At 49.3% G+C, this 121896-nt stretch overlaps 4 protein-coding genes across 8 annotated transcripts; 2 read left to right on the forward strand and 2 right to left on the reverse strand.

Moving 5' to 3' along the window:
• Window positions 1–11948: 11948 nt before the first annotated feature.
• Window positions 11949–12969, forward strand: GJB3 (gap junction protein beta 3). Its single transcript, XM_037499378.1, has one exon. The coding sequence runs from the start codon at window positions 11958–11960 to the stop codon at window positions 12753–12755; it is 798 nt and encodes a 265-aa protein (XP_037355275.1). The 5' UTR covers window positions 11949–11957; the 3' UTR covers window positions 12756–12969.
• A 6181-nt stretch (window positions 12970–19150) lies between these two features.
• GJA4 (gap junction protein alpha 4) lies at window positions 19151–24006 on the forward strand. Its single transcript, XM_037499373.2, has 2 exons — window positions 19151–19217; window positions 20302–24006. Exon 2 carries the CDS (start codon window positions 20319–20321, stop codon window positions 21318–21320), a length of 1002 nt encoding a protein of 333 aa, XP_037355270.1. The 5' UTR covers window positions 19151–19217; window positions 20302–20318; the 3' UTR covers window positions 21321–24006.
• Window positions 24007–54866: 30860 nt separating this feature from the next.
• Window positions 54867–63013, reverse strand: SMIM12 (small integral membrane protein 12). 5 transcript variants are annotated; one of them, XM_054690980.1, is made up of 2 exons: window positions 59781–60179; window positions 54867–59697 (listed from the first exon to the last, which is right to left on the reverse strand). In XM_054690980.1, exons 1-2 carry the CDS (start codon window positions 60094–60096, stop codon window positions 59414–59416), a joined length of 600 nt encoding a protein of 199 aa, XP_054546955.1. In that variant the 5' UTR covers window positions 60097–60179; the 3' UTR covers window positions 54867–59413. The 5 variants fall into 5 exon arrangements, with proteins under 5 accessions (XP_054546955.1, XP_037355719.1, XP_037355720.1 ...); XM_037499822.2 differs by lacking the exon at window positions 59781–60179 and adding an exon at window positions 62962–63013 and having other exon boundaries at window positions 55459–59697; XM_037499823.2 differs by lacking the exon at window positions 59781–60179 and adding an exon at window positions 62737–62794 and having other exon boundaries at window positions 55459–59697.
• Window positions 63014–67178: 4165 nt separating this feature from the next.
• On the reverse strand, window positions 67179–114882 carry DLGAP3 (DLG associated protein 3). The gene is made up of 12 exons (XM_054691493.1): window positions 114848–114882; window positions 104072–104154; window positions 101459–102616; window positions 97158–97363; window positions 96738–96810; window positions 86284–86497; window positions 85708–86021; window positions 85246–85331; window positions 70066–70550; window positions 69056–69147; window positions 68677–68820; window positions 67179–68032 (listed from the first exon to the last, which is right to left on the reverse strand). Exons 3-12 carry the CDS (start codon window positions 102563–102565, stop codon window positions 67814–67816), a joined length of 2940 nt encoding a protein of 979 aa, XP_054547468.1. The 5' UTR covers window positions 102566–102616; window positions 104072–104154; window positions 114848–114882; the 3' UTR covers window positions 67179–67813.
• Between the last annotated feature and the right edge of the window lie 7014 nt (window positions 114883–121896).

Raw genomic sequence — 121896 nt, forward strand, 5'->3', positions numbered from 1 at the left:
TAGCAGCACAGCTCGGAGAGATGTAAGCCCAGGGCTGCTGTGATCAGAGTTTTTTTCTGCAAAGACCCCTCAGTACTTGGAAAGAAGGGACCCAACAGTCAGGGAAGAACAGAGGTCAGGCAAGCAGGACAGAGGTCTAGATGCATCCAGAGTTATCTGTAGCCAGGGCTTCCTGGCCCGAGGGGCCCCTGCCTTTCCCCTGTTTGAGCCCAAACTAATTCCAGTCAGATTTCTGTCGCTTGCAATCAAAGGCACCAACTAATACCCTGGGCTTCTTGGACACCACTCCTCCAGTTTTCCCACCTCCCCATCCTGTCTCCTGCAGGTCTGCTTCCTCCCTTCACTGGGGAGGTTTATTTTTTCAGTTTCCACCATTGTGAGTTCAGTGATATGAATTCAATGGTGTAAATCCTTGAGCTGCAGCTCTGTGACATTTGGAAACCTCTTTGATGTACAGAGTAGGGGGAGGATGGATAGAGTGATCACTTTGTTCTATGACTGTTTGCTAAAATTAACTTATAATGCCATTTGGGGTCCTGACCCTGCTGTCCCTCTGCTCTCCTCAGCCTCTGCACCTTCATCCATCACCACCTGGACACTGTTGACGCCCAGATCCTTGTTTCCTCTCCTCCTCTCTCTTTTCAAATTTTTTTTATGTGGATAAAAATGTTCACAACATGAAATTATTATTCTATTCATTTTGAGTGTATAATTCAATAGCATTCATTATATTCTCCATGTTGTACAACCATCCCCAGTATTTCTAGAACTTTCTCATCATCTTTAATAAAAACTGTTCCATTAAACAAGAACTTCCACACCCCTCGACCCAGTCCCTAGTGACCTCAACTTCCTGTGCTTTATGAATTTGCCTATTCTAAGTACTTTACTTTATGTAAGTGAAATCATACAGTATTTGTCCTTTTTGTATCTGGCTTATTTCTTAGCATGTTTTTAAGAGTCACCCATATTATAGCAAGTACCAGAACTTGCTTGCTTTTTTTTTATGGCTAAATAATATGTTATTATATGGATAAGCCACATCTTGTTCATCCATTCTTCCTTTCATGGACATTTTGGGTTGTCTTGGTTATTGTGAATAGTGCTGCTATGAATATTCATGTACAAATATTTGTTTGAGTCCTGTTTTCAGTTCTTTCAGGTCTACACCTAGGAGTGGCATTACTGGGTCATAAGGTGACTCTATGTTTCATTTTTGGGGAAGTCACCAAACTTTCCCACGGCAGCTGCACCATTCTGCATTTGTACCAGCAACACACCAGCTCCCAATCCCTCCCTCTTTCCTGAGGCCCAGTCCCAGGCACATGCCAGCCTTGGGACCCTCAGACACAGGGGGCCCACATGTAGCTCAGACCACCCCAGGAGGGCATTTGGATGCAGAGGACAAGCTGGCTATACGGAAACAATCCATCCTGGGTGACAACCCAGCCCCCTCAGGTTTCAGGCTGGACTAAGAAATAGGCATTAGATGAGACACTGAGATGGAGTGTGGTAGGGTGAAACTGTCATGACTTGCATCATAATTAGAAAGGATTTTACAAGTCTTGTGGGTATGTCCCTATGGCCTTGTCAAAATGGCTGCATTGGAATATCATCACAGACACATATGTCATTTAGCAAACTCTAAACACAGTGACCCCATCATTTTCTTCTACCTCTCCCAACCTGTCCTGCTCCTTTTCTGTACCTCCCACCTCAGCCAATGGTATACCATCTACCTGGTATCAATGTGATGACCTCTGCAATTTGCAGAAGGAGAAAATTCAGGAATTGCTGTCCTGCAGCCCAGGCCCACTCTAGGCTTTACCGTGTAATGCCCAATACCCATCTCCTCCACCCAAAATCAAGGCTCTGGAAGCTTCCTCACTGCAGATAACAGACTAATTTCAAAAACAGTGCACATACCTCCTCTGGGCTACCTTCCCAGCAGCATGGTGCCTCACATGATTACAGTTCGAAGCAGGGACCCTAAACTGGGAGACTTCCTCCCTTGCGAAAGTGTGCAGAGGAAGGATGAGGACAGGGATTCAGCCAGACCATCCACCTTACCTTTGAGCTGGGGGCTGGGGCCTAATGGCAGGCAGGAGGGAAGACAGGCAAGGCAGGGTCAGCAAAGGAGACTGAGAAAGAACAGCCAGAAAGAAAGGGGAAAAGCAGGAGAGGGTGATGTGCTGGAAGCCAAATGAACAAAGTGTTTCAAGAACAGAAGGATCTTCCTTCAACAAGGAAAGAAGAGGGTGCATTTATGGGATTTGGTTGTGGGAACCTTGGCAAGAATTGTGTGGGTGAAATATGGGGAGCAAACTCCTGATTGATGAGTTCAAGGAAGGATAGAGTGGGGAAAAAATGGATACAATAATCAAGACAGCTCCTTTGAGGAATTTTGCTTTAAAGGAATGGGAGAAAATAAGGCAGATGACATTTATCATATACTAAATTTTTTCATTGATTTTTCTAACTTTTCACAGGTCAGTTCCACACTATTTTAATAATTATAGCCTTATAATCATGTCTTAACATCTGTTAGACAAATGTCTCTTATTACTCTTCTTTTCTAGGATTCGTCTAGCTATAGCTGTTTCTTTTTTTTTTTTTAAGATGTATTTATTTATACAAGAACTAGGGTATAGTCAGAGGCGCAGGAGGGTGAGAGAATTCACCAGAGACAGAGCGGGGAGCAGAACAGGCAGACAGACTGAAGACACTGCTGAGGGGAGCAGCGGGCGAGGCAGGAGAGGTCTGCCGCACCATGTGGGTCTCTCCCTGGCCAGCCAGGAATCGAACCCACACTGCAGAGGCTGCGGACAGCTTCACAGCGCTGTGCTCAACCTGCTGCACCACTGGGCAGGACCTATAGCTGTTTCTTTTTATGCATTAATTTTAGAATCATCTTGCCTAGTTTACAGATATCTTATTGGTTAACAACACTGTACTGTGTATTTGAAAGCTGCTGAGAATAATTCCTTAATGTTCCCACCATACACACAAAAAAGTAACTGTGTAAGGTAAAGGATATCTTAACTTTATTGTGGTAATCATTTCTCCAAACCTACATATACCAAATCATCACATTGTACACCTTAAACTTATACACTATTGTATGTCAATTACATCTCAATAAAGCTGGGGGGAAAAAGAAATAAGAAGCTGAAAGAAGTGGGGTCAGATGAGGTTTGCTTGCTTATCTTTTAAGATGAGAAACACCAGCTTGTTTATTGCAATAGGAAAGATCCAGTAAAGAGCAAAGGCTGATGACAGAGGCAGAGTGTGGTCAGAGTGATGAGAAGGGGTGGGGTCCAGTACACACATATAATGGTTAATAGCAACTCACGAAAGTCATGTATGACCTCCACTGGAGGATAAAGTTGTGTGGGCAGAAGTTCTGAGGAGCTCTCAGTGTCTTGGAAGGAAAGCAATGTTCTACCCTGGGCCCTAGGATGCCTCATCCTCCCTACCAACAGCCCCAGACAAACTGGAGTCAGACTGGAAAGCCCCCATCCTTCTGCCTGACTTGCTCTCCAGAACTTTCTGCCTGCCCCACCTCTCTGCTCAAGAGAGAAGAGGAACTTTGGGCCCAGGAGAGGGTCCAGCTGTGTCCCTCACACACACGATCACAAGGGAAATCCCAACTGAGAGGGAAGATCCTGCCCCTTCCCAAGAATCCCCTGCCTGAGGCCTGGGCAGAGTTCCAGACACAGGTGGTGGCCTGGGAGCAAAACCAGCCTGGGCCAAGGCCTGAGCTGGAAGGGGTACAGGCAAGTTTAGGGCCTGCCACCCCCAGGGAGCAGGTGCAGGCCCTGCAGGAAGTGGGGGAGGCCTGGGCAGCTGCCAAGCCATGGTGCAACACAGCCTTGCCCCGAGGGGTGGATGGCCTACATGGCCTCCCACACATTCCCCTGCTCGGGAAGCAGAAGTTTAGAGTGGGGCCACCAGACCTTAAGTTTCTCACAGCCTCTTTCTGGCATGGGGGTTCTTCCAGCTCACTCTAGAAAAATCAAAGGCCAGCTGTTGGAAACACTATCTGATGTCAAAAGTGAGGGGGTGGTATCAAGAAGGGTCAAAATGAGAGGACTATGAGCACCTGGTCAGCAGAGCAGATAGCGCCACACACACAGATACCACTACCTGCCACCACCTCCAAGCAGCCACACAACCTCACAAAATGCAGCCAGCTCCCAATCACCCACATTCACAACCACACACACCAAGACACATTCAAACCCTCCCCACAGCTCACAACTACCTAATCTCACAACAAATAGACAGTTCTCACGCCTAACCTCAGGTGCACCCAGCATTGACTTTACGAATAGTAACTGGGTTCTGCCCCCTTCCAGGCCCTGGAGATATAGTCAGGGTGCAATTGGCAAGCTCCCTGCTCTCCTGGAAATAACTTCAGAAAATATGCTAAGGAGTGACTGCTGAGGACATGAGGGGAGGAGACTTCAGGTGTGGTGACAGGGAATACCTCTGAGCCCTGAATCAGGAGGAGGAGTCACCAGGTGAAGAGCAGCCCGGGCAGAGGAACCAGCAGATGCAAAGGCGAGAAGCTTGGGCTGAATGTGGTTTTTTCGTAGAACAGAAAATTGACTGGGGTGGCGGACTAGGGGTGATTTGGGGGTGTTTGCTCAATTAAAAATTAATTAATTAATTAAAGAAAGGAAACTACAGAAAGGCTAGTGCAACTGGAGAGTAGAGATCGAGGGGGTGTATGAGAGGAGTTGAGGCAGGACTAGGTCATTTGTGGCTTTATAGGCCAATGACAAGAGTGTGGGTGTTAGTATAAAGGTGACGGTAAGTCGCTGCAAGGTTTTAATGAGTGAGTGACAAGATCTGATTTATATCATTAAAGCACACTAGCTAGAAGAAACCATGGGAGAAAAACTTTTTTCAATTCTCAGACTGGAAGGCATTTCTAATTATGACCAAGCCCAATGGCTATAAATGATAAGATTGGTACTTTTGATGTTTAATGTATGCTTAATTTTGCATGGCAAAAGCTCCATATACAACATCAAAAAGCAATTGTCAAACTGGGGCAAGAGGAATCTTATCTATTTGTATCAGAGATAAAGGGTTTATTTCTTTAATATGTAAAGATTGCCTAAGAAATCAAGAAAAAAGGGCGCCATCTAAAAGAAAAACTGAAAAAGCAAAGAACAGTCCACAGCAAAAGAAACACAAGTCACTCTTAAGTATAGGAAAAGATGCTCAATCTCACCCATAACAAGAGAAATGCAAAATAAAAGCATAATGCGGTACCACTGGCACTGATCATAAAATTTAATAACACTCTCTATTAGCAAAGATACAACGAAACAAACACTCTCATGTCCTATTCATAAACTGATACACTTATGGAGAGGAGTTGACAATATCCATTGAAATTTTAAATGATCCTTTGACCCAAAAATTCCTGTAGCAATATCTGCTACAGATATTTTAAAAAATGTGTTAAATGATGCTTGTCCAAGGATATTTACTACAATGGTGTTTATAATAAATAGAAAGAAATACAAGATTGGAAACAGTCTCGTTTTTCATCAACATGGGACTGATTATAATACATATACTACTCAGCTTTTGGTGTGGTGGCTTTCTTAAGACACAGCTCTGTGTTTACTGATTGTGGGGATGAAATACTATTCAGCTGGTTTTTTTTTAAGTGAGATAGCTCTATTTCTTCTACTGATAGAGGTAAATGTCCTATATTTTGCTTCATGAAAAGAGCAAAGTGTCGAAATGTGTACATCGCATACCTCCATGGGGTAGACGTAACCGGAATGCCTATACCATCTAATAGGCACAGTTGATGTCAGGAAAGAATAACAAGTAACAGGGATGTGGTAGGCTGGTGGGCAGCCCAGTCACATCGCCTGGGGTTCAGGAGAAGTAGGTGCTCAAAATGCGGGATTCAGCAGCAAGTGGATGAGAGTGAAAGCCCCTGGACAAAAGAGGAGCAGAGGCTGCGCCCTGGGACATGCCCACATTGGGCAGCGGATTCAGAACTTCCTGGGTACTAGGAGACTAGGAGTATGGTGTCAAGGAAGCCAAAGGAAGGAAGAGTTTTGAGGAAGGAGATGCTTCTGAAGGTGCAGGACAGAGGTGTGACAATCGGACATAACATCATGGTGACCTTGACAGGGCTGTCTTCAGTGGCTCCAGAGGGGTGGAGACATTGCTCAAATGGGTGGAAGACTGCCCAAGAGGTAAGGAAGGGGTGTGTGGGTTTTGCTCAGAAATGCAGCAGGGCAACAGGTGGTCAGGAGCAGGTGGCAAAGTCATGGACTGCACACACACACACACACACACACACGACATCATGATGCAATTCCCTACAGATACGTGTCCACATCTGGCCCCCTCCAAACACCCCAACACTGTTCAGTCTCAACAACGGCCAAGGTAATAGAAGAAGACATCCACCCTGTGGCTTTGTGCCATCCAGAAACTCAATACAGCTGGAGCTGCCAGAGCTGGCTCTGCTACTTATTATCTGTGTGACCCTGGGCAAGTCACCAAACCTCTCTGTGCCTCAGTTGTCTCATTTATAAAGGTGAGCCCAAGACTTACCTTCCTCACCTGACCTGTGAGGATGAAATAAAACCAGGAGAACAGCAATTGGCACAAAAATGCCTCTGTGCCCCCAAACCTGGAGTGTAAGTGGGGTGATGGTATAATTGCTATCCCCAAATCTGGCACACTTCTGAGAGAAAAGGGGGTGCTGTTCAGTACACCTGGACCACAGAGTAAATAAATTAGCACAGTCCTGGGAAAACTCATGTGCAGTCACTTCCAGCAGCAGCACCTCTGTGGAGACAGGGAGGCTCAGGCCCTTGGGTGACTCAGATCCCAGAACTCTGAGGGAGGCTGGAAACTCTGGCACTTGTCCCACAAGGCGGGGGTGTAAATGGCTCTCATTAGGTTCCCCGTAATAAGAAAAAGCGTCTTTGTCCCCAGAACCTAGCCCAGCCACAAGTGGCTTCCCACCTGAGGCACACACACACACACACACACACTCATTCACTCACTCACAGCCTTGCCGCTCCCCATCCACCCTCACCCCTGGAATCCCCCTTCTCTGCAGGCACAGGATCTGCTAGTGTACCCCCAAGCCCGGTTCCTCGGCCTCATTAGAGGGGGTAAAGCCCGAGCAGGCACTGCCACTGAAGACCTTGGTGTGCGTGCAGAGGGATGGGGGTGGGGTGGGGTGGGGTGGGGTGGGGGACGGCCCCTAGGAGCGCCCCACACGGGGTCGAGGCCGGGCCCAGGGCCGGGCGGGGCGCGGGCACGGTATGCGTGGCAAAGAGCGTGGGCGAGTCATGACTGCATCCATCCCCGGGCACGGCACTTAACAGTTCAGAGCGCCTCACGCCCCTAATCTTATTGGAGTCTGCAGCAGCCCCGCCCAGGCAGCTGCCCCCATTCACACAAGAAGAAACCGGGGCGCTGGGAAGGGTGCCCCGGGAACGCGCGGCCGCGTCGGGTCTCGAACCCGACCCTCCGCGCCGTCGGGCGGGCTCCGGAGCTCCTCCCCCGACCCTCCCTCCTCCACGCCGTCCCGGGGTGTGCCCGCGCCCTGCGCCTCGCCCCGATGCGGAGCCGGGGCTCCGGCCACTCGCGCCTGAGCCGCTGACCCGGAGGACGCAGGGCCCGGGCCCCGCGCTGGGCGCGCCGCTGCGGGTAAGTGCGGCCCCCGGGGGCGCCGAGGCCAGACGGGGCTGGGTCCAGCCCGCCCCACCCAGCCGGACCGCCGGGGAGAGGGGAAGGGAGGGGGGCAGCTACCCCTCGGCTTCCCACGCCTCAGTCCCGCGCGGAATGCGGGGCTTCTGCTGCGGAATCTTCCCGACACCCCGCCCCGCAGCCCCCACCCATCCCGCGGCTGAAGCCCCGGAGCTGCCGGAATGAGAGGACGTGAGGAAGCCGGGGGTGCAGGAAGGGCAGTTCTGTCCCGGGGGCAGGGGGATGGGGGATTGCGTCGTTGGGTGAGGCCAGTCCGGGTCCCCAGGCTGGGAAAAAGCGGATGACCGGGGGCTGGTGTTGGGGGACTGCCTAGGGACCAGACCGGCTCCACCAGCCCGGGCCTGCGCCCTGCGCGCTGCTGCGCTAGGAGGGAAATTCTTTCCCTGTGAGTCGCTTCTCTGGGGTGTGTCGGGTGGACTGGGCGGACAGGACTGGTAGACGTGGTAGAAGAGGTGACCCAGAAGGAGGCTGCACCCCAGTGGGTGCATGCTTGCCATGGCCAGGCATCAGGTGGAGGCACAGGGCAGGGTTCCGCTCCTCCAGGGCTTGCAGACAACCTCACTTCCATTTTCTTGAACCTTCACCAGGTGAGTGGGTGGGCTGCGGAGGGAATATGTTACTTCCCTTTCACATAAAGGCAAGAAATCAAGATCAGGGAATTCTTGGAAGCCAAAGAGCTAGTAAGAGACTTGAATCCCCGCGTGGTTCCTTGCTCATCTCCAAAGGCCAAGTCTTGGAATGGCATGGGGAAGACGAGGAGGTTCTTCGAGATTCTTCCCCAGTCACCCCATTCTGTCTGAGATTTCCAGAGAAGAAGCATCCAGGAGGCATGAGGTGCCGAGAAGGAGCTGCACTTTCTCTCCATCCAGAGCAGGGAAGCCTTTCCACAAGAGGCCCTGTCCACCCTGCTCCTTGGGGCTCCAGCCACTCCTTGCAGCCCCTCCTGCAGCCTGCATCTCTGAGAATTCAGCGTTCACTTACTTATTCATTCAGCACTAATTGAGTACCTAGTGTGTGTCTTGCCCTGAGTGCTAATATAAAACAGCAAGCAAGACAGAGTTGTTCTAGTTGAGGAGTCAGAAGATAAACAAAAAATTAACAAATACTTTAATTTCAAAGAGTGATTAAATGTGAGGATGAAAATAAAAAGACAGGAGCAAAGTGGCTGGGAGCGCAGGGACTCCCAGGTTCAAGGTTATCTGGGGAGGCCTCTAAGGAGAAGTTTGAGCAGAGGCCTCAGTGATGAGAAGGATCTAGTCATGCAAGTTTCTGGAGGAAGAGCATCCCAAGTAGCAGGAAAATTTACAAAGCCCTGAGGAGGCTTGGTGGCGCAAGGGGTTACGTTGCAGTACTGTGAAGCTCTCTGCAGCAGGAATTTGATCCCAAGCAGGGAGCTACCCACATGGCGCAGCAGACCTCTACTGACTCGCCCGCTGCTCCCCTCAGCAGTGTATTTCAGTCAGTCTGCCTGTTCTGTGCCCCACTCTGTCTCTGGTGAATCCTCTCACCCCCCGCACTTCTGGCCTGTACCCCAGTTCTTGTATGCATAAATAAATAAATCTTTTAAAAAAAAATAAAAGTCCCTGAGGCCCCTCAGAGTGGCAGAGCAGAGAAAGGGGGGTGAGAATATAGGAGAGAAGGGTGAGACTGTAGTGGCTGGGATTTAATTGTAAGCATAATGACAAACCAGGAGAGAGTTTTAAAAAGGGGGGGTTACATTCATAACTTAATAAACTCTAGGGGTGCCGGATCGGACGCTGAAAGGCCACTGAGGGCAGGAGTGATGGTGGCTTGGCCAGGAGGTAGTAGTGGAGAGCTAAGAAGTGGTTGTGCAGGGGGGCTTGCAGGCACAGTGCACTTTCAGAGTCACAACCCCAGCCCCAGGGCACTCACACGGCCGCGCAGGCCCACACACCCACGTGGAGAGACTCATGCTCTCACACCCACAGCAGCTGCAGACACTAGGCGTACTCAGGCAGAACCACCCTCCACACCCTCTGAGTCACCCAGGACAGAGAGGAAGATGTGGGATTTGGGGGGCCTAAACAAAGCATGTCTTACACCACCGAGCCCTGATATCCATGGGTGGCTGGCCGCCCCCAGACTTGGCATGGGAGCAGGAGGGTATTATCTAGATTTTCCCTATGTCTGGTGTCCTCCCAAGTGCCAAATCATTACCCATCCCCTCCACCCCAAACTGAATGGGTGCCCCAGCTTTGCCATCCACTGGCTGTGAAATCTTGGGGAGGTCATTTCTCTCTGAGCCCCAATTTCTCCTCTGTAGGATGGGTTCACCTCATTGAGGGAAGCTGTAAGAACCTGGTCTGGGTAGTCATCTGCCAGAGAAGGGGAGAGAAGGTGGTAAAGTACACAGCCCTGGCACCAACAGCCTGGCCTTGAATTCAGCTCATCATTTGTTCAATCAGATTTTATTGAGTTACCTTTTTTTTCCTAAAACTATATCATTTTGGGAGTACAGCTTCACACCTGTGTGTGTGCTTCACTTGCTCAACAGTTCTCATGCTGTTGCACTATCAAATTGACCCCTCTGGCCTTTCCCCCCACCTGCCTTCCCCTCCCACTCTGGTAACCACCATATTTTTCAGAATCCAAGAGTTATTTTTGTTGTTTTTACCAGTTTGTTTTCTTTGGTTATTTATATTCCACAAAAGTGAAATCACCCGGTAATTATCTTTCACTTTCTGACTTATTTCACTTAGCATAATCACCTCAAGTCCCATCCGTGTTGTTACAAATGCAAGAGTTCATCTTTTTTCATCGCTGAGTGGTATTCCATTGAGTGTGTATACCACAATTTCTTTATCCAGCCTTCTGATGGGCCTTTAGATTGATTCCATGTCTAGGCCATGGTGAAGTGCTGCTGTGAACATTAGGGTACATAAATCTTTTCAAATTAATGCTTTCCTGCTCTTCTGATAAATTCCTTGCATATTGCTGTGTTCGATGGTATTTCTATTTTTAGTTTTTCAAGGACTCTCCATACCATTTTCTGTAGAGGCTTTTTGAGATAGATTTTTTTTTAAAGATTTATTTATTTACACTTACAAGAACTGGGGTACCAGCCAGAGGTGCGGGGGGGTGAGAGGCGTCACCAGAGACAGACTGGGGAACAGAACAGATGGATTGATTGAAATACACTGCTGCAGGCGAGTCAGGAGAGGTCTGCCACGCCATGTGGGTAGCTCCCTGGCCAGGGATCGAACTGGTGCTGCTGCAGAGGCTGCGGATAGCTTCATAGGTTGCGTCTTAACCCCTTGTGCCACCAGGGAGGCCCTTGATATAGATGTTCTTAAGGGGGCAAAGTGAGATCCCATTGTGGATTTGATCTGCATTTCTCTTATAATACATAAGTGATGCTGAGTATTTGTCATGTGCCCGTGGGCCATCTGTATATCTTCTTCGGAGAAGTGTCTTTTGCCCATTTTTCTTGGGTTATTTTTTGTTATTGAGTCTTATGAGTTCTTGACATATTTTGGCAATTCACCTCTTGTCACACATTTGATGTGCAAGTATCTTCTCCCAGACAATAGATTCCCTTTTTGTTGTGGTGGTAGTTTCACCTGATGTACAAGACCTTTAGTTTGATGTAGTCCAATTTGTTTATTTTTGCTTTTTTTTCCTTTGCCCTTGTTGTTGAGTCCCCAAATATCTCTCTAAGGCTGATGTCCTGGGCCAACTCCAGTTTTACATGAGTAACTTAACCTCTCTAGATTTCATGTCTTGCATACCAAGTATTTCGCAGCCACTGTCTCACTTGATTATCAATTCCTTCATCTGCAAACGGACATAATAGTTTCTCCCTCACAGGGTCACATAAGGGTTAGATGAGCTCCTGCACACAGAATGTTCAGCTCTGTGCCTGACTCATCATGAACACTCAGTAGATAGTCACTTCTCATCAGCAAATGCCCCTTCCCTTCCTGCCGCCACTGATTTACTTTGCCCTGGTTATTTAACAGCTCTGTGCTCATTTCCTACCGTAGCTTGGGGAAAATAACCAGTCTGACCTCATAGGACCATCACCATGGTCTCTCAAACAAGTCCATCTACAAAAGAGCTCAGAGCAGAGCCTGGTACCTCGTACAAATGCTCAATCAAGTCCCCTTTAATTGATGTGATTTTTCCTATTATTTCACAGGTGGGCACGGCCCCCGGAACCCCCGCCAGGCACCATGGACTGGAAGACGCTGCAGGCCCTGCTGAGCGGCGTCAACAAGTACTCCACGGCCTTCGGGCGCATCTGGCTGTCGGTGGTGTTTGTCTTCCGTGTGCTGGTGTACGTGGTGGCTGCAGAGCGCGTGTGGGGGGACGAGCAGAAGGACTTTGACTGCAACACCAGGCAGCCCGGCTGCGAAAACGTCTGCTATGACAACTTCTTCCCCATCTCCAACATCCGCCTCTGGGCGCTGCAGCTCATCTTTGTCACGTGCCCGTCGCTGCTGGTCATCCTGCATGTGGCCTACCGCGAGGAACGTGAGCGAAGGCACCGCGAGAAGCATGGAGACCAGTGTGCCAAGCTGTACAGCAACGCGGGCAAGAAGCACGGCGGCCTGTGGTGGACCTACCTGCTCAGCCTTGTCTTCAAGCTCATCATTGAATTTCTCTTCCTCTACCTGCTGCACACGCTCTGGCACGGCTTTGACATACCCCGCCTGGTGCAGTGCGCCAGCGTGGCACCCTGCCCCAACACCGTGGACTGCTACATCGCGCGGCCCACCGAGAAGAAGGTCTTCACCTACTTCATGGTGGGTGCCTCGGCTGTCTGCATCGTGCTCACCATCTGCGAGATCTGCTACCTCATCTTACACCGGGTCCTGCGGGGCCTGCACAAGAACAAGCCCCCGGGGCACCGTGGCGCACATTCCTCCACCTGCCGCTGCCACCACAAGCTCTTAGAGGCTGCAGAGGTGGGCCCAGGCCCCACTGAGGGCAAGCTGAATGCCTCAGCACCCACTCTGACCCCCATCTGACCACAGGCTAGGGAGAGACATCAGAGCTGCCAGTGGGGACAGGCAGGGAGGTTTGGTGCTGGTGGAGGGGTCCTCCTGGTGCTGGGTGCCCCCACCTTGAGTGTACTAAGATATTCCATTCTGCTTGGGCAGGTGATTTCTGGGCACTTTGCATGGTGCTGTCTAGCTCAGTATAGTTGCACCACAAGCCCTCTGCCAGCCCCCCCCCCCCAGCCCCCAGGACGCAGACACTGAAACCAGCAAATTAACTACTGCATCCACTGAGGCTTCAGGAGCTGATAGAGGGCCACTACCTAACCCAGGAGGCAGTGATCAGGGGCGGCTTCTCACAGAAATAATGTTAAGATTGATGAGAAGTGCTTCCAAGCAGAAAGAACAGCAGGCACTGAGGCCTGGAAGCTACGGGAAGAGATACTTGGCCTGGGTTGGATGCAGCTGACCAAATGGAATCTTCATTCCCTTGAGAGAAGCACCCAGATTCCTGCGTGGAGAGGAAGTACTTTCCCAGCAGTGGGAGGTCTGGAGGGCTGTGTGTGTTTATGAAGAGAATGAGATGACTCTGGTGTCACCAAACCCTGCTCATGACACCCGGGGGTCCTCTGGGTCCTCCAGGGGAGCTCCCCTCCCTCACACCTCGCCACCCCGCCCCCACCCCCACCCTAACCTCAGGCAGCTTTGCTCCCATCTTCCTCCCTGCTGATGTGTGTGGTGGGTCTGGTGCCAGCCTTCCAGACCCAGGGTCCAGGGACTCCAGTGGATGTGCTGATAGGAACATTCCCAAGGCAGTTTCCTTCAAATCAATAAAGGCTGTGTTTTATACAGGTTGGCTCTATCATCTCTTCTCCCACACTCCCACTCACAAGGCCAGAGGGCAGCGAAGGCAGCCCTCAGATGGGGAGAGAGCTTCAGGGCTAGAGTGGGGCTCTGGCTAAGGCTGGAGCTGAAGTTACACTGGAGCTGGCAGGAGCTGGGAGGCAGAGGCAGGGGTGGATCCTACATGTTGGTTGTAGATGAGGTCACAAGAGGGCGCTGTGCTCCCTCTGCAGCAGGGATCCCAGCCAGACCGTGCCCTTTGCAAGCATGCACACGCACAATCACTGCGTTTTCATCAAAGACAAACCGCCCCACCTCCGCCTTTGGAATTCAATCACTGCCATCCACAACGGACATCCACGCCCTGTGTACACAAAACTAATTGTTCACACTCTTGCTATGTCTGTATACTTGTCACCTCTTGCCTCGCCCAAGCATTATCCAGTCCCTGGCACTTTCCCTGAGCATTTTCTCTGCACCGGGTCCCCAGTGGGATGCTAGGACTGTATTGAGAACAGGACCTGAGCCACCCAGCTCAGACTCTGGGGGAGACAGAAACATACTCATCTACACTAAATAATGCCCCGCGAGTGACTCACCACCTCACCCCCATCACTGTGTGGTGACCTGAAATCTAAGCCAGGCTGGAATGGAAAGCAAAGGGGGTGAGCGGGTGGCAGGGCAAGGCTATACTAACCCAGGGGAACATTTATGATTATCAAAGCCAAAGCCAGGAGCCAGGAATCCAGGAGGCCGTGAGCCAAGAGCCAATACAGGCAGGGAGAGGTGGGTTCATCATGACTCACCTTTGCCCTCCTGCATGCCCCCATGGAGAGGCCACAGATAACCAGCCAAGTTTAAAGGGCTGGGGTTGGACCAACACCCACCACCCAGGTATGAGTCATAGTTTAACCACTTCATAACCACATCTTCACCACCCTGCCTCTTGGGCAGGCTTCAGAACCACAGCCTTGGTCTTCCATCAATACAATGGGAATTGTAGAAATGGGGTTTCCGGCAGGAAACAGATGGCACATTCAAACTGAGTAACTTTAGAGTTTCCTAGAGGGTCTGCTTTAAAAAGGCTTGGATGTGATTAAGGAAACCCACAACCCACACTACCCTGGGGCTTATACTAAGAGCAGCGAACTGGCCTGTTACTCGGGACCTGCAAGGATGCATCCAACCACAGCCATCAAGTCAATTCCTCTACTTCACTCTCCTGTCTTGCTGCTCACCTGCCAGATTCTCCCACTGACCCAACCCAAAGCCAGAGGGCAGAGAACTTGTTAAGAGACTCAGGTCTGGACAGCTTCTCAGGACACTGAGCCAGGCGGAGAGTGGATGTGAGGGGCAAAGGACACTTATTCAGCCCAGCACCCTGGACAATGCTACTCCCAGGAGCGCTGTGTGGAGAAAGGAGCCACCAGAGGAGACATGCTAGTCCAGTGTCCATACTAATCTAGTATATTCAGCACATCCGCAGGCACCATGCTTAGGGAAGTCTGCCTGCTGCCCGGGCCACATTGCACATCTACCCCAGCCCTCAGGGAGGGCAGAGCCCTCAGGGAGGGGTCATCTCCACCTGCTTGAAGTCATGCATTCCAGTCTCTTCTGGGGTGGGTCCCACTGCCTGGAGAGTTGCTGGGAGGTCAGAGCAACCAGAGAACGTCACCGACTCTAGACTCTTGTAGCATGGACTGTGCTTCCAGTCCCAGCCCTGCTTCTCCAGGCTGGGATGAGGGGACACTGTAGCCCTCCCCACCTTTGGTGTGAGAGTTATTCCCAGAGGTGTAGTGCACTCTTCCCATTGGGTCTGTGTTGAGCTGGCTGCTGTTCACCACCCAGAGTCCCCAGAGCACAACGCTGCGACCATGAGGTGACTCTCAAGTCCCGTTGGCCTGCTCTTCTCAGGACACATGCCTCTCCCTCCTCCTTCCTCATTGTGTGAGCACTCACTGCAAGCTTCCTTCAATCCTGAATATGACAGTTCCGTTTCATATGAACAGCCTTCAAGTTCATTCACTTCTGTGTGGTATGCCAGCCAGCTGGCAACACAGGGTAACAGGAGACTTTGTAGACACCATGCTGGTCCAAGTTTGTCACATGGATTGAATGAGTCTCCCCAGCTAAATTCACAGTTTGCAATCCCAGCCTCCAATGTGATGCTAATAGGAGGTGGAGATTTTGGAGGTGGTTAGGATGTGAGGGTACAGCCCTTATGAGTGGGATTAGTGGCCTTAAAAGAAGACCTGTTGCAGGGAGCTCTGTGCCTGTTAGATGGCTCTGTCACTGCCCAGGGCCACCCCACGCAGAGTGACCATCTGGACAGCTGAAGCAGACCTGCAAGAGTTAGGAGCAGGAAGCCACCAACCAGCAGACTCTGCAGAGCTGGGCATTGAGTCCCCGATTGAGGGGGTGTAGGGGTGATATCTGTTTCCACCACCCACCCCCATGGTCTACTCTCAGCACAGCAGCCAAGGCAATCCTGTCCAAACCTAAGTCAAATCATGCCACTCCTCTGCCCTGAACACCAAAGGCAACTTACACAGACTTCAGGAGCCATGAGATCAGCCCCCAGCCACACCTCATGTGTTCCCTTCTCCTTGCTCCAAACAGGAAGCAGCAGGCATGCTCCTGCCTCGGGGCCTTTGTATCTGGTTCCCTCAGCCTGCAACGCTCTTTGCCCTAGAGAGCCACCAGGCTCTCCCCCCTCCTTGGGGCTTGCATCCAACATCAGCTGTTTACTGAGAATTTCCCTCCTCTTCAAAACAGACTTGCCACCCTTGCACCCTCAGCCCTCCCTTCCTACTTTGCTTTCCACATGGCAATTATCATCATCCGACAGATCCTAGGTGTCACTGTCTGTTATCCCCCAGGTAGAATGTACAACCTACGAGGACAGGTGTTTTTGTTTTTCCCTAGGGGGCGAGTTCCAGTGTCCAGGGCAGCAGCATAACACCGAGGGGTACTCGGTAATTATATGCTGAATTAATGAATTTCCCATCTACCTGGGTCCTGCTAGGTGCTGGGGATGTCAACCAGCCCCAGTTTAAATGGTGCACCAAAGAAAGCAGAGGAGAAATGGGAAACTGTTTAATCAGTCCAGCGTTTCCCTTTTGCAAAATGATAAAGTTCTAGAGGACCGTGATACAATAGTGTAAATGTACTTAACACTCTGAACTGTATGCTTAAAAACGAATGACGGTAACTTGACATTGCATGATTTTTACCATTAATAAAAATGAAATTTAAAACAAGAAACAATGCAGCCAGGGATGGCACATTGTGAGAACACAACCAGCACAACCTCTCACCAGCAGAGGCCAGCAAGGGAACTTCCAAAGGGAGATGTGGAGTAAGGGCCTGAAAGACTTGTGGGGTTCAGCATGGGAGGATGCCGCAGGCAGAGGGAACGGCATGGACAAAGGCAACAGAACACAGAGAGCTGCAGTGGTACTTCTGGCTGGACACCTGAGTGAAAGGGGAAGGGGATGAGGCCAAGGAAGTGGAAGGGTCTTAAGCAGGGCACAGCTGTGGTCAGATTTCTGGGAAAGGTGGGAGGTTGGACTCCAGGAGACTCCTTAGGAGGCCACTGAGGAGGTCAGGGGAGTGAGGAGGAAGGGAACAGCCGGGTTCTAGGTGTGTTTTCCCTGTGGCATGGCCAGGTGGTAGGGAATATTGTCTTGGCTGATTCCAGAGCCTCCTATCCCCGGGGGAGGTGCCTCCAGAGCCACGAGGAAGGGGTCAGAGGAGGGTGAGGGTAGCCCTGACACGTCCACCCCTTCTCCCTCCTTCCTTCCTCTCCTTCTCATCTTGTCTTGGGATCAGAAAGGCTTTAGGAGAGACTGGCCCAGCCTCAGCAGAGGAACTCTGGGAGTAAAGGCTGCAGTGGGGGTGTGGTGAGCACCGGTCCCCAGGGACCTCCGTTCTCATGCCCTCAAGGGTCAGAACTAAAGTGGGCGCAGTTGTCAGCTTTGGAAATCCAGGAGGCCCAGCTCAGCCTGGCCCTCAGGGACAGGCCTGGAAGGGGAAGCCAGCTCTGCCTAATCCTCACACTCTGAGGTCCCAGCCGAACGCACCCACACTTGCTGCCCAGAAATCTCCAGCCAGGAAGGTAGGACCGTGGGGGACCCTGCAAGTCAAAGGATTGAACCCTGTGGTGGACAAACAGGGAGCTTTCTGCCAACAGCCCCTGACTTTGACCCCACCTTCTACATCCCCTTCCTCAGCTGCCTACCCCCCACCACCAGTCTGCCGAGCCTCCTACCCTCAGTCCTTTCTGCTACCAAAGCCAACCCATACACCTTTGTTGCCATATCTTTAGCCAGCCTGAAAACTTTCTGGGCTTTGATTGCATCTCCCAACAACCCTACACAGTAGAAACTACCACTATTCCCACTGTACACAGAGGAAGAAACCAAGGCACAGGGCTTAAGCTACTTAAGGGCTCAGCAGTCTCAGCTTCAGTTCTGCTGCTTCTGCCCGCCGGCCTGGGGCTTTCAGCATTCTGAGGCAACGGGTCAGAGTCCCCAGGCCTCCCCACCCTTGGTCCTCGGGCCTTGTCTGTGCTGTTCCTACTCTCTAGAATGTTCTTCCCCCTCCACCTGGCTCATGAGTCTCCTCCAGGATACATTGCTAACCAAGTCCCCTATAAATCTCCCTGGACTTCTCTAGGGAACTACCACATTTATAATTTTGCTATAACCCAAGGGTCAATATGTTCGATTCCTGCTTCCTGCACCAGCCAGTGAGAGGCAGAGACATGCAGGCCCTCACACACACAAGGTCTGCAGCACAGGGACCCTCATTAATGTCGCCCACCCGGTGATGTCTGAATGAACGGCGTGGAGCTCTGACCACCTCTTTCATTTCTTTCAATGTCCCCCCACCACCACCAGTTAGTGACATGAGGAGAGTCCCCTCTCCGCCAGTCTCAAGTGGCCCACAGGAGTTGCTTAGTGACTTCTGGTTGTAAAGCCTGTCTGGGAAGCGGGTTTGGGGGCTGAGGATTCTGCAAGAATAGGAGCTGGGTTGAGACCCCAGCTCCTCACAGACTCTGGGGACAGCAGACTCCAAGCCCTCTCTCCCTGTCAGGTTCCCATGGCTAGCCAGCTGTGATTGCCAAGTCCTGCACAGGGGCACTGGGCGGGCACTCCGAGGTCACTAAACAGCAGCTAGCTTCTCTCCCCCGGGGCCATAGGCTTCTACCCTGGAGGCCTCCACACCCTAATCCCCCTCTGCCTGTCTCTCCCAGCCTCTCAGGCCAGTTTCTGGTTTGTAATCCTTTCAAAGCCAGCCACCCCTGAAAACTTTGTCTTCGGAGAACTCCTTTTACCGCCAAAGTCACGGAGACTCGGAGAGTGGGTCAGCTGCACTCCCGGAGAGCAGAGGGGAAGGTAGGGGGTCCTCAGTCTCCCTCCATCCCCGACTCCCAGTGCCACCTCCTGCACCCCGCATCCCCGCCCACTCTCTGGAAAGCTCTTGGCTGCCCTCCCTCCTGTAGCGTTTCCTGCCCCCACCCCGCCCCTCCGCTATTTAAGGCGCCCCTGCAGCCGGGCCGCAGACCAGCCGCGCTCCCGCGGGCGCAGCTTTGCCGCCGTGGGGTCGTGCTCCACACCGCCACCTGGACCGGCCCGCAGGGAAGAGGTGAGCCGGGCTTGGGGAGCCGCGGGGCGCCCTCGGCCCACAGACTAGATGGAGAACACGGGCTGCCACCTGCCGCCAGGGGTGAAGGGTAGCTGGGGGGGACCCACAGGCACGGCTCCCAGCTGCCTCTGGCCAGGCTCTGCTGAGGATGGCTGCTACCTCTCCTTGACTCCTTGTAGCGCTAGGAGTAGGAATATTATTTCTTCTATTTCACGGCAGAGGAGACTAAGGCACTAAGAAGTCATCACCCAGCCAAGGTACCAGTTAGTAAGAGAGGGACAGGATTTGAACCCAGGTCCGGTTCCAGACCCTGGCTCGAAGTAGCTTTGCTTGGCCTCCCCCTTCATCCTCCAGCCTTAGTTTCCCCCACCCCTAGATGTTCTGGGAGCTTAGTGGTCTGTGCCTTCAGCCAGCTTAGGAGTCTAGAATTTGGGAGCAACAGCTTGGGCAGAGGGGAGTGGGGAGGGTGGCGAAAGGGAGCTGGATCCCAGCTACACTGAAGTTGTAAGTGGTCCTTAATGCTGACAGGTGGAGCTAATGCAGGAAGCTGCCTGCTCTCAGCTTCTAACACCTTCCCACCCACCTTCCACCGCATGGGACCTGCTGTGTGAGATATGATACGGAGGGAGCAGGGACCCGAGCCTTGAACCCCTGAACAGCTCAGAATAGGATCACCTCCAGCCCAAGGTCTGGGCACAGCCCATCACGGGCAAAAGGGAGGAGGGAGGGCCTGGCACAGCTGTGTGACCTGGGATAGGTTCCTAAAGTTCTCTGTTCCCACAGGCTCAGGAGCCTCAACTTGCTGCAGAGCTCCTTGGCTGCGGTCATCTGAGGCTCCAGATGGGAATCGAAAGGACACACATGTGACATACAGGGAGTCTAGTTGTGCCCCTGTCACAGCTTAGGAGCTGACACCCAGCTTCTAGTCCTGACCACCCACTGGGTGTGAGCCCTGAGGCCAGTCCCTTCCCCTCCTGGAGCCTCAGTTTCCTGATAGGTAAAATGGGTACAGCCAGCCTCCTGCAGGTTGTTGCTAGAATATACTGTGAAATACCCAGCTGACAATGCCTCTGTCTCCCTGCAGGCGGAGGCCCGGGAGTCATGGGTGACTGGGGCTTCCTTGAGAAGCTTCTGGACCAGGTCCAAGAGCACTCAACTGTGGTGGGCAAGATCTGGCTGACAGTGCTCTTCGTCTTCCGCATCCTCATCCTGGGCCTGGCAGGCGAGTCCGTGTGGGGCGACGAGCAGTCCGATTTCGAGTGTAACACAGCCCAGCCAGGCTGCACCAACGTCTGCTATGACCTGGCCTTCCCCATCTCCCACATCCGCTACTGGGTGCTGCAGTTCCTCTTTGTCAGCACGCCCACCCTGGTCTACCTGGGCCACGTCATTTACCTGTCTCGGCGGGAGGAGCGGCTGCGGCAGAAGGAGAGGGAACTCCGGGCACTGCCAGCCAAGGACCCCCATATGGAGCGTGCCCTGGCCTCCATAGAGCGGCAGATGGCCAAGATCTCGGTGACAGAGGATGGTCGCCTGCGGATTCGAGGGGCGCTTATGGGCACCTATGTGACCAGCGTGCTCTGCAAGAGTGTGCTAGAGGCGGGCTTCCTATATGGCCAGTGGCATCTCTATGGCTGGAACATGGAGCCCCTGTTTGTATGCCAGCGCCCGCCCTGCCCCAACCTCGTGGACTGCTATGTCTCACGCCCCACAGAGAAGACCATCTTCATCATCTTCATGCTGGTGGTCGGACTCATCTCCCTGGTGCTTAACCTGCTGGAGCTGGCGCACCTGCTGTGTCGCTGCCTGAGCCGGGGGATCAGGGAGCGGCAGAGCCAGGAGCACCCCCCAGCCCAGGGCGCCTCCTCAGAGCCTTACACTGACCAGGTCTTCTTCTACCTCCCCATGGGCGAAGGGCCCTCATCCCCACCATGCCCCACCTACAATGGGCTTTCGTCCAGTGAGCAGAACTGGGCCAATCTGACTACAGAGGAAAGGCTGGCTTCTTCCAGGCCCCCTCTCTTCCCAGACTCACGCCCTCATGGTGACCAGAAATCCCCCAGTCGCCCCAGCAGCTCTGCTTCCAAGAAGCAGTATGTGTAGGGGTCCTGGAAGTCTAGCTGCCTGAGATGCCCCTTCCAAAAGTCTCTGCAGGGATGACTAGGGCTGATGGAAGCAGGTGCTTGCTGGCCAGTGGGCCAGGTGGTTCTTGAATACCTTGTACCTTTCTGGTGGCCAGAGGGCACCGTAGTTCCCCTTCAGTGTGTGGCTTTGCCCCAGGCACAAAGCCAGCTTGAGGTATTCCTGACCAAGGGTGTTATGGGCCCTCTTGCCTTTTTCACCTGGTTCAGAGGGACCTGGAGCCAATTCACCCCACCTCACTTCATGGTCAACCCTCCTCTGCCTAGATTGCCCTCACAACTTGTCCTCACAGGGAAAGGCTGGTGGAGGCTGCAGGGCCAGCCTTGAGGGCAGACAGAGCCTGCGCTGGACCTGGCCTGTCAGGGGGTTGGTGTCTTGATCTCCTCACTCCTTCCTAGTTGTGCTGTTTATGCTTCTAAAATAAACAGGAACTTAATCACCAGTTAGGTGCGTAATGATGCTGTCTCAGATGGGCCTGGGGAGGGATACTTGCTGGTTCTGCTGGGGCTTCCCTTTTGCTCCCGCATAACCTGTCTTTGGTCTCAGCAACCCAACTGCTGCCAGCACCTGAAACCCACAGATTCCTCCATGCTGCCGCTCAGCTGCAAGTGCTAAACACCCCCTGCCTTAGGAGATGTCTCAGGCACCACCCTCTCTCCGGCCCCCCAGCCCTTGCAACGTGGCTGTCCCCATCCTGGGGCTGGGGCCAGGGACTAGACCTCTGGCGAGACTGAGGCAAAACACCAGGGCAAAAGGGCTGGAGTGAGGACGGTGTGGGGGGGATGGGAAAACCCAGATTGGGGCAGCAGCCAATGAAGTGTGACTGTAAGCTCATTCCCTAGGGGGTCGAAACAAAGTACGACAGCCTGGGTGGCTTCCAGGCCAGAAATCTGTTCTCTCACCGCTCTGCAGGCTTGAAGTGCACAGTGTTGGGGGGGCTGGTTCCTTCTAAGGGTTGGGATGGAGATTCTGCTCCCGCCTCTCCTCACTTCTGGCAGGTGGCTAACAATCTAGTGTTCCTTAATGGACGTATCACCTCCACCTCTGCCTGCACCTTCTCATAGCTTTCACCTGTGCATGTGGATGGCTCTGTCCTCATTTCTTTTTATGAGGACACCAGCTGTATTGGATTAGGCCTACCCTAACAACTTCAACCTGATTACCTCTTTGAAGTCTCTATTTCCAAATTAGGTCACATTTGGAGGCACTAAGGGTTAGGACTTCAGCATTCCTTTGGGGTATGTCAGCCCCATTGGCCCTACTGACCCCACCTCGCCTCCAGGCCCTGGTGGGAGAGGCCAAGCAGAGTGTTAAGTATACATTGCACTCAGGGGTCTCCTTGGTGATGCAGCCTGATTAGAAGACAACAAATTCACCTCGCACTTCTTCCTCCACCTCCTTCTTCCTTCCTCCAGCCTATCCCCTCAACTCCACCAAAATCTAAGTTGATAACAGGCAACTCTCAGTCACAGAAAGAGCCAAGAGATTTGATCTGTCTCCCACGCATCACATTCCCTTGACTATATTCCTCCCCACTGTCTGGGCCTCATTTTCCCCACTGTGAAATGAAAGGGTTGGATGAGAACAGGTATATGGTGATTGGGTGTGAGGAATCATTGGTCTGAAGTTCATGCTCATGTACTATTTTCCATGAATCAAAACATTCAAAGTTATTACTGTAAGATCAAATCCAGTCACTTGAATTCACATTGCCTTCCTGAGTAGGAAAGAAAAGGATGAGGTTATGTGGAGTACACTGGAAATTTTGCATAACCCAAGGTCATCTTATCTGTGATTTATGGGAGTATGTGAACGTCACAGACTGTACAAAAACAGAGTTGTTGGGTGGATGATATCAAAACTTCTTCCCAGTCTAACGTGCTGGCTCACTGACCATCAGGCTGCTGACCCCATTCTACCACTGACCTCCATTGCCTTGTCTAGAGAGCCTGCACTTCCTTTCCACACCAGCTTCAGCACCACCACCAACATTTACAGAAAGAGCTATCCATCACAGGATTGTTGGAACTCCTTTCTCCATCTTACAGCTGTTCTTCTACCAGCCCTGATGCTGACCCCAAAGACCACACAAGGTTCAACAACTCTGTCCTTCCCAGACAAGCAGCACAGTCCCAAGCAAATAGCCACCAGGTCAGCCCTTAGCCTGCTCTTCTATTCCTCCTGTTCACTCTGATTTCCAGAAGGCACTGGCCAACCTGCAGTTCATCTATTTTCCTCTCAGCATATGCCATCTTCCCCCAGATATCATAGATATCCTAGATACCATACTCCATGAGATTATCACCTCTCTTGTCTCAAACTTCTACCTCTATTAATGTAAGCAAAGATTACGTTAACTTTTCTACTTTCTTCTTTTCATATGTAGAATTTATTTTCAAATTATGGTGGTAATGAATCATTATTGTAGACAATGAGACACTACCATTCAGGGGTAACAACTGTTAATATTCAGAAGACATCCCTTCCAGTTTCTTCCATGCATTTTATAAATAAAATCTGAGTAAAGGCATACCTACAATTTTGTCTTCTGCTTTATTCATTTTATATTAAGTCATAACGCTTTTCCCTATGTCAAGTATTTTTGGAAACATCACTTGGTGACTTTATTGTCATCAACATGAGACTAATATTAGATTCTAGATTGTTTGCAGCTAATTATCTTCTGTTATAGATTGTACTGTGATGTAGATAGCTGTACATAAATGTTTTCCAAATTGCCTATTTCCTTGATTTTCCAAGAAATAAAATTACTGGGTCAAGAGGTATGAAACTTTAAAAAGTTAGGGACTTTCTTCTGATTGTGAAAGTAACTCATTGTGGATGATTCAGAAATGCATAAAAGCAAAAGCAAATGACAAGAAGTGGAGATACCAACTGCCTCTGAGGGTGGGATAGATGGTGGAGCTAAAACCGAGAGAGCTGACCAAGAGCCAGGCAACCCTCCCCCATTCTGAGCATGGAGGTGACCACCTCCCCACCTTGGGGTGGAATGGAAACTTATTCTCTGCATAGGATAAAACAGGCGGATGGGAAACACCGTGCAGAGTAAGGGTGGGAGAGCCACAAAGAACACAGAGGAAACAAATAAAAGTTTACATACTGAGTGCCAAGGCCCTCAGCCTTCCACCCCCAACTGGCTGCTATAATGCCCCTTGATAGGAGAGGCCCAAAGAGAGGACCTGATATAGATTGTAGTCTGTGAGACCTGCCTGGAGGAGGTACACTTCAGCACCTGAACAGTGAGGAAAAATTTTCCAGGGAAGAGATGGTAAAGAGTATCCCAGAGAGAGGAAGCAGCATTGCCCCCCAAGAAGAATAAAGGGGCTCAATATATTCACTGGTGGTCAGTGTGGTTCTCATATGAACTCTAAGCTTCTTTCCAGAAAAAAAAAATTACTTCTGTGCTTAATAGCATTGTCTGAAATGAATGCACATTCAAGGCACCCACACCAGCATTGTTTAAACACTTTGTTTAGGGCCTCCCTGGTGGCACAAAAGGTTAAGACGCAGCACCATGAAGCTATCCGCAGCCACTGCAGCACAGTCAATCCCCAGCCAGGGAGCTACCCACATGGCACAGCAGACCTCTCCTGTCTCACCCGATGCTCCCCTCAGCAGTGTATTTCAGTGGATCTGCCTGTTCTGCTCCCCATTTTGTCTCTGGTGAATCCTCTCCCACAGACACACCTGGCCTGTGACCCAGATCTTGTATGCATAAATAAATAAATCATCCAGGAGGTCCAACAAACAGGAGTTCTAGAAAAGGAGGCCAGAAAAAAACAGAGTTGAAGGTAATTGAGGAAGCTTCTATAATTTCAAGACTGAGGGGGCCATGGAGTGCCCAGCCCAATACGCCACTGAACATTTTTCAGAACATTGGAGAAAATGAGATGAGCCTGCAAGTTTCCAGACAGAGAACACAGTTCCATAAACAGTCCCAAGAGTCAGGAATGCACTGCATTTGACAACAACTTCAAGACGATGGACCCACACAATTCCAAGGAAAGTGATTTTCAACCTGGAATTCTATTCCCAGGCCAACGACTGATGAAAGTGGACTGTGTGTCCTGCAGTGAAGGACACCTGAAAGGTGAGGGAAATACCAAGCAGAGATAGGGTGGGAGAGCCACAAAGAACACAGAGGAAGCAAATAAAAGTTTACATACCGAGTGCCAAGGCCCTCAGCCTTGGCACCCACACCAGCGTTGTTTAAACAGTTTGTTTAAACAATGTTAAACAACTCTTCAAAGGTCTGAACAAACTTACCTGTAAAGCCAGCTACAGGCTTTACAGTGCCATTTTGTGTGTCATTATTTAAAACTCTCTTCAAGGGCCTCCCCGGTGGCGCAGCGGTTGAGCGCTGGGTTGTGAAGCTACCCGCGGCCTCTGCAGTGCGGGTTCGATCCCCGGCTGCTCCCCGGCCACCAGAGGAGGGTCCCACATGGCGCGCGGACCTCTCCTGCCGCCCACTGCTCCCCTCAGCGGTGTGCTTCGGTCCTTCTGCCTGCTCTGCTCCCCGCTCTGGCTCTGGTGAATTCTCTCATCCTCCCGTGCTTCTGACTGTACCCAGTGCATGTATAAACAAAACAAACAAACAAACAAATAAATAAATAAATAAAACATGCCTCTATAAAAAAAATAAATAAATAAATAAATATAACTCTCTTCAAGATCTCCAGCAACTATTTGTCTTTTCTATTTTGTTCTCATAAATCTACCTTAGCAATTTATGTGTCACACACACCCAGATCACCTATTTGAATTAAGTGTTCAGCCACCTGTGTCAGCCATGTCATGTATTCGTCTGTTGCATACACTTCAAATAAAAGCCCCAAATCAAATTGTCTCCCAGCTATTTTATGGGCTACACAGAGATGTTTTGTGTACAGGGTTATGCTGGTTTGGTAAAAATAATGTGAAAGCTTTCCAGTGAAATGCCCCCAACCTTTTACATGAGGCTGCCACTAAGCATGCATTTATGTCATTGGGAGCTTGAGCAATAAAAATGACAAATCTGACTTCTGCACCAACAAAAATGTCATCGTGTCCACCTCAGCCCATTGCTCCCACTGACAAGAATCATCCTCTTATATCTGAATTCTCTCCCCCAGAGAATTAGTCCCTCCTAGCTTCTATTAATAGGATTTATTCTTCATCTAATAAATCTGAGCTTGATGCAATTAAATGGTCTTCCCTGGAGATCATGTTTATTCCTGGGTCTGTCTCTTTGGGGGCTCAGTTAAGTACAGAATAGTGTTTCTAAAAGGCCAAATCCCTCGATGCATCCTGTTCCATAGGAGGAGAGGAAGCTAAGCAGAGTGTCACAGAGAAACTGAGGGGGTGTGGGGACCCGATTGCCTGGGCCTTCCCCTGAGCCAGGGAACTCATCCATCTAATTCATCTGTAACCCACAGTAATCTCTACAATCAGAAACAGAAACTCCAGGATGGAGGTAGGGTAGATTCCTATGAGGAGTACTAAGGGGCAGACACAGGAAACCAGTGCAGGACCCATAAAGGTTCCAAGATGAAACGTCCAGGCATTGGTTCGGACCATGATACAAGAGCCCAGCTTCAGCCATGGGAGAACCATTCTCGGCCTCATGGTAGTCCATTCCTGCCAAAAACAGGATGCAGCAAGCCAGGGAACCAGGACAGCATCCCAGGACTGGCTCAAGAAAGGCCTCCAGAAGGACTGACTTGACAGTAAGAGGTATGTCAGAATCAGACTCACCTGCAGTACAGGTAAGGAGGGCGCATACAAGACCAAGGATGCTATAAGCCAGATGCAACATCAGTGGGAGTTTTTAAATTATTTCCAAATGAGATTATACCAACAACTGCATTTTAGAATGTGTGTGAAAATGCATCATATTCACATCAAATTCACATATTTGAAATAAAACACGATTTTTGTAATTCTATCTAGTCAATTCTTTACTATTGAATATAGCTAGAAGCTCAAAAAATCAAAGTGGCCCAAGCTTTCAACATCTGAAAGACTTTGAAAAGTTGGAAACCTGAACCAAGGAGGGTGATAGTCTGGGTTTCGAGATCTTTCCCAGTAGACGATGATAGAGCAGATCCCTGAGGGCCCAGACTATACATCCCCAACCCTGAGAGTCAGGAAACTCCTGGAGTCTCCACTTTTGAAGCAGAAAAATTGGTTCATTAAAGTTTATAGAATTTAACTGAACTGAATGCAGAGATTCTGACAGGCCTCAGCAGGGAACCCTTTCAAAAGAGTAAAATCCATGAGCTCATTTGCAGAATATGAAGAAGTAGAGAGCAGGGAGATTTATCTGATCCACAGCCAATTTAGGCGAACTCCAAAATATTGCATGGAAGGCAGTTAAGTGTTCTAAAAGGAAGGAAAATAATCTATACCCTTGGGACCTCTAGGAGAGAAGTAGGAGAAATAGAGACCCAGACCAGAAAAGAGGAAGTCCTTTCTCAAGGATTAGCAGCTCTCTCTGTGTAGACAAAGGTGAGATAAATTGGAGGCAGGCTCATTCTCCTGTTAACGGAAGCTGAAGTAAGGAGACATTACCTTTCCCTGGCCCCTGACACACCACCGTAGGCCCATGGGCTTGGGCCCATGACTTCACTTTAGCCAATCATATGTTTCCACACAGAACTCTGCAAAAAGTGCTGCAAGGCACAGGGAGGTTAGCGATGAGCCCTGTGCCTCTGTCAGTATGAGGGGACATGACAAAAGTACCATAAACTAGGTGGCTTCAAGAACAAATGCTTAATTTTTGCCTCTGAGTAGAGGTCAGAATGCCAGTCTGACTGGGTTCTGGTGAAGACTGTCTGTCTGGTCCTTTACATGGTGGAGGGAGTGGAGAGGGGAAGGGCATGGAAGCAAATCTCTCCAGTCTCTTCTATTACAGCATCAATGCCATCGTGAGGGCTCTGTTCTCAGATCCTGGTCACCCTCCAAAAGACCAATCTTCAAGTAGCACCATCTTAAAGACTAGGTCTTCAATATATGAATTCTTTGGAGCCACAAACATTGACTCCAGAGCAGATGGTGAGAGCCCAAGAACTATAGGTTGCAAGAACGAGCAGAATTGCTTGGTAGCAACATGCCCAGCTGAGAGTCCCAAGCAAATCACTTCCATGCTAGGATCTTGGCGAGGCTTTGTCTTCCTTCAATCCTGTTCAAGTCCAGTCCTTAGCTTAGTTAATTCTCTTAATCAGAGTCTTGGGCCACCCTGATGACTCAGGGGTTAAAGACAGCACTATCAAGCTATTGCCAACCATTGCAGCTCGAGTTTGATCCCCTGGCAGCCAGGGAGGTGACCCATATGGTGCAACACCTGCCTCACCCGCTGCTCCCCTCAGCACTGTATTTCAGTAGATCTACCTGTTCTGCTCCCCACTGTCTCCAGTGAATCTTCTCACCCCCCCCCAACACACACACACACACACTGCTGGCCTATACCCCAGTTCTTGTATGCATAAATAAATCAATTTTTTAAATTAATTAATTAATTAGAGTCTGTTTCTTTTGCTTTCAACCAAGAATTAGACAAAGTCTGCATAATTCTTTGACACAGTCCACGGATGTCATCATCCCATCAATGGTGAAAAGGTTGACCAGAACAGAGTCCACGGCAGAGTCTTAAAGCAGGCTTCCAGACCCCTTCCTTCATCCTTATTTCTCAAGATTTTAGAAACTATAGTCGATGAAAACTTTGGAAATTACATTGACTAACATCACATGGCATACACAACTTTAAGACAGACAGTATCAGGCCTCCCTAGTGGCACAAGGGGTTAAGCACAGCACTATGAAGGTGTCCACAGCCTCTGCAGCGCAAGGTCGATCCCCAGCAGGCCAGGGAGCTATCCACATGACACGGCAGACCTCTCCTGACTCGCCCGCCCACTGCTCCCCTCAGCAGTGTATTTCAGTCTGCCTGTTCTGCTCCACACTCTGTCTCTGGTGAATCCTCTTACCCCCTACACCTCTGGCCTGTACCCCCAGTTCTTGTGTGCATAAATAAATAAATCTTTAAATAAATAAATAAATAAATAAATCTTTAAAAAAAAGAAAGACAGTATCACAAAACTCATAACCATTTTTCAACAAGCAAACTTTATGACATGGTATTCTAGATAAGATGACTCTCCATCCAACAGATATTTACTGAGGGTTTGTCCAATTCTAAATATGGTACAAGTTCTGGGGATCAGTAGAAGATAAACTAGATCTAGTCTCTGTCCATAAGGAACTTATAGTCTAATAGGGGAAAGACGTTTAGGAAATCATACAAACAGTGATAAATGCTATAGGGAAATAATTAATAAAGAAATAAAGAACAATGAGGATACATTATTTACTGTAGGCCTCAGAAGAAATGAATCCTAAAAGATAAGAGGACTGGGGAGAAGGGGAAAGAGGAATGAGGTAAAGAGAAATGCATAATGACAATAGAGCTGATATGAGAACCTGAAAAATTCCCCTTTACAAAATTGAAGTGCTCAATAAATTTTTACAAGTAACTTTTCGAGTGCATAGTTGAGTTGAAAAGAGACACCAAAACCAAAGAGGAAGCTGAAAACCAATGTGAATATAGATGCTTTTGGTTGTTCTGCTTTTGGGGATAGGCGACAGACTTTATGGTGCCATGGGAATAAGAGACCAGGCTTTGGGTCCACTTGTGGCAGAGAGTTGGAACTGAGGCCCCTGCGTATTGCCAGCAGCATATTTCTCTCAGCCCTGGTTCTGGGCGGGGGAGGGGGCGGGGGAGGAAGGAATCCCTTTAGATTTGGTAACCACAACCTGTTCTCAAATGTGGTTCAAATTTCTGATCCTTACAATGGCAATGTACCCCATACCCCCACGCTTAAAAAATTAACATAGGGCCTCCCCGGTGGCGCAGCAGGTTGAGCACAGCGCTGTGAAGCTGTCCACAGCCTCTGCAGCGCGGGTTCGATCCCAGCTGGCCAGCGAGGGTCCCACATGGCGCAGCCGACCACTCCTGTCGCGCCCGCTGCTCCCCTCAGCAGGGTATTTCAGTAGATCTGCCTGTTCTGCTCCCCACTCTGCCTCTGGTGAATCCTCTCACCCCCTGCACCTCTGGCCTATATCCCAGTTCTTGTATAAAAATAAATAATTTTTTTTAAAAATTAACATAATAAGTAGTCATGAACCTTAAGATACCTAGAAGAAACTGCAAAGTCACTCTTGAGGTATGTTACTTCAAGCAAAGCCACATGGGAGTCTCACAGAAAAATTTCCACCATATATGAATATGGAATCCAAAATTACAAAACACAAAATAAAGCATTGGATCATGAATGAGGGTAAACAAAAAACATACAGAAGAATTTGACCTCTGAAATAGGTATCAAATGTCAATACTGGGAGAGGCCCTGGATTATGGGGAGGAAGCGAGGCAGTGTAAATAGAAACTCGCTGTACTTTCCATTCAATTTGCTGTGAACTAAAACTCCTATTTAAAAAAAAGTCTATTTTTAAGTAAAATGAATTTTATTATATATGTGTGTGTGTATATATACATACATACATATATATATGTGTATATATATATATATATATATCAAGCCAACACTAATATAAAAGTCTTAGGGCCTCCCCGGTGACGCAACGGGTTGAGTGCCACGCTCTGAAGTTGTCCGCGGCCTCTGCAGTGTGGGTTTGATCCCCGCCGGCTGGCGAGAATCCCACATGGTGCCACAGACCTCTCCTGTCGTGCCTGCTGTCGTGCCCTCAGCAACGTATTTCGTCAGCCTGCCTGTTCTGTTCCCCGCTCTGTCTCTGGTGAATCCTCTCACCCACCCTCTCACCATACCCCAGCTCTTGTATAAAAATAAATAAATCTTTTAAAAAATAAAATAAAATAAAAGTCTTGAATAACACTATCAACCAATTTGACCCAATTGGCATGTATGCCATCCTCCATCTAACCAGAGCAGAGAACACTGCCTTTCAACTGTACATGGAACATCAAGCTAGATCATATGTTGGGTCATAAAACCAGTCTTGATAAATTTTAAAGGATTTAAATTATATAAAGTATGTTCTTTGACTGCAATGAAACCAAACAATAAATCAACAGTAAAAAGAAAACTGAAAAAAAAACCCAACTAATTATTTAGAAATTAACTTATAAGTAAGCCAAAGGTCAAAGAGTCACAGGAAATTGGAAATATTTCAAACTGAATAAAAATGAAAGCATAACGTAATAAAGTCTGTGTGATGTAGTTAAACAATGTGTATATGGAAATGTATAGTTTTAAGTGCCTATATGAGAAAAAATAATTTCCAAAATCAATAATCTACACTGCTAAATAAGGAAGATCAAAGTGAAACCCATTTAAAGAAAAGGAATAATAAGATCAGAAATCCATGAAATAGAAAATAGATGAATCAATAATACCTAGATGGTTCTTTAAAAAGATATATGAAATTGATAAATCATCAACCAGATTGATCAAATTACCATATCAAGTATGACAGAGAGGCAACGACTAGAGAGCTTAGGTCTATTATAAGACTTGTAAGTAAATATTATGAACAACTTCATGCCAAAAAATCCAAAAATTTAGATAAAAAAGGCAAGTTCCTTAAAAGACACAAGCAACTGAAGCATACTAAAAAAAGAAACAGATAACATGAACATCCCTATAGCTATTTAAAAAACAGAATTTGTTATTTAAAACTTCCCTCAAAGAACCCCAGATGACATCACTGGTGAATTCTACCAAAAATGTAAGGAAATAATGTTTGCAATTCTATATAAACTCTTCCAAAAAATAGAAAGGGAGAGACTATATCCCAACTCATGAAGCAAGAATTATCCTGATAAAGATAACAAATAAAGACATCCAAAGGAAGGGAGGGAGAGAGGGAGGAAGGAGGGAAATTATAAACCTACACCCCTCATGAATATAGGTACCAAAGTCCCTAACTGTTGCATCGGGCAACACCACACTGACAAAGATACGGGGGTCATGGAGCAGTCTACATGATGCAGGATGGTGCTGGAGAGCAAGATCCTGGCTGTTTTTATTGATAGAATAAACATACAGCATCCGCTATGTGCGTTAGGAGGACAAGGAGAAAAGGATGGGTGAAATTCGGGAATGTCATCTAGGACTTGGGGAACACGAGTCTGCTGACCATGTTATCAGCTTGATGACCAAGTGTTGTAATCAAAACTTGACCCCAGACCCCCGGCCATGGTCCTAATCTTATCAACAGAGGAATTCCATTAGTCAACTTGTGGGGTCCCTTGTCTTACATTGGTCCTCGGCCCCCAGGGCATTCCTGGTCATACCTCATGATACATGAGTCGGGAGTAAGTTTATGCATCCGTCCTCAGCCCCCCGGGCATTCCCGGTCATACCTCTTGATGCATACTCTCCCCAGAGTGATGAAGCTTTCTGCTCTTGAGTGATATGAAAGGTACCTTGTAGGGGTTGGCTCATATGGCTGTGACTGGACAGTTCTGACCTTTGTACAGGAATGCAGAACTGCAGGTAACCATAATGGTGGCTGAACAGGCCACTTAAGTTTAGCAGACCCATATCTAACAAAGTTTAGGGAAATATAGAAAGGATAATAATTATGAATAGGGCCTCCCTGGTGGCAAAAAGGTGTGGCTTGATGGAAGGCTAGACATATAGATCAACAGCACAAAAAATAAACTCCAGAAATAGGCCCATAAATATGTGCTCAGATTCCATGTATATCAATGAAAAAAAAAAGGGATAGCTTTTTTCCTTCAAAAGTGATGAAACAATTGGATGTGGAAGAAAAAAATAAACCTGAACCCTTACCTTATACCATACACAAAATTAACCCAAAATAGGTCAAAAAACCTAAACATGAGAGCTAATAGTAAAAAGCTTCTAGAAGTAAAAAGAAGAGAAAGACTTGGCTCAGGTAAAGATCTATGAACATGGGGTAAGTAAAGATGGAACACAAAAACTTTGACCCAAAAAAGAAAAAATTGATAAACGAGACTTCATCAAAAGTAATAACTGAAATATATGAAAAGATGCTCAATAATGTCAGTAATTAAAGAACTTCAAGTTAAAACCATAATGAAATACAAAACCCAATAGAATGGTTAAAATGAAAAAGACTGATCATACCAACAACAGGGATGACTCTCAAAAGCAGACTTAGTGAAAAGACTAAACACAAAAGACAATATACTGTATGTTTCTGTTTATATGATATTCTAGAAAAGACAAAATTTCAGTGAGAGAAAGCCGATGAATGGCCACCAGTCTCCTGAGCTGTAAAATAGGAAGTCGTCTCCCTCGAGACCTACCTGACAGGATCGTTATAAAAATTAAATGAGAATTAAATGAAATAACCTCTACAGGGAACTGAGCACACTACCTTCCACAAAGGAAGATTTCATTCCATAATTACCAGCTATATATTTTAAATCATTCATAATTTTTGTACAGAGCTTACAAGGGCTCGTTCAGATCATGCTGTCTCCCTGCCTCTGGACACATTGCTAGACCCACTGGGCAGGACCATGCAATTAGATTTGACCAATAGAATATGGATGAAGGTAATATGGCTTACCTCTGGGCAACAAAATTAAGAGAAGTTTGCCTTGTTCATGCGCTCTCTGCTAGACGATAGAGAGGATCCCTGGGAAGATTCTGAGACACGGGAATATAATGGAGCCACAACATGGGCGGAGCCAGGGTCCCTGAATAGGCAAAAAATAAACTTTATTATATTAAGCCAGAGAGCCTTTATTATATTAAGCCAGAGAGATGGCTTTGGTTTTTATCATTACAGCTTATCTTACCTGACTAATCCAGCATGCCCCTATATATCTGTAGTCATACCCAACACTGTTCTACTCTTATTCTTCTATTTTAACATACTCCCCCAAAAGCCCTAGTTCATGCTGGACTCAGCTCCCCACACTTCAGTTTTCATCCCTGGCTCTGTACTCAAACCTCCAACTTCACTTTGTTATAATCCTGAGTGCAAAGTTACTGGTAGACCAAATTCTACCAACAATTCAAGGTTCTAAGTAGTACATCTTTAGGTAGTGAGGCACAATTGAATAAACATAAGTGGGTACTCTAAGACCAAGGTTCAAATCTCTCTAAAAATGACTGGCCACATGACCTTGTCCATGTGACTCTCTCTCTGAGTCTCAGTGTCCTCATCTAGAAGATGTCTTCTTCACTGGATGGTTTATGGAAACTAAATCAGTAATGGAGGCTGAGGACCCACACAGCCTCTGATACACATGAGACCAACAGCAGACTCAGAACTACTGGCCTCATCCCCCAGGGCCATGAAGGTTGACCAGGACCCCGGGAGGCCTCCTAAAATGCATGTGGCTGTGAAGGGGTGGGGAGAGGCACTCCTGGCCCCAGGAGGGATAGCATCTTCTCAGTCGCCCATCCTATACCCACAGAGACAAAATTATAGACCTCTAACTGCACATATTATGACACCAAATACACCCTGGCCCTAACACCGAGGGCAACAGTCACATATTGACGCCAGCTTCAGTCTTTGGGGCTTCTTGTGTTGCCCACTCCCCAGGAGAAAATCAAGGTGTGAGAATCACATTTAATTTTCACGACAATTCTATGCCACTGATTATCGACTCTGGGAAAGTAAGGTTCCCAGAGGTCAAGTAACCTGCCAAGGCCACGCAGTCACAGATAGCAGAGCTAGAAATTATTCATCTGTTCAATCTTCCGTTGATTTGGTCTACAAGTCATTCCCACCCCGTTGTGCTGGACCTGAAATCACAAAGCTGCAGGAGACAGCGTCCTCAAGGTGCTGGGGAAACGTGACTCATTCACCACCATCCCAGAATAGAGCCCGTGCGGAGTCGGGCCTTCTCGTCTCCTCCCAGCTCTGCTACCTCCCAGCCCTGCGAACCCCAGCAACAGCCCAGAGACATTTCCTGAGGCCACTGTTTGCCTTGGCCCCTCAGTGGGAGCCAACATGCCCAACAAGGTGGAAAACAAGACAGGGGACGGGGGAACTGGGGAGGGGGGCCTCCCCACCACCTGCCCCTGTCACTGAGGGAGCAGGGAACGGAGGGGCCTGCCCTCTACCCAGCCACCAGCCCCCCCAGGCCATTGTTCCCTTGTTGTGACAGGGGGTTCGACTGCGGCCCGCAGACCGGGGCTTCCTCCCCAGCCTGCCGTGCTTGGACAGCTGGAGGAAACAGGCGGCTGGTGAGCCAGCTCTCCACTCCAACAACAACAGGCTACCCGCCCGCTGGCGGCCTCGCTGGGGGGCCTGCCTGGAGCCAGAGAGGCCACCCCACTCCACCCCGCCACTGGCAAAACATGTTTTCTTGTTTTCCGAGGGGAAGGAGGAGACCAGTACCCATCCTGAGCAAACATGGGAGTCGATAAGCACAGACAGGCCTGGCTGCCAAGCTGTGGAGACAGGCCAGCCCACCCTGGAGGTCACTCGGGCCAGGATGCCAGGCTCAGTCAGAGAAAGCACAGCCGCTGCCACTCCAGGAATAAGGCACCCATCCCCACATCAACCTTCCCTGAAAGAGAAGGCCCCACAGATGGTCAGGCCCTAAGGACCATTGCAAGCTGTACTGTGAGAGCAGGAGAGCACCTACCCCTGAGTGCCTGCTGCCTGGCCAGCCTCCAACAGCATCTCCATCTTCAGTGCCCACTGAGAATATGAGAAATAAGGATTGCTGCCTATGTCCTTTTCCAGAGGCCCCGGAGGGGGCCATCTTCTATAGAGGCCTAGTGACTTGCCCGAGGCCACACACCAAGGGGGGCACAGCTGTGAGATGATTCCATGTCTGCCAGACCACAATGCCATGTTCTCTTCATCAGACCCTCGGCAGCCCCAGAGTTCTTGGCATTGGTAGGGCCCTTCATTTACAAAGCACTGCATTACTGTGGCGCCATGGGACCCCCTACAAGCCTGCCACCACAGCCCCTCATGTTTTATCAGGAAGCTCACAACAGGCAGGCCAGGTTAATGTCTTCATTTGAGTGCCCCCAAAGGAGAATCTGAGGCAAGGGTTTGAGCGCAGAGTAGTTTGTTTGGGAATGATCCCAGGACATTCTACGCAAGAGGGGTAGGGAAGGAAGGATAAGAAGGTGCATGGGTGGACGAGTCGCTGGGGGCCCCTGGACCTAGTCCTCTGGAGACCTCCAAGATGCAGCATAGAACAGAACTGTCCCACAGAGATGCAAGGAAGCTGAAATGTTTACCCACCACCACTGCCACCTTGGGTGCAGGGTCCTCCTGGCGCCTGAACAACCTGGGCTTCCAGACAACCCTGGAAGGAGGCTGAGCATGCTCCTGCAGCCAGAGAAAGTCCACCTGACAGCAGGTGTGGGAGGAGTCAGTGCCACAGGATGTTGGTGGGGCACCAGCATGCATGCTACAGGCCTGAAGATATGGAGCATCACCTCCACTTTACAGCTGTAACCTTTGTCCCCACAGGTCTCACCATCCCCATACCCTGTGCACACCGCCCCTCTGGTCCACAGGCCCCTCTTCAGCTAGAAGTAGGAGGATGACCTCTGACCTCTTGCCAAAAGCCACAGCCCCTTCAGTCAAGGCCACACAGACAGAATCCAGCAAGAAGGCAAGTCCCACCATCCTCGCCAGCTCTGACCTGTCCAGACAAAGTTCATGTTCTTTGATTCCTCCCACTTCCACCTCTGCCTTCCATCCCCATCCACAACCTCCTCCTTCAGGGAGAAGGTCAGTATATGACAGCCCAGGAGCCACACAGTCAAACCCCAAATTTTTCCCACTGTGCCCAGGGGCTGTCATGCAAACAAGCCCTACCGCCTGGTGACTTACTCCCAATGTCAGATGCCCTATGCAGGTGTAAAAATGAGGCCAAGAAGGGGCTCCCCTGTGCAGATGAGAAGTTCTAAAATTTAGATGCTTTGTCCAACTTAAATGAAACACACTATCTTCTGAGCCCAAGTCTTGGGAAAAGAGGGCATATATGTCCTGTCACTGGAGGTTATACAGATTCTAGAACAAGTGCTCTGACCTGCTTTTGTCCCACGGTTTGCTTGTGTGCAGGAGGATACCAAGGTAGGGGTGGCAGCAGTCTGTCCCAGGGCAAGGAAGGGGCGCATTATCTGTAGCAAATTTGAAAAGAATAATAAAACTAACCAAAACTCAGCCAGCTCTTCGCTATCACCAGACACTGGCAATTATAGAGAATATTAGTGATGAACTAGCCTCCCCACCACTTCAGTGGACAGCATCCATCATCTCCTCCCTAGTCCACACTGTATTGCTCTGCCCCCTCCACTCCTACCTGTGGCTACTGCAGCTCTAAAGAATCAATCAGGACTCTCTTTTGCACCAAAGTGGGATGCTGCCTTGAAATCCATCCTCTTTACAGTACTATAAGCAGCCACATTCCAAGTCATCATCAGATCTGATCCCCACACCATAAGATCCATGAGACCACAAGGGTCCGAGCCAGACCTTGTTCAGAAAGTGTTCCACAGGTTGTTTCAGTTCAGGGTCTAGCCTGAACCCCATCTTTTCAAATTTAATCCAACTGCCCACCCCCACCTCTCTGATTTCACAATCCTCACTCAATTTCCCTTACTGTCACTAGCTCTATTTTGCTCTGCCCTTGTTCAGCTACGCACCTGCTTCCTGCCCCCAAGGCACCCAGGTCCAGGCCTGAGAATCCCATCCAAAAAGCTGGTGTGCAACTACCTCCGGACTCTGTTTTCTGATGGCCACATAGCACAGACCCACGGGAACAATGGAAGGTGACTTTTCAACTTTACATTGGGTCATCAGCCCAACCTTGAACCCTCTGGGAATTCCCCTTATGGGAGACCATTAGTTCTTTTCACTATATGAAGTTATAGTATAGCTTTGCATAGAGGTTTAATGTCCATCTCCCTCTATAGGAAAACAATCTTCAAATTATATCTTATTCCCCAGTTCCTAGAGCAGCGTCTAGAGCTCAGCAGACACTCCAGAGCTAGCAGCTGCAAGGAGAAGTAAGCCAGTTTTCCTCCATCTATACTTTGGCCCCACCGTTCCAGACACAGCTGGAGCAGCCTGAAGACTCAGGATGCCTCTGTCTCCAAGATCTCAAGCACTGAGCATCCTTAGGAACATGTGTCTGCCCTTCACCCTGCAGAGGACATCAAGCTCTTCTTCCCAATAGCCCCCCAGACACTCTTAGTCCTGACATCTGTCTTTCCCCAGTATCTATTCAACCACTCAGTAGCCCCAGGTATGGAAACACAGAAGGTAGGGTATTTGGGAGCTGGGACCCTGACCCAGACAGGCTGGTTACTCTAAGGTTCACTGGGTTTCCACCACCAAACTGACAAAAGTAACAATATCCATCTCCAAGGTTCTTATAGGAATTAAATAGGAGCTACTCTACCAGACTGTGGTGAGAGCTCAATAGTGTTGACCATTACTGATACAAGTTAAGAGGATTTTACTCTAGCCCAGGGGAGAAATTCCAACCCATTCAGCCTCCTCCAAGCCTGACGGAGATCCCTGAGGAAGATGTTTCACACTTAGATAAACGGAGTTTGGGTTGGAAAGCACTGGTCTAACCATCCCCCATTTTGCACTGAATGTTCGAGTGACTTGCCCAAGCAGGTGAGCATAAATGGTAATATCTGGGTGTTGAGCCCCAAACCCAGGCTCTTCCTAGGGTGCCCCACACACTTTCACATGGTTATCAACATCCCTCCTTTCTCAAAACATCAGCCACTCCCACAGCTCACAGAATAAAGCCAGTCCCTTTAGCATGGCGTTTGGGCCTCGTCCACTGCACATTCAGACCAGGTCTACATGCTCCAGGCTTGCCCACCTCTCTGGCTATCTCCGATTCCTTAGTCAGGGTTGTTCTCCCTGACCTCATGACCTGCACGTTCCTCAAGCCCAGCTCAGGCAACTGTCCTGGAAATCTACTCCTCTGCTAGCAGGACTCCCATGTTCCCACAACACTGTGTCGGGCCAGCCTCCTGCAGCAGACTCAGGGGTTCCTGGTGACAAAGAATGAGTCTGACCCATCTCCTGATTCCCAGGCTGCATCCCACAGACAGGCCGCACTCAGCAACCAGGGACCCACACTGATGAATTGGACTGGATTCCTGGCAAAATGGGAAAGTGGGTTCCATCATGAGACAAATATTGGTAGTGTAGAGTCACTCAACAAATACTTATTGAGCACCCACTATGTAGTCAGTCAGGCTTTTTGGTTGCAAATAATAACTCTGGCTAACATATATGGAAAAAATTACTGCAGAGATATGGAATAGCAAGAGGAAGACTTTGAAAGGACAATCAGAGAACCACTAGGAACCCAGGGAGATCAGCAAGAAGAGTGCCCACCAAGGTGACTCTGTGGGCAGAAAATCCATACAGGATGTGGCTGATGGCACCATGCCACCGCCTGCGGGCTCAGTCTGGCTGAATGAGTCTGCTGCTGTCCCTCATCGCCAGGTCCTTTCTCTGGATTCAAAGTCCTCCACTTGGACCTTATGCCCCGACCCAAGCTTCCAGAAAGTGGGGAGGAAGAGGTGTCTCACAAAGGGAGACCCCTAGCCTGGGAGACAGCTCTGCTTCCCTCCAAGACACACGAGAATCCCTCAAAACAAAGAGGGGCTTGGGGTGCTTCTTTTTTGGGTATCCCAAAGAGGAGCAGCCAAAAATACATGACAAATATCAATGATAAGCCCATACCCCAAGGAGCTTACATTTTGTGAGTAGAGATAAAGAGGAACCTTAGAGATTGTATTCCAGCATTTGCCAAAGATTATCAATGGGCCATGAGCACAGGAGAAAGGTTCTGTGGTGAGATTGGTAGTTTAAAAAATAAGTCAAATTTGGAGGTGATACCAGCTAACTGGGGTTCTTCATTTCACGACTCTCGGAGTCTTTAATATACAGATGAGCGTGGTAAAAGTGCAAGGGTAGAAGCAGCTAGCAGCTTTTCCCTGGCTTATTTAACCATGCAACCCTTTTCTTAGAGTATTCTGTAGACCACACTTTGGGGAAACTCCAATTTAACTCAGCCCTCAGTTTCAGACAGGGAAACAGAGGGGCTTTCCTGGCCTAGCTGGGTGCCTGGCCTCTTGACTGTCAGTCCAGGACTCAGGGAAGGAGACTGTTCCCAAGGAGAGAAGGCAAGATGGTGGCAGGGACATGGGCCAAGGGAACTGGTCAGCCTCCCCTGCCTAGCACTGCCTTCCCAGCTGTCTGCTGACATGAGCTCACTCCCAGGTGCAGCTGAACAATGCACACCCTATAGATCTTCAGGGCCCACTTCCACCCTCAGGAAACCCCTTCCAGGAGAATAGTCATGGGCAACACTAGGCCACTCAGGCCCAGCACCCAGCTGCGTTGGCCTCAGAGGGCAGGACACCCAGCCATTCATGGGAGCTCGGCCCAGCTGAAGAGCGGAGTCCAGCCCCACCTCTGCCACGTGGCATGGGACCTGGGGAGAAGCTAGTTCATTCTCTTGGCCTGGGTCTCTTCGGCTGAAAAAAGGAAAGATCAGTGGAGATCTCACAAATGACTGAGTAAAATGTGAATCATTCTTTAGGCATGAAATTATTATTATATTGGAGATCAGATAGGAAACAAAATTTCCTCTCTTTCCTATGAAAAAGACTTGTGGCATCTCTAGGCGGACTTCCCCAAAAGGAGGCGTTTCCTATTTGAATATATTTGGCAGGGCCATGACCTACCTAGAAATAGAGATAGGACAGTGCAATACTAAATAGTCAGCCCTGAGTGCCACTTGTTTATGCCTGGTGAGTTTCTACTCCTCCTTCGAAACTCAGATGAGGTGTCACCTCCTCAGGGAAGTCTTCCTGGCCTTCCTCCAGGCTAAGTTGGGTACCTGCTCTATGATCCTCCTCACTGACCTCCCTGCTTGGGCACCTGCCTCCTCCAGGGGCAGGTTGTGAGTGACCTGAGGGCAATTAGCCTACAAGTCTAGTCTGGCTCATCCAGGTTAAGTGAGTGAATGTAGAACCCAGCTTTCAGCTCTTTCTGTGGGAAACCTGAAATTTTTCTAGTGCAAAACCTTGATCGAAAGTCCACATCTTCATACCTTCCCCCAAAGAAAATACTTCCACCTGAATGCTGGAGATTTTGTAATGAAGCCAGGGGACACACAGCCTACAGCAGGATCCCCCAGATAGCTTATTCCCAGTCTCCATCTCACCAGAGGCAGCCTCAGGGCTAGAGAGAAGGATGCCTCCACCCCAAAGATGTCCATATCCTAATCCCTGAAGCCTATGAACACATTAGGTCACATGGCAAAGGGGGAATTAAAGTTGCAGACAGGACTAAGGTGGCTGGTCAACCGAGATTATCCCCAAGGAATAATCCCCGAGGAAAGCAGAATCACAGGTCATAGTGACCCACTGAGGCACGATGGAAGGACTCAAGCTGGCTTTAAAGAGGGAGAAAGGAGAAAGAGGTCCATGAACCAAGGCATGACAGCAGCTTCTAGAAGCTGGAAAAGGCCAGGAAACGGCATCTTCCTTGGGACCCCCAGAAATGAACACAGCCTAAGGACACCTTGATTTTGACACAGTGAGACTGATTCAGCCTTCTGACCCCCAAAGCTGTAAGAATAAATGTGTGTTGTTTTCGGCCACTGAGTTAGTGCTGATCTGTTTCAGCAGCAGGAGGACACCAATACATCCTCCCACCAGCATGCCCTTCACCAAGCTGGGACTGAACACAAGCAGTTCAGCTCCAAAGACACCAAACTTGCACTCCGCTACCCTCCCCAACCCACCCCCGGGCAAAAGCACTTTAGCAGCCATCTGTTGACAAGAGGGCTCTCTCCTTAGCAGCGACTAGTCAGATTGTTCCCTCCAGAGAGGACACTCTCCCCCACCCCAGGGAGGTACTGGGAGATGCAAGTTTCTTCTATGGGAAACCGCCAGCTTCAGTGTGCCAGCCTGCAGTGGGCACCACCCTGCCTAGTGCCCGAGAACAATGCCTCTGTGCTCCCTTTGTGGATCAGTGATCTGCTGTCAGTGTTTTCTGAGCACTGGGTAATCTGCCAGTAGTGCATCTTCCACAAGTGCAAATAAAAGAGCTGGGCGCTATGCTGACTGTTAGAATTGGTAAAATTAAAGTCAGGCCATCCTTTCAACAACCCACTGAAGCAGTCTCAGCCCCATTTTACAGTAAAGGAAATTGAGTCACAAAGAGTTTAAGTAACTTGCCCAAGATCGCCAGCTGAGATTTTAACTCAGCATCTGACTCCAGCATCTGGACTTTGGCCTGTTGACTTGCCCCTCGCCCAGCACACGAGCAGAAGAGGACATGAGGCATGTGGACTTGTGTCCGTGTGTGCAGATGTGAGAAACACAGTCCCTAAGTCAGGGCCTCTGTGCACAATCCCCCAGGAGGCGGGAGACAGCTCACCACAAGGCCGGGCGCTCCCACAGTACCCTGTACAGGGGGAGGAAGAGCAGGCTTGACAGGAGGGGCTGAGGAGGGCTTTCTGGAAGAGGTAACACTGAGTCTTGAAGTGTGGCTAGATAATCACCCAGTCAAGCCTGGTGAAGGGTACTGGGTAAAAATGACCCTGAGGCCTGAACTCTCAAGAAATACAGCGGCCGGACAGAGACACTGAGAAACACTGGATGCAAATTACAGAGGCAGAGAAAAGGGCACCGAGAAAGGCAGAAAACAGCCAACTGCATGACTGACTGCTCACGACCCCGCCTCCCTCCAGTTCTGGGACAGAAAATAGCCTGGTTGACCCAGAGTGTACAAAGCATTTCCTGTGCAGCCCTGGGGACCCCAAGCTGTACTTTCTCAGGGGTGGGGCTGACGGGGGTGGGCAGCGAGGGCAGAGGAAGAGGGGACAAGAAGCCCAGGACGAGAGTGGCTAAAGGTGGGGAGGAAGTGGCATGCAGATGTCGGGGTCCAGATATATGTGTGGGCGTGTGGGTGTATGAGGGTGCCCAGGGTGGGAGGGATGATCCCCCATGTGTGTGCATGGCTGATCCTAGCATTCTGGGTGTCTTTTCATAGACAGTGAGGGCTGGATGGACACACACAGCAGATCATGTGGCGCTCTTCCCAAGGGTCCCAGGGTCAAGGGCAGTCCTTAGAGTCTCCTGGAGTTCACAGCCATGTCTCCGGGAAGCCGCCAGCTTCAGTGTGCCTAGAGCAGCCTCCCCTGCTGGTGCCCGAGAGCACCACCCCTATATATTCCCTTCACAGGTCAGTGATTTGGTGCCAACCTTTGTGGGGGACTGAGTGATCTGCCAGAACCTTCTCTGAGGGCCTTTCCTAGAGAACAGGTAGAGGGGTTGGGGGACAATTAGCTCTGGCCTCCAGAACCCACAACATCACATCGTGAAAGATCTCCTCGCAGGGAGATCCCAAACACCCCAAGTCACTTCTCCATCAACAATCTTTAAGCCAGCTTGCCCCCATGTCTACACCATTCATTATCTCGTCTTCTACCCCTGTTCAGTTTTTGCCATCCTGACCCTTGGGGTTGTCTCTGAATCTGACGGACCCGCTCTCAGAAACATTCTGGCGGCCAAGTCACTTGTGGGGTAGTAGAGCTTGTCCACACCTGGGACTCCAGATCCACCTCTTTGCCCCTCCATGCGCTTGCCAGTACATCAGTCTAGCTGAACCATCTCTACAGTCCACTTCAATGCCAAGGCCCCAGGGATCCTTAGTCATCCTGACCTCAGTGCCATTTCAAAGGCCAGTGCACTTCTACAAAGAAAGCACCAAAGCAGAGCGCGCTGAGCCCACATTGCAAACCCCCGCCCTGCCCCAGAAACTACCTTCTCTTGGAAGGGAAGTGGCCACAGGCCACTGCAGAAGCTGCTGGGTCCTTGCTAACACGTCTCCTTCCCCAGCCACTACCTACCTGTCCAGTACAGGTGCCCCAGCCCGTACCTCTTTCTCTGGGATTTTGGGCCCTGGAGACCACAGATCCAATTCAGCCCTGTGACAGACCTGCAAGAGACCCTCTGAGACCTGGAAGTTTCCAGCAGCCCTGTTATCCTCCATGTGCCAGTAACAGTGTACAGGGAGACCTGGAGGCACTTCAGAGAGAGACGCAGAGGTGAGAGACACAGAGAGAGAAGAGCATGCCCACGTCTGCCTCCAAGGCCCCAGGTCTTTTTTTTGCCTGAAAAGTCTAAGTTGCATTTTGGTCACTTGCCTAAGGCCCTGTCCAGCCCCCACATGCCCTTTACCATCCTGCCAGGGGCAGGCAGAACAAGAGCAGCGGGGAAGAGAAAGCACTGGCAGGTGACCACCCAGTGGGCAGCCCCAGGGTTCATTGGGACAGTGGTGGCACATTGTTAGTTCTGTGTTGAGACACTTCCCTGGAAACCTCCACCCCTTAGCCAGCAGATCCAGGAGTGGGTGAATGGGTGGTGGGGACAGTTACTTTGGGAGCTTTCTGGTGTCTGGGGATCACACTATCTCTCTGGCCACAACTCCAGGAAGGGAAAGAGAAATGGGGGTAAGGGGGCAGGAATAAGAGAACAAGTTGTGCTGTGCTAGGGAGGATGGGAGACCCAGGTTTGGGTAGAGAAGGGAGTCAGGAGACCTGTGACCCACAGAAGCCAGTTGGATGCCAGATCCCTACTCAGACGCCCAACCTCCTCATGCAGCCACTTCGGTTTTCTTTCCCTCGGGGTCCCCAACTATGAAATAATCGATGGGCATCTCTCCTAAGCTAAAAAATCCTGGGATCTCTCCTAAGTTTGGAGATACTTGGCCTCGCATGTGATCCTGAGCACCTGCCAAGCTCTCTGGATCTAGCGGCTGTGGTTGTCTGTGTACCTGCCAGAAGCAGCCGGCACCGGTGGCCTCGGCGCCAGGCATGCTGGGACTTCTTGTGGGCACAAGCTAGCAGGAAAAGACCCCAGAAGCTGGGGTTTGGGCAAGGAAGGAAAGCTACTCCAAAGGCAAGATCTAGTCCATCACTAACATCTTTAGGCTAGCTCAGAGCAGAGAGATCTCAGAACTGGCATTTCAGAAGATGAATGAGTTGAGAGCAAAACCTCAGCCCACAGCGTGGAAGTCCAGAGACTCGGCCCAGCCCCCCTGGGGCGAGAGTGAGTGGAACACTAATGAAGCCAGTCAGGATATCAGGAAGCAAAGCAGGACTATTGATTGTAAGCACAGCAGGGGTAGAAAGCTAAGATCCAGGGGTGTCCAAAACTCATGTTCACCAGGCTGTTGGCAATGAAGCTCATTCCAGAGCTCAGTGGCCTGCCAGGCACAGAGACCAGGCCAGACTCAGAGTGGCAGGATCAGTACCTACCAGTGAACGTGGTGAGTGAGGACAGACTGAGAGTCCCATACTACAAGCCAACTAGGAGAGGCTGTATCACCGACACTAGGGCAAGGCCATGTGAATGGCCATGGCTTCCATACCAAGGACAGGAGACAGGGAAGCGGGTCTAGAGCAATAGTCCCAAGGCAGCTATGGGTCCCCCAGGCCTAAGCAGCCACAGTTCACACCTGCAGGGGGCCACGGAACCACAGGCCAACTCTTTCAGTCTCTAAGAGCTGGCGTTGACCTGACCCTGGAGCAGAGGTTGCTGGCATTGACTCCCTGATGGGAGACAAACACCAAGCAGAGTCCAAACCCCAGACATTCCAGATACCACTCTGGCTCAGCGCTCAGTCCCCAGATCCTCTCTCCCCATTCATTTCTTTCCTCCTGCTTATCAGATTCCGGGATACAGCACATCCTCTAGCTCAGACCTGTCCAACAGTACCTTCTGTGATGATAGAAAAGTTCTGCCTCCTCTGGCCAATACAGTAGCCCCGGCCACATGCGGCTATGGGGCGCTGGAAATGAGGCTAGTGAGGAACTAGCTTTTCATTCCAGTGCATTTATGTTTACTAGTTCCATGGGGCCACAGCTACCACACCGGACAGCTCTCCAATGTATTGGGTTGGGGTGAGGGCGTAGAGGGGAGGGGACACCAAAGCCCTCTGGTGACCACTTAACAGCATCCCTGAGGCAGTGGTGATCAGAAAAGGCCATCTGTTCAGAGTAGGGCTGGAGTGACAGAGAAGAGGGAAAGGGAAGGGGAAGAAAGGATATCTCCACCAGGTAGGGGGAGGAATGTTACTTTCTGTCATGCTCACAGAAGCCCTCAAAGTAGGTAGGATTATCCCTCTGAGATGGATGAAGGGACTGAGGCTCACAGGAGTCTAATGACTTGCCTGGGGCCACAGGGTTAGCTAGGGTCAGAGTCAAGGTTTTAACCCCACTAACTCCAGGGACCCTGGTTTTCTACCTCATCGCGTAGCGGAAGAAGAAAGCAGCCCTTCCTGGCACTGGTAGGTTGGAGCTGGGCAGAACCAGGCCCTGGGCTACTAGACAGTTTTCTAACCCTTCCTAAGCTAGGTCTGCCCAGGGACAGCTTCATGATTTGGCCTGGAGTGAATTTCTAGAACTGAGACACGCCCAGATTAGCACAGAAGGTTAAAGGCACAAGGCCAAAGAAAAATGATGTACTTCGTGCAGATAATTAACGGCTGATTTGATATTCTTGGCATAAGGGGAGGCAGACATCAGCTTTGTTTGGGCTGATATTAAAATGCCTCTCACCCCCTGCACTTGCTGATTCACTCCCTCATCGGAGGACCAGTTGGTGGGGTCAGAAGTGAGCTGGAAGGGAAAGAGATGAGGGTGGAGGAGGAACTAGCCCTTCTTAGGCAGCTAATATGCGCCAGGTACCAGGCTAAGAACCTCAACAGATTCTCTCAAATAATCCTCATCCCTATGAAGCTGCTACAACTGTTCTTGTTTTACAGGAACAGGGCAGAAGCTCAGGGAAGTAAGGTGACCTGCCCTCTGTGACAGTGGCAGAGCATGACTTCAAAGCCTGGGTCTGCCTGACTCCAAGCCCATTTTACATCACACTTGCTCTTGTAGGGACCCAGAAATCCCACCACTGCAAATAAGAGCCTGAACTCTTTCCCAGCGCTGGCCAGCACCACACCTGGTGCCAGGCTCTGTTGCAGTCATCCTTTTTCCCAGAAGTGCAGGCTCCCAGGAGCAGGCAGAGACCCCAGCCCCCAACCCCATTGTGCAGCCAATGACAATGAGAGGCAGGCGTCCCCTTCTTACCCACCACTTTCCTCCCCACCCCATGGGGTGCTGCCAGGTTAGCACAATAGTGCATTCTGTGTCCAAGAGCCTCTGCTGGCGCCCCCCAGGCTTTTGCAGCCCCTCCAGACAATGGCAGAGCCCAAAAGGCCTGATAGCTGGTGACAAATGTATGTGAATGACCAGCTCACAGGAAGTGGCCTTCAATAGTCCGATAGCTTCCTGTATCCTGACATTGTGAAGGCCCACTTCCTGCGCTGTCTCCGAAAATACAGCAAGACACAGTTGGGGGCTGGGGCAGAGGCAGAGCGTCCCTGTCTACCCCCAGGCCAGGCTCCCGTACAGTATTCAACTCTCACCCCTAAGGATGCCACAGTCCCACCTCATTTCTAATTCAAAGGTGAATTCCCTACTGGACTCTCTGACCAGTCCCTCTCCCCCTTGGCCAAACCCCACCCAAGGCCAGTCAGAACAAAATGACCTATTCTTCAAGAGTCCATGGCTTCCTCAGTTCCCCCCGCCCCTTCCCCTCACCCTCAGTTCCAGGACGGTGGCCGCCCCCAGAAGAGGTTTCCCATGTTCACTTGCATACCTCTGGTGCATACTAAGCATATTTCCCGGTGTCCACTGGTCACTACTCTGAATGACGACCTTCTAGGGGCTTACAAAGGCTGATTAGGTCACCCCTTCAACCTTATCTTCCCAGAGTAGATAATCACAATTCTTTCAGCTTCCTCTGTATTGCAAAAAAAGCAGAGTCAAGGAGGCCTCCTTTCTCTCTGGGCTCTAGCTGTACTTGGGAATTGGGGTAGCAAGGAGACTTTCTCAAGTTGTGCCTCCCCACATACCTTGCCTCCCCAAAGTCACTGACCCTCGACGAGATCAAGGCCACTAACCACCCAGCAGAAATGGAACTAGCAGGAAGCTGAATGTCCTGGGTGTTCTCTGTGGATCAGGCTAGAGGCTAAGCGTTTCCCCCAGTCTTCTGGGGGTAGAGGGAGTAAATCCTCATATCCAAACATGGACACAGACAAGCAATGGATAAGTCACCAGCCAAGGCCACTCAGCTAATAAAAGGCAGAGCCATACTGCCCACAGGTAGACTCATGCCTGGCTTAGCACTGGAAACTAGGTTTGGGGAGGATATCATCTCTGCTCTCCCCCCAGTACACCACCTCACAGGACTCCTACCCACATCCCAGACCCTGAAAGTCCTCCCCCAACTTCCTGATGCTGGAGAAGCCACCCCGAGGGTGGCAGGGGGCTGCACCCACCCTGCCTGGCCTACCTCTCTGAGTATTGTTCTCCACTTTCAATAAAGCAATGGCCTGAATCCGCCTCAGGCCATTGTGGGTGCTTGGGGGTGGGGGGAGTGCTGATGCTAGTGTGGGAGGCAAGGACAGGTCAAGAGGTGACAACCATTCACTCCCATCTAGCCAGGCAGGCCTGAAGTCTGCAGCTCAGCCACTTAGGAGCCTCAGGCCTGAGTGTGCAGGAATCATGGAGAACAAAGAGGTCTCTGGAGATGGAAGGAGGGAGGAAGCCCTCCCCACTTTCCCACCCCCCCACCCTCCACTGTCACAAGTGAAGAAAGGCAAAGGGAGGGGACACTGCAAAGCCGGCAGAGCCAGGCTCAGCTCTCAGGTTACACCGCCTCAGTTTCCTCATCTATAACAATAAGACAACAAAATCTGCCTTGCGGGGCTCTTGGAGGATTAAATGAGAAACACACAACCAACACTTAGCCCCAAGGGGTTCAGTGCGCAGCAGGTTTTCCTTTTCTGGGATTTGTCTGCCTGTTCCTAGAACAAGGTCCACAGGAAAAAGGGTGGCTGCCCTCTAGCCCCTTTCTAAGAAGCAGGGAATCCGCATAATCCTGCAACATATGCAACGGGCTGATCCCAGGCAGCTGGCAGCCTAATCTAACCATACATGGTCCCTGCCTCCACTTCTGGTTCCTGGTCCCTGGGGAACCAGAGGCCACACGACACCCAGGGATGCTGACCCCCAGAGGAATCTCAGAGAGCTGAAGAAGGGCCGTGCACTCTGAGGCACTGGTGTGATCTCTAGTCACCCAATTGGGTTGCATGAGAGTGACAGAGAGGTGGGCTCCAGGGCAAGGCAAGGTGCTGGCGAGTTATCTGTGCCTGTTCTGAATCCCAGAAAACTTCTGAGCCACTTCCACAAAAGCATGAGCTGGGGGCTTGGAGGGTTCTGGAATACCAAGCTGAACCAACACAATCAAACAGGTCAATCTGGAAAAAAATAATAGGAAAAAATAGAAGTGATGTTTGCATTATCTGTGCTGCTGTTTCTACCACTTACCTGGAAGTGGCAGACTTGCAGAGTTCAGCTAAAGCAGGAGCTGTTCAGTGTCCCCACTTGGGGAGCCTGGGGCCAAGGCCAGTAGCTGCCGCCTAGAGACGGAAGGGCGTCCAGGCTCTGATAAGGCAGGGAAAGGACAGGACCCATGCCGGGGGCCCCCTGACTGTTCCTTCACCCTAGAGACCAAGGGATAATCAGCTCACAGAGCCTTCCTGTGTTTAGTTCCCACCCTAAAGCCCTTTGGGACGAGAAGGGGGAGGGGCCAACACCAGCCTCACCCCAGACCAAACTTCAGGAGACCAGGCACCCTGTGTCCATAGCTCTGGCTACGGTCACTCACCTTGCCCAGAGACAGCCCCTTCCATGCCACTGTTCAGTCTGTCTGCCTGTTACCAGCTGAACTGTGTACCCCCTAAATACATGTGCTAAAGCCTCAGCCTCCAGTACCTCAGAATGCAACTGTATTTGGAGATGGGGTCTTTCATGAGGTGAAGTTAAAACATGTGGACCCCGATCCAATCATGTGGACCCTGACCAGTGTCCATCTAAGAAGAGGATATCTGGATGCAGAGACACGAGGGCACAGAGGTCCCCCTCACACACACAGAGGGCACCCACCGGAAGTGCAGGAGAGCAGGCTCAGAGGATGCACCCCTGCAGGCACCTACCTGCCTTAGGCTTCCAGCCTCTGGAGCTGTGATAATAACTTTCAGTTGCTGAAGCCCTGTGGTCTGTGATGTTTGTTACAGCAGCCCCAGCAAACTAAGGCACCTCCCCTGCCTTGGAGGGGTTGGGGTCATGAGGAAGGGTCTGGGGGGCTCCTCCTCACACGCCCCAGCTGGCCCTCATGCTGGGTTGGTGCTCTGAGAGCCACAATAACCAGACAGGGCCCCTCAGCTCAGCCCCATCCCATGGCTACAGGGCTGCTACAGCCTCTTCCAGAAATCACCTGCCTGCAGGCCCATCTGTGAGCCAGTCAAAACCACGGGGCTGTGTGGGTGACAGGGGCCCAGTGGAGCTGGGAAATCTGTGCACAAGGGAGCAGAGTGAACTGAGGGGCAGATACGCATGGGCCTCAGGACCTTAGGGTTGCAGATCAGGACCCCCTCGCCGGTCCCAACCCTCAGCCATGGCACAGTCTTCAGTGCCCACAGACAGACCAGGGTCTTGAAAAGTGGGTGAATGTGTGGAATGGGGGCCTCCCTGGCGGCACAAGGGGTTAAGCACAGCACTGTGAAGCTATCCGCAGCCTCTGCAGCACGAGTTCAATCCCTGCCCAGGTAGCTACTCACATGGCACAGCAGACCTCTCCTGTCTCGCCCGCTGCTCCCCTCAGCAGTGTATCTCAGTCAATCCACCTGTTCTGCTCCCCACTCTGTCTCTGGTGAATCCTCTCACTTCCTGCACATCTGGCCTGTACCCCAGTTCTTGTATGCACAAATAAATAAATCTTTAAAAAAATGTATGGGATACACAAAATGCTACATTCAAATAACTTTCCCTAAACTTTGCTTGTGACTCTCCGTTCCAACGCTTTACTTATGTTTTCTTTTAATCCTCATCACAAGTGGTGTGGCTTATCTGACGTGAGATTGGGACACTGAGACCCTAAGTAGCTTGGCAAAGGCTGCACAGCTATAGTGACAGTGCTGGTGCCGAGCCCACGCTGCCTGGCTGAAGAGCTGGGTTTCTTGGAGGCAGAGGTGGAGGCTGGGATCCGAGTCCAGGGAGGCCCATCCCGTGTCAGGCAGGCAGGAGTCAGCCGAGGACAAGGCTTTGGGGACAAGAGCGGCTCAACAATCCACCTTGTCATCAATTGACCACATTATAAACACACAGGACTCATCTGTGGGAAAGACTGTGACCTCTTACCCTCCAGCTCGTAGGGAAAACAGCTTGGGGAGCATCAAAGGGACAGAGCTGCTCCAAAGGTTTATCTTTGCACGTTGCAAAAATGAAACCGGGAAGAGGGCAGGAAAAGCAGACGGCGACTCCATCAGTTGACTCACGCGGGTCGCCAGCAGAGGGGCTGTAGCTGTGCCCGATGGCCCCAGGACACCCAGGGTATTTCCCCTCATCGAGCCAACCTTCTGCAGACCAGCCGGACTTGATTTGGTGTCATGACAAGATGCAAACTGGGAAGGGAGGGGGCCATGGGGTGGTGACCTGCCTGGCCCTGCCAAGAATTCCCCGTTATCTTGGGTGAGCCATTTCCCGCTCGGGGCCTCCGAGCCCCTTTGTTAGCATAAGGACCAGTGCTCTTGTCCCTTCTATTTGAATTCCTTGGGCATGAAAGGCAAACGACAAGAGGGTTCCATATAAATACAAGAAGTTAAATGAGGAAATCACAGCCTGCCTGCCCCATCTATTTTTAAGGCTTGCCAACCTCACCCACTGCGAGCCTCACTACCCCCACCTCAGGCCTGGCCACAGGGAGGGTGCTGAGGGGCAAGTGGAAGGGGATGCTGATCTGTGGCTCCCTTGAGGCTCCCTCGAGTTTCCCTTGGGCACCTGGGCATTTCTCCGCCTTCCCAGGATTTCCCTCTCCCAAAGGTTGGCCCCAGGGGCTGCAGGAATTAGGGAGTGCCCCACCTGGTAAGAACATCAAGTGGTTCCCTGGGCTCCGACCCAGGGCCTCCCGGCTCCTTGGAGCGTTCCCATCCACCCCACAAGCTGCTGTGAGCTTTGATCACGGCTACACGAAGGGCTTCCTGAATGCTTTCCTGAGGACATTGTTCCCCACTACAGAGTCACCAGGGTCAAATTCATCATGGGCTGTGCTGGTCCAGCTCCTACCCAGTGGGGAGACCAGCCCTCTGCCCCTGCCCCACTCCCCTCAGGGAAAGTAGGCCAGCAGTTTCTCTTCATCAGCAGCCTTGGGGAAGGCCAAGCCAGGGCAACACAGTGTTGCCATTAGCTCGAGCGGCCAGGAACCACAAAACCTAAGTCTGTAGCTCCCTGTGTTTCAGAGACTTGTCTCTGCATCCAGCCCCACACCTGCTCTGTCCCAGAATCACACTCAGGGGCCTCTTAGCCCACTGAACATTTATGGGAAATAAACCATGTGCACGGTACTCCAGGAGGGACAAAAGGGGAGGGAGGCCTGCTGCCTGTGCTCAAGGAATTCAGTCTAGGCAGGGGAGATACATGCCAGCCATGGTGCCTTGAAATAAATGCTGTGGCAGAAGAATGAGCACAGGGCTTTTTGAAGCAGGGAGGGATTGTCCATCTCTGCTTAGGGAGTGGGGAGGGGCCCACACAGGCCAGTCCTAGAGTGTAACAATCACCCAGTAGCCCTGGAGGGAGGCATGGGGCAAAACTGGTGCACGCAGGTCCCAAATGAGCCCCACACATTGGAGAAATGGCAAACACTAGGTGCTTTAGGGAATTATGGGAGGGAGGCTCGTGAGATGAGCCACTCAGGTCTTTGAGCAGTGACCTCAGGAAGATGTGTTTCAGAAAGCAAATGCTGGCAGAAGTGGGGAGCATTTTCAAGAGACCAAAAGTTTAAGCAAGAGATGAGGAAAGGGGCCTCCTTGGTGGCACAGTGGTTGAGCGCTGGGCTGAGAAGCTGCCTGCAGCTTCTGCAGCGCCAATTCAATCCCCGGCCACTGGCAAGGGTCCCACATGGCGCAACAGACATGACAGACCTCTCCTGACTCGCCAGCTGCTCCCCTCAACAGTGTATTTCGTCAGTGTGCCTGTTCTGTTCCCCACTCTGGCTCTGGTGAATTCTCTCACCCTCCTGCGCTTCTGACTGTACCCAGTGCTTGTATAAATAAATAAATAAATCTTTAAAAAAAAAAGAGAGAGAGAAGGAGGGCCTGCAGAGGGAAATGAGGTGGAGAACAAAGGGTGAATTCCAGGTGAAGCGGTGGCCAGCACAGGGTAGGGAGTGGGGCTGGGAGTTGTCAAAAATGGCCTGAGCAGCAGAAGGGAGGCTGACTCCATGCCAAATGCTGTGCCCTACAAACCTTCTCTCCATCTTCACAAGAAGTCTCCCCATTTTACAGACAAAACTTAAAGATGAGTTTTCTGGTCAGATAATTTGGTAAAAGTTAAGCTTCAAACCCAAGCCAGCACTTCTAACCTTCACCCTATGTGAGAACCAGACGGATGTATGGTAAGCTGTTTCAGAAAATGATCTGGAGTTTAGGGGACATTCACAACTAGAGATGGATATCTGGGAATCATCAAGGTAGAGACAGGTGGTGGCTGAAGCCACCTACAAGGCTAAAACTATCCAGCAAGGAAAAAAAGGCCAGAAGCTGACCTGACATCTAAAAACACTGACATCTAAAACCAGAGGGAGAGGTGGCAGGGGAGAGCTGCAAGCGGAAACTGAGATGCAGTGAGGCAAGAGGCGTGTCCAATAATAGAGTATGACTAGGGCCAAAGCAAGGGTAGAGAGAAGTCAGTACAACAGCCTCCGCCCACAATGGCCTCACCACCGTAGCTGTGGCAGCAGAAAAAAAAAAACACAAAGGGCACCAAGGAGTCAAGGGGTGGGGTAGGGGACCTCTGGGACTTGGTTAAAAAAAAACAAAGCGGGCCTCCCCGATGGCGCCGCAGTTGAGCGCTGGGTTGCGAAGCTGCCCGCAGCCTCTGCAGTGCCAGTTCGATCCCCGGCTGCTCCCCGGCCACCAGAAGAGGGTCCCACATGGCGCACAGACCTCTCCTGCCGCCCGCTGCTCCCCTCAGCAGTGTACTTCGGTCCTTCTGCCTGCTCTGCTCCCCGCTCTGGCTCTGGTGAATTCTCTCACCCTCCCGTGCTTCTGACCGTGCCAGTGCTTGTATAAATAAATAAATAAATAAATCTTTAAAAAAAAAAAAAAAAAACAGCACCCTGAAGGCTGCATCCAGAACCCCGGAATGGAAGGCACCAAGCAATGTGATAGTGCCAATTTCTCCAATTGCACTTGGCAGCTCAGGCCCAGAAGCAAACAGAAGTGCATAATGGAACCAGGGGTAGAAGTGAGAGGAGAGGGGCAGTGGAGAGAGGGCCTAAGGGCAGAAAGGACCTAGAATCCTCCAAACAGAAGAGCTGCCTTGCTAGTATGCCAGTAAAGATTCTTTAAAATCTCAAATATTTGGAGGAACCATTGGAATTTTCAGACAAGTAACAAACCCAGGGTCTAACTTTGCATTATGTAAAAAGGATTTAATGACAGATAACTAATGTTAACAAACTGAATTCAAGAAGAATTAAATGTTTTTAAGTACATCAGAGGCACCACTGGAATTGAATACAAACTGATAAAATAATTACTAATTACTCCTGTTTACTCTTAAACTGATTTCCCAAGAAATTTGGGGAATAAGCTCTCAAAGTAAATACAGAAAAGGAATAAAAGAGCATTTATTTCTATTTCATTATTCAGACTGGCTGCCATCCCAAACCCATAAATTTTTACTGAACGAAAACACCCACATTGTCTACACTAGTTTCTCACTCGACATTATCATCAGGGACCACATCAGTAACCCCATGGTGCAGTTGGGGAAACCAAGTCCAGGAGAGAAGGGGCATGTCCCCAGATCATCCAGTCCAAGACACTTTCCTCCACCCATCCTCCTGACACATGACACTCCTGGGCACTCTGCAGCACTGTGTACCACCCCCCCCCAGCCCTCAGATCTGACCTTGCAGGCAGCACCAGTGGAGCTACCACTTAGCAAGACACTCTGAATCCTGAATCCTGAATCCAGCTTGGTGTCCTAAGAAGTCCTCCACCACCAGGTCTGGGAGGGTCCCTGTGATCACTCCCCCAGTCAAGGATGCTCACTCCTTCGGCTCCCCATCTTCCCTAGACCACAAGGGTTCATGCAACTGTTGCAGGAAATGTAGGTTATTCCTCCAATAAAATTAAGCAGCCAATACCTGCTGAGCACCACGGTTGCTATGGACGCTACTAAGAATTCTATATGTTATTTTAACCTCACAACCACCTCATCAAATAGGCATTCTTGTTTCTGTTCTACAGATGAGGCGGCTAAAGCAGAGAAGTTGTTACCTGCCCAAGGTCTTTGAGCTCCTAGCGGAGGCAGTCCCCCAGAACTACAGTCTGTCAGACTGGAATCCACTGGATTTTTACTCTACCATGCTCTACAGCACTCCCGTGGAAAAGGAAAGGTGGGGCAAGACTGGGGTTCTTCATCTTCACTGCCTGGCTTCCGAGCGGCTCCAGGGAGGCTCAACCCACAGAGCGATCAGCGACAGCCCCAGCGCATGGGCCCTGGGGCACCGACAAGTCAAAGGGCTCCCTGAAGCTTGTCCTGGCAGCTGCCCAGAGGACTTGTGCTAACACAGCAAAAGGCACAGGAAAGGCTCGAGTGGAAAAGCACCAGACACTGGGCTGTGGAGGACAGAGGAGTAATTCCTGCCTGGCTCAGACAGGATAACCCCTCTCTAAAGCCACTGCCACCCCTGGGCCCAAAACACAAGCACAGGCACGTGTTCCAGTGAATCGTGACCGTTGGGCTAGTCCGAGAGAGCCACGTGCCTCCCAGGTGAATCAGCAAGCAAGGAAGAAAACCAGCCCTGGTTCATCCCGGCATGCTGGCCTGCCTCTGCCCACAGGCAGAGAGATTGTCATGTCTGATGGCTTCGCAGCAGACCTTGGCCAGCCCATGGGAAAGCAAGCTAGCTGAGAATATTAATAGACTTGCTGGAGGCAGAAATCCAGTGAGGGCAAGCCCCAGAAATGAAATTACCTAAAAGGGGGCACAATCAAAGTGAGAGTGGAAGAATGCAGCAACTTGGATTCCCAAAGATAGTTTCCTCAGCCAGGCACTGGGAGGGAGGTACAGCAGTGGTGACAGGGTGATTCTAAAATATCTGAAAATCCAAAAATGTCCTAGTGTGTGGGAAAACATTTTTGGTGCTTCTGTGGGTTATCTGTCCTCAAATGTTTGCTTAAACTGATCATGTTAAACTGTCTATGTGCAGGATGCCCAAGTGTTTCCAGGGAAACCAATCCTGGAATCTAATATTTGCTACAAATTGTTAAATCCACACCTCTCAGTCCTCCTTAGGAGGGAGGCAGCTGGAAAGGTCGTAAGTTGGTGGCCACTGGGTCATATTAACCTGACAAATATGTTATGGTGCTTAGATTTCTTTTAAAAAAACACACATATACATAATTTTTTAATTTCTTAGCATATCTTAGGGGGAAAAACTAGAAAATCTGTAGCCCTGGGCAGGACACGCAAACTGAAAGCTGAATAGCCACTGCCCCCTTGAGGCAGAGCTGTGCCCTCTGGTCTTTAGGGCTCTGCACGCAGCTCCGAGTTAAGCCCAGTGGCGGCTCCCGGCCTTGGTCATGCTCAGGACCACCACAGGGCGGCAGCACTGGCCTGTCCCTGAGGGCTGCCCATCAGCAGTTGCCTGCTAAGTTAGCACTTCCTTTTAGAACCAGAAATCTCAGCCTTTCTTCAGCAGCAGACATTTCCCTCACACTCCCCAGCAGATTTATTCCCTCAAGTGTTGGCAGCCTGCTGCCCTAAAGGGAGGCGGAGTTCTCGAAGAAGTATCTGATTACTCTGCATGTGGAGTTCCAGGGGGCTAGAACTTCTGCAAATAGAACTTCTTCCCAGAATTGACTCCTGTTCTCGAAGGACATACTTGCTTGTGTACATGCTATTTTCTTGTTCCTTTGTTCTTATCTTTAATAAAAGCTTGGACTGGGAGAGTAATAAAAAGCAGAGCTGCTCTCCATGACTCTCTCCAGCCTTGCCCTGTTGCAAATTCATTTAGACTCCGAGTCTTCATTAATAGCGGAGAACTTCATCGGCTGTCTGGCTGCCTATGGCACCTGAGAAGCAGCAAAAGCTGTTTTCAAATTCCCAATAGTCCTCACGACACTGAAGGGAAGCCACTGACTTAACCTGTTCCTTCCTTCCTTCCTGATTTGACCACCTTCCACATCCTCCCTGCACCTCCCATTCCACAGCTAGCATCTCCAGCAGTTCAGGATTTCTATTTTCACCCACTTGTTAACACCTAAGAACCTAAGAAGCAGAGTAAACACTTTCTCCCTTTTCAAAGGCAACCCATTCCTCATCCAATGCTCCTGATTTCCATTTGCTCAACTTAGGCGAAACATCAGTCAACTTCATGAGGGAAGGGGCCTCTTCTAGTCCTCTGCTCTTGCTCTCCTTCCAAGCTCACCAGCAATGTGTCAAGGGGTAGCATTTAGTATAAAGTTCTACAGCCCATTAGGAAAGATATCGTTTTAAGCATCGAGACCCTTAAAACAACTCATGCCAGTTCATCCAAAATGCCATTTACTCTTCCTACCATTTAGTCCAAAATGCAGGAAAAGATAATCATTGTGGTATACTAGAGAACAACCAGAATCCCAAAAGTCTGGCAAACTATGCCATACTCCCACTTGGTGGGGAGAGAGGGAGAATTACGAGGTATTAAAAACATTTATGATAAGAAGGCGATTTGATAATGATTACCATATGAAATACTATGTGAGAAAATATAAAATCAAATGCACAATAAAGGGTAATGGCAACTATCTAAAAAACTGTGCCAAGAATTAGTGAAAAACAACAAAATGACAATTTTTTTATTGTATCAGAGCCCTGGGAATGTGACTGACCTTTTTCTAATCTTACCAAGTTTTCTTTACTGTACATATATTACCTTATATGGAAAAGGGTGCGTGTATGTGAAATTGTATTATTTTTATAGCCATTGTTAAGTTCCCTGGTCTACTGTAACTCAGACTAGAAAGGTCCTATAACCTCCGGCTATCGTGGTAGAAAGGCTCTTGGGAACTTGTGCCTCAAGACCCAATGCAACTACACAACTCCCAGGGCTCCCAGGGTTTCCCAGAGTCTTCAGTTAAAGGCCAATGTTATCCTACCCTGAAATGTCTACACTTGCATCTCCTAAGCAAACCCCAGACACCATCTAGTAGAATTACATCAATATGGTTCTCAGATGCCATTTTAATCAAGATTTGCACTATACAGTGATGGGGATAGCATGGAAAGATGGTACTTGTTTTCAAGCAAATTCACCTGCCCCAAAGTGAACAGCCTGGGCATCCAAGAACAGAAAACTGCTTTCCTTCCCTGAGGATCCCATTCCTGAGCTGATAGGACAGGGTTTCAGGAAGAATGAGCACAAAGTTCAAGAAAAACTAGTGAAGGAAGCCAGGTAGTTTTGAATTCTTCCCGGAACAAGTGGGACTAGACACGTAGGCATCCCTCCAAAAGGCAACACCTCAACCCCAGCTACTCCCACTTGAGGCCAAACTGCCTCCCCAAGGAGATTGAGAACCAGTGCTCATTTCACAACACTCTCCAGCAGTGCGCCCCTGAACACAGAGTCTGAGCAGCTGTGGCCAGCAACACAGCAGATGCAGCCTTCAGACCAGAACCCTCAAGGGTCTTCCTCTGTGCTGGCCCCTCTGCTGCGGGTGTGGCTATCTGGCCAAAGAAGAGTAGCCAGTACGTATGTGTTTGGGGTGTGACAGGGGCCAGAATAAGCAACAAAGCAGACCAGATGATGTGGGTTCTGAGGCTGGGTGAACTTGGTAGCAGGACCAGTCACGGCCCTGCCTGTTTCCTGTGTCCTCCATTAATTCTTCTCTGGGCGGTTTCTATTCAGGACAGCTTTAGGGGCAAATTCCAGCTTATCCTTAAGGCTCACCACCTGGGTGTGGTCCTTGCCTAACAGTTCATCCAATTTGCGGTCCTCCCGGCGCTCTGAGATGCTCTTCTCCTCTTCCGCGGGCTGGGGATCCGTTCCCCTGATGAACCATTCCAAGTGGTAGCCCACAGCCCCCACCACAAAGGCGACCGGAAATGTGACATAGGGAGCATAGGCACGCACCACGGTCCAGAACACAGGCCACATGACATCTGCAAAAGAGCACAGACAGCATTAGGGGGAAAACCAGCACCCGCCCCCAAATATGGGCAACACACCAGGGCTCTACACTTACCAAGCAGCCTGGCACAATTTATTGAACATCCACCCCCTTGGGGCAATGCAAGAGGGTGCCTTGCTTTATGCAACTGTACAGTCCCTGAAATAATATAGGAAATTCTGACAATTGTGAGGGAAGCTGGGATGAATCTCCAGGTGCCATACTGCGACAACTGTGCAACCATGTATGGTAGTGTGCTCATGAGGCAACCTCTGAGCCCACCTAATAAAACTTCACGTTTGTTGCTGACCCCAGGCCCAGCCTGACAGTTTGCCAACATATCAAGAATAGAAAAGAGCCTTTTGTATTTACCCAAAGGACACAGAAACATCCATTCCAAAGAACACCTGCACCCCTATGTTTATAGCAGCACTATTTACAATAGCTAAGCTTTGGAAACAGCCCAAATGCCCAAAAATAGATGACTGGATCAAGAAGATGTGGTACATATACACCATGGAATATTACTCAGCATTCAAAAAAGATAAACACATGCAATTTGCAGCAACATGGATGGCGTTGGAAGGGATCATGCTCAGCGAAATAAGCCAAAAAGAAAAAGAAAAATACCGGATGGTCTCACTCATAGCAGGAATCTAGAAAACTTAAATAAGGGACCAGGAAAATGAATAACTATAAGAAAGTGAAAATCAAAATCAACAAAAAACTATGAACCAGAGACACTTTTTGGGGGGTGGGGGGCGGGAGGGAAGGGATTGGGGTCAGAATGGGGCGTTTGCAATTGTATGGGGGAATATAAAAATAAAATTTATTATTTAAAAAAATAAAAAAATAAATAAAAAAATAAAAACTTGGACATTGGAGTCATCCCGAAAAAAAAAAAAAAAAAAAAAAGAGCCTTTTTTTGCACTACACAATTTCTCCATGAGCACAACCAGCCACCCTTTTTCCATCATACACAATCCCACTGTGTTTCCTAGCTCAGGATAATAGGAAGTAGCTCCTTTGCCTCATATACAATAAGGAATGTATTTTAGCAATCAAATGCCAGCCAGTCTGGATTTTAGATAATGGATTTTGCCTGTTTGGAATGTGATTTTTCTAACAATATAATAAACTTATACTTTACCAAACTGCTATCCAAGCCACTTTCAAAATACACTCTCTCAACGAAACCCATATCCTCACATATGCATAATAAGCTCATAAAAATACCATAAGCCAATTATGCATACTTGAAGTTTCTCAATATATAACCCATGGCAGGAAAAAAAAGTGGAATGGCCTCAGGGTCTCCTGGAATTAAGTATGACACAACCACACAAACATTGGGTCAATCTAATGGCCATTTAGTCCCAAAGATTATTCACAATTATCATAATAGCAGTCATCATTTACTGAGTATACCAATTACATCAGACCTTAGGCTAAACAATTTACAGCCACTCTGTCCTTTAATCCTTATGTTTTCCGGGTGAGGCATTACTTGAGGGCTAGGCAACTTACCCAAAAGTATCATTCCACCTACATCCCTTTAGGCACTTCTCTAATTTGGCTATCTCTGATATAAAGTAAATAATTGAAACCTCACCAAGAATAAGATGACTCTTTCCCTCTCTCTTTGGAGAACTCCCAGCATTTTATGGACCTAATGCTACAATGGAGTCATCAAGGGGGAAAGTGCAGATTCACCTCTAGGTCTTTTGTCTTAGCACCAGGCACCTAGCTGCACAATTCACACACTAGCATCATTTCACCTTCACACCTCTATGAGGTAGGGATGATTACTCCAGATTTTTGTCTAAGGTCACAAAGGCTCAGGGACATCATGTTAAATTGTCTAAAATGACTAGAAGTGACAGAGCCACTGGTTTTGAACCCAGTCTCTCCACCCTCTGTACTGTTTCTAGTGGAAGGACCACTCTGAAGACAGCTGTCTGCTTTCTGTTCAAATCTGGACTTTGGGGAGGGCCTGCGGTTTCCCCCTCAGCTTGGTATTTCTCTGCCTAGAGCTCTCCTTTTCACACATTATAAGATTATACTCGGAGCTCTGTGAAATTATAGGATTCAGTTGTTCAAAGAGGCACCCCTGAAGACTCTCAAGCTTTCCTACCTTTAAAGCAAGTTCTCTATAAGAAAACACTTTCCCTAAACAGCAACTCTCTATTCAGATTTCCAATTTGTCTGAAACCACATCAGGCATGAGGCCACAATTATTATGTCTCACACTCAGCACAAGGTGTTGTGTTTGTCTCTCTCTTTCATACCCAGGCCACACTCTAATCATTGAATGAATCTAATCAATGAATTGGTGAATAAGTCAATTCATTCACCTATCCAGTATTTAAAATCACTTTCTCTGTATCTGCCACTGTGCTGGCCAACTCCACTAATCTGCATTTTTCAAAACACTCAAAACTCCAAGAGAGCAAAAATCCTGTTTGCGCAGGGTCGGGGTGGAGGCTACTGTGCCCTACCATCCCTCACCCCTCCCGCCCTGTATGCCGCAAGATGCTCAAAAACGAATGAATGAATGAATGACAGCTGCAGCAATTCATTAGTGTAAAACCACAGTAGTCATCCACCCACCGACCTCAAAAGGAGGCAGAAATACAGCAGGTGCCTTTGCTGATTACAAGAAGTTAAATACTCTATCACGTCATCCCCAGGATATCAAAATAAAAGGGGCAAAAGTGTCTCGAAAACAGTGGGCCGCATCCTTCCAGCCGGATTTGAAGAAAGCCCAAGAGCCCGGTAAAGGTCAACTGGGTTGCCGGGGTCGCGGGGGCCTAGAGACCCAAAGCGGGGCCGCCGTCCGAGATCTGGGGGCTGCTAACGAGCCACAGCGGGCCGGCCGGGGTGGGCGAACGAACCCTGGCCGCCCGCCCGCGCCCGGCCCAGGGAATGGGCGCGCAGGCCGCACCGCGGTGCAGGTGATCCGTCCCCTCTCCGGGCTGCCGCCGCCCTTCCCGTGTCCCTCAAGCTCGAGGCCTCGCAGGGCCGTCCTCACCCACGTGCCCGCGGCCGAGCGCCCCGGCCGCAGAAGGTCAGCCGAGCGCCTGGACGCGGCCTCCGAGCCGGGGACGAGGGGCCGCCAGGTCCGGCGGCTGCAGCGCACGCTCGGGCTCACCCCGCCCCCAACTCAGAGGTCGCGGCCGGGAGGCGTCACCACGGCGACGGGCGGCCGCGGCGGCCGCTCCAGGGGAGGATTCCGTCCCCGGGACCGCGCGCCCACCTGCGCCGCGCCCCGCACGCCTCCGTCCGGCCCCCGCTCTCCGCCCACTGGCCCCGAGCGCCGGCGCCGCAGCTCCCAGCCACCCCGCGGGCCCGGCGGGTACCCCGCCCCCAGGGCGCCGGTGCGCTGCGAGCGCAGGGATTGGCTGAGCGCCAGAACGGAAAAAGCTAGGCGTCCGGAAGAGCCCCGCTGCGCTGAGATGGCCACAGCGCCCCCTCGTGTACAGGAGGCTCCCTGGCGGCGACACCACATGGGCTCTTGGCGTGGAGAAAGTGAAAGGTCATTCATTCATTCATTTATTCAACTGATTTTTATTAGGCATCCTCTAAGACCTAGGTCTAGGCACACAAAAACAAAGGACATGCTCCCTGACCTCAAGAAGCTCTCCTTAGCAGAATATAGTCTAGTGCTTAAGAACTCTTTGGATCTGGGCTAGCTTTCTAGCAGTGTGACCTTGGAAACATTTATCTGTCTAAGCCTCCTTTCCCTCTTATGTGTAAAGGTAATAACACTTATTTCACAGGATGTTGTGAGGGTTAGATGAGATGGTGTATGTAAAGTGCTGTGCCAGTCACATAACAAGCAGGGAAATAAGTGGTAGTATTGGTAGTCTACTAATCATTGAAATATCATTTAAGTCCTAGCCCCTCAGATACAAAATATTCACTCCCTCCTCCATGTCCCCACTGCATCCTCTACAGATATCTGTTTTGCTGCTTTTGTCAGGTGCAGAAAAAGAAACAACAGAATTCAAGTGGTAATGGCCCCATCTAGCCCCTGCCTTCCCACCTCATCCCACTAGTCTCTGCCAGGCATATTTGTTTAATCTTTGTAACACATACTGAGCCCTGTATGTATAAGCCCCTTTATATTCCCTCGTGCAAAGCAGACTGTTTCCCATCTCTGCGCTTTTATTTATGCTTGCTCATTTACCTGGAGTGCCATTCCCACCTTTCTGTACCAAAGTGGCTCTGACTCCTTCAGGCATAAGGGGTACCTCAGTAGGAAGCTTCCCATGATTAATACCCTTCTATGTGATTTCAAAAAGCCCCAGGCTAAGTTCTGGCAGCAGAGATGAAGAGAAAGGAAGAGTATAAAGAGATAATTAGGGAATGTTAGTAGAACTTGTTCACTAATTGAATACATAGAGGAGGAAACAAAACTGCCTAGAAGAAATAGCATTCAGTCAAGCAATTAACACATGGTAGGCATTGGGATGCAAAAAGTGACTTAGTCCATTTTACCCTCAGGGGTTCTCTGACTACCAGTGAAGCAGACAGGACTACAGAATGGAGTGGGAGAATTGCGACAAAGTATGCACATGGAGCACAGAGGAGGTGCCCCAGCAAGGACAGGGAAGGTTCCCTAGGAGCCTACCCTTGAGCTGAGTCTCCAGTGATGACTGGCGGTTCTGTCAGGCAGACCTCAGTGGGGCTTGAGAGCACAGACTTAGGAATCAGATACGGGTTCAAATCCTGACTCTTCTGGCTGCTAATTTCAGAAAAGCTATTTACAATCATTGTGTTTAAAAAAAAAAAAAGACAAGAATAGTACCCAGCCCCTGGGATTGTTCTGAGTACCAGATTATCTGCTGTGTATAAAATACTTGGCTCAGCAAATGGTCACCAGTATATTTAGTATTCCCCAAATCTATTCTTCCTAATATCCTATGTCCATTTACTTATTCGCTAAGCCAAAAACCTGAATGACATCTTGAAGGCATCTTCATCTTTGTATTATTTCCTAGATCCAGCATACAGCACCTCTACCTCCTCCTGAATGTCCCAAATTCATCATCATTATCACCATCATCTCTTACCTGGACTTCTTTAGCAACTCCCTCAGTGGTCTCCCTAACTTCCATTGTCTCCTCCAGTTCATTTCCATTCTGTCAGCCAAGGGGTCTTTCTCAAACCATGAAATCTCCCTATCCTCACCCGATGGGTCCCTTCTGGACACATCTCTGTGTTCTCTACCCCTTGTCCTAGCCTATCACTGCTCTCCAGTCTCTGTCTTTCCCATCATTCCTCCTTATACATACCTTTCCAAGCTGATTCCTTTGCCTAAAATGAATGTCCTCCTTCTCCTCTTTGACTGAAAAACTCTAATTCATCCTGCAAGACCCACTTCTAAAGGACCTTCTTGCAGAAATCTCTCCTAGACTCCCTGGCTACTGAAGGCTCCTCCCCTGGTCTCCTCAACCCCTCTGGGCCTCCCTTTGGACCCTAACTTTCTACTTATGTGCCAGACTGGGAGCAACTCAAGCAAGGGGACAAGATCCAATCCTCCACGTATCCATGGAGCCCAGCACAACTTCCCAGGACACCACACCAGAGGAACCCCCCACCCATCCACCCCCGGGGGCAATTTTAGACATTCTGCCTGTAGCAGAATGACCTCATAGTTGGGGGAGCTGACCTGTTCCTCTGTGCCCACTCCCATATTCCTCATGACCTCAGGAAACCCGGCCCAGTTTCTGGGAAAAGACAGAGACCCATAAAAAGTTGGACAATGTAGAGAGACTCAGCCATTTCCCAGCTTTGTGATTTGGGGTAAACTAGTTAACCACTCAAGTCTCAGTTTTCTCACCTATAAAAAGATAACAAAAGCGCTTCATAAGATTACTCACAATTTTAGAGATGACAAAACTGAATCTCAGAGAGGTAAAGCGACCCAGTCGAGGCTTTACTTGGCAAGTCTATGGGAAATACACAAGTGGGCATTTCCAATAGAAACTCTTGGCCAGTCATTCACTCTAAGTGTTCCCAAACCTGGATGCTCATGAGGATCACCTGAAGTACTTGTTAAAAACCCATTCAAGAACAGCGCCTATTCACAAAGTCTTGGACATGAGCCAGGAATCTGGGATCAGCTCCAAGCTGATTCTCTTTGGGGAATTTGGATCACATGTGTGTCCTCTAGTTTCCAGTGGTCTCGTGTATGTGTGTGTGTGTGTGTGACTTCTTGCTTTTCAGGTCTTCCAAATTGGCCTGCTAAATATTATCTCTTCATGCCACTCTCCTGTTTAAAACCTCTTCATGGGACACAGGTCCACCCTTCTCCAGTGGACCCCAAAGCCCAGTGTGTTCAAACCTCTGCTGTCCCAATCTCTTTCCCCTCCAGGCCTTTACACAGCTGTTCTCTGAGCTTAGAACATTGTTCCTTGTCCCAGACCTCCTCATTGAGTGGCTGATACCTACTCATCTTTACAGCACTCGCTATTATATTGTAACTGCTGTTCAACTTGTCTGTTTTTCCCATAAACTGGTAAGCTCCCTAATGTTAGAAAACTACACTTGTTCAAGGCTCTCTCCCCACTGCTGGCCTGTGCCAGTATAGTTCTTGATGTTTGCTGAATAATTGAGAATTGGCTAGTCCAGTATGGTCTAGAAGAGCAACCAACCTCTTAGAAGTCTTTTTCCCTCCTGCCTCTGGGTGACACATCAACCCTAGGGATGGTTCAAGGGCTAGCAAGGTGACTTTCTGGTTGGGGACTGCCATCAAACCCTTTCTGAGATCAAAAGAGTGTAGAACTAAAAGCTCATGGTTTGGCATTACCAACTTGGGTCCAACACTCAGCCCTGTGACTTTGGACAGGTCACTTGACATCTCTGAGCTTCGGCTCTGTCATCTGTCCTAAGGAAGAGTTACATCACATAAAGCACTCAACCCTCCACCACAGTAAGCATCCAGTAAATACCAGCCATCACCACCAGGATGGGTTCCTATTTCGCTTACCAGGAAAGTTCTGCTCTCCTCCCCCTCACTGTCTCCACCCGCTCCATCCCCATCAAGTGCCCACCCATACGTGGCATCAGAAAGTGTGACAGCATGAAATTGCACAGTTTTCCTGCTGCTGATCAGGAATGACTGGCGCAGAGGGAACGCTGTACCCTCGTGGGAAGGGAAGCCAATGTTTGTCCATATCTAAGAATAACCACACTCCCTGTTTATTGAGCACGGCTGTTGTGCGTCAGGTGTTGGGCTCTGAACTCGTCTCTCTGGGGGAACCCTGGCAGGCCTGGGAGGCAGAAAGGAAAATGGCCCCCGGCCCCTCCTTCCGTGGCCACCAGAGAGCAGAAGCCCCTTCCCCCAGCTGGCCCTGGCAACCCCGCTCCTCCAAAGCGTGGGGGTGGGCTCTGGCTACTCCGCGCCCACCCGCGACCCCCCACGCACAGGCAGAGGTGGCTTCTTCTGGAGAGAGCAGCTGGCTCGAGTGCAGTTCTGCCGTTTTATTTTTCCTGGGATACTCAGGGGATGTGGGAACAGCCACAGGTCTGGTAAGGGGAAGCCCCCATCTCCGCTCCCCAGCAGCTGGGGCCGGGGAGAGGCCCAGGCGCCCTGGTCCTGGATTGGTCCAGCCACTGCGGTCCCTGGGCCCGGTGGGCGGAGGGCGGAGGGTGGAGCCCCTGGGAGGTGGGGCGGGCTCCTAGGCGGGGTTTGGGATTCTTCATAAAAAGCCACGAAGCTTGATCCCCACGAAGCCCAGCCCCGCGGGGTGGGAAGGGGGGGGGTCGCAGAGCCCAGATGGTGGACCTGGCCCGGCCTGGCCCGTGGGGGACAGAATGGCAGAGGGGGTGCCCATGGGAGGAGGTGGGGTCGAAGCGTCGGACCAGGAAGGAGGGGCTCCAGGTGGGGGCGCAGGGCGCAGAGGCACGGCCCCCAGCTCGGCCCGGGCGCCGTCGCGTGGGGTCAGGAAGGTAAAAAACCCACGAGAGTGTGACGGGCAGGAGGAGCCGGGGCGTGCGGTGCCGGCGGGCGGGCGCACGGGGCGGCCCGCGTTCACAGTGACCTCGACGCTGGGTGTACAGTACGGGTAGAAAACCGCGGGCCCGTGGGCGGGCCGGGCCGGTCACAGCCTGGTCTGGGCCTCCGGGATGTAGATCTCGATGCTGTCGGCGCTCTCGGTGGCCGAGCTGTGGCGGAAGGAGGCGGCGCGCTTGGCCGCCAGGAGCCGCTTGCGCGCTTCCTGCCGCTGCCGGTCCACGGAGTCCAGGGAGCGCTCCTTCACCGGCACGCCCCGGCCCCGCGAGGGCTTCTTTGGTATCGGCGGAGGGACCTTCTTCTCCTCCTGGCGGGAGGGGAAGGGGGGGGCGGCTTAGCTGGGGGGCGGGGGTGCCACCCGACTGCCCCACTCGCGCCCCCACGGCCCCCCGGGGTGGAAGGCCAGCAGAGCCGGCACCTGCCGCCCTAGGTGCGCCTGTTCCAGCAAGGTCACAGCCCGCAGGTGCTCATTAAAAACTGCTGGCTCCGGGCGCCCCCTGGTGGAGCTGTTCTCCAGGACTCGCACCCCAAGTGGACTTCACCCCAGGAGGGGAGCGCAGGGGCCGCACCAGCACCAGTTGGGGGACGGTGGGGTCACCTGCCAGGCTCTGTGCCGCGCCTCTGACAATATCTGGTAACAGACGGCCTGAAGGAACCTTCAGGGTCCTCTCTGTACCTAGTCCAAGCTGAGGGCACCTGCCCTTCCAGCAGCTCTAGCTGGAGTCCCTCAAATTACAGCTCATTCGAGGGGCTGTAGCTTCTGCGGGAAGCTGGCAGCTCAGGCAGTGGTGAGCACTGGGGACCAATAGTTTGGTCCTTTTGAAAGAAATTGCTCACCACTACCTCTTCAGGGCTGCCTTTGCAGCCCACGGGCCTCTTCTGCTCCCAGGTCTCCCTGGACAAGGGTATCTCCCCTGGCCAGGCCTCTTGGCTCGCAGGGCCCTCCCCCACCTTAGGCTCCAGGAGTTTCCAGCTGTTGGCCTTGAGTTGCTGTAGCTCCAGGAACTTGAGGGTGACATCCTCGATAGAGAGCTGCAGGAGGTCCCAGAAACCCGCCAGGTCCTGGAAGGTGGGCACGGGGAACGCAGTGGGGTCCTGCAGTGGAGGGAGAAGAGGAGAGGCCGCCTGTCAGGGAGATCTGAGCACAGGCCACCCTCTCAGCAGGAAGCTCAACCCCCAGACAGTGGAGTGGATACTGGGGGCTCAGGGAGACAAGAGAGCCCAGGTTTCTCTTTTGGGTACCAACACCTGGCCTCACTTCCAGGCATACACACAGTGGGTCACCTATCAGGTGCACACACATAGTAGGCTCTGTACCCATGGCACTCACCATGCTTTGCTGACACAGCCGGAAAAACTGCTGCACTTTCTGGGACAGGAGAAGCTGTGTGCTGCCCACAGCACTGCGGATCTTCTCCAGGACTGGAGAGCAGAAGGAGATTCAGGGAAGGGACTGGTGCCTCTCCTTCCCCAGCCTCCAGGAAGTCTTCCCTGACTGACTCTTTTGTGGCACTCTCCGTCTCCTCCAGCCCATACCCCATCCCTTCCTCCAGTCCCTACAAGCAGTTCCTATTCCACTTCTCTAAGAACTGTGTCCTCAGATGTTTCTTTCTTCATACAACCTACATTTCTTGAGCTCTTATCCTCCTGTGTCCTTCCCATCTATGATAGAGAAACCAGCCCCAGCCTAACCCTGTAGGCTTAGCCAGGCTCTAGCTCAACGGCCACCACTGACTGCTATCACACACCAGTGTATGACTTCTTGGCTCATTAAAAATGACTTAATGATTTCACATGCATGGCTTTTGTCTTCCTGATCACTAGCCCATCAGCTCGGGGATTCTAGGGTAAGATGAAGTCCCTCGGAATGGACTTGCAGGGAAGAATGCCTTCCCAAGGGCCAGGGTCATGTTCTCCTGGCTGAATCTCCCCATCCGGGTCTCAGACATGATCTGACATTGGCACTGCCTGCACCTCTGCGATGAAGTTCTTGTCCCACCACCTGGTTTAGATGGGGGATCCTATCTCATATCTCACAGTCCAGAGGAGAGCAAGTCCTCCTGGGCTTGGTGACTTGGATTGACAGCCATATCCTACAAGGCCGAACCCTTCTGCCTGGTCACCTTCCCCAGTCCTGGCTTCTGAGGCTGTTCCATGCTTCCTCCCAAGTGCTGCCTCCAGACCCTGTTGCTCATGGGGACCCACCCAAATCTGATGCTGAAAAGCCAGGGAGGAAGGCACTCTCACCCAGGGGCTCTTCCTATTTTGCTGCTCCCACCCCAGCCAGCCAGGACCCCTCAGCACACTGGGCCCGAGGCCCCCACAGCGGCCCTCACTCACTCTCCTCCGGCAGCTCATAGTCCTCCGCCTCGCGCTCCATCTGCTGGCACCAGTGCTCCAGCTTCTCCACCTCGGCCCTCAGCATCTTGATGAACCACTCGCCGTCCCTTGGGCAGGGGGACGTGCGGCCTGAGTCAGGGAGGCTACGTGAGCCGCGCTCCATCCAGGAGTCACGGCGGCCGGACCCGGGGCCGGGGGCAGGGGCAGGGGCAGGGCCGGATGACCCATCGCTGGCGGGCGGCTCATACGGCAGTGGGTAGCCCTCACGGTAGGCCCACTGGCCTTGCGTGTGGACCGTGCGGAAGACTGAGTAGGTGGGGGCCCGGGGTCCGGGCTGGGGCTCAGAGGCGTGCCTCTGGAAGGAGCGTCCAAACTGCAGGGCCTTGTCTTCTGTAGCCACGGTGGCCAGGCCGGCCAGGCCCTCCAGCTCCAGGTCTGCCTGCACTCCGGCCGTCACACTGTTGGAGCGTTTGAACCTCGCCCGCCTGGTGAGAGAGGTGGCTGTCATCTCTCCCCCACCCAAGTTTCCTCCCGGCTCTGGTCCCCACCCCCGGCCAAAGGAACAGGAATAAAAAAGGAGACCTACAAAGTGATGGACATTAATCCACCATTAAATCCAGCCCTTGCAACAGGTAGGTAGATAATAATCAGTGGCACCATCTTCAGACAGAGCAATGTTCAAAATATTTAACGACCTGTATGTGCCCTGTGGGCGGAGGGAGGCTGGTCAGAGCACTCAGAGCACACATAGCAAAGTGCTGGTGCCTCAACCTGCAGAAGCTGGACTGTGGACAGACCAACCGGGCCAGCTGGTGGCCCTTTACCAATAAATACAGAGCATGTCAGCATTTTAACAAACTAGTTTCTACCAGCTGTGTGGGTATGTCCTGAGCCTACAGAAAATGAATTAACTAAAGCCACCAGGAGCCCATGGACCCCCAGCTACAAAGTGGCAGTACCAGGATTTGGACCCAGGGCTGCCTCCATTGCCCAAGGACTTCCCACCAGCCACTTGCTACAACATCAGGAACTGCCTTGGGGCAGCTAGGGCAAGGGGTCTGCTGCAGCTGAGAGGATTTCCCCTCTAGGGACCCCAGCAGCTCAGCCCAGAGCCCGGCCAGACACAGCCAGCCAGTGCCAGTGGAGCTGAATTAAGTTGTTGGCAGGAATAACATAGAGCCTGGAAATTTCTTGTCTTTGCGTTAATTATATGCAAATCCTATGCAAAACAGGAAGTCAGTTGGCCTTGTTCTCTTTCCCCCCAGAGTTCAAAGTAGGGACTCTTTTTTTTTTTTTCTTAAGAAGTCAGTGGCCCCCTGAGTGCAGGGGGATCAGACAATACTTGAAGAAATGAGAATCGGGAGATTTGGGAGGGAGTGGTGAAATGAACAGAAGTTTGTAATCTAGAAATTCAAGGACCATAAAACAAAGGCCCATGTGTCCTAAGCTGCCTCCACCCCATATGGTCAGAAGAGAAAGAGGTGTGGGGGCCAGCTCTAAGGGCCCCTCCAGCTTCCCAGGAGATTCCTCCAACCCCCACAACCTCAGCCTTCCTTTTGCTGCCCAGACCTCTCTCCCTGCCTGCCTTTCCTGCCAGCTTCCCTCCAGCTGGCAGGCTGCCTGCTGGGAGCCTGTTGCCATAGAAACCAGGCCCAGAAGGATGCTGCAGGACCCAGGAAAGAGATGCACTCGTGTGCAGTCTCCAATGAGCCCTATGTCCCAACCCCCCACCCAGAGAGAGACAGAGAAAGCAACAACATATCTGCATTGCCTCCCCCATGGTCTTCACCTTGGCATCTGCCCTGTCCTGTCTGGTCAAGACTTGCATCACCCTCTTCCTCAACTATTGGGTCAGCCTCCAATCAGACATCTCTGCCTCACTCAGCGCAGCACAGAAGAAGAGCACTGGACTAGGAGCCAGATCTGAGTTCTAATGCTGGCTTTGCTGCCATATACCTTTGAAAAGCCACACATCTTCCAGCCAGGCCATCTAATATATGTGTGCTATGTGTGTATGCAACACATGCTACATATGATTATATCACACACACACACACCACACTATACACACACACACACATACATGAATGACAGGAACGGACGGTTAACTGTCAAGGTGTGTCCTTGAAAATTACACATTGCATATTTTAAGATCTGGAGCCTGGCATTTCCTCATGAATCCACATAGGACTAGAGTAGTCTTACTAAAGCTGAGCTCTGCCCAACCTATTCCCTTGCTCAAAACCCTCTAATGGCCCCCCAATGCCAACAAAAGTTCAAGCTCCCTGCGCTTCCACTGACCCAACGCCAGCACATCTCTGTATGTAGCCCCCCTCTCCAAACTTATCTCCTGCGCTCTCCTTGTTTCCCAAGTCATTTTTTCAGAGCCCTGACTAAGCCTGTGCACATGCTATTCCCCTGCCTGAAACTCCTCCTGCTCCACCTGTCCCCTGTTCAAGTCCCCTCTTCCTCTGTAAGCCTCCTGAGTGTCCCCCGAGACCATCCTCAGCATGCACTGGATCAGAAGTCTTCCTGCGTTTGGAGGCAGAACCACTGCTTGGTTAAGTTTTTCTGTTTCTGGTGAGAGTCTTGGTCCAACTGAGCTGCCTGGATGCACTTTGGCTCTCTTTATTTTTGTGCCATTGCGTTCCAGTCAGCCTTGGCTCCTCCAGAGCTCCAGAGTTACAAACTACACAGGTTAAGATGGGGCTTGCTCCAAGAAATACATGACTGAAGACCTGCCTTCCCTGTTACCCCCAAGAACCATGGTCCTGTCCTTAAGTACCCCTGAGCTTACTGCCTTTCCCCTGTCCCCTTAGGGGTCCTGAGAGGATCACATTCTGTCTGGGTGGAAACAGACCACTCAGTGTGGAACAATCACGTAAGTGCCCCAGGTTCCATGGCTCTCAAGAGAGCTGTCTCATGTGTCCACTCCAAGGAACACCAAGGAAGCTGGGGAGCATATGCGGTTACTGGAAGCACAGACTTCACCAACACTCCCAACCAGGGCTTGGGGTTTTTGCATAGGACAAGCAGGAGCTGGTCCCCCTTGTGCAAGTGGCATTTAAAACCAGCAGTGTGGGACAAGATCAGCCAAGAAAGAAGCACTGGAACAAAGCTCCAAAGCCCTGGAAAACAGACATTTGGGGGGGTCAGTAGAGACAGTGTAGCCCCTGAGGTATCTAAGCCAGAGAGCAAGAGGAAGAAAACCAGAAGAAAGTCACTTCAGGTGGGGCACAAAAGGGTCTCAAGAAGGAATGGATGGCCAACACAGTTGAGAATGAAAGGTGTCCACTAAAGGAGACACAGAGATGGTCAACAGGCAAATGAACACATGATCACTCATTATCAGGGAAATACAAATCAAAACCACACTGAGGGCCACCCTGGTGGTGCTAGGGGTTAAGTCTCAGCACTATCAAGCTATCACCAGCCACAGCAGCACGAGTTTGATCCCCATCAGGGAGCTGACCCATATGGTGCAGGAGACCCCTCCTGTCTCTCCTGCTGCTCCCATCAGCAGTGCATTTCAGTTAATCCTCCTGTTCCCCACAGTGTCTCCAGTGAATCCTCTCACTGCCCACACCTCTGGCCTGTACCCCAGCTCTTGTATGCATAAATAAATCTTTAAAAAAAATAAATCAGAAGGGGAAAGAAAAATACTGGATGATATCACTCCGATATTGAATATAATGAAAGAAAACAAAGGAACAGAAAAATTAAACCAAAACAAACCTGAGAAATCTGACTAGAGAACTGAAGCTACCAGAATGGAGTGGGAAGGGGCGAAAGGAGGAAGAGAGAACCCAGTGGACTACAGTGGAGGATTATGGGTGCTTTGGTGGTGGGCATGATGTCTTTTTTTTTTGTTTTGTTTTGTTTTGTTTTGTTTATACATGCACTGGGTACAGACAGAAGCGCGGGAGGGTGAGAGAATTCACCAGAGCCAGAGCGGGGAGCAGAGCAGGCAGAAGGACCGAAGTACACTGCTGAGGGGAGCAGCGGGCAGCAGGAGAGGTCTGCGCGCCATGTGGGACCCTCCTCCGGTGGCCGGGAGCAGCCGGGGATCGAACCGGCGCAGCGGAGGCCGCGGGCAGCTTCACAACCCAGCGCTCAACCGCTGCGCCACCGGGGAGGCCCGGTGGGCATGATGTCTTAATATAGATCTGAAGAGGGGTGAACCTACACCCCTAAATTATATAGAGTGTTGTAAACCATGGTTACCGCAATAAAAATAATACCAAAAAAAAAAAGAAAGGTGTCCATTGATTTGGCCACATGGAAGCCAGTGGACCTCAGAACAAGAGACAGGTTGGTGGCATATGGGGGTAGAGGCACACAGCAGGGGTCGCCAGCAGGTGGAAAAAACTAGGTAAGATGACTCTTTCAAAGAGCTTGATTGAGAAGGAAGAAAAGGGGAGAGGGAGGGATATTTTGGTTATTTGTCAATTATATTCCAATGAAGCTGGGGAGGGGAGTAGGAGGGGTGTTTTGTTTAGGATGGTCCTTACATGCCACATCCCAAGGGGAGAGGACCTGTGGGGAGGCAGAATAATGGCCCCCCAAAGAGGTCTGTGTCCCTGTTCCCAGAATCTGTGACTATGACCTTCCATGGCCTTCGCAGAGGTGACTGCACTAAGGATCCTGGGGTGGGGAGAGCCTGGATTACCCAGGTACGTTCAATTTAATCACGATGAAAGAGGGAGGCAGGAAAGCCAGAGTCAGGGAAGGTGAGGGGATGACAGGATCAAGGTTGAGTGATGCAAGGTGAGGACTCAACCTGCCATCCTGGCTCTGAAGAGAGAAGTGGGCTAGAAGCCAAGGCATGCGGATGGTCGCAATAAACTGGACAAGGTGACAGAACAGACTCTCCCCAGAGCCTCCAGAAGGAGTTGGTCCTGCCAATACCTCGATTTTAGCCCCGTGAAACCCAGCAGACTTCCAACCTCTAGAAATGTCAGATAATAAGCAGTGTTGTTTGATGCCACTAGGTGTATAGTAATTTATTACAGCCGGAATTGGAAACTACTATATTTACAGGAAATAGAACCTGTAAAGAGAAAATGATTGATGATAGAGGAGAGGCAGTAGTCCAAGGACCAGATATCAGAGGCATGAATTATAACTAATAACCTCTGAGCACTTAGTATGTGCTCGGCTAAGCGCTTTGCAAGAATAATCATGTTTGATCCTCACAAACAGTGCTCCCAACAGGGTGTTAATATCGCCCTGCTTACAGGTGAGTCAACTGAGGCTTAGGGAGGTGAAATAACTTCTTATGATCAGACAGTTGTCAAATAAGTGCAGCGTGGCCAGGGAGGCCAGGTCTGAAACCATTACGCTCCATGGCCACCCCAGGAGTCAAGGACAGGAAGACAGATGTCTCAATCCCTGAGGCAGGACTGGTGGAGGAGGCAAGAGAAAAGATGTAAGTAAGTTGGGGGCTGATCCCAAAGTTGACCCAGATGACCTCAATCATGAACGAAATAAGGGGCGATGTTGTCTGCTGGAGACATAGGGTTGGAGAGAATGGAAGACAGGCTGGACACTAATGGAATGAAAATGGGCAGCTTTCAGGGAGGCAGCCTAGCAGAAAGGGTAAGCACATGCCCCTGGAGTTAGAGTGCTTGGGTTCAAAACCAGTGCTATGGGTTGGGTCTCAGTTTTGTCCATAAATGAAAATAATAGTAACTATTGAAAGAATTGTTCTGAGATAATATATGTCAAGAACTTAGAACAGCACCTGGCTGCCTATTGTAAATGTTGTTTAGAGGCAATGAGGTTCGTAGAACTCACTGAACGGACAGCGCTGGACAAATATAATCATGGAATGTAGCGCTGAGAACCCAACTAGGGTATTGTAGTTATTAATTATTATGATTGCTATTGATCATCTCCATCTGTTCTCCCACAGCACTCTAAATAAAACCTTTTATACTCCACATCACATTGTATTGTGGTTAGTTATTTGCATATCTGTCTCCCCTACTAAATAGGGCATTTCTGCAAATAAACACTGGTTGAGTAGTTGATTGGTTGGAAGGAAGGGTGGATGGTAGAGACCACTAATCATCCCCCATCATTTATTCTCCCTTTCTTCCTTAGTAATAGAATCCCACAATCTTAAGCTGGACACCTGGCCATTTCAAATAAAGATACTAATCTCCCTGGCTGCTGAGTATAGCCATGTGGCTAAGTTCTAGCTCAGTGGATAGAAACAGAAGTTGTATGTGCAAATTCCAGGAAATGTTCTTAAGAGAACATGTCCTTCTTTGTCCCTTCCTCCTCCTTTCTTACCACAATACAGACCTGATGGCTGGGTCTCAGCAGCTATCTTGGAATAGGAATAAACACCAAATGCTAAGGATGGAGGAGCAATAAGATAGGAGCCTGGGGTCCTGACACTGGAGCACCTGCCAGTTCTCAAAGGACTCTCTCTGGACTTCTAAGCAAGAGAGATAGGACTTCTGTCACAGCTAAGTCCCTGTCACCGGGGGCTTTCTGTAACTCACAGCCATACCCAACCATACATAACACGTGAATTTTCAGCGTAGCAAAGTGTCCCTATTTCATTTTGGACGTGGCAGTATTTGCTACAGTCCTCACCAGTAGCTGTCCACGCAAGCTAGAAACTGGCTTCCCTTGTGCGTCATTACTAATTCATAACAATGTCTTTCTCCCCATGCCTTTTAAAAGGTCAAGGAAGCCTCCTCCCCCAGAGCTCTACAGGGTGACAATGACCACATTCCTGACGATTCTGGAAGTTGTTCTCATGGTTACTTCAGGGGAAAGTTTCTACTGTTTCTCTAAGGGATAATACAAAAGGCTCTGGGAAGAAACTGGCTTATCCCAAGAGACACAGTGTCCAGGAGATGTTCAATATCCAGCATCTGTCAAGACATTTGCCTGGAGGATCTGGCAGCAGACTTGCGGGGAGGAGGTTGGAGAGAGGGAGGAGAGAGGGAGGACAGTGACATTTCAGCGAGGCACAACCATTGTACTAAGTCCCTCTCTGACAAAGCATCTAAGAGCTTAAACGTATAATCAATCAGGAGTCCCCAGCTTGGGGCCAGTGACAGTGACGCCGAAGTAGGGCTCGAGTGGTAGACTTAGAAGGAGTGTGACAGCAGTCAGGAACTGTGCTGGAGGGCAGCTGAGAAATGGAGGCAGCGTCCAGGCCCAGGGCGTGCGGTCGATCAGAAATGCAGTCCTTTTGCAGGACTGTTGCTGAAATACAGCTTCATGAGGATGGAAGCTTCCTCCCCAGGCTCAAGGGGCTCCATTCATTCAGCACATGCCCCCCTCTCCCAATGCACATGCTGCTCACTAAGTCAGAAATGCCAAGTCAGGGATACTAAGGCAGAGGTGGGGGGGCTACCTTACAGCACACAGAACTCTTCAGGTAGCCCTGGTTGGGCACAACAGGTATAACTAAGGTGTTCAGATACAGGATTCCCAGCTAAATTTTGAATGTCAGAGAAATGTATATCTCATGCAACATTTGGGAAATACTTATGCTAAGAATTATTTATCTGATGAGCAAACCAAGTGGATGCACTTTTTGTTTTTTCTTGTTTTGGCTAAATCTGAAATTTAACATAAGCTCTTAACGAAAAGAATCTAGAAGTGGAAGATACAAAAAAAATCACATGGTTGCTCCATTCTCAAAGGACCCCAGGAACAGCAAGGACAGGGGAGTGTCCTTACTTCTAACACTCAGTAAGGACACTGGATGCTTCCTGTTATCATGGCCAGAGTATATGGGGTTTGGGAAGAGAGGTGCTGTAAGATGTCTTGAGACAGGGCTGGTAACTGTTTCTTAATTATGTTCCCTACCACCACAGGGCCTTGGCACATGCTGGCCCTTCTGCCTGGAACACTTATCTTCCATTTTCACCCAGTTAATTTTTGTCCATCCTTTAGCTCTCTGCTCAAATGTTACTCAAGGAAGCCATCCCTGACCTTGTGACTGGGTCAAAGTTACACTATGATACACTCTGAGCACATACTTCTTCCTTTGTGGTGCCTATCACAGCTGTACTTCTACACTGTTTATGAGATTCTTCGATTAACATGGTGATAAGCTTCACATGGGAGGGGCTGTGTCTGGTTCTGCCCACCTTTGTATCCTCACTGCCCAGCATAGCAATTGACAAGTGAGAGGCATCCAATAAATATCTGAGGACAAGTGAATCTCAAATGAGGGTGCAGTGGAGATGGAGCCAGGGGGGCACCAACTCCCACCCCTGTACATTTCTGAGCCAAGTCACCTTTGATGCTGAGCAACAGGAAATACCCACACACAAGATATAATCAATCTGAACTCCTGACCCAACAGGTCAGCAGGCAACACCCAAAAGGCAGAAAAGGGAAGACCTTTCCTCCCTGGCAACTTTGAAAAGAGAGACACATAAGTAAAACCAGGGAGGCAGGAATAAGGACAAGAGAATCCAAGAAAGGGGCCTCCCTGGTGGCGCAGAGTTTAAAGACAGTCCTATCAAGCTATCACCAGCCACTGCAGCACAAGTTCGATCCCCAGCCAGGGAGGTGACCCACATGGCACCGCAGACCTCTCCTGTCTCACCACAGCTCCCCTCAACAGTGTATTTCAGTAGATCTGAAATACACTGCTCCCCACTTTGTGGTGAATCCTCTCATCCCCCACACCTCTGGCCTATACCCCAGTTCTTGTATGCATAATAAATCTTGAGAGAGAGAGAGACAGAGACAGAGAGAGAGAATCCAAGAAAATGGGGTAGCAGTGGGTGGGGACTAGTCCTGGATGTTTGCCTAGAAAGGCTGCTGGTATTCATGGCTTGCTTTTATGTACCAGTTGGGGCATGGTGTGTGGTAAGTCAGACTTAAAATGCCAGGGACAAAAGGGACAGAAAGGATGGCGCAGGTGTACAACTAAAGATGCTTCAGCAGACAAGCAAGGGAGCCTGGCCAGAGATATGGGCCAGCTTTCTCTCCCCACCTGTCACCCCCTCTGGATTCCCAGTGTGATCACCTGTCCCAAGCAATTCAGTTCTTTAGACATTTATCCAACACTCTCCCTTGCCCACCAAGAGCTCCCCAAGCACCCGCATAAGAGCAAGGGAGACTTCATTCTCTGCCTACCCTTGCCTGTCCCTGACTTCACTCCAAATGCTTCTCAAATTGTTCCACTTCCCTCTATATCTGCTGCTGTCAGCTTGGGCCAGACAACTGATGAATATAGCGGATTGAATCAATGTGGGCAGCTCCCATCTACCTCCGGATAAAATGAAGTACAAAAGGTATTTTTGCTATAATACCTAACTTAAAAATAAGAAAGAGAAATCTCCAGGGACCAGAAACAAAAAGAAAATTCAAAAGCTGAGTAGTGAGAGTGACTCATGGGAATATGGGGCCAGGCATATGCTAGAGGCTAGACGGCAATGCCCAGGGAGGATGAGAGGAGCACCCCCGAGTGCTCCTGGGGAAATGCAAGTGTGTTCTGGGGAAATGCAAGGAGACCCTACATATAAAGTCAGCAGCTGGGGCCTCCCTGGTGGCGCAAGCGGTTAAGCACAGCACTGTGAAGCCATCTGCAGCCTCTGCAGCACGAGTTCGATCTCCAGCCAGGGAGCTATCCACATGGCACAGCGGACCTCTCCTGTCTTGCCCACTGCTCCCCTCAGCAGTGTATTTCATTACATCTGCCTGTTCTGCTCCCCACTCTCTCTGGTGAATCTTCTCACCCCCTGTACCTCTGGCCTGTACCCCAGTTCTTGTATGTGTAAATAAATAAATCTTTTTAAAAAATAAATAAATAAGGTCAGCAGCCATGAAGGATTGTTTCATTTACAAACTTGAGCTAGAAAGCTTGTGTCAGGATTCAGGGATGTGGCCTGGAAGCAGGAGGTTGAGAAATCAGAACATTAAGGCTGCTTGTGTGTGGGTGTGGGTTCAAATGAGTACTACCAGTGAAATACAGAAATCTCAAGCTGAGATATTAACTCTAAAACTGGGCTCAAGCTGAAACAGTACTTCAGTATAAAGGAAATTGGACCCATGAGGAAGAAGTGGGCAGTAACAAGCAATGGTGAACATATAAATTAAGACATGTTTGTAAATCTAAACCGTTAAACCATAAAAGATATAACAACAGATTTAGCTGAGTTTTTTTTAAAGCAATATAATCAAAATACTAGCTAAATATAACATGGAAAATGGGAGAAGGGAGTTAAGAAGGAAATTTAAAGTATTTCAAGGTTCTTGTTTTATGATTTGGAAGGATACAACTACTCATTTGAGACTTTATTATAAAAATATGAAATTAAGCACATATCTTTAAAATCACTACTAAATTGTAAACTTCCAAACCAATGGGAAAAAAGAGAAATAAAATTTTCATCAGTTCAATAGAAAGCAGCAAAATCAGGAAAGGGGAAACCCCCCTACCAAAAAGAAGTATGTCAAACAGAAAATTATTTTAAAGAGAAAAGAAGTAAGTCAGATCAGTGATCAAGATAAATATAAAAGGATTAAATATGTCTTCTAAACTCTAGCTCCATACTGCTTAAAAGCAACACATCTGAAAAATAAGGATATAAAAGGATGGGGAAAGATACATTAGAATTAACAAAAGAAAGCAGCCACAACGATAAGCACAAGCAAAACAGACTTCAAGGCAAAAACTGTCAGTAAGGGCAGCTCTCCTGCTCGCCTGCGACCATGCAGGCGCCTCTCTTTTGCTTTCTCCTTTTCCTAATAAACCCGCACTTTTAAATTCTAAAAAATAAACAAAAACAAAAAAAAAACACTAGTAAGGATGAAAAACCACCTGTTTAATGATAAAAGGGCTGACCCATCAAGAAGAAACAACAATCATAAGCCTGAATGCTTCTAAATGGCACATTCTCAAACTAAAGAAAAAAGGAATGAAATTAGCAGGGGAAATGGTGCACAATAATGGTGAGACCTTCTTAACTCACCTCTCTCAGAACCAGTAGAACAAATATCCCAAAGAATCTAATATTAACATTGGAGAAATACAGTTTGGAAATCTGATCCACACATATAATGTGTCTATATGACAGAATTATCTCAACAATTCTGAAGAATAAATATTATACAGGATGCATGATGATCATAATGTAACACACTTAGAAATTACAGTAAGGAGGAAGCTACTTCCCACCCCAGAAAAAAATACATTTGGAAACTAAAAAATTATTCTAAATAATTCATGAGTTAAAGGGGCAATGATGATGAAAGTTAGAACTGAACAATGAAAAATACTGTGTCTACAGGAGTCTAGAGGAGATATTCCATAACTATACTACTGCAGTATAATTATGAATTAGAAGAGAATTATAGTCCTCACAATACATTAGAAAATAAGGAATGATGTTCAAGAGACTGAAAAAGATAGTAGAAGAAAGGACATGGTAACACAAAAATAGAAGAGAGGAAACATTAATGGCATCCATGAAAGAACAGAGATGCTCACCAAAACTAGTTTGAAAGAGATGCTCATTCAAACACTGATAAAACATAATTGAATATGTTACTAGATTAAACCATATGAATATATTAAAATGACAAACAAACCTCAGGCAATAGTGATTAAGAAAGAGAAGTAGGACATAAATATACAATATTAGGAATGAAAGGAAAGAAAGTATAACCTACACACACTATTATAAAATATAAAGAATATTTTATACCCAAAATTTTGAAAACTGTCTATTTTTATAAAATAGCCCACTTTTTGCAGAAAAACATAAATCACTAAAATTGACCTAAGAAGAAAAATAAAAGCAGAATAAATCTAGAAGCACTGAAGAAACTGGAACTGTAGTTCAAAATGTTTCTTCTGTCCCCAAAAGGCATCAGGCCACATAGTTTTACAGGCAACACTTACCAAACCTTTACAGAAAGATAATTCACTCATATGTGGAATAGAGAGAATCAAAACAAAAGGACAGAAACTAAACCAAGCAAACCCTAGAAATTTGATGAGAGACTTGAAGTTGGGGTGGGGAGGGGAATGGAGAAGAGGGGGTGGAGATCCAGTGGGTTATGGTGGAGGATTATGGGTTAAGTGGTGGACGTGGTGTTGTAACACACTTCTGAAGAGGTATGAACCTATACCCTCAAGTTATATTTGTTACCACAATAAAAATAAAACATTTTTTTAAAAAAATGGTCATAACTACAGCTCTGTGACCCACAGCCAAACTTAATTCAAACTGATAATGGGATCAAGCAGGGTTCATCCCAGGAATGAAAGAATGGGTTAACAGGGCAAATCTACTCATAAAATCCATCACATTACAAATGAAAGGAGAAAAATCTATGCTTATCAAATTAGATTCCGAAAAAGCATTCAATAAAATTCCACTCTCATTTTCAATTTAAAAAAATAAAAACTCTTAGCCAACTAGGAATGGAAGGGAATTTCCTTAACCTGATAAATACTTATCGATCAAAATCTGTAGCAAATATCAGATTTTTGCATGGGTTGTGAGAAGATACTCATTAACATCAGGAATGGGAAAGAATGTTATATTCTCAACCGCAAATTGAAAGCCCTCGTCTACGCATTATCACAGCAAAAACAAATTATAAGACTATAGATTTAAAAGAAATATCCTCATTTGTAGAAAATGTATTGGCTATATAGAAAATCCATCAGATAAACTATGAAACCCAGTAAGAGAGTAGCAAAGTTGCTGAATATAAAATCAATATACAAAATTTAATAGTGTTCCCATACATTAGCAGCATCCAATTCTTTTTTTTGTATAAAATTTTTTTTATTTTTATATTCCCCATACAATTGCGACCCCCTTATTTTGACCCCAATCCCTCCCCTCCCCATCCCCCACCCCTCATAGAGTGTCTCTGGTTCATAGTTGTTTGTTGATTTTGATATTTTCTTTCTTATAGTTATTCTTTTTCCTGGTCCCTTATTTAAGTTTTCTAGATTCCTGCTATGAGTGAGACCATCCGGTATTTTTCTTTTTCTTTCTGGCTTATTTTGCTGAGCATGATCCCTTCCACCGCCATCCATGTTGAGCAGCACCCAATTCTAATATACAACGGAAAAAAAAAAAAAGATTCCCAACACCAGTTTCCCTAGTGCAAAAGATCATCACTTTTGTCCTGGATCATGAAAAAAATCCTGTTTACGAGTCTCCTCATAGCCACTATTATGTCCCTCAGATTCACTTTCCACCCAGCAGCTACTGATCTTTTGTAAACATAAATTAGCTCATGTCACACTCCTTTAACCTTTTAATGGCTATTCATCAGTAATAATTAGATTCCAGTCTTAATCACGCCCTCTGCATGACTTGGCCCCTGCGTATTTTCCAACCCACCCCCTCGCCACTGCTCCACCCAACTCCACACACCCCGCCACCACCACAACCACCACCACCGTGAACCTTCTCTCCGTTCCTGATGATGTCACACTTTGCTGCCCCAGCACCCTTACAAAGCTGTTCCCTCTGCCTGGTGCCCTTCCCCCGGTGATGGCCTGAGTGTCCCCGGTCAGTCCTCAAGGTTCAGCTTAAATGCCACCTGCTTAATCCAAATAAGGTTCCTATCATTTAACTCCTGCTTTTTTTCATCATCCCACCCTATTATACCAAATGTGTAATCACATTTTCATTCGTGGATTATATATCCATTGCCTCAATCCCCTTCTAGATAATAACTTCTTTGAGGGCAAGAGTCATGTGTTTGATGTTTCTCTGTGCATTTACCAGGAGTTGTTATATAACAGATATTTAATAAGTATTTGCTGGATAATAGATCCGTGAGTGATTGCCAGAGGCTGCCGATTCAGTCAGAATCTCAGTAGGATGCCTGCTGTGTCTTTCGAGAACTCAAGCCTGTTGGGAGGAACAGGGAACCCCCCAAGGGTCTATCTGGGTAAGGGAGCAAGTGGGGGGCACGTGGACTTGGCTTACAGTCAGTGGGCAGCATCAGAGCAGGGGGCAGAGTACTGAGCACAGAGCTTCGCCCCTCCACGACTCCAGTCCCACCTCTCAAGAACTCAAGTCCAGGACCTGAGGAACTGGGATCACCATAAAGTGCTGCTTTCCCTATGCTGTGGAATATGAAGAATTTGGAGGACAGTGGACCTCAGGGGTTATGGGGCAGCAAAGGCAGCTTTTAGGTCACCTTTGATGGAGGCAATTACAGCCTCAGAAGCTGATGGAACTGCAAGGAGCTAGAGCAGAACTGGAGGAAAAACAGTAAATCCCACAAGAACCCCAGGAAGATTTGAAAAGGCACACACACAAGACACCCCCAGGGGTTACCAGAAATTGTTGAGGGAAATTTAGGGGAAGTCAAAAGGTCCAACAATGGCAACTGGGAACAGAGCTGCAAGGAATGGCTACCAGAACGCCAGCTCATTTCTCCAGCAGGCATGGCCTGGGCAGCACAGATTACCATCAAACCCTAACCGCCAGCCCCAGGCAGCTTCCCAGACACCACACTCAGGCCACTGGCCCGGCAGCATCACGGCCCCTGGGGCAGCCAGGCCACTGTGGCAGACGCACGGTCATTAGAGAAACTGTCTTCCCATAGGAATCCAACAACAGAGGGTGTTCCCTCCTAGTATTCCCTCCAGGACTCACGAAGCTAATTTTTCAGTTGGAAATTAAGGAAGCGATATTTCTAAAGCCATCTAATGCCAGAATAGTAGCTGCTGGTAATTCTCCCATCTCAAGTACACCATAGACTTGGGCACATAATAGGTACCCCCGACTGGTTAAAGGCTTGTGTGAGCCAAGAGAGAGGGAGTGTTACATCTGCCAGGAGCTCCTGAGAGGCAATCTTCATGTTTATTTGTTTCTTTTAGAGCTCACTTGTATGCCACAGGAAGTAGTGAGGGATTGGCAAAATCCTGCTCTCTAACCCTGTAAAGGACAATTGCTGAAGGCCCGCTCAGCAGCCACCTGTTGTTTCCTCCTACCCTCCTTCCCCTCGGAGCATCTGGAGCAGACATGGGACAAGAGAGACTCTTTAGATTTGATGGCTGCCCAGGTGCCATCTCTGTGGATAACCCCTGGGTTGCTCTGACGGCCTTCTCCCCTCCAGGACAGGAGGATGCACATAGGAAGGCACCTAGAGTTCCTCAAGGACCTCTCTCCTCTTCTTCCAAAAGGAAGGCCGAGATAGCCCCTCAAAACCTACCTCTTTTCGTCTTCCACCTGTACACCGATGGAGTGGAACTCTCTTCGACTCCTGTTCTCCGTGTCCGAATCTGAGATAGTCTCCACCTGGTGGCAGGGTTGGGGGAGGTCAGTGGCCCAGGCCCGCCCAGGGAGAAAGCCCTTCCCAGGGAGGACAAGCAATGGCTGAGCCCCAAGCCAGCTGACAGACCCTGCAATCTGCCTGAACAAGAGGCAAGACCCAGAAGGTCAGCGGCATCAAGATGGCAACCTCTGGGCACCACCCTGCTGGCCAGGAGGGGCGACGGTGCCAGGACAAAGTTGTGGGTTGGGATGGCTGGTGGTGCCCTGTCGACGACCAGGTGTGAGAGCTACTTGCAGCTCGGAGCAAGTCAAGGAAAAGGCCCACGAATCCAGAATGCCGCTGGTAACCCCATCCACCCATCCCCAACCGTTTTTGGGGCCGCACCTCCCGCTTCCATACCTGCACCCCAATGGACGGCCGCCACTTGCGTTGCCGCGCCAGGCTCCGCAGCTCCTCCCTGCCGGGGATGGTCTTGATGATGAGAGTAGGGGGCTTGGGGCTGGCCCGGGGTGGCACCGGCGCCAACTCCAGGGTGCGCGCGCCCATGGCTGGGCCGTCCAGGCCGTCGGCGGAGGTGCAGCGCCGGGCCGGGCCCTCCGCCGCGGTGAAGCTCTCGTGGGCGGAGTCGGTGCTGCTCTGGGCGGTGATGGAGATGCGGGGCGGGGCCTGGCTGCCCGGCGGGATGGGGGGCGGGGCCTTTCTGAAGTTGAAGGCTGCGGCCCGCGAATGCAAGACGCAGTGGGTGAAAAAAAGGGGTCCTGGCAAGTATCTGTGACCCACCACACCACAGGACCCAGCGGCCACGAGTACTCCCCACGCGCTGCCTCGTGCAGACCCGAGGATGGTCTTCCCCAGCCCGCCCAGAGAGGCCAAGACGCTGCCCAGGGTCACACAGCACAGCTCCGCGGGGGAGATCTAGCACCCGGGGCGCTCTCCTACCCTAGGGCCGGGGGAGGGCAGAGAGGGCGTACTCACAGGAGCCGGGCCTCCCTGAGACAGAGGCAGGGGCAGCAAGGAGGGGCAGGCAGTCGTCGTCTTGGGAGCAGCCGGCCTGGATGGCCCGGAGGTAGCTGTGGCTCCGCATGCGGAAACAGCCGGGCAGGTCCAGGGCGTCCACAGCCTGGGACTCGAGCTCCCCGAACACGGACCCGCACACGGCCTCCAGCTGCTGGCTCAGCTCATCGCTGAGCTAGGGGCAGAGCATGGGAAGGTCAGTTAGCAGGGGCTGGGGGGCTGTGAGGGGGTCACTGAAGGTTTTGCCTTAGGAACCTATCTGGATCTGCACGGTTTTTCTCTGACTCTTCTGCATCTGGACTAAAAGGAACCCTCGCTCTCTACAAAGCAAGAGGGAGGCACCTCTACCCTGTGCTGCTCCCCAGGCCTGACTTGGGGTCCAAGTCTTGCCTCTAAATACTCCTCCCTCCACCCTATCTATGCCTCTTCCAGATGCCTGACTGGGAGCACCCTAACTTCCTCTCAACTTAGTCCCAGCACTGACGTTTCTCTTGCTGGACTGGAGAGAGAGGACCAGGACTCACCATCCACCCTTCTGCCCAGTGTTGGGGTGGGGGCTGAGAGAAGAACCCCTTTTATTTTATTATTCATAATCCACTATATTACAAGTGTGATTGGCAGCAACCTATGGAGACACATCTTGTGCCACAGGATGGAAATTAACAGGTGTTCAGAGCAAAAGTATTAACCTTCAAATGTTCCCAGCCTCCCACCTTCTGCCCAATAACTAGGGTTCTGGTTTGGCCTGCTGGTCCCTTCCCTTCCTTCATCCTTTAAGGAAAGTTCAACCATTGCTAGATGAGGTTCTTGGCTTTTGTTTTTGATATTCTGCAGTGAAGAATCTATGGTGTTAAAAATAATAAAGCAAGTAAGGAAAAGGAATGGTTGCTCACAAAACCACATCACATTAACACTGCACTAAGACTAAATATACCACAGAGGCTGCAGCTTGTTTGTGTTACATGAGAAAACTGATTCAAAGGGACAGAAACAAAAAGTAAGAAAAGAAAGTGGTGCAAAAGTTAGTTCTATACCCAGAACACAGGATGGGTCACATTTGATCTTGAGCTTCCAAGCAGCCAAAGCACCAAACCAATACAGCCTGTGACTGCCCGCATGAGCTATGAGGAGGTGACAACCCTGGACACAAGGGCTGGTTCTGCTACTTCCTAGCAGTGTGGGAGTGTTATTTCAAATTGTTAAGGACTCACCTGTCAAAGGGGAAGGATAGTGGTAGCATCTTCATAGGACCATTGAGGGGACTCAAAGAAAAACTTGTGAGGCACTTGGGGCAGGTGTGGCACATAGCAAGTCCTCCATCAGTCACTTGTAAAGGACTTGAGGCCCAATTGATGAACCCAGGTGCTCATGAGAACCACAACTGTTCCTGCCACTGAAACTGAGACGTGCTTCCAAGAATAATTATGCAGAGGCCACGGGATGATGTCATGGGCCCAGTCCTCAGTAGCATCCTCATGCTGAATGTCCCATGGCTGTCTCTGCCATCTCTCAGGAAAGACTCACAGCATCAAATTTATGTGCAGTCAACAAGGGCCCAAAGGAGTGGCGTGATCCACATGTAAAATACAGCTCAGTGTTTCTACAACTTAGCTTCAAAGCATAACAGAATATACCTCAAATTGAGCAGATATTTTCATACTGTTCTACCAGTGGGCAAGTTAGGGTTCAGAGGGGGCCTACAAACTGTCCAAGGATGCCCATTTTGTAAGTGATAAAACCAAAGTGAAATGTCTGGCTTCCTGGCTCTCAGGCTAGGCTGACTGAGCATCAGAATCTCCTGGGGAGCATGTGAAACCTGCATTAACTTAGGCCCCACTCCAAGGATCTGAAGCCAGAGCTCTCTAACTATAGGTTGTTCTTTGCTTTGGCTGCTCAGAAGTTTAGAGCCCTATTTATTGGAGATTTGATTCAGTTGTTCCAATGTGGACCCAGTAATTAAAATGAAGGACTGTTTGGATTTCTTTCTAAAGTTTTTCTTCAAAAGGAGCCTCATTGCCAGTGTACAGAAATCATAGACCAAGGAAAACTCAACCCAAGATCCTGAAAGGTTAAGTGCATCCACTTTAACCTGCAGAAGTCACACTCCTGTGGCTTTCACCATGACTACTATGAGTCTACCTCTCAGTTTCTTCTCTTGGACTTCTGGGGTGCCAAGGACCAGCAACTGCCAGGGTATTTCTTGAAGCTCTGACTCCTGCTATTTCTACGTCAAGCTCAAGATACTCCCCAACTAGACCCAATCCAGCCCAGAGGGTCCCTCCTGGAGCATAGAAGAGCTGATCTCCAACCCCTGAAGAGTATTCTGGCCTCAGGTCTGGACATCAGGGATGGAAGGAATCTCACTCTACAACTTACCTCTATATCTCCTGCCCTCTTCAGTGTGTAAATCACTAAGCCTCATATCTGGCATAGAGCAGATGATCAATAAACATCAGCTACTATTATTAGTAACAGAAGTTTCTTAGATCTCAGTGACAATACCACTCAGAGACTTCTCTTTCCCTGGGGCTCTTAAGCTCTTGAAATCCCAACCATAAGCTATTCCCATGACCCACACAATCCAAGGCTGATAGAGGGTGATGATCTCCCAAAGGCCACATACCTTCCATCTCAACTGGGTAGAAGGAGCCTTGGCACTCCAACAAGGGACCAGGGCCCAAGGGAAAATGCAGACTTGTACAGACTCTGAGGAATATTGCACCTGAGTTGATCTTTACTGTATTGTGATTATAAAACTGTAACATTGTGCTATGAATTCTTCTATTATCCCTGCACTGCCTTCCACCCTGCTCCCCACAGCCACAGCTTTCAGAATCCTCTTGGGAAATGAGAATCTTAGTCTTTCTCCAAATCAGACTCAAAATCAAAATACTTCCAGGAGTGTGAGATATTTAGAAGAAAATACTTTGTTTGGGTCTAACTGAAAACCGTGCTAGCTAGAGTTGGTGGGTCCAGCTCGGGGCTAGGTAACATACTGCAGACTTTACATCGGTCATTTAGTTTAGGTGACCTCAGAAAACCCTCCCATTTCAAAACACTCCAAATCACCGGATAAAATATAGCAAATGTTGTTTTATATGCATAGCTGAGCTCACAAGAAAGCGAGATAATTCCCCAGGGGACAAAAGCAAAGAGGAGACTGGAAAATCAGAATATTAACTGTGTGAGTCAATGCTGCAAAAAGCCCAGTGGAGGTAAGAGGTGGGGGCAGGGGTTGCTGGTCTCAAACCAAAAGGCTTAGGTTTTAACACCCACTCAAGAGCAAGAATAAGGTTCTGGGCCCACATGAAGCATGGAATTAGAAAGGAGAACCTACATAAAGGAAGAACAGGGAAGCCTTTGATGAGAAGGTAGACTAGAAAAAAAAATCAATTATCATCACTGACGACAAAGAAGCTAGACTGTAGCCTAGGCACTGTGGGTGGGATGGAGGCAAATCTCTAAGGATTTGTACCCACAAAGTAGGTCCTCACATAGATACTAGATGTTGTATTTGTATGGGCCTACATGGGCCAGACGCCTCCACCCAAATTTAAATGGAACATAAAATGCTCCCAGACCTGGAATAATCTAACAGAAGTAGTTGCAAAATAGTTCTTTGAGGATCTACTCCTACTCTCCCACCCCTTTACCCCCACCACTTGGGGATTCTCACAGAGAAAACTCCACTGAAGATAAGCCACTCTTAGTGTCTGGCATGGCCCCAACTGCTGCAAAGGAAGACCACCTCCTGCATTCAAAACTGTGTGCCCCTTTCCCGAGTGTGAACCAAACTTATTGGCCCACTTCTAATGAATAAAATAGGGGTGATACTTTTTTTTAATAATTTTTTTTCTTTTTTTTAAAGAAAAAATTTATTTATTTATACAGGCACTGGGTACAGTCAGAAGCGTGGGAGGGTGAGAGAATTCACCAGAGCCAGAGCAAGGCGCAGAACAGGCAGACCAAAGAAGTACACTGCTGAGGGGAGCAGCGGGCGAGGCAGGAGAGGTCTGCGCGCCATGTGGGATCCTCACCGGTGGCCAGGGATTGAACCGGCGCTGCAAGAGGCTGCAGGCAGCTTCACAGCCCAACGCTCAACCACTGCGCCACCAGGGAGGCCCGGGGGGAGTGGAGGTAATACTTTTGAGATCAGATTAGAATACATTAAGATTAGATGCAAAAAGATCGTGGTTTCCATCTTGGACACCTCTTTCAACCTCCACTGTTGAACCTCCACTGTTGTTCTGAAGGAAGAAAGGTGCTATCTTGGAAGTAGCTCTATCTTGAGTCCCATATGTCTCTGACCAAGAGCCAGAAAGGTTCTCAGGCCTCTGATGGCCATGTGAATGAGGGCTGAAGTGTATCTTGCTCCAGGCAAGTTTTTTTTTTTTTTTTTAGTTTTATTTTTATATTTCCCATACAATTACAACCCCCTTATTTTGACCCCAAATCCTCCTTTCCCCGCCGCCCCCCCCATCCCCCTTAGAGTGTCTCTGGTTCATAGTTGTTCGTTGATTTTGATATTTTCTTTCTTATAGTTATTCTTTTTCCTGGTCCCTTATTTAAGTTTTCTAATACAGGCAAGTTTTGAAATGACTGCAGTCCTGACCAACACCTTGACTGAAGCCTTGTGAGACAACTGATCCAGGTAGAACCCAGCTAAACTGTGCTCACAGTTAAACTGACCCACAGAAACTGTGAAGGGATAAATATGTGTAGTTTTAAGCTAGTATGTTTGGGGGGGGGGTAATTTATTAAGCTGCAATAGATAATTAATATTAATTGTGATATAAACACAAATTAAACCTTTATTGAGTTAAGTCATTGAGAATTCAGGGTTTATTTTTTACAGTAGCTAGAGTTACCTAGGCTAAAGCAGATTAGCTTTTAAACTATGTTTTAAATTTCTATAGCTGAAACCATGAGAGTGAAAGCTTTGATTTTTAAAAGAGACTAGAAAGATTTGAAAAGGCACTAAATCAGATTTCTAAAAATGGAAAAAAAAATCAGTGAAACTTCAGAAACAATTAACAAATTGTAGATGCTATACGACTGAAAAAAAAAACAAAAACAGCACACCAGAAGATATGCTGCTACCCAGGAGGCAGCATAGGGAGGGAGAGATAGAAAACATGAAGGGAGGGTTAATATACATGAAGGATGGGAGAGGAGGGATTGTGGTCAGAATGGGGGGATTGCAATTGTATGGGGAATATAAAAATAAAATTTATTATTTAAAAAAATATATACATGAAGGAAAGAGTAAAAAGTTCCCAAGTACAATTGCACAAGTACAATTGCACATGGGCATTCCAGGGGATAAACTAGAGTGTTGAAGAGGTAATGGTAATGGTTGAGAATTTTCCAGATTTCTGACTTCAGGAATGACAATGAAAAAGACACCAAATCATCTCTCTCAGGACAAGCACAAAGTTGCACAGAACTGTCAAACACAATCATTTTATCACTCTGAAAATCAGCCAAAGGTCTACAGCAAGGAAACATTTATTAAAGTTACTGAACTTTGGGTAAGAACAACATCAGTATGTGGTATCCTTTCCTGAGACTGTGCCCATTACCCAGGCTCCTAGTTCTGTCAGTTGTAAGAGTTTGACCATAGTGTAGCAGGTTGTGAAAACCAGTTGCTTTGATGCTCATGTCAAAGTGGATTCACTTAATTTAGAGCATTGTCAATTAGAGTGTCAAGAGTAGTAATAACCAGCAGCACTGCTAGGCTAGGTTTTGGTGCTATTTGGGGCAACCAATGGACTGGCAGACTGGCCGGGGATTTAATGGGGAGTCCCAGGAGGTAAGAAAGCCATAGATGATTTGATAAACTCTCCATATATATTTAGTTAACTAGAGGGTGGGTACATGCACAACAAAATCAGAGAGGCCCCAAGCCCCCCACACATCCTTAATCAATGGAGTCTGTATACTTGTGCAGAGGAAATGCTAGAGAACCTGTGAACAGTCAAAGTCAAAGCAGGCTGGAAAACAAGCCTGAAGTTTGTATCCCCAGGCTGCACATAGAGCCATAAGCAGAGATGAAAGAGATGAAATCTGACTGGCTAGAGGTTTTTGAGTACAACAGCTGACCAACCTCTGGATGAACACTAAGTTATGCAGATGCAGGAGCAATTCCTAGGAAAACAGGCTTAAAAATAAAAACATGGAAGAAAAAAATTAGAGGAGACACCAGAGGCTACATTTGGCAGGATAGATTTCGCGGATTTGGTCCAGGGCTTAACAAACAAATAAATAAAGCAATAACAATCTTAGAGAGGTAAAGTAAAAATCAGAGTTGCTATAATATATTATCTGAACTGTTCAACAAAAAATTTCGAGACATGAAAATAAATAAGAAAATGTGAATGTCCCTCAACATTTGATTTATCAAAGACTACAAAAAAGCTATTATGAACATATTCAAAGAACTAAAGGAGATCATGTTTAAAGATTTAAATGAAATAGGACAACAATGACTTCATGAATAGAAAAATCACAACAAAGAGATATAAACTGCCTTTTTAAACATAGAAAAAAAAATTAAGTGGAAATTCTGGAACCAAAAAGTACAATAACTGAAATAGAAAATTCACTAGCACTCAGCATAAAAAATGATCAGTAATATAGATGTTGATTTATAAGCTGCATACCTGAAACTTACGTTATAATGGAACTCTTATTAGTCATTATATGTGGGAATTTTTTATTCTTTCCTTAACCTCTCCTTCATGTTTTCCATCTCTTTCCCTCTCTGTGCTGCCTTCTGGGTAGCAGCATATCTTTTGTTTTTTTTTTTGTTGTTGTTGTTGTTGTTGTTGTTTTGTTTTGTTTTTAATTTATTTTTTTATTATAAATTTTATTTTTATATTCCCCATACAATTGCGACCCCCTTATTTTGACCCCAATCCCTCCCCTCCCCACCCCCCCATGCCCCATAGAGTGTCTCTGGTTCATAGTTGTTTGTTGATTTTGATTTTTACTTTCTTATAGTTATTCTTTTTCCTGGTCCCTTATTTAAGTTTTCTAGATTTCTGCTATGAGCAGCATATTTTTTGGTTTGCTATTTTTCTCTTCGGTAGTATATCATCTACCTTACCTTATTAATTATATCTTAAATTTCACTTATTTACTTATGTTATACAAAAGAAGGCAGCAAAAGAAGAATAAAGGAGCAAATATGACATGACACAGTCCACCATATCAATAATCACATTAAATGTGAATGGATAACAGCTCCAATTTGAAAGACAGAGATTGTCAAGTTGGATAAAAAAGCAAGGAAGCTGAAAGTAAACAAATGCAAAAAGACGTACCAGTAAACAGTAACCATGAGAGAATTTTCCAGATTTGATAAAAGTTATAAACCTATAGATTTAGTGAACACACATATACATATCATATGAAACTGTAGGAGACCAAAATCAAAGACAAGATCACAACAGCAATGGAAAAGAAATAAAAATCACCTACAAAGTCAATTATATTGATAGCAAACTTCTCAACAGCAACAACAGAAGACAGAAGACTAAGGGATATCTTTTAAATTCTGAAGGAAAATAAATGTTGACCTAGAGTGCCACCATGAGCTATTTATGTTAAGTAATGAAGGTAAACTGTTTTTGTTAAAGACAGTGTGTGTTACCAGCAATCACTGAAAAAAATCACTAAAGAATATTCTTTAATGGAAGGAATGAAAGGTATGAAAGTATACTGTGGAGTGAGATAAAAATGTAAGGCTATATAATCAAGTACTGATAGCATAAAATATAACAACAATAATAAAGACCAATTTGGAGAAGTGAAATAAGGATGGAACTAAACTACTGGGCAACAAGTACATGTAAGAAGGGAAGAGATGATGAAAATTAGGGGGTCCTTAGATCTTTGCATTGTTCAGCAGGAGGGTAGACATTGCCAACATTAGACTTCTAAATCACATATGGATATGAAAATCATAAGAGTAACTAAAAAGAGTAAATTACTTCCAAACCAGTGTGGGATTTGAGGGAGAGAAAAATTAAGAAAACCAAAATGGCCTCAAAGAAGGCAGCTTTGGAGTAGAAAAGTATCACCCAAAAGATAGGACAAACAGAAGACTCAAAATATCATGAGAAATAAATCCAAATACATCAATAATCACAATAAATATGAATGTGCTAAGCTCTTAAGCAATTATCAAAATGATATAAAATAGAATATATCAACTATTTGCAAGAGACATATCACGACATTAGGAGACAAATGCTTTAAAGTAGAAGATGGAAAAGATGTTCTATGAAAATATTAAACAAAAAAATAGACTTAAGGGCAAAAAGCACTATTATAAATAATGGGGTGACATCTCTGGTGCATTAAGCCTGTTTCTCCTTCTGTAAAGCCGGGATTATGAACCATGTGTCCCAGGAGAAATGTGTAATGTACACAGGGTGTTAGATAGTGTAAAGTGCTAAGAAGCAGAGAGAAAATGTAGGAAAGGGGAACAGAAAATGTTGGGTATGGTTAAAGTTTTTAACTTTAGAATATCTGGGAAAAGACCTGGAAGAAATGCATGAGTAGCCCATGGGAGTGTCTGGGAAAGAGAGACCAGGGCAGAGGCAGCAGCAAATGCAAGGCTCCCACACCTGTGGTGTGGGAGGCGCTGCAAGGGCACTGGTATGACTGGAGTGGGTGGGAGAAGAGAACAGAGTTAGGAATGGAACTCAGGTAGCAAGGGCCAGATCATGCAGGGCCTTATAACTCAGAGGAAAGTCCTTGACTTTTCCTCTGAGTAGGTTTTTGAGTAGATATAATTCTATTTTTAAATGATCTATATTTAAATGGCTATATTGAGAGAAAATGAAGTGGAGCAAGAGAGAGTGCAGGAGACAAGCCAGAAGGTGGTTCAACAGTCCAGACAAAAACATGGGCCTTGGACTGGAGCGGTGGCAGCAGGGATGGTGATGAGTGGTTAGATTTGCTAAAACGGGATTTGCTGAATGATTGGATGTGAGATGTGAACGAAAGAAAGAAATCATGATTGACTTCAGGCTTTTAGACCAGAGCTCCTGGAAGGATAATATTGACATTATCTGAAATGGAGAAGAAAGTGGGTGGAGCACAGTATTGGCCTGGGGGGTAGGGGTGAGGGCAGAGATTATTCCAGCAGTTCAGTTTTGGACATCTTAAGTTTTTTGAAATGTCTGCTATATTTCCACGTGAGATTTCAATACAGTGTTAGATACATATGCCTGGCATTTAGGGGAAGGTTTGGGCTGGAGACATACATCAGGCTCTCATTAATATTCAAAGCCATGAGCCTGGGTGAACTCACGTAAGGAGTGGGTGGAGAGAGAAGTCCAGGAACGAAACCCTAGAAAAACCCAGTGTTTGGATCCTGGAGAGTTACAGAGGCACAGGTGACACAGACTAAGCAGACAGAGACAGCAGTATGTAGGAGAGCCTGAAAGTGTCCTCAAAGCCAACTGAATAAGGTTTCAGGAAGGAGAGTCATCATGTGTTAGATGTTGCTGATGGAGCAAGTAAAATGAGAATTGAACATTAACTAGTGGGTTTAGCAACACAGGCTGGTCTGATGTGAAAAGACAGCTGTGCCAATCAGATTCCCTGATTCAGGAAATGTAACAAAGAAATGTGGAGCAGCAAACAATAGGAGCCAATGTGGACAGTCTTTTGCATCGCTTCTTTTCCCCCAGCAAACAGCAAAAATAGCTAACCTTTACTGTGTGCTGGCTATGGGCCAAGAACACTATTATGACGCCTATTTTTAAACAGGGGAAGTGGGGCTCAAAAAGTCAAGTAACTTGCCCCAGGTCACTCAGCTGGTAAGTAGCTGGGTGGGAATTCAAACCCATCTCAGGCATTTAATTACTAAACCGCACTGCCTCCTTTAGTCAAGAGGACGGTCTAAACTTAGACATGGAACTCGCATTTAAAAAATATCAACAGAACTCTCACAAAGCCCCTGTGAGGTAAGTATCACTACTATTGCCATTTTAAAGATGAGAAATGGGAGGCTGGGAGCGTGGGGGTGTCTGGCTTATGGTCCCACAGGGGTGGGGATGGGGAAAGAACTCAAGCCCCAAGCACATCTGACACTGCAGCTCTGCACACTCAGTCCTGCCTTTTGCTTACGGCTGCATTGGAAAAGCATCAGGCCAGGGCTGGGGAACCTCAGAGAACTGGCATTGCCCTGACAAGCTCATCACTTTGAGAACACTCGGTGGTTTTGAAAGACGTGACCCCCTGGGTTACCAATCTGCCCCAGGAGTCCCAAGCAGGGCTCCCAGCACCCCCCGAACCAGACATGTGCTCTCTCCATGGACAGACCTCTGACTTTAGGCCTCGGCTGGGTGGGTGGGATCCCCTTCCCACCCTTTCCTTTAAGCATACTGGCCTCTCCCTACCTGTCCAGTGGTGAGGGAACGGCTGTAGCCAGGGATGGAGCTCCTGGGGTGGATCCGGGGTGGGACACAGCAGCTGGGAAAGGGTAAAATTCCAGATTCAGAACAAGGCTCAGCTGAGGGGGGTGGGAGGCAAGGGGAGAGGGAGAAGGGGGGCAGGGGGGAATGAGTGCACCGGGGGCCCTGAGCAGGTTCCACCCCTCAGGAACCTCCAGAGATCCCCCAGGATATTCTTGGGTAACGGGACTCTCCCACAGGGGCATGCACCAGGAACCCCCTCTTTATATGGAGCAGCTCGGGATTCCCCAGCAGAACCCTAAGCAGAGAACCCATGTGCTACCCACACTGCACACATCTCCTGCAGGACCTAGAGTCAGCTCTTCAGCCCCATAACTCTCCACCCTGCGGAGAGTTACTCCTTACTTGATCCGGGCCTGGTCCACGCTGGAGGAGCGGCGGGTGGTGAAGCGCCTGGCGACCGCTTTGGGAGATGTCTTGGGGCTGCCGTCTGAGTCTCCGCTCTCCTCATCCCCCATGGCTTTGATGTAGCTGCCGCTCCGCATCCTGCGACAGGGGATCTCCCCCTCTTTGCCCCCCGTAGGGTAACCCCCCCAGTCATCTTGCGGCACCTGTGGGGACAGGGGTCTCTGTCTCTCAGACTCCTCCCTAGGAAATCTAGAAGCCAGGCCCCTCCGTCCCCTCCGCCAGTGAGTGGCGTTCTGCCCTGGCCCACACTCAGGGGGACCCAGAATTGAGCAGGAGGCAGGTCTCAGTCATCCTCTCCCTTACAGCAGATGCCTCACCATCCTCCATGGACATTTTGGTACTTAACTGAGGGCTGCGTGAGAGTCTGGGAGCTGTCAAGTGCCGAAGGGTTGAAGACCAGAGGTGAAAGTGACCTGCGTCTATTCCACCCCCGGCAGTGAAGTGTCACCTGAACTCAGTCACCTCCACCCCTTCTTCTTCATCTCTTACCCTGCTTAGAACCCGGGTCCTCTCACTCTCCCCCTCCCTTCTGCAAGAGGCCACAGAGGGTTTTAAGCCGGGGAGTGACATCAGATTTATGTTTCAGAAAGAGCACTCTGACAGTCTAAACAGGCACTGGACTGTGGAGGGCCGGGAGCAGGGCAGGGGCTCAAGTGCCAGGAGGGAGATCAATTAGGAGGCTGATGCTGTTATCCAGGCAAGAGATGATGAGGCCTAAATTAAGACAATGACAAGGAGGGGAAGAGGAGATGGAAATGAGAGGTGTTAAGGAGCATCAGTGAGCCTGATTAGACGTGGGGGGTGAGGGGGCGGGTAGGAGTTGAGGATGACTGGGAGGCTGCTGGCTGAGGACCTGGGGGATGAAGCTGTCGCTCATCGAGCCACAGAATCCCAGGGAAATGGGTTTAGGGGAAAGGGAACATGCTCAGGGTTCAGCACGTTGAGTTTGGTAGCAAACTGCTCAGCAGATGGCTGGATGTTGGGTTCTGGAGTTCACTGGAGAGAACCGGGCTGGAGGCAGACATGTGGGAGTCTTGGGCGGCAGCTGAATCCTTAAGAGTGAATGAAACAGCCCAGGGGAAAGAGGAGCGAAAGCTGGGGAGGGATCCACTGACATTTAAAAAGGGACTGCAGAGAAAGGAAGAGGAGCCTATGAAGTCACCTGAGAAGGAGTGGGCAGAGGGGTAGGAGGGAAGTCAGGAGAATGCCATGTCACAGAAACAGGAGACATTTCAAGAATAAAAGGAGTTGATAATGTCAAATGCCACAGTGCATTCAGAGGTTAGTAATTCGGGCTTGGGAGTTAGGTAGATCCATGTTCAAATTCTGGCCCCATCATCGACTAGTTAAGTGAACTTCAGCAAAACTGACACCTAAGCCTGTTTCCTCACCTGTGATTTGGTGGCGATAACTGTGCCCACATGACAGAGTTGGTGGGAAGGATAAATGAGCCAATAGAGTGGCGGGCACACAGTGATGGCTCAGTCAAGGTGAACTATACAAGGACTGAGGGTAGCTTTCAAGGAGAGCTCTCAAGAGACGGGTGGTGACTCCTGCCAGGACACTCGCAGGAGAGTGGTGTGGAAGTCAGACTCGTAAAGACGAGGATGGAAATGAAGACTTGGAGTCTATCCTCCAAAAGCCTGGACATGTAGGAAAGACAAGATGGACGGTGTGAGTGGAGAAAGGACTTTTTTAGGATGAGAGAGACTTGGCATGTTTTCAGGATGAGAGAAGGAGCTGGCAAAGATGAAGACAGTCCTTGAAGGTGGGGGAGAAGGGACGACAGTTCAGGGATAGAGGCAGTATTGGGGAGATGAGCTCAAGCCCTGCTGGGGGGGATCAGCCTGGGATGGATGGTCCTGGTTTCTCCTCGAAGTCAAGTGGAAGGGGCTGACAGTGCCTGGGGATCTAGACGCATCACAGGGAGGCCGAAACACTGCATAGAATGAGGTATAAATGGCGCACGGGGGAGGGGCTGGGGGAGGTAAGAAGATTTAAAACACCTGCTGTAAAGAACATGTTCAATGGGGTCGCCATGAGGACTCTAAGGGAGTTCAGGGATCACAGACAGGACAAAGGCTCTGGGGGTGAGGCTAGGTGAGGGGACAAAGATCAGTGTGAGAACAAGGACACAGGGATGGGGCGGGCCCCAGGAAGGATCCCGCCAGTAAGGGCAGGACTCATGAGAAGATGGAAGCTCAGAAGATGAGAACACAGGGAGATGTGGCTCCATAAAGGAACCAGGGTTCCAAGGGGAAAGAGAGGTTCTGAAAGAAGGTTGAGGGAAACCTCGGGTCTAGTGAGAGAAACAGTCTCGATGAAAGAGTTGGGAATCCAACAAAGGCACCTAGCCTGATGGAGCCAGCTTCCCTTCTGTGCCAGGAGAGCACCAGGCTATCTGGAGGGTCCCTGCAGCACCTTAATGCTCCCCCTCAAATGGGCTTGAGGCTGCCCAGCCCTAAGATACCCTGGGTCGCCAGACCCAAATGGGTGCTCCTCCTTCCATACTCTACAGAAAGGAGCCACAAGCAGCAGAGGCAATCCAGCAGATGGGACAGCCAGGGTGCGCTTTGCCACACTGCAGGGTTCCTATTCTGTAGCCACTGCAGAGCTCCTTGCTCCTCTGCAGGACACTGTGAGGTGCATGTTAAAAAGGAAGCCCCCAGGGAGGTCAGGGCAGCCCTGGAGAAGCAGCAGGGAGCAGCGGAGTGGCAGCAAGGCTCCAGGGATGGTGAGGGCTCCCATACAGGAAAGCTCAGGTTTGCTCAGCAGCCCTTTCTGCTGCACCATTCAATTCCCAGTTTAAAGAACCCCTCTACCCAGGGTGGGGGGCCCAGAAGGGGTAATCCAAGATTAACCCAGAGGTCTCCAACTGCCCAATAGGTCTCCCACCCATTCTTGCTTCCACTGTGGCCCTGGGTGTTTCCCCACCCAGGAAAGCCCTAATGTGTGAACAGCTTCCCAGTAAGGCCAGTGACCCGCAAAGACACATGCAATCTCCACTCTCCATTCCTATGAACATGCAGTAGCCTCTCCCTGGTGCCCTCTTAATCCACTTCTGCACTCCACTGATTCTTGCTCCTCCTCAGACATTCAGCTCACGGGATGCTCTTCCTAGAATCTGCTCTGCAAACCTTGGCCACCATTGCCTCGGGTGGGGCAGTGCCTCTTCTTTGCTCCCATAGTGCCCAGGCTCCCTCCTGCCCTATCCCAACCTGGCGCTATATTCTCTCTGCTTCCTTGTCGAGCCCACCTCTAAAGTAAGCTCCTCACAAGCAGAATCTGTGTCTTTATCTTTGGATCCACAGCCCCCAGGAAATGCTCACTGAAATTCACTATGTGGAATAGGGGTCCGGGGGGTAATCCTAAATCTGTTGGACTTCTAGAACTTGTATTGATTTTTTTCCTCCTAAAACTATGGGCTCAAGAAAACACATCAGAAGATTTTGGATGGGGTCTTAAAGCAGAGAAGAGGAAGGTTAATAGTGAGAAGAGCCCCTGACGGCATTTCAACAACATGGAGAGGGGAGTGTGGGACGGATGAAGACTCCATAAGAAGGGATCAGGGCTCCTAGCCTCATCTGCAGACACCACAGAAGTGCTGAGAGAAGATGTGGACAGCACGCCAGTTATCACCTGCAATACCCACAGGCATGGCACTGAATCAGGGGCTCAGATTTCAGTGTGGCCCCAGCCTAGGAAAGCCCAGGGGCAGGATCCCAGGGGTCTTCCAAGCCCCCCAGACCATCCTACCGCAGGTACCCCACAGGGACAAATGCCAGCAGTGGCACATTCCGGAAATAACTGACCTTCATATTCAAACAATATCTGGACCACCCAGATTTGAGCAAAAAGGAGGCTTGGAGAAGGCCTGGGGGCAGAAAAATGGCTTCTCAACTGCTGACCTCCAGCCCTGAAGGAAGCTGCAGCCAGGAAGGCTATGCAGTTCTGTCTGCCTCCCACCTCCTAAGACAGAGGCCAGCACAACTCGTCCAGAGTAAATCAAGAAGTATTCCTGGCACTGACAATATCAGAATAGACCCTTCATTGCACAATGGGGAAACTGAGGTCTCAAAAGAGGCTCTATGTGAAACAGTGAGGCAGGGCAGAGCCTCCTTGCCTCCAGACCTTCCATCATGGGTACAACTGGCTCCCATTCAACCCTTTCCACAGCTTCCTAGGTGACAACACTATGAGGACTAAGGACCCGGTTCCCATCCCCATCAAAGCCTCACCTGCAGGTAATGATAAGTCCTGGCTTTGGCCTTGGCCTCTGGACCCAGGAGTCCCTTGCCTGGCCCGGCCCCTGGGTATCCATCCCGGCCCTGGCTGACCATCATAGTATGCCAGGCACTTCGCTTGACCGATTGTCCATCCAGTGACATGGACATGCCAGTGCAGGCAAGACAGCGGCCTTCCGACCCGCTCGAGCGCCCCTTGAAGCTCAAGTCCCGGTAGGACCCATCTGGAGCCTCCAAGCAGAAGGGAGCACCAGGCTCCCCAGGGGGCCGCCCACCCGCCAGAAAGCCGCTATCACTGTCCAAGTTGTCATCAGAGCTCCACCAGCCCGCGGCCTTGGCCTGGTGCCGCCCGTCCCCCTTGCGGTCCTTGCTCTTGCTCCTCTTGCTGTGCCGGGACTGGTGGTGGTGGTGGTGGTGGTGATGGTGGTGGTGGTGGGAAGTGTGGGGGCCTCCAGAGCCTGAGCCGGGGTAGCTGTCTCCCCCAGAGCCACCTCTTCCCTCAGCCTTGGGCCCATTATAGTCCCGCTTCCCTGGGGCCTCCAGAGAGTGGGACTTGGCAAAGAGCTTCTGCACAGAATGAACCAGATGCCGGATGCGGCTGGGACTTTCGCTTCGGGCCTCCGGGGCATTGCCAGACCCCTGTCCCTGCCCCGGCCCTGCCCCTGCTGGACCTCGCTGGTATGGTAGTGTGTGGAAGCCATCTTGTTGAACTGGCAACTGCTTTTCAAACTGGTCCAGGAGTGTCGGAGGCAGGCGGGGGGCACCCTTGCCCTGTGGATGGCCCACACAGTCTTCACAGGTGTCGAAGGGACCCTGGCCAGGGTACATCCTGGGGAAGGTGCTGCTACCCCCCCCAACCCCAGCCCCCCCAGGCCCTCCCTCAGGGCCTACCGATGGCCCCTCACTCAGGCTTAGGGGCCCTTCGGGAGAAAGGTGTCCCAGGCCAGCTCTCGGGGCACAAAAGCGGGGCTCGGTGGAGAAGGCCTCCCCTGAGCCCAGCAGGTACGGGGCCCTGGCAGCTGGGCCCACGTCCATATGCTGTTGGTCAGCAAAGCGGGCTGGGCGGGGATGGCTGCCTCGGTCGCCATGGTAACCCCTCATGGCCTCAGCAAGGGCTCTTCATAGTGTTGGGGGCCAGGCCCCAGGAACCTCCTGGGAAGACAGGGAGAAAGGGAATTCAGAATGAACAGACTACTTCACCTAAAACTCTTTTATCAGGTATTCTTGTGTCCCTTTAAGTAATGCATATCCACTTATTGTGATTAATTGTACTATCTTTTCACAAATGGGTTTAAAAGTCCTTAAAACAGTCGTACTAGACAAAAGCACAGAGACAAAATAACACCATCATTCATCAAATGCTGTGAATTTGATAAATACTTATTCCCAAGAAATGCCCTCAGCCAAAATGGGTTTTTAAAAATCCTTAGGTAGCCAAAAATAAAAGGATACCCAAACAGACAATTTAAAAAAAAAATTCCACAGAAACCAGTCATTAGGTGAACTAGCTTTTAACAAGCTCTCTTTAGGCAAACTGATCTGGAATGACACCTCCGCCCTATCCCTACCCACTTCCACTGCTGTGAAAAGCCAGGCTTCAGGGTCTCGGCTCCCAGCAGCAGAAACCAAAGAGAACACTGGCCCCAAATCTACATATCCAGCAGGATTCTGAAGGAAAGCCCCTCCCTCCCTTCCACACCCTGTTCCTTCCATCTGGCTGCAGGCTCATTCTCCCAGCCCCCAGGACTGATATAGGAAGGAATAACCTGAGATGACTCCTCTTTCCTCTTCCAGCTTCCAAATATTCCCCAGTGAAATTTTCCCTTTTGCCTTTTACCCCCACAGCACCACCCCCATTCCAGTGGAGGGGAAGTCATGAAGGGAGAAGAAACGACAGTGAAGAAATGCTGGTTGTTCAAGGCAGCATCAGGATCCTAAACTGGAACTGGAACCCAGGAGTCAGTCTCTCCTCCCAGGAACAGTGGGCTGGCAGGGCATGGAGGTGATGGAGAGAGAGTGTTGGAACCAGTGCCCCTGGCCTCCATCCCAGGCTTGCCACGGCCACAGGACAGAGAGGTCATCTCTCAGCAAGAACTGCCTCCAATCAGGACTCTAGAGCTGCCAATACAGGAGCTATGGCAGGAGGGGGTGTCAGCAGGAGGGACAAGGACTGAGGAGCTGGCAGACGGCGCCCTCCTTCACCAGAGACCAGGCTCCTGGGCCATCTGCTGACTAGGAGGGTATGACAGCCTCAAAGACTCCAGACAGCAGCACCTCAGAGACTCATCCTACCCCCACACCACTACTTCCCCATACCCACAGTGTTTCAGACTTCTTCCAGATCCTGCTCACAGTTCATCTCCTACTATTTCCTGAGCACTTGCTATGTAGCAGGGACTATGCATACTTAATGTTGTCTAATCCTATTCATTGAAATCCTGTGTGTAGATATTATCCTTATTTATCCATGAGAAAACTGAGCTCGAAAAGGTGAGGTCACAAAGCTGGCAAGTGGGTGAGTCACTTTGAATCAAGATTCAAATCCAAGTGATTCTGATTTGAGAATACGAATCTAATCCTCATTTCCCAGACCTTCCTAACACTCACCGTCTGGGATGTCCCATCCTTGGTGTCAGGATCCCCACCGCCAGGCAGAATCTCAACTTCAGAAGGCTCAGGACCACTGGCTCCTGATAGTAAAGAAAATGGTGGTAAGCAATTGGCCTTGACAGTCTCCTTCCCAACCCCCCAAACCAAAACTGATCAGATTCCCCCTTGATGCAGAGTCTTTGGACCCCCAGGGAAATGAAGTTGGTTTCATTATGCAAATACATGCTAATGAGCTTACAGGTTGGACTACCTCCAACTGCAGGTGTCTGTGTGATCTGTCCGTGGTGCTGAACCACTGCATTTTCATTGCCCTCAGATACGATTTCATTCTGCAAACATTTGTTGAGCAACTACCATAAGCAAGACTGAGAGAGAAGTGTGTAGAGGTGATTTCAGTGTGAGCAGGGAGATTATAGTCTACGGGGAACAACCTGTCACATGACAGAGTTGTTTTAGGTCCCTGTATTCTTGCACAAGCTGTTCCCTCCTCCTAGAATCTCCTTTCATCCAACCCACCAACCCTTTCCCCCGGCTAACACTTACTCATATAAAGCCCCACTTCCCTCAAAGACTTTCTGTACTCTTATTCTGGGTTATGACTCTCTATTGAGCTTTTATAACACCCTGGGTTCCACCATGAAAGCAGCTATCACACCGCATTGAAATGGTCTCATTTCAGATTCTGTCTCCCCAACTGGAATGTGGTCTTCTGCATGGTAGGAATCAAGTCCCATTTAACCCTGGATCCCCACTACCTAACTCAGGGCTTTACCCAGAGCAAATCTTTAATAAATGTTGACTAAGTGGATGAATAAATAGCTGTATTGAAAAGATACCAAAATGTTAGGTTAGTTCAAATAAGGGCAATATCGGATCCAAAAAGGGAAATTGAGGAAGAGAAACGTGTTTGAGCAGAGAAGAAGATGCCAGTGTATTCCACAGACAAAGGTCATGGTGGGAGAGAATTCCTAGGGGAAGAAACAGCAGGGAACAAGGCAGAAGAGGTGGACAAGTAAGAAAATCTGAGGGGTGCACTGGGAGAGTTCCAGCAGACATTTAGGGTTTGGCAAATATTCGGAAGAGGTGGGGAGAAAGTCAGAAAGGAAGATGACTCTGAAGTTTGCAGCAGCTGAGACTGGAAGACTAATGATGCCATTATTAGACACAGGGATGTCAGGGAGAGAGCTAGCTTTGTGGACATAATTAATAGTAGTGGGAGAGACATAGTCAGACATCAGGAAGAAGTTCCTCACCCTGAGGGATTGAGGCAATGAAGATTGTGGAGTCTCCTGGGAATCTTCCATTGAGGAGAGAATGAGATATGGCCAGCCTCAGGCCCACCTTCTGGCAGGAACTGGAGAGGTTAATGGTTATCTTGCTTAGAAGGAGACAATGGTGACCACACCGATATCAACCATGGACTCTGACAACTGTTCTATTCCATTGTCCTCCTCTGGGGAAGCTGAAATGACTTCAGCCTCATAAGCAGTGGTTGGGCAAGCCCCTGGAAGCATCTCCCTGCCTTGAAGAGCTCTGATAACCCCCTCCTTCATCCATGGCATGCTCCTCCTCCTCCTCCTGCCTCAGGCAGAACTCTTGTCTGAGACTCAAAGCACAATAAGCCCCATTGGCAGAAACCCAGACCATCCCATTTGCTTTGTCTGTGGTCACATCAAACTGGAGCCTCATGCTGAGCTTCCCAATGGAAAAAAAAAAAAAAAGTTCCCAGGTTCCCCTCCCCCTCACTTCACACAGGCACTGATGCCAAGTCACTGAGCCTCCATTGAGATCTTATCAAACTTTAGTCTCTTTAATATCTATCCATGTTCTCTCAGTTCTAGTTTCAGAGGACTAGAATACTAGGCCAATATTGCTCCTCTCCAGAAAAACCATTCACCAATATTCTAATACCCAACTCCCCTATCAATACCCTATAGGCAGTGTTGACTAATGACAAGCACAAACTCCGAGACTTGAAAGTATGAGACACTAGACAAGTGACACCTAATGACACCTGCTCCCCTATCTCCCAGTGTTTTGATGCATACCCAGTGATGTGATGTATATGAATCCACTTTCAAAACTAAAAGATTAGGCAGTGCAATCCCTCATGTGAACCTTTATTTTGGATTTTAAACCCCCCATGTCCAAATAGTGAACAATATAATGAAATTCAAATTACAGGAGAAAAGGAGATGTCCAATTTATGGATTTCTTTTAAAAAAAAAGATTTAACTGATACAGATTTGACTATGTAGACTTCCTCCTATATTTATGCTTCATGATCACATTGTTCCACCACCCATCACTAAACCTCATTGATAAGAAGGATAAACAAGTAGGGAAGAGACTAATAATGTGATCCTTTCCTGAGGCTTAGGGAGTTTCTTAAAAATAGATCTACCCACTTATTTCCATATCTACCAGATGATGGTTAGCTGACTAGCTAAAACTAATTCCTGACTTCTCTGACCTCTTTCCCCCTTTCCGATATAACTAGAGGCCACAAGATTCACTTTTCACTTTTGGCTACTGCTATTATACAAAAAAAAAAAATTTTTGATGAGGTTTCTGGGAGAGATTTTGCCCTGGTGGTAAAAGGAGTAGAGCATGTTGATATGTTCTTCCTCCCTTTATTCTTTTTTTTTTTTAAGCTTTTTAAAAAAGATTTATTTATTTATGCATACAAGAACCGGTGTATGGGCCAGAGGTGCAGGGGGTGAGAGGATTCACCAGAGACAGAGTGGGGAACACAACAGGCAGATAGACTGAAATACACTGCTGAGGGGAGCAGCGGGCAAGTCAGGAGGGGTCTGCTGTGCCATGTGGGTAGCTCCCTGCCCGGGGATTGAACTCGAGCTGCAGTGGCAGCAGACAGCCTCATAGGTTGCATCTTAACCCCTTAACCACCAGGGAGACCCCCTCCCTTTCTTCTTGGTTTGAATACAATCATGATGCCTGGAGCTAAGGCAGCTATTTTATCACCATGAGAGAAAGGCTAGAAAATTACAGAAATGCTAACCCTGGAGTCCTTGAGCGTGGCACCAGCAAAAGCAGTTGCCTTTCACCAAGCCAATACGCAGTAAGGGATAAACCAAACTCCTTTAATTAAACCACTGGTGGCCAGATTTTCTGTATCTGCAGGAGAGAGCACTTAACTAGTCTGACTACCTCAGAACATCATCTTCTGCCTGGACATCTGCAAAAGCTCCTACTGGTCTCCCTGCTTATGTTTCTACACTGCTCCAAGGTAGACAGTCATCTGGAAATGCAAATCTGATCATATCACTTCTCCGCTTAAAACTCTTCATTGGTTTATTGATGTTCTTAGGATAAGGTAGCCTTCACCAGTCCAACAAGGCCTGCAGGCTCTGGCCTTCCCTACTTTCTCACAATGTGTTCCCCTTGCTTCCTCTGCCCCAGCCAGATCAGTCTCTGCATTGCCACGTTCCCGCCCATCATGAGGCCTATTCCCCCTGTTCAGAAAGCTCTTCCCGCCCACCTCTGCCTCACTAACTCCTACACACCCTTCAGATCTCAGCCCAGCTGTTGCTTCCTCGGGGAAGCTTTCTCTGGCCTCCCTGACTAGGTCAGATCCCCCCGCTGTGTGCTCTCAAGGCACCATGTACCTATATAGCTCTTATATCATTACCATCTTCAATCTGCGTGATTCAGAGATGGTCTGTCTCTCCTGCTAGAATGTAAGCTCCGTGTCAGTGTGGGAACTTTATAGATCATATTCACCATGCTCTCCCCAGCTCTTAGGATCATGCTTGGCATGTGAGTTTGTCAAGTGAATATGAGCTACAAAAAAGAAGATCCTTTCACTTATGACATTTTATTTCATTCCCCCAACTATTTTAAGGGATAACATTCCCCCTCTCAATTTATAGAAGAAGAAACTGAGGCTGATGGAGGCTGACTGGCCTACCCAAGGTCACACTGAGTTGGTGGCAAAGCTAGAATGCCTTAGCTTTTCTCTTGCTTGTGCTCCCAGCCCAGAGAAGTCAAATTTATGAAAGGTCACTCTGAAGTAAACACAATAATGAAACTGAATTTGGTTGTTTTTTTTTTTTTTTTAAGGAAAAAAAAAGTACCACGTACTCTAGAACTAACCAGAGAGTGGTTTAGCCTTTTCCCCTGTATGGTAAGCCCTGAGCTTGTTCCAAGTACAAGTACAGAATGCAGGGAGCTCCCCGAAGCCCCACGACAACTCTGGGTGCTGGTTGGTTACTTTCCCTATTCACTGCACCAAGTGAGCTCTCCACTATCCCAGGACATGGAGAGGTGCCCAGGTGGTGAACTGCTGAGCCCAGGGGAACAGCCACTTTTGCAGTTGCTGGTGGCTGGCTAAGAAGCAGGGAGTGAAGGAGTCTGGGAGGGTGCTGTGAATGACAAATTCTCTGATGTAGCTCAAATCTATCTGGGAATGGAAGTGGCACACATGCCGTCACCAAGAAATTACCCAATTTAGCACCAACTACACAATCCAGCAATTAGTTTCTTAAACCGGAACTTGCTGGGGGCTGCCAGGCTGGCAGGGTTGTTGTTACAAATCTCACTGGGGAACCAGCTGTGTGATTCGCCAGGAGGTTGTCACTGCCCCAAGCAATTACCTTCCAGAAAAAGAATGGAAGATGGGGGAAGGAAAAGGGCTGTAGAGGAAGGAGTCAGTGTTGTTGGTTTTTTTCCTCTCCCCCAGGGCCCTGCCTAGCCAAATCAGTTGATTTTCCTAGGAGACTCACAAACTCCTTGCATCAAAGCAGATATCAATGTAGCTGTCTCTGGGTTCAAATCCCTTTCCACTCGCTAACTAGCTCTATCTACTTGAGCAAGAGACTCTCCTTTATCATCTGTATGACTGGAATAACACTGAGGCCATTAGAAAGGTATTAATGATGTGATGGCTAACAAGCAAAAGCATATGAGTCCCTCAGAAGTAGCACAAGGTGAATCCTCAATAAAGGTAGCTATAATCCCTTGTGGTTTTGTTGAGTTACAGTGTGACCTTGGATAGGTCACTTCACTTCTCTGGGACAACCACCTAAGATCAAAGGTATCCTCTGGGGAACAAGCCATTCTCACTCAAGATTATCCACACCCAGGCACCCAGAGATCCAGGGTGTGTTTGACAAAGGCCAGTGTCTTGGAGGTTGGCATAAAGTGATGGTCTGGGCAAAAACAAATACTTCAAAAATCCAATGTTAACTGACTCACTCCTGCCCACGAAGCTGTGTGGGGGAAAGACATGATGATCCAGGTGTCAGCAAAGGTGCAGTGACTCTCTGGCTGGGGATCAGCCTATCTCATCCCCTCACACTGAGCCCATGAAGTCATCTCCAAACCAGTCCCAACATAACAGAACTTACAGCAAATGAGGCCCAGGCCCCTCCATGCTGGCAGGTGAGCCATGTATGTCCTTGGGGCCCCAAAACTTCAGACTTTACCTACCCTTCCCCTCTCCCTGTGTCAATGTAGCCAGAAAGGCCAGGACATTGCCTCAGCCTCTCTATCAAGTCCTCCACCACCCCCTGACCTGACAGTAGGTTGGGTGAGTGGGCCTGTATACTCACCATGAAAGCACTAGCCATGGGGGGGCCCTAAACCCAGAGCCTCTAGTCCTCACTCTTATGCCCATGGAGAGGCATTCCTTCCACACCTCCCTGTCTCCTCCTGCGTCCAGCCTCTGTGGCCATCTTGACTCAGTCTCCCGAAAACAGTCTTGCCACTGAAGACTCACCAGGCCTTGTGCTGGATGCCTCTAGGAGCCCAGCGGAAAGCCTCCTTACCCTACCCTCACTGTGCCAGAATTGCAGAAGGAAAGAGGAACAGAATAGAAGAGGGGAGGAATGGGTTTTATTCATTCACCTTTATTACTGTATTTAATCAAATCTTCCTAGGGGTTTAGGGTGGGAATTTTACAGAAAATAGGCTTGCTGCTCCAAACATTCAAGACATTTAGGCAGATCCAAGTCTAAATTCATCTCCTGACCCACTGGACAGTGCTCAGCCTGTGAATAACACACACTACCTATAATCTCTTTGAAAAATCCCACCTCAGGGGGCTTTGCACTTGATGTTCTCTCGGCTGGAACGCTCTGCCCCAGATATTCCCATGGTTTCCTCTGTCTCATCTTTCGGGTCTCAGCTCAGACAGGCATTCCCTGACCACTCAGTAAGTAAAGTTGAGCCCCATCCCCCAAGTACACTCTTTATCACCCTGTTTCATTGCCCTTGGTACTTACTGCTTTTTGAAATTATTTTATCTATTACATGTTTATTTTATGGTCATGCATTGTTTACTGATGGGGATATGTTCTGAGAAATCCCTCGTCAGGCAATTTCACCACTGTGCAAACAACAGAGTGTAATTACACAAATGGAGACAGTTAGCTCACAACGCACTGAGGCCACACGGTGTAGCCAACTGGGACCACTGCGGTGGAGGGGGGTCCACTGTTGACCACAACATCGTTAAGCATCTCCCCATAGCAGAACAGAAGCATCAGGAGGGCAGGGCTGTGTCGGCCTCAGATGCTGTCGTATTCTGTGTGCCCAGAACAATGCCTGGCGCCAACAAGTGCTCAGAAGAAATCTATTACATAAATAAAAGTCTTCACTGGTCGCCCCGACCCACTCTGCTCTTGTGCACCACAGCCCCTGAAAGGGCCTGCCCTGCAGCCTCCCGAAGGCTTGGGAAAGGGACACCGTATTTGAGGACTGATACTTGAAACCCAGCCTCCAATCCCAGCCCTGCTCATCATGTTTATCTAGTCCTCGATTGGCAGGTAAAAATGATTCTTTTCCAGCCACACCTGGATTTCTCCAGATGGGTCCCTTTGCATAGTTCAAGGAAAGTAGTGCAGGAAAACAGAAATTTAGTGGGTGGGGGAAGGAGAATCAGTGACCCTCCCCACACTGCAAAAAAGAAAATGAGGCTGTAAGGATGGAACTTCAGGCCCCGAGTAGCTCTCTTCCTCAGAGACTTTCTGGGACCCAGGTCCTCTCTGGGCAGCAGGTGATCAAGAGATATCAGAAGCTAAGCTTAGACTCCTCCCTCCTTCTTCAGGGTCCCAAAGACCCTGTGAAATACAATTCAGCCTGAGAAGCCTCACCCTCTCATGCTAGGGAAAAAGACATGGGCTCTGGGTCTTGAACTAAGCTACATGGGTTCATATCCCAGGTCCAGCTGTTACTAAACATGTGGCCTTAAGCAAGTTCCTTCACCTCAAGTTCAGTTTCCTCAACTTTCAAAGAATAGTTTCTTCCTCAAAGTGATGTCCCAAGGATTAAGATAACGCAGGTCCAATGTCCAGTGCAGTGCTGAGGGCTCTACTCCACTGTGCATGAGATCTGCACCAGGGCCCATGGGAGGGGTACTCATGAGCCCCGAGCAGGTGCCGCAGCCACACCTGAGTCAGGTTTGGACCAGAAATGGGTACTCTGAAAACTCACTTGTTCCATGTTTCATCCAGGACTCTCTGTTTGCCTGGGCTTCTTTTGAAGACCTCCCCACTTCCAGCATGCTCTCATGCTGAAGACAACAGAGTAGCTCTGCTGGCCGAAAATGGACACATCTGAGAAAACTAGAAGCCCTTGCCTCACAGACACCCCGTGCCCCCAAACCCCTGCAGCCAGGGTTGCCCAACTCCAGGGGTCTGGGAGGGAAAGCCCAGTGGCCTTATTGTTGGGAGCTGGAAAGACAATTACCTCCCTCTACCCATTATATCAGTCTCCTCAAGTAGCCATGAGAAACTTGTTTCCTGTTTCTAAGCCTCAATTTTCTCATCTGTAAAATAGGGGTAAAATACCTACCTCCTAAGGTTAAGGCAGTGAGTAAGTAAGCTGATCTAGCTAAGGAAACTGACACATATGTTGGCTTCTCCCAACCCCAGCACCCCAGGACATTCTTTCATTTGTAAGTATTTGCTGAGATTTGGGCTGGTATCCTGGTTTCCAGGATGCTGCCGCAACTGAGCCAAGGTCATCAGAGAACAACAGGTAGGATCCCAAGCCCAAGGCAAGGGTTCACTGGGTAGCAGCTTCTCAACTAGGCCAGGTCCATGATCTTTCCTACCCTCTGGTCCAGATGTCTGGTTCCCATTTGGAGTCCAGAGCTTAGCACTGGCTCCTGGGCCAGCACACTGTGTGAGCTCTCTGTGTGAGCTGGGACAGGCCCTGCCTGCATCTGGACCTCTTCATTCCTCTGGGTCTCTCCCGCAGGATTGGGAGTCAAGCCCAGTGTTGGGTCCCAGACCCCATGAAGACTGGTTGCCTGGTTGACTGCTACATTTGCCTGCTGGCACCTCCCACCCCTCACTTTAACTCAAGGATATCTAAGCCCCTGCTCTCCTTTTTGGGTCTCTGGGCTTAGCAGGAACTAGGACCACAGTGGAAGAAAGCATGGAGAAAGGAAGCAGCACAGGCGGTGAGATCCTCTGTGCAGAAGGCCTGTCCTCCGAACTTTCCTTTCTGATGTTTATGTTTTCTCTCTTCCAAGAGAACTTCCCTAAGAATCCTCACTAATCTCAGGGCACAGCAGTTGCTACCAATTCTTGGGTCCCAAACTTCAAACAGTAGGGTTAATATTTGTTTGCAGGCTGTAAGCTTTTTGAAGACTGGGATTCATCTGACCTATCTCTGTATCACCAGACCTGGGATAAGTTCAGTGTCTGTGACTAAGCCAGCAAGAAGTACTCCTCAGCTGGGGGAGAGGGAGACAGGGAGAAACAGAAGGGAAATGGCTCCCTGCAGCTGGATCAGAGCTCCTTAGAAGGCAGCGCTGGTCCAGGGTGATGTGGGACTCATCCTGAGAGTGTCCTGTCCAGGAGGCATGCAAGCAGAAGTTGCAGGCCCTCTTTGGAAGATAATATAGGGTAGATTCAAGCACAACACATTTCAAACCAAATAATCTCTGGATCTTTTGACTAAGAAGTCCAAGGCTCAGCTCTTTGAATACCCACAACTGAAGAGCCATTGTATTAAGTAAGGGCTTTACATACACTTCATGTAGTTGTCAAAACTTTCATTTGCAGGAGAGTTATTACCATTATTACTCCCATTTTATAGATATGGAAACTGAGGCTTGGAAATTTAAGGAAATTTGCCCCCAAGGTCACACAGGTAGTAGAAAAAAGATCTGAATCTAAGTCTGAGTCCAGGTCCAACACTTTCAACCACCAGCACATCCTGGCATATCTGAAGTAGCATGTCTTTCTGATTGAACTGGTCCGATGAGGCTCCCACATGGGTCCCTAGTGTGCCCTGACTCACCACTCAGCCTCAGGGCCAGCCTGCACCAGGGCCTGTCTCTTCCTCTGGGCCTCTCCCACCACCAACCCCATAGGCATACATGTTCCCAAGGCCTGCTTACTCATAATCTAACACTCATGTTCATCCCAAGCCATGCAGAGTCATCCAACACAATTCCCATGGCATTGTTCTCCCCTATGCAATCATCGCCCATATGCACAGACACACACACACACTTGCTCCCGAAAGGTTCACACACGTGCATTTTCATCCAATGGACACTGATGCTTGTGTACACAGAAGCTGCACAGATACAGAACTGTACATACATGTCCACATATGTACCCCCTTACAACAGATGTGCATGGTCATTTCACATACTAAGGCACCCACATCAACTCAATGTCATGTACCAAATCTTCCCCCAACAAGAACTCTAGCCATAGTTCCCAGATCCAATATTAGGCCCAGGTGAGCAATGATGCTCCCTCCCTCTGGGGTTGGCCAGGCAGCCCTGAGAGGGGGAGAAGGCTCAGCCTGCCTGTGATGGATGGAATTAATCTACTGAGCTGGAGAAGCTAAATAATTAAATCCCTAATCACCCCCCCAAGCCAGCCCAGGCCAATATAGCTGAGGGAGGGAGGGGACTCTGAGGCCCAGACCAATATCCTAGAGGGGGGGAGGGGCTTGGGAAGAAAGGCACAGACAGAACCTTCTAGGAGGGGTTCTCTGGGAGGACCTCTGGCAACAGACAGACAAACAGACAAGGTTCTACAGTGCTGCCAGCTTCGCTCTCTGTGGGAATGTAGCATTTGGGAGAACAGCCCACCACCATCCACTGACAGAAAGAAAGATACAGTCCCCCCCCACCATGCCCTTCCAGGGAAGGGGGTGTGTGGAGAAGGCAGACAGGAAATACAAAGTGGCCAGGACCGCAGTTGTCAATGAGGCTGCCCACAGTGGGGAGGATGTGGGGCTGGTCAGAGCAAGGCCACCCCTGCTCCAGTCCGCGCAGCCCCTCCCCAGCAGTGCGCAGGGCAGGGAAGGCCCCTCCAGACAGGTGCACCTGCCTCCCTCAGGAAGCCAGCACGTGGCTAATGGACTGAGGATGGGGCAGAGGCCTGAGCAGGGGGCTTGGAGAATCAGCCTGGGAACAGGCCCCCGTCTGATTGGTTGAAAAGTGGGTCATTTTCCTTTTGAAAAATAGTGAGAAAATGGAGAAGTAGGTCGGGCTCGCATCCCCTCCGCCCCAGGCACCACCCCTACTTTCCCCGATGGGGAGAAAAGGAAAGGTCCGCACCTGCCTAAGCCCGATTTGCCCCAGGGACCCATCTTCCCCAGGCCCCTCCAAGGTCATCCCTACTCCGGACACCCAAGGACATCCTCACTCTGAATTGGGGCTGGGACACAAGCCCCACCCTGCCCTGGGGCCCCTGGGGTGAAGGACGCGAGGCTCAGCCCGGGCGGGAAGGGCAGGGGCCCCAGCATGCAGGACCCTGAGGCGCCCCCTCCCATCCTCACGTCAGTCGCGATGCCTCCTCGCCTCTCTTCTCCCTTTCCTCCTCGTCCACGTGGGCAGAGTCGTTGCCATGACACCGCGGGCAGGTGGGCGGCTCTGGCGGCTGTTTCGGCCCAACCCCCACGCTCACAGCCCAGGTGGGAGGGGAGCGGCTGCAGCGCCCCCGCCCCGAGTCCACAGGGAAGAGGAGACTGACTCGAACCCCCGATACCCGGAGCCTGCAAGGCACCCTAGCACCCGCCGCTGGGGGTGCGGCAGCCAGGGGGCGGGCGAGCAGGTCTGGGGGAAGAACACAGAGACACCTCAGGCCTCCTCGACGGCGCCGCCCTCCCTCCACTGCCCCGGGCACCAGAAGTCAGAGTCAGGGATGGCACCGGGCCGGACAGACCCACAACTCTTCCTCCTTTTCCCACAGCCTCCTCCAGCTTCCCCGAGTGCGGTTCCCCAAGTACTGAAGTCTCGGTCCCTTCTGCTGGCAGCTGATTGGTCCCACCTGCGGTCTCATCTTCATGCCCACAAGCTCAACTCGCCATGCTCTCGTGGGAGAGAGGAGCAGTCCAAGTTGAGACTCTCAAGAAATTCCTTCCCAGCGACAACCCCCGAGTCTGTCCTCTAGAAATTAAGTGCCTGTAGCCTGGGTGCTCCCTCCCAGCTTGAATTCACATCACAGTTTTGGGGGACCGCTCCCTCCTAAGCCAATATTTGCCCATCCCACCAAGAGGCAGGGGTTTACAGTATAAGCTGTCTGAGGATGCTGAACGACCCCTACCACATCTGGCCTCGGGAAGTGTGACCCAGGCCTGAGCTCACTGGCTCTGAGCTGCCCACAGTCACTCCCCGCTGCTCCCTCCTCTCTCCCTCACTGCTCCCAGGGCCACATGGCTCTATCCATGTGTCTCTGAGTCTCTGCAGCTGACTTCCTGAGACCCTTCCCACTGTGCAGGACCCTGTCCCCTACGCTGTTCTAAAGTGAGAGTCTTGTATCACCGAACAAACGGAACCACGGGACCCAGGCATGGCAGCCCTCTGCAGCCTGGCTGGCAGGAGAAGACATATGCGGGGTGGTGGTGATGACAGGGAGAACAGCAGCCAAGGTTTGGAAGGTGTCCAGCTTGTCATAGGGTGTCCATGACATAAATGCTGCATATACACATAGACATTTCTTCCTTCGGCTTCCCCAACTAAGACAGTAGATCTGACTGGCACAGGTGTGTGTGTACATGTGTGTGTGTGTGCATGTGCGCACGCATGTAGGCATGTGTTTGGATGCTGTAGCACCTCTTCTCCACCTCCACTGCCAATGTGCTGTATTAGGCCACCCTCATGCTAAATTCTCACCAAAGCTATTACAACAGGTCCCTATCTAGTCCCTCACCTCACCTCTTGCCCCAGCTCAATGCACTCACTTCACCAGGTGCCAGTGTGATCTATCTAAAATGTGTTTATTCAACGAACATGCACTGAGTGCCTCCTCCAAGCCAGGCACTCTTCTGGACACAGTGGGTAGAGCAGTGAACAGAACAGATGACGCTGCCCTTCTCATGAAATTCATATTCCAGTGGAAAAATAGAGATGACAAACAAATTTATGAAATAATGGAGATGCTAAATGCTGCAATAAAAAAAAAAGTTGATATACCCCCACTCCTGGGATAGAATAGCAAGGGGCTATTTAAGATAGACTGTGGGGGAGGCCTTTCCAAAAAAGTGACTTTTGAGCAAAGACTTGAATAAAGTGAGAGAGCGAGTCACGCGGGTATCTGGGAAAGAGCATTTCAGGCTGATGGAAAAGCTAGTGTGACAGCCTTAAGGTGGGACTGCGCTCAGCATCTTTGTGGAACCACAAGGTAGGCCATGTAGGGGTGGCACCTGAGACCAGAAAGGTCACTGGAGGCTACATTAATGCACAGCACTTATGTCACTCAGGTCCCATTAAGCACGCTGGATTTCATTCTTAATGAGATGGAAAGCCGCTGGAAGGGCTTGACCCCTCTTACTCTGATTGGTTTTGTGTTAAGAATCTATGGAAGTGGGCCTGGCAACGACTGAGAAGGAAGACCAGTTGGGACATTACCTGTCACTGAAATACCTTTTCCTACAGCTGCCCACCTGACAAATAGCTGTTCAATCTTCAAGCCTCAGTTCAAAGGCCTCCTTGCAATGGATCCTATAATAAACCCTTTCCTACTTAACTGCAGAACTGACCCTTACATAGACCCCCACTGCCCACGACAAACACTTCTGGCCTCCTACTCAACAATCTCCTACTTAGTTCCAGGTCTTTCACCATCTCTAGATTGTACATTACCTGAATGAAAATCAAGTCAAATGGTCAAGGGCCATCTGTAATGTCCAGCATAGCATGGAACACATTACAGGCAGAAATAAGCATGGGTTGAATGAATGGGTGCATTGGGTGAGGCCCGTGTGATGGAAAGGAGATATCAGCAGACCTGTTAACTTGCATGAGTGAGGTACACGTGTATTCAGTTGAAGGCTGCAACCAAGCCAGCGTTCCAATACACACACCTATTTCTGCATAATTTATTCACATGTATATTATATAAGCACGTCTGTAAATGTTAATAAAACCCTGTATTGATATATACATTCCTTTGGATTTGTTCAGACGTGTGCATGTTACAAAATGCATTTATGATGAGATATGCATATTGAGGCAAAGATGAGTAATATACATCATATACACATATATGCACACATATTACCACACGCCTTGTATGTGTGAGGTTTATGCACACACTGGGGTCACTAAGCAAAATTTGTTCTGCTTGATTCTTGAAACCTCTGTAGTAATGTTTTAACCACCACACTCTTTTCCCACCTGAGCACCACAGCGTTTAAATCATTTGATCAACCTTGGGCTTGGCTCCCTCACTCAGCTGTCCCCAAGGCCCATATAGGTTTCTCCTTTGCAAACTCCCTTCAAATGAATTGTGGTGGGGAAGAGTTGGGTCCCTGGTGGGGAAGAGACATGAGAAGCTGAGAGACATCAAGAAGCCTGCTTCTTGGAGAAGAGTCATAGGTATCAGGGTGGATCAAGTTCAAGCTTGAGGGAAAACGACTTTAGAAAGCCCCAATGTTCAGTCAAAATCAATTTCTCTCCCTCCCTCCCTCCCTTGCTCATCCTTTCATTCTGTCTCATTTATTCACATATATGCCTCAACTTATGTGCATCTATTCATATGCTGTTAATTCACACAGACATATGCATGGCCCCCATGTTATGCTCATGCATTCTTACACTCGCATATGTGCTCACTGGGCAAGCACCCCACACATACACAAACACATAGGCTTAATTAGTAATCGCCTTCCCAGTCACATGTATAGATGGATGCATAGTCATACATACATATATACAAGTATACATGTATCCACGCCTATTCACAAACTCATACATGTGTTTATGCACATTTACACATCATACTCACACATGTGCGAGTACATATACATACTCACATACACACTCACAAGCAGAAATAGATAGCATTGGAATCGCAGCCATATCCAGCCCCTCTTCTGACCTCTGTTCTGGACACAAAGCAGAAGTCCATTTCTCTCCAAGTGACATCTCATGTTGGCATTTGCTCTCTATTCCTGCCAGACTCCCACTTCTCCATTTGGGAACTTGTTCCTGTTATCAGCAAGCTATGCCCCACTCCCCGACACATCCCAGCCCCACCCACTCTCAAAAAAAAAAAAAAAGAGCATTCTAAAGAAGGGCTCTGTTGTCTCCTTATCCTGTGCCTGGAGAAACCAGGAGTTCTTCAGACAACCTGGGGAGCAGGTAACAATGCAGCAGGTATACCTCAGAGCAGGTGTACCTCTTCTTGTTCAAGACGCAGTCTCCCCCACCACACACACACACACACATACACACACACACATACACACACACACATGCATGCACATGCATATGCACATCCCTTTTTAATTCTAAAAGGGAAAATATCAATGCAAGGTTCTTCCTCCCAGCTCCTCTGGCTATGGTTCACTGCTTCCAGACTCCCAAACAGCTATTGGGCAGAGGAGGAAACAGTAACACAATTATCTCTGGGTCCTAAAACCTCCTAGGATGCGTCTCTTTTTTCCCTAGAGGGCAGCTTCATGATGTTCAGTGAACCCTTCTCATCCCAGTCAAAGGCCCTGCCAAGGAAAGGTCAGACCTGGAGGCTTAAAAATGTGAAGGAGTGACCTCGGCTCAAGATGACAAAGGAAGTAAATATTTAAAAACAGGAGATAGGTAGGGAGCCTGATGGCAAACTGAAGTCGCATCTGGCAGTAAAGCAGCCTTTGGGGCACTAGACCATGAATAGCGGGTCTCTCCAAGGGGCCAGGGAAAAGGGGGTGGACACCCAGCATTCCATGTGGGGGTGGAGGGGTGACTGTTTCAGGCAGTAGCAACAGCTCCAAAGTAAAGTCTTATCAAAGCTGTTATGTAACCAAGGGAGCTGAGTGGAGCACAAACACCTCCCCTCCCCAAACAGGCACCCACACCCACACCCACCACCTCCCAGCACCCACAGCATAGGGAAACTCAGCTCCTCCCAAGCAGCTAAAGAAGGGAGGAATCATCTTGATGAATTACATCAAAAACATGATGGGTGAAGGGCTCCTTATTAAGTAGAAGTTACATCTGGGAAAGGATGAACTGGCTAATTTGGGGCCTCTAGAGACCCCCCTTTTCTTGAATCCTTGCCACACCCAATTTTTGCCCAGCATCACCTGGAAACCCTCTTCTCCCTCTCCCCCAAGAAAGATCCCATTTGAATATTTGATTGTGCCCTTGGGGATGGGAGGTAAAGCTGCCATCAAACCCTCCTGCCTGTTGCTCCCCCACAGTCTCATCTGCATGTCCTGACATTTGGCTTTCATCCCCCTGGGATGACAAGGATAGGGACCTGGAGAAACAACTGTGCTGTGTTCTCTTTAGAGTTATGAAGATAGAGTGTAAGAACCCAGAAAACTGAGCTGGCCCTGACCCTAGCTTACTGGTGAAAAGACTTCCAAGGGAAATGAGGATCCCACTCCCAATTTGAACATTTTTTCTCCCCCAGATCTTGCTTTTTTTCCCCATTGCCCCATCTCCAGTAGCCTCCTCCTTCTCAGCTCCATGGCATTGAACAACCCCACCCACTCCTTTAATCCTTTGCTTGGAAATCTTCCTCCTCAACAAAAGTCTCACCCAAATGCTGCTCTGAGCTGTGGTTGGTGCAGGCAGAACATAAAACAGGCTTGCAGAATATTTCCCTGTCCCCAGCCCTGAATTCCAAAGTATGGTGTGCAGGAGGATACCACGTGGTCAATCAAATTATCCTGGACTCCTATGTGAACTATGTCCACCTCTGGCCTAATCAACAAACCTAAGCTCTCCTGATTTGAGCCTGAACTTCTGGGATCCAGTAAGAGAAACGCTGGTGCTAGTACCCCAAGATTGTCACACTAAAAACTGTTTGGGAGAAGAGAGCTCAAAAACACAGTATCATCTTCCATCCTTACCACCACACTACCCCCCAGGGTAGTTTAGGAAAGAGGAGGGGGCACTTTCACACAGAAAGTCCGTTCCCCAAATACCGCTAAAAACTCTAAGGCCTAAAGCCAGAGGCAAGACCCCCAAATCTATCATTCTACTCAGGGACTCTGTCCTTGGAAAGTGGGTCATCTGGGAGAATTTTTCTAGCGAGCCTTCAGCACTGCCCAGCACTGCCCAGCACTGCCCAGCTGCCAGCGCAGCCCCATTCAGAACTCGGGACAGTTCCGAAGGAGCCGGGCCCCGCGAGTCCCGTTCAGCACTCGGGACAGCTCCCGGCGGCTCAAGGGGGCAAGAAACCAGGGACGCCAGAAAAGCAAGGCTCACCCACCACACACACTCTCTAGAAAAGAAGTCCCTCTCCCTTACCTCTGCCACACTCGCGCCCATCCACCCACCGGGGGCACCTGGTACCCCTCCCTTTCGTCTATGTCCAAAAAGAGAAAAGAAACCCAGACGTGAGACTTCCCTTGAGGAAAGAGAGCGAGGACCCCACCCACCTCCTTTCAGCCCTGAGCCTCTCAACGCCACTCACAGCTGGTTCTAAAAACCACTTTCCTTCTTAAACACTACCTCAAAAATAAAAGAAATACTCACGTGGGGGCTCCCAGCCCTGCAGGCAGATGTGGTGGGGGGAGGCAGAGAGAGGTAGCTCCCCACACCCTGCTCTGAGCCCCCTTTCTGAAGGAGCCAGCTCCCATCTGGACTGGGGGGGAGGAGAGACATGTGGAAGCACTGAGTGAGGGGAGGGGAAAGAGAAGAGGGGAGGAGGCAAGAGTGGGGGACGGAGGGGTGGAGGTGTCCGGATGGGGGCGAGGGAATCCTTTTTAATTTCATTCTCTCCCCATGTCTACATCAGCCCTGGAGGCTCAGCTCTTTAATATTTACACACAGGAAGAGGAGAGGATGAGAAAGAACAGAGAATGGGGGGCAGGGGATACCTGTGAGCAAAGGGCATAGAAGCAGGGGCCTTCGGGAGCTGGGAATTTAGACCCCTACACTACCCCAGTCCACTCCTATTCTGAGAGCTTCACTGGAATGAAGAAGGAACTCTGGGACCATTCTGGCCCTTTGTTAGCAAGACACTTTGAAGCTGCATCAGAAAAAGATCAAATCCCCACCCACATACCTGGACACCCCCACAAACCCAGATTTCTTGGGTGCCTTATGTGCAGATGGTAGAGGCAGTATTCATGCACAAGCATGTTCTGATGCTTGGAAGTATGTTTGCATGTGGACTGCTGTGTAAAACAACATGAATGTGTCAGCTAGCATGTACAGGTTTATACAAGTATGTTCTGAATGTATTCACATGTAACAGCCCATGCAAACTTATATAATATGTGTTAACCAGTCCCCAAGTGACCTCCCCTCAGCTCTCCGCTACAACCCCAAGAACAAGGTCACTCTCCTCTCTAGACCCCCTTATTAGCAAGAGTCTCCCTCACAGCCTCACTTTTTCTTTCTGTGACATGGGGAGAAGGGCTGGTGGGAAGACATG

Source organism: Talpa occidentalis, unplaced genomic scaffold (assembly GCF_014898055.3).
Source record: "Talpa occidentalis isolate TD23 unplaced genomic scaffold, MPIMG_talOcc4v2.1 talOcc4.9, whole genome shotgun sequence".
Classification (NCBI taxonomy): Eukaryota; Metazoa; Chordata; class Mammalia; order Eulipotyphla; family Talpidae; genus Talpa; species Talpa occidentalis.

What these genes read in the sequence shown, in the direction of transcription:
- DLGAP3 (XM_054691493.1), bottom strand. Translation starts at nt 102,565, where the DNA reads ATGAGGGGTTACCATGGCGACCGAGGCAGCCATCCCCGCCCAGCCCGC. An exon ending in GTGGACCAGGCCCGGATCAA is followed by an intron (nt 96,811 to 97,157) that starts GTAAGGAGTAAC and finishes ACCCTTTCCCAG; the next exon opens with CTGCTGTGTCCCACCCCGGA. An exon ending in CAGGTGGAAGACGAAAAGAG is followed by an intron (nt 70,551 to 85,245) that starts GTAGGTTTTGAG and finishes CTCTCTCACCAG; the next exon opens with GCGGGCGAGGTTCAAACGCT.
- GJB3 (XM_037499378.1), top strand. Translation starts at nt 11,958, where the DNA reads ATGGACTGGAAGACGCTGCAGGCCCTGCTGAGCGGCGTCAACAAGTAC.
- SMIM12 (XM_054690980.1), bottom strand. Translation starts at nt 60,096, where the DNA reads ATGTTTCTGTGTCCTTTGGGTAAATACAAAAGGCTCTTTTCTATTCTT. An exon ending in AAATTGTGCCAGGCTGCTTG is followed by an intron (nt 59,698 to 59,780) that starts GTAAGTGTAGAG and finishes GCTCTTTTGCAG; the next exon opens with ATGTCATGTGGCCTGTGTTC.
- GJA4 (XM_037499373.2), top strand. Translation starts at nt 20,319, where the DNA reads ATGGGTGACTGGGGCTTCCTTGAGAAGCTTCTGGACCAGGTCCAAGAG.